This window comes from Pelodiscus sinensis, chromosome 11 (assembly GCF_052426305.1).
Source record: "Pelodiscus sinensis isolate ZL-2025 chromosome 11, ASM5242630v1, whole genome shotgun sequence".
NCBI lineage: Eukaryota > Metazoa > Chordata > Testudines > Trionychidae > Pelodiscus > Pelodiscus sinensis.
In genome coordinates, this window is record NC_143062.1 from 21,149,815 (window position 1) to 21,293,993 (window position 144,179).

Below are 144,179 nucleotides of genomic sequence, written 5' to 3' on the forward strand. Positions count from 1 at the left end.
TTCAGTTCAGTTTATACCACTTCCCAGTCTTTTATTTTCAACAACCTGTAGAATTTTATACTGACAACACAGAACTGCATTACAGAAATTGTCAGATGAGGAAATACATTTTTTGTTGTGATTTCCCCATAGACACTGGTATTTCCACATGCCTCCTGCAGAACATGTAACCCTTGCAATTCCACTCTAAGTGAACATCTAATCTACATGTTTCATTGCACACCGGCATGTTGTCTTGCAAAGGGTATCAGTGTTCTAATCTCTTTTGTACATAGCATGGACCAGACAATTTAGTTCTCTAATGGTTTTAGGGGAACAAGTTATAGCTTCAGTCTTGTGCACAAACAGCATGTATTATTTCCTCAAGTATAGAAGTAATGAGTGCACAGGACATTTCAACACACTCTGCCAAGAGAATAAGAAAATAAGGCTGGTGACTAGTGAATTTAGGTATCTCTGAAACACCTCGGAAGGATCCAGTTTTCAGACAGTGATGAGCACCTGTCCTGTAAACATCAGGGCCCATTCAGGTGTTTCACTTTGGGTAGCTAAAATCTGATGCCTTTAAATTTAAGCCTCCTTTTGTAGACGGCTTGTAATCCATAACCAGCTCCTCAACAGTGGCTCAGGACACAGTGCATGAAGACAACAGATCGAAAAAAGCATGTCTCGGTTTTATTTTGGGGGCAGCCTGCCCAAACTGTTGAAGCACATGGAGCTCCCCTTCTCTCCTCTGCCCCCGGACTTTCTCTGTTCTAGATCAGAAGGTAGAACTGCCATCTCTCCTGGTGCCCTACCCTGCCCTGAGGTGAGAAATGTACCTATTGATGACCTAGGGAATGGCAGGCACAAGCCTGCCCACATCTAAAGGCCTCTCCACAGCCCAAAGGGAGGAGCCACAGGATCCAGATCTCAACTGAAGCTGAGGAACAAAGAGTGAAAAACAGGAAGGGGAGTGAGGGCTACTGGATCAAAATCAGGTCTGCCTGAGCAGCCACAGCAAAGGGTATATCTGCAGTTCACACCTTCTCCTTGAGCACTTATGGCAGGAGATAAACTAACAAGTTCTAATTCTGAATGAACAGCTAAGCACTGCCAGGCCGCATTTATCAGACAGAAATATAGCATCTATTCCATGGCTCTTTGCTTAACTCGGTTCAATGCACAACTGTTTATTCAGGACAAGCTGTACCCTCTCGGGTGCTTCTACACGTCACCGTTATTTCGAGATAACTAGCGTTATTTCCAAATAACAACGTGTCTACACAGCCATTCTATTGTTTCGAAATAACCAACGGCTTATTCTGAAATCTGTAAACTTCATTCTACGAGGAATAACGCCTATTCTGAAATAGCTATTTCGAAATAAGGTGTGTGTAGACGCTCCACTGCTGCTATTTCGAAATAGCCCCTCACCAAGGCAATTCTAAGTTGTTCCTCCCCAGTGCCTTCTGGGGTTCTAAATGGAGATAGCATGTCTACATTAGGGAAGCCTCAAAATTAGCCTGAGGCAGGCTTCCCTGCAGTGTAGATGTGCTATTTCAAAATAAGATATTTTGGAATAACTATTCCAGAATAGTTTATTTTGAAGTAAGCATGCAGTGTTGATGTATTCTCTACGGCCAGTCTCCCAGTCCTCTGCTGACAGAAACCTATTGATTTTAGTGGAAAAAATCAGAAAAAAGGGGCCTGGCTCAAGTAGGCATAAGAGGTCCTACTCAGGAGGGCAGGCTGGAATGTGAAGGAGAACTGGCCAGATAAGAGTGCAGGGCCCACTCGCTCTAATCCTGAGATCACTACCTTAACCTCTCTTCCTCACACCAGTCTCTGTGCAGTTCCTGCCTCACCCCTATATCCTAAGTGACCAAATGGGGATTTTCATGGAAATCAGGGATTTTTGGTTTTCACCAGAATCAACCACAAGTGTCAAGAATATTCGTTGGAATTGGTCAGATGAGGTTTTCAAGTGAACACATTAGACAGCCAAACATAAAAAATGCCATTTGAGTGGAGTGCAAGGCCTCACTGGAGTAGGCCAAAAACAGGACATGCATCTGGAAAGAGCAGATTCCCAAACCAGGCTCATAAGGACATTCCCACTGAAGCAGAGCTGTTAGTCACAGGATTGCACTTTAGTCCAGTAACAAAAGGGTTAATTACCTCGGCTCAGGACCATGAATGAAGATGGAGCTAGTGGACTATTCTCTGCTTCTATTGGCTAGAAGTGCCTGGGTAGGGACAAAGGCCTGTTGGAATTAATGTTCCAGCTTGCAGCTGTGCTTAAATAACTCTACTGGGAACAGCGGCAGTGGGAAAATCAGAGCCAGAAGCTCCTGGAAACTGGTGATGGGTGATAATTTTCCTCTGTCCCTATTTCGTAGCTTTTGCATTGAGCCAAATCTAGTCCCTGCCTCTGCAGTTGTGGAACCAGTCAGTGCAGGGACTGGTTGCCAAGCAGCTAGAGAAGCGCAGTGAACACCTTTTGTGGTGCAGAATGCTGCTCACTGGCACTTCCTCTGTTCCCTGCATATTACTATACAGGGAGTCCTGGCAAGCCAGGAGATGGATGCAAAGGGATGAGAGATGTATAGGCTTGTGGATGGAGGTGGGAAGAGACAAAAAAAGCAGTTGCCTCAGGGCCAGGTAATTCAAAGTGGTCTGGGGCTCCTTGTGGCTGCTACTGTTACTGCAGCTGTGGTAGCAGCTGAATCCCTGAGCTCTTTAAATCACCGCTGGAGCACTGTGTGCTCTGGGCAGCTCTGAGGACTGGAAGTGAGCACTATGGTCTGGGTGTTCCAGCCCCGCCCCTTCTGCCCAATGCCCCACCTGCTGTACCTTGCCCTGGGGCCTATAGAGGCTGTTGGCTCTGCTGGGGATGTAAAAAAGCCTGCCAAAGCTATTTCAGCCATGAAGTTAGAGAAGCTCTACAGCTACCCTCTCCACAGCCTTGCAGGGAGGCAGAAGTGAATAAGAAAGAATCTGAGTGGACCTCCTGTGATCCTACTGCAAATACAGGGGAAATAAACAGAGGACCATTAATTCAAGCTATACTCTTCAGAAGGACTGGATGGGATTTCAAGGAGACATTTTTTATTCCTTGTCTCCTGCTAACACAGAGATGAGTAAAAACATACAATATAGATAAATAAATCCTCACTAGTAAATAAAATACTGAGGTATATCTCAAATTGAAAGGATATTGAGAAAGAATGATAAAGAAAGTGAATTAACAACAGACAGAGAAACATAGAAACAATAGGACAAGGGACAGATGGTGTCAGTCTTCCCCTACAGCAGGCTGGACAGCCAAGTAACATTGTCCATTTCCTTCACAGTCACTACCTTACAGCAGATACCTGCCAGCAAGCCAATGTTGGCATCAGAATCTTTTACTACTAACAATAATTGTGTGGGGGTTTTTTTTTTGTTTGTTTTGGGTTTTTTTACACCTCAGGGTAACTAATGTATTGGGGGAGGGACAGCTCAGTGGTATGAGCATTGGCCTGCTAAACCCAGGATTGTGAGTTCAATCCTTGCAGAGGCCATTTAGGGATTGGGGGCAAAAATTTGTCAGGGATGGTACTTGGTCCTGCTGTGAAGACAGGGGACTAGGACTCAATGACCTTTCAAGGTCCCTTCCAGTTCTAGGAGATAGGCAATCTCCATTAATTTTATTTTTTTTTAAATTTAATTTTCTTGAGGTGAAAACAGCAAAGGAAAATAACTTTGGTTTTACTATGAGGTAAGCTTGAGGTAGTTAGCCCTATACCCCTTTAGGGAGTTAACCTCTGCAAGTTTACTTCATAGTAAAACTTGTTTTCACCTCAGAATACTTCATGCATATTACTGTAGTTACTCTGGGTTAAAAGATGCATCCTTTTTAGCAAGAAAGACCAGGCCTGAGTGTATGATGCCAAGGTGGGAGCAAAGCAGATTTTCCATCTGTAAGTCTCAGAGGGGATAACCGTGTTAGTCTGTATCTGCAAAAATGAGAAGTCCTGTGGCACTTTAAAGACTAGCAGATTAATTTGCAATGAAATAGGTGCTGGGGCTGAGGCCATTATTTTACTTTGATAACTGACGCAGCAAGCCTAGAGGTGCTATGGCAACAAACTGCCAAGCTCAGAAGTGCCAGGGCTCAGCCTTGACACAGATTAAGCACAGTCTATAGCTGAGTATGACTTAACTTGGTCAGTTAGTGAGAGGCAGCGAGCATCCTATTAGATGAGTATTGAGGGAGCACTGTTTGAATTCCAGGAGTACAAGGACCTTTTAATTTCTGGAGAGTCCATTGTGAATCCTGACATTGCTGATGACCAGAACTTGAGGGGAAAGAGGAAGGTGCCAGTTACAAGGCTTACTGATTAAGGACTGAATTGAAGCAAAGGGGAGAAGAGGAACCGAGAGAAATGCGCTCTCAAGCTGCTTGCCACACAGCCCTAATGGCTTAACAAAAGACCACAAGCCAGTTTCACGGTTCGCTGTGGCTGCCTTTGTTGCTCCAATAATACAAAGCAGCTGGAGTGTGTCAGCACATTGGACACAATCTTAAAACACACTGAAGATTTGCACCCCCACTCTTAAATTATACAACTCACGGAGAAAACTAACATAATTTAACAAAATCTAGTCCCAGCTAAAAAACCCAGAAAGCTTGTACCATGAGTGAAAATGCAGTTTGAAATCTAAGGTACATTCTGAGAGAGTTGATGTCACAGTTATAATTGATAAAATAGCTGCTAGACTGTTCAGGTAAAAGTGAATTTATATTAAAATGCTTGCTAAGTCTAAATGGAGTTTGATGCCCTAATGCTTTGCTGAGGCTGAGATCTTCTTGGTGCAGCAGAGATGGAGGCTGGCAGGGAGCAGATATTATTCCCATATTCTCTACCTGGCCGCAGCACAGATTAGATTAGCCGGGGGAGGAGCTAGCAATAGCCCCAAGGGACTATGTGCTAGCCATGAAAAACCAATGTCCTTAGCACAGCCTTTGTACCCTTTGCTGTGAGGTTAGGGTGGTGTAGGAAGTGGCTCTCTCAGCTCTACTCCTGCTGGGGACTCTCCCACGCTGGGGCAATCCACAGCACAGGAGATCAGCCTAGTACAGGGGAGAGAATCTCCCTGAAAAAGCCCTGAATAGCTTTTTGACTCATAGTTAGGTTTGCTATTATACAACCTCGCTGGTGCATCACACTGTGCTGACAGATCCCTGTCTTCTTGCTTTCTAATCAGCAAAACCTGATTTACTTGATATGCTAAACTTCTCTCCGGAAAGAGCACACATTTTTTTAGGCATTTAGGAACAGACTATAACTTACATGCTGTCCCACATCGGGTTTTGGGGGTGTGGAGCTGTCTTGCTCCAGTGGCAGCTCTGGGAGCGATTTTACCCCCCAAAATATGAGAACTCTATTAGCTATTTGGACATGCAGGGCAAATGCACAGCTCATTCTACCCAGCACATCTGGCCAGCTGCATGGAATGACGCAGTAAAGCAACGGCTCGTCTATTCAGTATCTCCATTGGAATGACTTCTGCCCATGAGAAAATTGTCTCTGGGTATGTCAAAGGGGTGACGGAAGCTGCAGCAGCATGTAGCTTCCTCCTCCTCTCCTGTCTCCTCCCACAAAAACAATCCCCTTGTAACTGAACTTGCAAAACAAAACTGGAAAGTATTGAGATATCATTTCCTCTCTGCTCTTTATGAGGCAACCAGAAAATAGAAGCTGCTGCTGCTGCTGCAACCATCACCCAGACTCATCAGGTGAGTTGGGCTGCATTTATGCCTGACTGATTCATGGGCCCGAGGCCCCACCACCTCCTTTCATCGAAATCAGGAGACTCCCGGAGTTGGTGGAAGTTCCACATTCACTCCCCGGTGTTTGGGGTAAAACTTATGTAAGGCGCTCACAGCCTGGAGGAGGAAATGAAACCATTCCTGCGTTGGTGAGTCAGGCAACCTAAGGGAGCAGCACCGTATGTCATCCCCATCAGGACTGTGATTTCACAGCCCCTTCATGCAACAACCAACCCAAGACACGTGACTAACTCACTCAGACATCTAGTCACTATCTCTCTGCCAGGCCCAGGCTCCTGTCACAAACACCCCTCTCTGCCTTTCAGACGGGACGGTTCACCTTTGAAGCAGCAGTGCCGGCAGAAGAGCAGGTAAATGCCAAGCACATAGAGAATAAAGTTACATCTGAGGATTTTTGATTTGGTTCTTTTTTGATATTGTTGTAGGCTGCTGCTTCTAACTGTGATATAGAAACAATGTGTTTATTTATTTTCCTCTGGGAACTGAATTGACATGGTAGCAATCTTTGTGATTTAAAGGACAATATTAAATGGATTGGGTCTAAAAATCAATCACCTAAAAAGTTGGTTATTATCTGACTCCCTCTGATGACACTCCTGTCATCTGAAGTGGGCTGTGCCCACAAAAGCTCATGATACCATCTACATGTTTTGTTAATCTTTAAGGTACTACCAGTCTATTTGTTGGTTTTTTAAGTTTTTCCTGTTATAGACTAACTCAGCTACCCCTCTGAATCCCTCTGATGTGTCATTTTAAAATAATTATCACTGTAGTGAAGAGATAGACAATAGCTTAAATAAGTGAGAAGTTTTTTGCTTTAATTTTTCTCCAGTTATAAATGTGAGTTCTATGGGGCTGCATTAAGTCCTCTAAAGTTTTTTTTTTTTTTTTAAAAGCCACCTTAGTCTTTAGCTTTTTGAAAACAACAATGTAGACACACACAACACAAGAATATGGCTACATAAACAGAGACTGTTAAAGGACTGCTGTACACCAGAGGCACCCAGCCTTTCTGAACTACTCTATCCCTTTCAGGGGGCTGATTTGTATTGCATACTCCACGTTTTAACTAGTTTAAAAAACTACTTACTTACAAAATCAGACATAAAATACAAAAATGTCATAGCACATTTTTACTGAAAAATTGCAGTGTTTCATGTTGACCATATAATTGCAAAATAAAACAATTGGTATATAAATATTGTACCTGCATTTCAGTGGATAATATATAGAGTCATAGAAAGAAGTCCCCTGTATCTGTAAAGTTTTGGTCTGTAATGACTTCACTAGTGCTTTTTATGTAGCCTGTTCTAAAACTGGGCAAATACCTAGATGAGCTGATGAACCCCCTGGAAAATCTCAGTTGTACACGTATGCTCTGGTTGAGAATCACTGCTGTATGTCTTTGCATGTGTAAATGGACATTTAATAGAGACAGTGCCCATAGATGGCACTCAAGATCAGAAAGCATAGTTCTTGGGTTTTGTGGGATCAATTAAACTTGTGAGCTGCAAATGGCTTCCCCAGGCAGCTGTTTACATGGTTTCTTAACTCCAAACAAAAAGGCCTCATCAGAGGCCTGACTCTAATCTCATACAAATTTTACTCTAGTGTAATTCTAAACAGACTTCAGAGACATTACGTTCTGATTTACATCACGAGATCAGAACTATTATGCATGTCCCAACATTCCCCCTCAACAAATATCACACCTGAAATGCCAATATAATCTTGTCATTCCTGTGTCTAATCTACTAATACAGGTCTCAGAAATTTACAGTTACAGGGGATGGACTTTTCCATGGAAGAAGAATAAAATAATAATAATTAACAACAAATAAGTAATTATTTGTGTGTTTAGACCAAGGGTGGGCAATAAGCAGTCCATGGATTGGACATGGTTGGCTGACAGATGCTTTATTTACTTGTGCGCCTGCAGGTATGGCCACTTGTAGCTCCCATTGGCTGTGGTTTGCCATTCCCAGTCAGTGGGAGCTACAGGAAGCAGTGGCCCAGCCTGTGAACTTCCCACAGCTCCCATTGGCCAGGAAGGGTGAACCGCGGCCAATGGTAGCTGTGAGTGGCCGGATCTGTGGATGTGTAAGTAAATAAAGTATAAATAAAGGCTGCTTAATGCCTGTCCCGATTTAGACTTACTATCAAAGAACACAAGGGGACTGCTCACATCCTATTGAAATTAAATGGAAGTTAAGTGCCTGATTCCTTTCCACTCCTTTGAAAATCCCTGCACTAAAGGGCAAGGATTGATTAGGCCTTATCAGGGCACAGCTCAGGAATCCGCAGCATATTTATTCTTCTTTCCAGTCCTTTGCAGAAGGACACAGTCAATGGGGTGAAGCAATGTTCTTTTCAATCTCATGTACGCTAATAATCTTAAGGAGTGTTGTAATATACCTGGAATAGGGAGTGGCACCAAAAGTGTATTTTGTCTAATGTACCAAATATATTAGACACAATAAAGGCATTAGCCCATTAAAGCATATACTGGCTAAACTCCCATCCCTGTGACCCAAGTTTCACTTCAGGCTGAAAATTGCAGGAAAGATCCCTTGCCTGTAATGTTTTTTGCAGACTATAAACATTCAGTGAATTAACAGTGTGTGTTATTAAATATCCAAATCCCCAGACTCACAAGAAGGGAGATAAAACTTATGTTAAATAATTTCCCCCCTTTTCTCCCCTAGTATTTCCATAGGTGCTGGAATTGGAGCTACAGTATCCCCTGACTTTGTGTCCATTATATACAGAGTTTACACAGTTTAGGTCAGTGGCTCTCAGCACCACCACTATACAAATTGTTCCAGCACCCATAAGTATTTCAATTCAATTTGACAAAATTAAATACTCTGAATTATACATCAGCATAAAAATGTCATTATTTAAAGTGAAAAATATTCCACCTTGATTAAAAGCAGTGTTTCTGCAAAATATCAGTTCTGCCTCTCACTAGTCCATTCACTCCTGCTTGATACTACTGTGAATTGAAATCAGGCCCATTGTAGTAAAAAACAATAATTAATTATTTAATGTGTAAGTATTTACTTCTTTTCTAATCTAAGAGACTGTTGCACACAAAGAACTATATTAAAGTAATACTACCTTGCAAGGTTAAGTGCTCAGATGTTAGGAAATACCAAAATGAAGGTTACCCGTGCAAACTTAATGCTTCCCCATATATAAAAAATGACTTGATCACATATTCTTTTTCCCACAAAACCTTGCCTCAGGTCCTTCCCTCCCTCCAGCTTCCAGGTGCAGAGTCCTTTCCCAGCCAGGCCCAGTTTCTTTCCTCTCTCCCTTCCCAGTCTCACCAGACTCCTTGCTGCAAGTCCATTCCTCTCCCTTCCTGGATCCCCTCTGCATTCTACTCATACTGCTTCCTCCTCCATGCTACCTGGTTGCCTTCAGGGGAATTCACTGAGCACACTGAAGAGACTGACTTCCTGCTCTCAGTTCCCATGAACAGCCCCATCTTGGCCCACAACAGCCCATTACAGCTTCACCAGTGTAGCCTTGGGCTGGAGCATGCTCAGTCACTGTGTGGGCATCTGGTCACTTCTGAAACCTGTGAGAGGTTTGAGCACACTCAGAGTGGATGGACTCACCAGAGATTTTATTTGCTACATTCTGATGTCTCTACTGAGCATGTGCAAACTATAATTTTTCAAAGGCATCTAACTTGGCCAAATCCATGTAGCAATTTTTAGGACAATGAGAGGCACATTCCTGCCGAGTTTCAAGTCTCTGTCCCAAAGAAATGGTTGCCAGAATTTTTTAATATGGGCAAAATTATGTATTTCTCCTACCATTGTTCTAAGAAAGGGCTAAACTGTTATGGCTGCAATTTTCAAAAAAACTTCAACTGGGGACAGACACTTGGTATGGAAAATTTCAGTTTGGTAAAGTTATAAGCAACTGAAAACTGGGTCTTGTCTAGGTAGTGTCAGGCTAACAGGCCTATCTATTGTGAACAGGGAATAAAAATCAGTTGGGTACTCTGATTAAAAATTGATGTTACATGTGACCTAAAGCAAACTGAAACCTGTGCAGCCAGAGTTCAGGGCTCTATATTTTCACTGAGCCAGTTTCTACTGTTAAACAGAGCACAGCTGCATTTCTCGAAATCTCTGTTCTTCTCTGGAAACTCATAGTATCATTAGCTGGAATAATAACTTGAAAGCACTTCACAAATCGTTAACTAATTAGTTTGTGCAGACACTTGAGAGGTAAGTATTATTTTAGGGTTAGTCTTAAAGTGGGTTAGGCTAAGTCTAGACTACACTCTTTTCTCAGAAAAAGCTATTCAAATTGCGTAAACGGGGCCAAATGGAGGAAAAGCCTCCTCTTTCGGCAGAGCCTTTATTCCTTGTAGAACAAGGTATACAGGGCTTCCCAAAACAGTGCGTTGGCTCTTCTGCAAAAAAAGCGGAAGAGCAAACGCATTCCCTGGATGTATCCTGGAAAAACCCGCCAGTCTAGACATACTGACATGCTGAAGGCCACATGGTAAATATATGGCTAAGCAAGGATTCAACCTGAGGCTTTTCCAACACATAGCTTCTTGTTCATTAATACAGGAAAATACATAGAACTCTTAATCTGGGGGTGGGGGTAAATCTGGCAAATTAAATAAATGTTTTATTTCACGACTTAAATAATTTCAGTTCACCTCCATGACATTAACCTCCTGAAAATATTAACAGAGTTTCCCATATCCCCCCTGATCTGCCCTATTTCCAGTTTAAGGAATGAGGACTCTCAAATGAAGATTTAATGAGTGAGCAATTATCATTAAGTTACACACACTTATGACAAATAATTAAATATTTTTACAATAGCAACAAAAACTTCTATGATTCAGAATTCTTTTATTTTTACTCAGGATAATACACTAGTTCTTTCATAATGCCCATGGCATAATCCAGCTGTGCTCACTCATGTGAACGCCCATTGATTCAAAGGGAGTTTTGCCTAAGTGAGGGTTGCAGGAATGTAATGTATGAGTGATGTCAGAATTCCAAGTGCTGTAACGACATGCTCTGTGTCCCCATCGATGCCCATTGGGGAGAGCACAGAGAAGCTCAAGCTTATTTTAAAACTCTGTTTTTACAGACACAGCAATGGAAAACTTCAGCTTCTCCCTTCCAGTTCTCACCAAAAAGCAACAAGGTAAGGGAAGGGAAACATGGAGGCCAAGGTCTGATCACTGTCACATCACAACCTATCTCCCAGCTTTTGTTGTGCTGCAGAACTTGGTCCCTCTGAAAATATGCTTTGATCCATCACCATTTGGAAAACATTGTAACACACGGAAGGTTCATGTATCAGGCAGCAGATGGGCACCACTTCAGGCTGAGCTGCTTGCATTTATTCTAGTTTCTCTTCTGATTTTTTTAACTTCTATTTTGGCATTAACACCAATATCCCCGGCTTCATTAAAATAAAAATGGCCGCCGTGCTGTGCCAGGTCAGCTGATCATCGGCACAGCGTGGCAGTCAAGACATGGATTGGTCGACGGGGGAATCCTTTATCGACCGCTCCTGTAAACCTCGTTCTACGAGGCATACGGGAATGGTCGACAAAGGCTTCCCCTCTCGACCGATCTGCATCTTGACTTCCGTGCTGTGCTGACGATCAGTTGAGCCGGCACAGTGTGGCGGCCATTTTTATTTTAATGAAGCCAGGGATATTTAAATCCCCGCTTCATTGACTATGTCGGGTAGCCTATTTTACATGCCTCTGTCGACGAGGCATGTACTCTAGACATACCCTTCTAGTGAAAAGGTTTTTCCTAATATCCAACCTAGAGCTCCCCCATTGCAACTTGAGACCATTGCATCTCATTCTGTCATCTGTCACCATTGAGAACAGACTCTCTCCATCCTCTTTGGAACCCCCTTCAACTCGTTGAATTCTGCTATCAAATCCCCCCTTACTCTTCTCTTCTGTAGACTAAATAAGCCCAAATCCCTCAGCCTCTCCTTGTAAGTCATGCGCTCCAGCCCTCTCATCCTTTTTGTTGCCCTCCACTGGACTCTCTCCAGTGCCTCCACATCCTCTCTGTAATGGGGGAGGGGAGTAGTATTGGACATAATACTCCAGATGTGGCTTCACCAGTGCCAAATAAAGGGGAAAAATCACTTCCCTAGATCTGCTGGCAGTGCTCCTACTAATGCACCCCAATATGCTGTTGGCATATTTGGCTACAAGGGCACACTGTTGACTCATATCCAGCCTCTCATTCACTGTAATCCCCAGGTACTTTTCTGCACAGTCCCCAGAACTCAGAGACAACTGATGGTCACCTTTGCCCTCCATTTTTGGGGCATGTTGCACTGCTAAGACACAAAGTCCATGAAGTCACCCATTGTGTTACATCCCCAAACTACAAAGAGATTAAGAACGAGAACAGACAATGAACGAATAAACATTAAATCCCCATGAGCGAAATCAAGAGTGTGTTGTGTCATCTGGACAAATCATCCATCCCGGATCCCTTAGCTGCCATTCCCTTACAGATAGGCAGGAACATGGTTATATTGAGGGTAGAGTTGCCAGGTGTCCAGTATTGAACCGGCTAGTTCGGTATTTTCGCCTCCTGTCTGGTAAAAAAAAATTAGAAAATACCAGACATCTAAAATGTCCAGTACTTTCTGATTTTTTTCCAGCCAGGAGGCAAAAATCCCAGGCTGTCTGGCTCAATATGGAGGCAGCCTGGCAACCCTAATGCTTACCAGGGAGCTGTCCAGCTGGGTGCAGGGAGGCAAGGTGGCCGTTGGTAGCCTGTTAGGGCCAAAAAGCCTCACCACACAGTTTTTAAAGGGGCCACATTGGTGGTGATGGGGCGGGGGCGGGGGAGGGGGAGGGGGAAGGGGAGGGGGGTTCCTCAACAAACTTTTTCCTGGCTTTTTTTTTCCGGTATTTTTTTCTGAAACCATCTGGCAACCCTAACTGAGGGTTCAGTGCCCAGAAATCAGAATCACTCCTACTGCATATGCCACAAATGCAGCTCAACAGTCAGGGGCTTGCTTTAATCTGACTTTGCTCCCTTACTATTCTGAGCTCAACCCTTCCTACCCACCGGGGATGTTTCCACTGCCATTAGAATCCTGTGGCTTGCACATGCGAGCTGAATCAGGCTCCTGAACCTCAGGCTCTGGGGCTGTTTCACTGAAGTGTCCATGTTTAGACTCAAGCTGGAGCTTGGTTTCTAGGACCCTATGAGGTAAGAGGATGCCAGAGCTTGGGCTGCAGTTCTGTCAGCCCGTGGGCCTGGTGGGGAGCAGCTCTGTGCTCCTGGAAGTGGTGGGGCCTCAGACGGAAGGGGCAGGGCTGGGGCTAGCTACGCCATCCGCCAGCCCTTCAGTGCTCCAGTGATGATTTAAAAGGCCCAGAGCTCTGGCTGCCACCATTGCTACAGTGGTGGCAGTGGCGGCCAGGAGCCCCAGGCCCTTTTCAAGCACCAGGCTCTGGGGTAGTTGCCCCATCTCTCCCCATTTGTGGGTCTGACTGCAGCCGAAGCCAGAATGCCTCCATCACAAGGAAACAGCCCTGCAGCCTGTCTCAGCTGACAGGACAGTCGTGGGTGTCTAATTGCAGTCTAGATGTACCCTCAGGCTATATCTACGTTGCAACCTTTTTGCGCAAAAACCTGCGGAGTGTCCCCACTTCAAATGTGCTTTTGCGCAAGTAAATCAGCAGTAAAACAGCAGAATAGAAGGCTTTTGCCGGTGTAGGTAAACCTCCTTCTACAAGGCATTCTTCTACAGCTATTGCGCGAAAAGGCAAGTGTGGATGCTCCAGAGGGGTTTCTTGCACAAGAAACCCATATGGGAAAACCCATAGAGTGTCCAGGCAGTGTGGACGCTCCCTTGCGCAAAAGCACGTCACCTTTGCGATGCGCTTTGAGGCGTGGACGTGCTCTTGCGCAAGAATCTTGTAGTGTAGACATAGCCTAAGTGGGTTGATGCGTTCAGACAGTACTGCCTGATTAGCAGATTCACACCAGTACCTTTTGATACCCACTCTGTCCCTGTCACAGCCTGTAGCTTAAAAAAGGTATTTCCTCTTCTTCCTCCAAGGGAACAATGGCATTACAAAGGTGCTAAGACTGTGTTAGCAACTTACGAGATTCTCTTGTTGAGTTTGGGCAAACCAGGCATTTTTTTAGGTCACGTTGGAGAGACTCCAGTGGAGGACTTATGAGGAGAGGCTGAGGAAAAGACATAAAGAAATGCCTTCCATGTTACTCCTTTCCCTAGAAGCCAAGCACACTACAGGGACCTGTCCATTACCAAAGCTATGTAAGAGCATGACGGTAACACCTCATCACAAGACTGCCCTGAGTGCACTCTTCTTAATTGTACAAAAATCTTTCCTCCAGACATTTTTCAGAAAGCTTTTACTGCTGATGCTGATTACCTGGAAACATCTGAGGCAATGAACCAGTCCTTCTGGGAGTTGTTAATAAAATGTTTAGCCACCGTTAACCCAGCCTGTCTGACCATTGAAGAATCCCACAATGTAAGTTACTAAGGAAACCTCATTTTCTTTTGTTCTTTGTAAAATATTATTTCCTTATTGGCTGCATGGATTTGCTTGTCCACCCTTCTTTGGGAGGATAAAATATAGAGCCTGATCTTCATTTATGCACAGTTGCAAAAAAGGGCCTTTGTGTTAAAGTCAGAATCAAGCCCAAAGTGTGGATTTACTTTCATTGCTACAACTGAGACAAAATTAACCTTCAGAAATGTTAGCTCCCCAGTGTAGTTCTCAGTATCTATTCACCTGTTTTCTTTAAAGCAAGAGCACTAATGGTGACCTTATAAGGTAGCCTGGAAAGCTATTCAGATGGTCACATGTCCATTCCAGAAACTTGCTCAATACTTTTCCAGTCCAGTGACTCAGCCACCAAGTAGGATGACAAGTTTAATGCTATTGTGCCATGCAGGGGTGGCCAGTGGGAGGGTCATAAAGGGGGTACCAGCTGTGGGAGGGAAACATGACCTCTCCACATGCTCCCCAGTGACTTTTTCTTGTCCCCAGTTTGGGCACCTCACATTCTCTCCATCCCCTCCCCATGGCACATTACCTGTTGGGAGAGGGGGCTGTTCACTGTGCAGTCTCCCAGGCAGTCTCTGACCACACTGCCTGCCTGGGCCAGTGCCCAGTGCAGCATAGCAGCTGTATGAGAGAGTGCAGCCACTGCCCTGCCCTGCATTGGGCAGCATCCCAGGCAGGCAGCATGGTCAGAACCAGAAGAGAAAACACTCTGGTAGCCCCGCCTCTTCCCTTCCAGCTTTGCTGCTGAGCCCTTGCCCCCCTTGGCATTTTAAGGAGGGGCATATGACCATGTATGCCCCTCCCATGCATCACTTCTGGCACCATGCCACATTGAGTGCTTGTTCGGTAGCTTGGCAAAAGCAGTATGGTCTGAACACTGGACCGGAAGCCAAGCTCCTCTGAGCGCTAATCCCAGGTTTGGTCTTGGACACACCACGTTTCCTCTGCTGTAAATAAGGGTATTCCTGTGTTTTCTCAAGGTGTGTTGGCTGATGCTTATAAAGCACTTTAACAGTAAGTGCTTGGTTTTATTACTAGGCCTGTTGGAAGAGTAACTTACATTTCTTTCAGCTCCTTAACAGAGGCATAAACACAGCTGATGAACGTGCAGCCTCCTTGAAGACCGTAGGGGAAAAAGGAGAGAATGCAATGGTTGTGCTTTACCTGCTGCTAAAGATGAAAGATCAATCCGCCTACAGTCAGTTGCCCAGCTCCAAGAAAAATGGTGAGTATTAATTGTCTGCACATTCTTCCAGACCAAGTCTAGCGTGTAGGCAAGGCATAATCGCTCTGTTTTGTTAAAAATGGCTACAGCCAGACCAGGACTTTCGTTTTATTTCAAAACACTGACGTGTGCTGGGAAGGGAACAGAAGTGGATTACAGTAAAATGAATAGAGAAAGTGCCAGATGGAAGCTATTTAGAGAGATGGCGACTGTACTTACTCTACTTTGCATGGTTTGTGTGGAAAAAGGTATTAACCACTTTGGGTCAAGAGCCTCACCTAGTGGTAAAGTCAAAGCAGCTATGCCAAATTGACATCAGAGTCATCCCGTGTCCCCCATTCCCTCCCCCACCACACAAACATACTGATTAGATTAATCAGAGCAAAAAACAACTCTCACAAAAACTGCAGCTGGCCAACTGATCAAATCTGCAGTGCACTGAGCTGCTGCATTGGGCTGACAGCTGGCCTAACTTGTGGAAACGTTGTAGCAAAATTTCACATACATGTGTTTTTACCATTGTGTATATGGTCAGTCTGTCTGCCTTGTCTCATTTTCCTGGGAAATTTGATAACATGGCTAATTTTGAATAGGAAATGTACAGAATCTGGAGTGTTGATCTCTGAATCTGAAAGCCTGGCTTTGTTTGGGACAGGTTTCTTTGAATGGCAAAAGGGTCTATTTTTGAGCCAAAGCTTACAAAACATGGCAAAACATGTGAGACATAAGCCCACATTCAAATCTGTAATGAGTTATGAAAGAACACAAATTGCCAGTAGTTTTGGCTTTTGCTGAACCTATTTCACTCCCCTCTGTTAGGAACATATAGGAGGGACTGATCCAGTGTAGTTACACTTAGAAATGTACCAAAATAGCTGTTCCAGAATAATTATGTCCTGATTATTAAACATTCAAAAAGGGTGAAATTGATGGTATTTCCCACCCTCCCCGAAAACCCACATCACAACAGAAGGAGGCTCGTGCGGCTGGGGCTGTCTTTTTGTTTTGTGTTTATATAGTGCCTAGCGCAATGGCATCCTGATCCTTGGCTTTACACTAATACAAATAAATAATGGTAATCGGATACATGGGGCCTTGTTCAGGATCTCTGTGCAACATTACCTTTAAACCCATGAAGAATTACCAAAAATGCACCAGTGACTGCCAATTTCTTTGGAAAATTTTCTCTGGAAACATTTTTCATATGCCTACAACCCAATTCTCAGAACCCAGCATGGTTTAGCAAGCACAACATTTAGCGCTCTGTCTTATGGCTACAAGAAGTGGTGATGATACAGCACAATTAGATCAAAATTATAATGGGAAAATAGCAGCCCAGAAGTTGGTGAACAATTAAGCCTTTCAGCAAAACCACCCCTCTTGTTCTACTTGTGTTTGCGTCTGACAGTGTGAATTTTCATGGGAATTTAAAGCATGGACATGGTAAAGTCCATGATAAGATGTCTTGGGCTTCTACCAAAACAGCATTTTAAACATTTTTTTTAATTGTCAAGAAAGCATTTGAACACTTGTTTAGGTCATGCTTTCCCTTATGTAGTGATGTATGTACACTAGAAAGGAAAAAAAGTTAAGATTTGATTTTCCTGGAGGAGCTCCATTATTAATAATGCATGGCTGTAAAGTAGGAAGACCTTAAATATTAGTTTCCAATGTGTCCATATTTTAACAGATGAAAAACTGAAACTACTTAATGAATTGGAAAAAATCTTCAGATTCTCACAGGAAGAAAGTGAGGCTGAAAGGACATCGTGGGAGCCCACAGAAACACAACCACGAGGTACAAGGAAATATTGTCTTGCTTTTGCTTTGAATTTAGTGGTTAAAAAAAATCAGTTGGTAGTCTGACTAAAGGCTCAGATTTATACAACAGAATCCTGTGCAATTTCTGCAGGGATTCAACAGGCTCTGAAATAAGAAACTATGCAAAATGGAGATGTAAAAAAATCAACATCTTTAGATTCATCAGGTGCAAAATAGTAGCTGTCAGTGGAGAGGTGGTATATGAATATTGCTAGTCACTATGGGCACAACGAACAGCTCAACAACTCTGGGACTTAGGGTGGAAGGATGAAAGGTCAGCAAGTGGAAGGGAAGAGATAAGAAGCTGGCACTATGGTTGTGGAAGGAAGTAGAGGCAACCTGCTGAGGAAGAGAGTATTCCTCTAATTCCTTCCACAGAGAAAACAAACCTGCCTCTATTATTCAGTCCTCTCTAAAGATTTCTCTCATGAGGGGTGTGATGGGGCCCACTCACTACAGCAGCTCTTCCTACTAACCGTCATGGGGATTAGCTCTGCCACCCAGCGCACCCTCTCCAGGTGGTGCCTCTCTTGTCATCCTCTCCATCTACAGACCTACCTCAGTCCAAGTCCCGCAGCATCCACTTCATAACACAGCCATGGCTCTGGTCACATCACCATCTGTGATGGGTACCACTTGGCCACCTCCACAGTGGTGAATGGGGGTCCCTGTCAACTGCTGTGAGTCTCAACACAGGGACCCTGCAGACAGCCGCCTCCTGCTGCATCTCCTTAATTTCCTTCTATGCTGCCTCAGTTCTCTGGGCCACTTCCCTATAACTCCAGTAACTTCTTCACCCTCTTTTCAGGACATTCAGACAGCAAATCTCAGCAGCTAGCTAGGAACTGCCTCTTGATCCCCCACCTCCCCCAGCACCTGCCAACAACTACTCTCTCTAAGGTGCTACCTCTGCTGCAACTTGTTGGGAGTACAGTCCTCATTTCTTGGGCTCCCACAACAACTGCCCTGCCCCTCTTTCTGTATTAGCCTGCTGGGCCCTGACTGGCTGCTTCATGCAGCTTCCTTCCAAGTGGCTGCTTCCTGCAGAGTTTCCCTAGGCTGCTAGAAGGATTTTCCTCCTCTGCTTCTTTCTGGGATAAGGTGTGGTAGGTTCACCAGGCCTCCAATTAACCTCTTCCAATCTGGTGTGGGTGAGCATCCCATCACAAATAAGTAAGAGGTTTTAGCAGCTTAAAAAGGTATTGTGAGGAAAGTGATTTATTGGTGTATCAATGCACATTCCTTCCAGAAAGATACATTTCAGTGCATAACAATAGTGACTTTTCTCAGATTTCTCACCAAGTGAATGTTTATTTGCCTGCACTCTGAAAGGTGTTCATGGTGTGTTCTGAAACCTGTGCAAAGGCACCTCATAAAGTAGTTTAAGGGACATACAGAAGAAGCTGCTAACGCTGTGTAGTACTTCACTATAATTTTTTTCCTTATTAGCAACCAGTGCTGGCAAGAAAAAAGTCTCTGTGGCAACAGTTAAGCCAATTTCTCATAAACAAAGTCAGGAAGACCAAGACCATGAAAATCAAGATGGAAGTGGTATGCAAATAAGTTTTTCTTTCCCATAGGGACCCCTATTATAATTAACTTTCTAACAGCTCGAACCAAGTGAATTGTATTTTAGAAGTAGTTCTTTATACAGTGGTGTGAAAAAACACAGACCCTATTACTGCAACTTTCTGCTGTATTCAGACAGATATTGCTGATCTTTCTGCTATGCCAGCATCTCTAAAGACAGCGCAGAAACAAGTTGTTTACAAGGGCCAGGACTTCCAAACCATATCCAAATGGTTTTTATGACAGTATGGCCAAAACAAAATGTTTGTGCCAGTTGTTCTGGTGTTGCTAAAATATTTTTCATTAAGCCTGATGAGAATATAGGTTGAACTTCTCTAGTCTGGCAGTCTCTGGTCTGGCAACATCCGTGGTCCAACATGATTTTAGTTACCTGGATATCCACTTATCATGGGTGTGGCCAACTTTCCCACATTCCCATAGAGTTTGTGTACAGCCACCAGTCCTGGCTCTCAGGGTTCTGTGCTGTTAGTTAGCTCTGTGGTAGTTGACGGATGTCAAAGGTCGATGCTGATTTTTATGACATCTTTCAGCTGCCTTTTGTAGAGCTGACAAGGGGATAGTGACTCGTGTGTTAGACCAGCCAGGAGCAGATGGACTCTATATACAATGGTTTTGTTCATTCCTTTTAAGGAGGGACCTAGTGATTATGAAGGACAATTCATTCTGCCCCAGGACACTCGCATGTGGCATTTCCCTTAGCTCCATCCTGTTGTTTGACTCCCTTGGTCAATGTGGCCACGAGGCTGAGAGCTGCTTGGAGCTTGTTTTCAGTAAGGTGCTGATACTCAGTGCCGTTTCCTCCTCCCCTCCCCAGACCCTGCTGCATCCATACACTGAAAAACTTGGCTGAAATAGGATCCTGGACAAAAGCCAATGAAAATCCAGGTAGAGGCGTTGCTAGCCTAGCCTAATTCCATTCACCATGGTTTGAAATGCGGCAGCAAGAGCATTAACCTTACTAAAGGCCTGTGTGCCCCCTGCTGTCGCACTAAGGATACTGCAGTGGCAGAGTTGATTGCCCTCATGCATTCTCCACTTCATCCTTCCTGCTCCTTGGGCAGATTTGTCACTTGAGTCACTTAGCAACCAGGTTCTGTGCGCTGGAGAGAAGGCTTGGCCATTTTGGGAAAATGCCTGCTCAGCCACTCACTTTTATTGCAATATTTGGAAGGGGCTTGAGGACAGAAGATGCTGCTGCCGTTTGAGGCAAGGAAAAAGTGGTTCTAGGAGGGAGTCCTTCGAGAGCGATTCATTGTTAGCAGGACTGGGTAAGATACCTGGCTGGTCTAGAAAGTAAAGAGGGAATGAGCACATCTGACCACTCCCCCTGAACCTTATCCACAGTATCTTTGGTGGGGCTGGAGATGCAGCCTTTTTTCCTCAGATGTGGACAGTCAACCTGTGGAACTCCTTGCCAGAGGATGCATTGAAGGCTAGAACCTTAACAGAAAAAGAGCTAGATAGATTCGTAGAGATTTGGTCCATCAATGGCTATTAGTCAGGATAGGTAGGAATGGTGTCCCTAACCTCTGTTTCTCTGGAAGTGGGAGACAGGGGAGGGATCATGTGAGGATTACCTGTTGAGATCCTTCTCTCTGGGGCATCTGGTATTGGCCACTGTCAGCAAACAGGATACTGGACTAGATGGACCTTTGGTCTGACCCAGTACAGCCATTCTTATGTTTATGTTGACATCACCAGTTACTCACACTTTGGTAATTTCCAGGCTAGACAACTTGTGTGCAGGACTAGCCCGGGGGTCATGGGAAATATTTGATTGATACTGAACACTGCTGCCAACCTTATATGCTAGTTAGGTCGATACATACACGTAACACCTGTACTCCATGCTGAGCTGCACTGACTTCCAGTGACAATTATGAGAGTGGGGATGAATTATAAATCTCTAAATTGATTGGGACTCAGCCACCTTAAAGACAGCAGTAGTCAGAGCAATTGTGAATAGCCAAAATGATCTTGCTACCTGTTCCTAGTGTTGAATTCCTGGGGTGCTGGAGGGACCTGGTCTCTCACTTGCTCCATCATCTGATGTGGACAGCCCAATGAGATGCCCTTTTCAGCGACTTTTTTCTGTTTTGAGTCACTATTGCTGTTTGTCCCTGGGATAATGGTGGGGAATAGTCTCTTGTACAACCAGCTGTTGACAAAAGGCCCATTGTTTCTAAATGTTGTAAATAGGCACGTGAGTTTTCTCGAAGGGTATGACATTAATTGATTATTGTTTTATGCTACAAGGGTCTAAGTCCTAATGTTTTGTTGCTTTTCAGAGATTGCAAGAAGAGAAAATGCACCTGCTGTGGGTAAATATATAAAAAAAGCAACAAAGAAGCTCTGTTTTCCCTAGCCTAGAATATGTGTGCTTTCTCTTTCATGCATAATGTACTAGAAGATTTACCAGGTCCTTAACTCAATGTTTGATTTTCTTCATTTGAATCATTGCTCTGAGGTGGTGCTGGGGAGGAGGGGTTCAGTTTGCAAGCTGCCCTGTGGGAAGAGGGCCACCCCAGCCTTTTCTCACTACAGTAGCTTGGGGCCAGATGAGAAGCACCTCTCCATGGCCACTGCAGCTTCAGGAGGCACAGCCGGGGGAGGACTGCATGTGTCCCCTCTGAGACAGGTCCCACTTCGTGTGCCCCCTGCACTCCCCAGCCAGAGTGGGGAATGCAGCAAACTGTGCACTTTCCCCTGGCTCCCTGACAAAGGGGAATAATCCTGCATGAATTGGGTGGGAGAGATATAAAAAGCACCTGGGTGGTGGGAGGCCCAGGACTGGGGCAATCCCAGACAAGAAGTGGGGGGGGGGTGACCCCAATCCAACCCAGTGATTCTCTTTTCTGTATGGTTTTACTAGAACAATACCATTCTAGGCACATCCCATTTTCCCGGCACAAGCAAACTCTTACATTTTTATAAGTTATGATAAGCGGAAGCTGTATACTGAATTTGGTGGTTTTAACTCTTACCTTTTAAGAGGAGTTCTTGAACAGAAAAACAGACACATAGATAGATGCACAGACAAATTGTCTCAAATATACAGTAGATTTCAGTAATGAACCTTTGGGTATTGGAGAACTATCTGATCTCCAAACCCACAGTGAAAACCCATATGAACCAAAATTACTGTTTTATACAATTGTTCTGTTATCAGTAATTTGTATAACTATGAGTAAAATTAACAAATGATCAATAAATAGGAAAAGAAAAAAAACTCTTCAAAACTTGATTTCAAAGTTTGGCTAGAAATATGGTAAAATGTCCATCCCTTTCTGATTTCTTTCAGTCCCGGCCTAACACAAGAACAGTATCTCACAGTGAATTTTGGTAATCCTTGCCAAATTTCTATATAGAAAAGGTTTTTTGCTGCCAGATGGCTACCTTTAAATCTGCTACTGTGTGTCCAGGGAGATTGAAGTGTTCTCCTACCGGTTTTTGTATATTGCCATTCCTGATATGTGATTTGTGTCCATGTATTCTTTTACGTAGGGACTGCACCTGTATTGACCTACATGATCCAGGCTGAGCACCCCCTTTTAAGACTAGCTCCGCAGCGGTTACCTCTTACTGGAGGAGAACCAGGGTATTTTTAGGCTGTAAAGTTCCCTGTTTCCATTGTGAATTCCCCAGCAAGTCAGACTGCTCCAGCAGGCCAATTTTGTTTTCCTTCCCCAGAGGTTATAAACAGCATTTTTTTTCTGAGCAAGCACATTTATTCTTAAGGTGGAAGAATTGCAGAGAAAACCATATTAAAACAATAAAAGAATCTACACAAATGCTAATAAGCTTACTAGAGATCACCCCAACTTGAACTAGAGTTCTAGCAGATCTTTCAGATCCCTCCCCTGGGTTTACCTATGGTTTCAAGTTTATAACCACCTTACCGGAGAACAAGCACACTCCCCCAACCCACCATGAGTCAGAGAAGTAGTTCTTTATACAATTCCGTCTCTGATTGTGTCCTCGTGTAAAAGGTGATCAGCAGCCAAAAGGGCCCTTTTGCAAAGCTTCAAAAGGCTGGGAAGTTGCAAAACTAGGATTATATTTTAAGATACTTCCCCCAGGGATTTCCTGGGAAACCCACTTCACTTTAAAGGTTCACATGGGTCCAAACAGTTCTTTGAAGTGCACAGCACTTTTCTTCCTAGAGGCGTTACTTACAGTCCCACACTAATGCATACACATTTTGCAGTTTTCATACAAGCAACTCCTGAGATATTTAAACTTAAGTCAGATTTCACAATTCAATAGGGTTTGTCCAGGTTACTGTAGGAAGATGCCATACTGTAAAATCTCGAGTATAATGCGCCCTTTTTTTCCCGACTTTTTTTGGGTCAAAGTCAGGATGCGCATTATATATAGGTGTTATTTTTTAAAGTTTTATTTTGGCAGCGCCCTGGCTCACTGCCTGCCCAGTGCTCCTTCAGGCTGCACCTGGAAGCTTTCCTGCTGCAGTGAGGAGCTGGTGGTACCACCACTGCCTCTCTGGTGCTCCTTCAGGTTGCGCCCGGGGGTCCCCGTGGCAGGTGTGAGCTCAGCGAGCACCAGAAGGGAACAGACGGTGCAGCCCAAACCTCTCGGGCAAGCCTGCAGGTGGGAGCGACGTGTCCTTCCCTCCCACTCTCCTGCAGCCCAGGGCCGCCTCCAGGAAGCGGGCTTGGTGCTGGCGGCTCGGCTCCTGGCTGCGGGACAGCCACCTGTTGGCAGAAGTTGTGGGGTTGCTAGGCTCGCTGGCTTCAAACCCTGGGGCGCGTTATACATAGGAATTCAGATTTTTTCATTATGCTAAGATTCCAAAGTCAGGGTGTGCATTATACATCAGTGCTCATTAAGCTCGAGATTTTATGGTATTTGTCACACCCTTAATCATTGGACTTCAACAGCTTCTATTCACATCTTTATAATGCGTATTTTTTGTTTATTCCACTATAGTATCTGTGGCCCTAGAAAACAGACTAAAGTCCTTCAAGCTCAATTTGAAATGCCTTATTAGCCAAAATCCTGGTTTACCTGGATCTCAGCAGAGACCTGAGACACATCATCAGTGTCCAGCTTGATAAGCTGGAGTGTTGAGGGCCAGAGGAATGTCTGCTTCTAAAGCTATGGCTACACTGCCTTGAGGAATAGGATATGCAAATTGTGCTCGCTTTTGCATATCTTCTTCTGATTCTTTTTGCGGAAGAGGTTTTTCCAATAAAAAGTCCCATGTAGACAGGGATATTTATCAGAAAAAAAACCTCTTTTGCAAGACCCCTTAATTCTCTTAAATCAAGGTTTACAGGGTCTTGTGAAAGAGGGTTTTTCCCCCCGACAAATGGCCCCTTCTACACGGGGCTTTTTATTGGAAAAACCTCTGCTGCAAAAAGAATCAGAAGATTTGCAAATGCGAGCGTGATTTACATATCCTCTTCTGCAAAAAAACAGCAGTGTAGCTGTAGCCGAGAACTATTGTTTTCCTAATTCATGTGGCATGATAATATAGCTCCTTCTAAATCCTCACAGTTAAAAGTTCTATTTTGCTTTGGGGTTTTGATACATCTTTATATAATCACTAATTTTTTTTGAAAAGCAGTTGTTTGTCTTTCCTGGGACCAATATTACAATAATTTTCAAAACAAAATTCATTTCAGAAAACAACCCCTCAAAACATCTTTTTTAGACTTACAGTTGTACTAACAGTGGTGTCACTTTCCTCTAGCTTGTGAAAAGGCTACTTATCTTCAGAAATGTCAAAGACAGTGGATAAGAATACGGAAAAATGGTAAGAATCTTCTTTTATTTAGCTGATCCCAAGCCTAGAGAATCTTGGGCCAAAGAAAAAACTGACCAGAGGGCTTTGGCTTCAGTTCAACAAGGGGCTTAAGCAGGTGTGTAACTTTAAGCATACGACTAATCATTTTGAAGTTATTTCAGGCTACTTATGCTTCAAGTTATGCACAATGCTTCTCACTTGAGTCTGGTAGAACTACAAAATGTGGCTGAGATGGGAAAAGAACTGATTTACTGTAACTGCTATCACTGAAAATGTATGATGATTTTAGTGATATGTTCTTTTTTATTTCAGATCTATTCTTTCATTTTGTCATTCTTTGTTTTGCCATTGGAGCCGTACTAATTAGCTTTTACAACTACAAAGGTAAAACAGGACTTAAGTATAAGGATCAATTATTGTATTTTGGAAGACAAGAGCAAAACCAAATACGTACATTTATTTTATTCTCTTTAGATTGGATCGTTTCCCTTGGTCTTGGTTTTGTCATCTTTGCTTCTCTAGAAATTACTGGAATATATTTTGGCTTTGGTAAGTGTATTTTATGGTTCCTCAGAAAACAACTAGCTTTCTATCAGTACCTGAGAAGTGCAGTTTAAATGATCATGTAAAAACTAGATATAGAAAAATGTGAATGACTGAGATTATGTAAAATATCATATAATCCTCCCCCACATCCAGAATTCCATGCCATATTTGGCAATGAACTGGTCTCTGACATCTGGAATGAGATACTGACTCATTTTCCCTGCTTACCATTCACAAGGTCCCTGAAGATACAGACACATCTCCAGCATGGGTTAAATAATACTATCCTCACAACATAGAGCAAGGTGGAAGTAACTCAGTGTCTGATTCTGATGCTGGACAACATCAACTCCTACTGAGATAAAGGACAGTTAAAGATGTTCAGCACACCTGCAGGAATGGCTCTCTAGTTAACAGACTCTCAAATGTTGCTATTTAAAATAATAATTAAAAGAAAACCAAAAAGGGAGAAAAAGGGAGATCCTCAAATTATTTCTTTGTGGGAAAGTAGTTAATAGAAACTTAACAGTTCCTGTTACATCACAGAGTACTAGAAGCTTCTTTACTTACTTAATATGAAGACACAATGTGTGGAACTGTTTTGTTAGCAAGAAACTTTATTTACAGCATTTGATTAGGAATTGAATTGCACAAGGACCTAGTTTAAATAGTCAAACTGAAACGGTTTATATATTTCAATCATCTCTTGTCCTTTTCTATTTCACTTCTTCTATGTTGAGGTTTAGCTGGTCCTGAACAACTCTTGTATTTTTGTTTTTAAATAGTGCATCGAATTCACAGTGTCCTTGAGGGTTTCATTCCTCTGATTCAGAGATTCAGAATACCAGGTAACACCACATTGTTGCTCAGTCTTATTCTCTAGAGACACATTTCCTAGCTAGCTTAGAGCACCCCATTTCTATTGGAGCCAAACAACTAGATCTATGACTTGCAATGTCTGTTTTTTAAAAGATTGTACTGTGAACTGTCATTCATTCCTTGAACCTGATTTATTTAGAAATTCATTTCTCCCAACTGTAAGTGGCAGAGTATTTTCACATTCTTAACTTAGAGGACTTTAGTTAGTCAAACATGGTCAAGAAGTAAGAAATGTGATTGAGCTGGGATAACTCTCTACTTTTTGGTCTTTGTACAAGTTCCAGCTAGTGTCTAAATATGAAAATCCAGACGTGTGGCATTGGGGAGGTTAATAGTCAGCCCAGTAGAGTTAATTTGAATGGAATACTCCTGACAATCCTTTGTTGTTGCTTTTTGTATCATCATGTAGGTATTAGAAAAGTTGACTGAACAGAAGATTGAGAGTTCAACACGTCCTTGGTTTCTGGATTGATTGTACTAAAGTTAATAAAGCTGTTTCATGGTAGGGTCATAAAAATCTAATGGCTATCCTAAAATATTGAAGCATGAATCATAAAATTAGTTATTCTCTACTCAGGAATAAAAACTGTGGTACAGGATGTCCATTCTTTCCTTTGACATGATTTGTGGCTCAATACAAGCAAAATAGAGTGGGGCTAAGTTTATAAATGCATTTTAAGCTATAAGGGTTACTACACACACCATGTTATTTTCCGCACCAATATAATGATGTCAGTCCAACGTGAGAGGTGTAATCCAAAGCTTATGGAAATTAAGGAACAGCTTGCATAGATTTCATTGAGCTCTGGATCAGGCCCTTGATGTTTTAAAACGTCTCTGGAAACCTTTGTGGGGTTCTTTCTCTCCCCCAATGGTGCAGGGTAGGATTACTTTTCATGTTGCACCTACTTACACATCCCCACTAGCACCAGTACTGATTGGAGTGATTTCCCTTTGGCTAGAGTCTTGCATTTGAAGAGCGCTATCTGAGCCAGTGGACTAGTCAAGACTGTTTTCAAATAACTTTGTTTGCAACTTTCCTCAAAGAGTCAGCCTTGGCACACAGAAATTCTGCTTTCTCCCCATCTTGTGAAACCATGAAGCAGCCAAACCTCTCGGCTGCTTGCTTGCACAGCTGAGCACCAACGGTACAATTACTTTGGATTTAGATGACTGTATTGTAGCAGACCTTGATAAACTATGCTTGGAATATGACTACATGCAATGAAAGCCAGATGAGATGTTACACACAGTATTTAGGTAAAATGTAGAAAATTATTATTAGTGACAGCAAATTTAATTTCTCTTCTTGTGACAGTAGTTAGAGGAAATACAAAATGACTGATGAAAAAAGAATAAAAAACCCCCTGCAGATTGGGAACACTTGTCATTTTATAGAGTTTTTCCCCCCCAAAAAATTTGTTGGCCTATAAACACTGGGAAGCACTAAAGACAGTAGAAAAAAGGTGGTTAAAATGTTATACATCAGTGTTTCTCAACTTTTTTTTATAAAGTACGCCCCCCCCCTTTTTTTTGGTTGAAGAACACACCACACACACAACTACCCCCAGTCCCTAGTTTTCAGACATACTTTTTTTCCTATGATTGCAGCACATTTGTTTAAACAACTTAATCGTAGCCGGGCGGGTGATTAAATTTTGGGGTATAAAAAGTACAAAAATAATAACACTAACACTTAAAAACAACAATTCAGTTTTCTCCAAATTTCAGTTGTGTTGATGTACCCCCCAGACTTCTCTTGAGTACCCCTAAGGGAACTACCCCCAAGGGTACTACTGGTTGAGAAACACTGTATGTGACAGTATATGAAGGCATCAAAAATGCATGGGGAGGTACAAGTAAAAGAACGAAACGGAAAAAAGGCATATCTTAAGATGCAGCCTATTTTAAGTACAAAAGATCTATATTTTCAATTTTGCTCAGAGACTAGAGAGAAAAGAAATTATGTATTTATTTTTAATCCTATTTACCTTTTTTGCTTAATTTAGTTTTTTATTCAGGAATCACATTAATTGTGAGGCAGGGTGTTTGCATTTTTTCTATTAGAATATTTTGAACATTTTCATCCTGCTCTCATAACAAAGGCTAAGGAACATCTTTCCTTCTGCTGCAGAAGTGCCTTGTTCTGGAAGGCCATGATGCAGCTTGTGTAAGCTGTCTTTAATAGCGACAGAGAAGAGGAACATTACATCCTCCCTCTGTTGTATATATACTGAAAATAATGTTCTGCCAGAATTGTAATCTACTGTACTGTGCTTAATCAAACTCAGGGCCAACGGGCGAGGTGAATTGGAATTCATAAAGCAGGAGCTGTGATCATTTGTCCATGGGCAGCATCTCCTATGTGGGTCTTTGAACACTGCATATAGATAATCAAGCTTTTCAGTAACATGTTTTCCAAAGAACAAGAGTGAGATCCTCTCCTCTACTCTCACTCCTTTATGCTCGGTAAAACGGATGGAGTGATGAAAAGGAGCCTTAAAGCTCTGATTCTGTCTGGAAGAGAATATCCTCCCCACAGGCAGACAGCAGGCTCACTTACAAGGACACCCTATAAACCCTGTCACAGGGGACATGCCAAGGGTAGCAGGGTACATTAGGGGCAGGGCCACAGCATCACTGCAGAGATCCTGGAAGTGCTGTGGTCCATAGTATATGCCCAGGAGGTTGCCGTACCTTAGATCCCCATGGCTGTCGAAATTATACTGGAGGCCTCTCTTGTTCCTCGAAAAGCTCAGAATCAGGAGGTTGCAATGGTCACTGAAAGCACTTTAGCCCACCACTGTGCCAGGCTACTAATTCTGTGTTGCACCTCTTCAAAGCTAAAGCACAGAATCTCATCCCAAAGCTTTTTAATGGATGTAACCCAAAGACTTCCTAATGCCAACTGGCACAAAACACTGGAGCATACAAGCGTTACAGGATCTGGTATCTACACGTTAGTCTGCCAAAGTACATGATGTAAGGTCTCTAGTGAAAACCTGTGTCACATTGGCCATCACAACCACTATAAGATATATGTATGAAAAATGTGAGGAGTTCTGTATATATACTAAAAGTTGTATTTCCTGGGTCTGTGAGTAATCCACATATACTTAGGAAGAGATGCTTCTCATGTGAAAATTGAATGCTGTATGGTTCGCAATGGACACTCATTTTGTCTGAGCAAAACAGACAGATTGCAGGGGCTGCAGGAAAAAACAAGAACAAGGGTTACCCTATTTAGGGGCCAGACAATGAACTTTTGAAACTATGCCTAGGGTACAGATGATCCCCAATTATTCTTCAATTGGTGAGGAGTTATGAAAGGGGTAGGGGAAGACTGAGCCACCCTAGCTGAAAATGCCAGGTAAAACTAGCATTTGGAGTAAACTAACTAGTAGCTGCTAGAGAAGTATCTTGGGAGTTAAGTTTAGGCTCAGGAAAGCATGTGGTGATTTTGGTTTATATGTAATAATTTATTTCCAATGCTTGTATTTTCTATCATTTTAAGCTTTGTTCTTGAATAATAAATGTACCCTTGTTTTCATTATCTGCATATCTAAGTGCTTAAGTGATCCTGAGTTGGGCCTTGCTAACCGCTGTGTACTGCAGTGAAACCCGAGTTCTGCGAGTGTCTAGTGATATGGAACTGAACATTCCAGAGGGACGCTTGGAGCAGTCAACACTCAGTGTGAGGCTGTCACTGTACAGAGACTGAGCCCTGGGACAGTCTGGATGGCAATGCTTGTGGTGCCAGAGACTGATGGATTGAGGGAGCTTATTCACAACAGGCACAGTCAAGACCCACCCCCATATTGAGGGCAGACGGTAGCAGGGTGCCTCACAAAAAGAGGCAGATAAGAAAGCTGTTCCAGCCCCACTGATTAATCTTAACTGGTGAGGCTTAAACCTTCTCATCCCTATCGGGTACTGCTGGGAAGTACCACACTGGTGAAAATACAAAGACCTGTGAGAAGAGGGAGGGAGGGAAATTATACAGTGTATACACCTGTTTCAGGGCTGTCTTTGCATTCACAATTTAATCCAGCCTTGCCTCCTACTTGGTACATTCCTGCATTTGAGACTTAGCTGCTTCTTTCAACAGATATTGACACAAAGTCACAAATTCAGCACTCGGACCCAATTACAGGGTTGAGCAGAGAGAGCTGCTGGCCTGGGAGGAAAATAAACCCTGACAAAACACAGTAACTCAGAAACATGGCAATTAAAGTGATAAAAACGCGGTGAGAGATAAATGGAGGCATGTTCCACCTCCCAAAAGACTGACATTCCAAAACAGTTATGAAGTGACCAGAAAGGCACTACACTGTTTATAGTGAGACACCAACACACTGTACAAAATCCATTATAAGTAAATGATTTAACACTCTATTTTGTTTAAATCTTGTTTTATTAGATTTTCTTGGTGAATATTTTAAGAACCTTATCGTCCAAGTTACAGAATAGGTTTGAACATTGGTCTTATGTAATACAATGTGTGATGCTCCAAACTACTCTGCATTACTTGATTTAGAAACTGCTGCTTTAACAGCCTGCATGATAGAATCTCTATCAATGCCAAACATTTTAAGGAGCTCAGCTGGTTTCCCACTTCTTGGCACATGGGATACAGCCAAGCGAGTGACTGTGATACCAGGCTCTCCAACTAGAGCACCTGACACTGCTTCTCCAATCCCACCTAGGAAAAAGACAGTAACATGCATGAAATTCACAGTGTTTAGTCTATTTCTGCATAAGCAATTTTCTGCAGGAATTAAAATAAAGACAATTGGGAACATATCAAGTTTACAAATTTGTTTTGTTCCCATGGTAAAGCTGAAGTTTCAGCACCGCTAGATGGGTGTTTTGAGGGCATTTAGGGAGGGAAGCTAGATGGTGCACTGGCTAGGTGCTAGCCAGCATTTAGGCAAACTAGGTTCAATCCCCCACTTCACCACAGACTTTCTATATGACCTGGGCAAGTCACTTAGGGTGTGTTTAGACTACATCGCTTTTTCGAGAATGGGATATAAATTAGGCATGTCAAATGAAGCCAGGATTTGAATTTCCCATACTTCATTTGCATAATGGTGGCCGCCGCTTTTTTTCAAATGGGGCTTTTTCAGGAGGAAAAAAAAAAGGCAGTTTAGACAGGGATCTTTCGAAAGGAAAACCCTTTTTTGAAAGATCCCTTTCTACACTACCGGGTTTTCCCCCGAAAAAAGCAGCGTCTGCCATTATGCAAATTCAAATCTCAGCTTCATTTGCAATATCCACGTGACTAATTTACATCCCTTTCTCAAAAAAGGAACGTAGTCTAGACACACCCTTAGGGTAAAACTTTCAAAAGAGATTAAGTGACTTAAGAGCTTAAGTCTTAATGAAAGTCAAATGGGACTGAGGCACCTAATTCATATAAAGCGCGCGCGCGTGCGTGTATGTATTAGGGATGTTAGATTGCAATTGATCAGCTAATCGAATAGCCAATGGAATTTCTATTGACTATTCAATTAGTTGATGGGTGGGCACTCGCTACCCTCTCTGTGGCTCTGCAGTTTAAATGTAATAGGAGCTGGGTGCACAGCAGCCCAGCTCCTACTACAATTAAACTGCAAAACCCCACCGTGGCTATGCCTTTTAAATGCAGTAAGAGCTCAGTGGCTTTTACTACATTTAAAAGGCAAAGCTGGCAGCGCCTCTGCCTCTCCTGTACCCCCACCACACCATGGAGACAGCGCTCGGGGAAACTGGCTTTAAAGCCAGCTCCCCCCAGCATCAGCTCCTGCTCCCCCACTCACACCAGATTCAGCATACAGCTTCCTCTTATCCTAACTTAAAGCAAGGTCAGGGTTTGGTTGTGCTGCGGAAATGGAAAGTGTCTGGAATAGGATTGTTTTCCATAACACAGACAGGTAGAGGGCTGAAAGCAGGGACAGTTATGCTCCACAATGACTACTGGGGACAGAGCGTGCAGGGGACAGATATACTGCAGAATGACCACGGTGGGGGGGAGGGGAGAATGGCCAGCTGGAGCCAGAACACTTTATACTGCCAGCTACCAGTAAGAGGCCCCACCCACCCAAATCTCTCACCCCATACTACAGCACCAGATTGGGGGGGGGGGGGGGGGGGAGGAGAGAGAGAGACACCAGTGGCCCCAGCAACACCGCTGAGCTAGCCACTGCAGGACCCTGCCTCCTGAGGACACACAAACTTGGGGGGGGGGAGGGGAGAGGGGCAGGCTCTTCCCAACAACACGACCCACCCCACCCCCAAGAGGAGCCACCAAGCAACAGGGAGCCAGAATGTTTGAATATCAAAGTCAATAAGAGACTGTAGGCTTCACAGGCCAGCTTGGTGGATTATCTCCAGATGAACTCAGTTTACCTTCAGGATAATGGTCTTCTACAGTGATAATTCTGCCATTGGTTGCTCTTGCATTTTCAAGTATGGTCATCTTATCCAGGGGTTTTATGGTGAATGGATCAATCACTCTCACATAGATTTTTTCTGTAGAGGTGGAATTGTATAGTTATTGTACTATATGGTATGTGGCTTTGGAGAATGTGAGTTAAAAACTGTGAGAAATGCACAAAGGACCCTTGAGAGGCTCTTGCATAATTACTGAAAAACTGGCTCTAATCATTTCCTGAGAATCATTTTTTTTATTCTGAACTCATGAGTCATGCATGGTCCCTTCCCATTTCCTCAGTCCCTGAAGATGGCTCCAGCTCCCAGCACAGAGGCCTTTACCTCACAATAAGCACAGTATGCTAGCTAGACCCAGAATCAAGGCTTTTCACATAAAGTCTTTATTGTCAGTCATCTGCTCCTTGCATCGTTTGAATTCCGCTACCCACAATGACCACTCTTCCTCTGGTCGGCGAAGCAATCTGTGTTTACCCCGCCATCAACTCAGAGTCTGAGGCCCACAATGTCTGCTAAGGGAGGGGTTCTCAATCTTTTCCTTTCCAAGGGCCTCCAACCCCATATGCTCCACAGCCCAATTGTGCCACAACACCTGGTTTCCTCAATATAAAAGCCAGGGTCAGCATTAAGAGGCAGCAAAAGAGAGCAACTGCCTGAGGATTCCATGCCACGGAGTCCCTTGCAAACCTTTGTCATTCAGGCTTCAGGTTGGCTAGAGTGAAGGTTGAGTACCACTGTGCTAAGCATAATTCAATGGCATGTACAAAATGGCTTCAAACTACCTTTTGCTTTCCTCTGTTCTGGGGCTGGCTGCATGCTGACCCAGCTCTCTCATACATCAGTGCAGCCTGAGGCCTGATCTAACTTGTACCAGCTACCAACCCCCACAAGAGGCCGATACAGCAGTCAAGGATTCCTGCGGCACAAGGAAACCTCTGCTACATTATGCTAAGGGATGGGGGATGTGTGACAGGGTGTACCATCCTCGCACTCACCTGCGAGGGGTTAACCAGGCCTGCTGGGCTGAGCAGGCCCCACCCCCACTCACATGAACAGGATTAGTCACAAGAGTGAAGATTTACAGGATGGGAAACATATCGTGTATTTCATTTAAGAGGACACAAGATGTTCTAAAACATCTTTTTATATTTTAATGAGTTTCAGATTAGCAGAATGTATATATATATCATTACAGAAGGCTCAGCTATCCAGGAATTAGGTTGGCTGGTACTCATTTCTTTAGGTCCAGTTACAGCTAAGTCATGTCCATTCACCTTTCTTCAGCTGTTCTGCTGCAGCTAATGCCTCATGCAGAGTCACTCCTGCACCAACAACTGTGACCTGGTCATCCTTACTCTTGACTACCACCTGAAAGGAAAAAACAATAAGAATTTGATGATAAATACTGTTGATGGTTTATTTGACTAAGATTCCACTAGTTTTAGTTACATACTGACTCAGTGGAGTCAGTATACCCTACGGAAGAAGGGGCTTTTGAGAAGGAACCGGGTATGCTATTTCAGATGACACGGTTCACTAGACAATACTCACCTTAGCCTGTCCAATATGAAACTCCTCATTGCTGTTGTAGATAACTTCGTTTTCAGGACGACTGGTCCTTATGAAACAAATGCCCTGTTTCCAAAAGGAACACAGTTTAAGTTATACAAACAGCTGTAGCTAAGGCATTCTAATTTTTATACCCAAAACAAGACTGATTCATTCCACTTGGCTATGGTTTCATTCTTTCTATATTATCAGTGGTTTTATTGAGTGAACTTTCCCTGCCCAACAGTTCTTGCTAAATATATCTCAAGTGCTTTTCAATTACTACTACTATCAGTCACTGCTGCACAGTTAACCTCTTTTTCATGGTGCACAAGCAATTTAATACCTTACTTTCATTCCAATGGTCATCCAGTCTTCACTTCTGGAAATGAAAATCCTGCCTGGCCTAATTAGGATTTAAAAATCTTAAAATCTCTGCTCAGTCTAGCAGCCTGAGGTTCAAAATGAACTAAGCAAAAGAGGAAAGCCTGAACTAAAAGCAAAGAAGCTCATGTCTTTCAGTTTATGTTCATATGGTCTTGTAATGGAAAGTGCCAATTCTTTTAACAAACCCTACCTGTATTCCATCCCTCTTTTTCCTTGTTCTATTTTTTGCATCTCTCTTTGTACAGGGCAAATTTCACACATCAACATCTCAACACTGCTTTAGGTAAGGCAGCATTAGGAGAGGCACAGGATCAGTGGCTCAGATTAGCCAATCTTTCTTTTAAATCAATAGAAATTTCACACAAGAAAGGACTGCAGAATCTGACCTTTTATGCCAGCAATCTTTGGAGACAGACCAAATTCAGTCAAAGGCAGCCTGGAGTAAGCATGAATGTTAATGGATTTATCCTCAAATCCCCAATTGTGAGATTGGCAATGGAATCCCAGAGAAGTTAAGGGACTAACTCAAGGTGACACAGGAAGTCTGTGGCAGCAGCTACAACAGAATTTAGCTCTCTTGAGTCACAGCTCAATCACTCAATCACAAATGCATCCTCACTAACAGGAGAATGGAAGAAAAAGGCCAGAGCCACAGCTGGGTAAGTCAGCATAGGTCTATCCTGTCTGAAATCCTAGGCATGTACTCGGGATGGCTAATCTATCATGCTGCTTGAGCCCATGGCCACATTTCTATTTTTAGTATGTTAACTCCATCAGCTATGTCTGTGATGCTGGCAGACCAGATGGCAGCTCGTGCCAAGGCTCCATGCCTCAGTGAACACTTACGAATGCACAGCATTAATTACGGTGACAGACTCATCCTGCGTACAAGATGGCCCACTGAAGGCAAATGGGGGCATTGTGTAGCATCAAAAGAGAGAGGCCCTGTCAATTGCTTTCCTAACTCCCTCCAGGAAGGGGAGACATATGTGTGAACTCATCCCATCAATCTGGAGTACGGGTGAAAAGAATAAAAATCCATGATGAGGAAAAACGGAATCTATTTTATGTTGTCTGGCTCTGAGGAGTAAAAATTCCTTAACACACGTAGAGATTCCCAAGCTGTTTGGCATGGATTAGCTTTGAAAAACATTTTGAACTGACTGATTCCTACAACTCTGTCACCTTTTGACTCAGAATTGAAACTCCTTGATATACACAGACTTGCTTGCTTTAATCTGTAAATAACTCTCTCATTTCTTTTGCAAGTTAATAATCTTTAGCTGATTTTGGTTACCGGCCTTGTCTGTGGTTTCATATTTAAGGTACAAGTTGATCTGGGGCCAATGAGTGGTCTTTTGGGACTGGAAGAACCTGAATATTGTGTGATTTTTGGTGTTTTTAATCATTAAGTCCAGCTTGCCTGGGTGGCAAGATAGTCTCCTTGGGCACTCCAGTCTATCTGTAACTCCATGGTAGGAATATAACTGTGATCCAGGAGTTTAACATTTGTTACTGAGTTGATGAAATCTAATTATAGAATACAGCACCAGTTTGGGGCATCTGCCCTGCCTTTTGATTGCCAACCTCGGGGCAGACTATCGCAATCATGCATGACAATGTATATCCAAGCTGGAAATCACACCTGAAACTTCAATATAGACTTATAAAAAATAATTTAAAACAAACAGAAATACTATAGCATAAACCTTAGTGTTAGCAGCTATTTCTACTGCTTTTTCAGTAGATACAGCATCACTAGGATAAAAGACAGTTGAATTGGGAACAGCACGAAACATGCACAGATCTTCCAGCCCCATCTGAGAAGGTCCATCTTCACCTAAAAGAAGAAGAAAAAGAAAAACAGGCATAAAATGGAATGAGTATCTGCTCTGGTGAGACATTACAGAAGAGAAGGGCAAATAAAAAAATATATTTATATATCAGGCACACACACACATGCAAGTCTACCTGCTTCTGAAAAGAATCATCTTCTTTTTCTATTGGAACCATCTAAATAGTAAAGAAGACAGAAGGAAACTAAAAAGAAAGAAACTAGGGTTATAAAGAAAACAAGAGAAAAATAAAATGTAACACTAAAACAATAGGAAAAAAAGAAGCAACTAAAGCAGGAAGTGTACAGAAATAAGAGGGGCTACAAGACAAAGCACCTTCAGAACTGCAGTTCAACAGTTAAGTTTTGTGAGCTAAAGTTATGTCCCAGTATATGGTATTCCTCTGGATTTAGACAGCTAGAAATGTGCAAGGAAAATCGCTCCTATTTCCTCAACAGTTAATAGCCCATTTATATGATTATTTCCAGATCTTTATGTTTGTTTAAAAGACTAAATGAAGATCCATTTATCGTAGTAAATAGTCTCATGAAAGAGCAATGAAAAATGCACATATTAGTCATTTAACTTTTCAAGTATCTTATGGCAATACATTGCAGGTCTGAAAAAGACTTGACACAGAAAAGTGTTCTGTATGCCATGAGTTGTCAGTTAAGAAGAAAACAACAGAATGTCCTTATGTAATGGGGCTCTGTAGGTGGCATTATTTCAGCCTAACTCTGCAAAGATTCCTGAATCCAATCATGTCAGTGCCTGCAGTGTTAAAGGACAAGCAATATCAAATGCCATCAGTACAAGCCCACTACCAGTTACAAAAGAGGTTTCAAAAGAGTTGACAAGAAAGGAGAATAGCTTATTTTCGTAAGAGAAGCCCAAAAACCCGAGAAACTTTCAACACTACTAAAAAAAAAAAAGTACCAAACCCTGGGTGTTGTGCAAGTTCCATGAAAATAACATCTGAACCAGGGCAAAAGTGAACAAGGAGTCTTAGCCCACAATCATGACACAGGAAAAAATCTCCCACTGACATCCATGTACTTACAAGCACTTGTACAAATAAGACTTCAATAGGCCTTTTCCCTCCATTAGATACGTAAGATAGTTATGTTTCCTATTGAAACTGGCTGAGTCAACAACTAATGGATACAGCAAAAAACCCTCAAATTCAACAATATTAATGGGCAATTGAATCAAAATCCAAGATAAAGATTCTAGTGCTGGTTCCACTTCCACTCTTATTTCAGGCTTTTACAATCCATCTTCAATATTATCTGTTATTTGCCTTGCACAAACAATGTTCAAGGTGCTTTACAGTAAGTATTAAAGCCCAGTTCTACCCAATAATTACTATTTCAGTAAAAATCTGGTAAAAGCAGACATTTGAGATAAAGTGCAAATAAGAATAGAGAATGATTTGAGTTTTGATACACACTAAAAGCTTTGTTATCTGGCATCAAAGCCCTGGCTGGGGGCAATGCCAGTTAACAAAGTTTGAATTTAACAGAGTGCTGAATGGGCTGCTGGCTCCACTTCTGGGGAGAAGACTTCCTCCTTCCCCAAGCACACCCAGCAAGGCTGCTTTGTTATCCAGCACATTCAGTTAACCAGTAACTACCATACCTCATAAGTGCTGGATAACTAATAATGGCGTTTTGTGAAAGCTTTGTCACATGTTCTAATCACTAACATTGTACATTTAAAAACAATTGTTAAGATGGCAGAGATATTTAGAACTGTCTCTACACACTGTAACTTCTGTTCATACACATTTATATCGTCCACTTGCTGGCTTCTATAGCACACTGTAATGGCTCAAACCATTATTATTTAATCAGGTGACTAGCTATTTTGCTGTTGTTTTATTATATATATTATTTACAAATCAGGGAGGATGGTGTAGCACTAGAATAGGCTGCCTAGGGAGGAGGTGGAATCTCCATCCTTAAAAACATCTAAAGCCAGCCTGGACAAAGCCCTGGCATGATGTAGTTGGTGTTGGTCCTGCTTTGAGCAGGGAGGTGGACTAGATGATCTCTTGAAAACTCTTCCAACTGTATATATTCTAGGATTCTAAAACTGACTTAGACATTTCATGTATTTTATTGGCTCAATTTTCAAAACCACAGAAGACCAGGACCATATTCTGTGCCTAATTTTCATCATTTCCACTACTGGCTAGTTCAGATTCTGAACTCAATGCTAGATGTAAAAACTTTGAATGGGACACATCTAGCCCACTTAATTAGCCTCATTAACACAAGTCCTACAATTGACAAGTACTACTTTTGCTGTATATCTCTGGGTTTCTGTTATTTCCACTCCCACTCATCTGATGAATACTATATATTTTTATTGATCACTAAGATGCCACAGGACTACTAGTTTTTACAGATGGAAGCAGTCATCACTGAAGCCTCTAAAATTTCTGGTAAATAACTCCAAGTTGCACTTACCAATAGAAACACCACAGTGAGAGCCACAGAGATTGATGTTACTCTCAGAAATGGCAGCCATACGGATCTGATCAAAAGCCCTGGTGAAAAAGGTGGCAAAGGCACTCGCAAAAGCAACAGTCCTGTCACGAGTGGCACAGCCAACTGCAATGCTCACCTGGGAAAAGAGAAGGGAGATCACAATTAGCAGGGAAAGCACACAGAAGGGTACACAATGGTCTGTGGGAATTTTAACAGTGAAACCTCTTTATTCTTGTGACAAGCACCTCCAAAAATTACTACTTAAAATCTCTTTCACAAACTTCAAAACTTGTCCATATTCATCTAACTTCACTTAAGGAAAGCAAAGGGATTTTTTCCCACTCAATCATTCTGCTCTGGAAACCTGAGTAGCATCTATTCTATTTCTTAATTGACATTGTTTGTGTAGCATCAAAGTATTTTCTTTACTTTCAATCTGGTGATTTTACTACCTCCAACTTGTGGATTGTGATAACAGTTATGAATGGATTTGTTCAACTTTGCTTGTGATTGATGTCTACCACAGAGAAGCACATGAGAGTAGAACATAGCCCTGTGTCAGATTATCACTAAAATCCCTTGATACATTTACCCAGTACCTTTTATTTTATTACCACTGAGATAGTATTCTGATCTTGGGGCTGTTTTTCTCTCACTCATACTAATGTAAATCAGGACTAGCTTGATGGAAGTCACTAGAAGTATACTGACATGAAACATGAGAGAAGAGAACCCATGGTTGTTGAGCTACAAGTTAATGAAAACAATGGCCAAATTCTGCTCTTATTTACACCCAGGCAGTTTAATTTGATTCAAGGAAGTTGCACAGGTGTCAGAATTTGGCTGCAAGAATGTAGAATAATCCAAGAATATAACAGATGTTTTTAAACCTGCCATTATAAAAACCATGAGGACAATACAACCTAATTTTCTCCTTTTGTCCTCAAATGTTTACAGCTACTCTTATGTTGCAGATTATAACGGCACAGCAGGACACCTGCAGTCAGAAGAGAGAATTAAGTCTCTTTTAACTGACTTTCCACAAATTACGTTGCAGGATACGTTACATATAATCAGCAAATTTACAAGTTCTGCTAAGAAGCCAAAGTTGTGATATTTTAAAAGATGTTAAAGCAGCATTTCCATTGTGTTTATTCCTGCCATGCAGGTTTTTTTCTTAACAGAAGGCAAATCAAATTACAGTACCTGGATAAACACCTAAAATAAAGTGCTAAAACATTTATAATCAGGACAAAATTATCTACAGTCTCATCTTCTGCTGCAGGGCGCAGAGTATTTAATAGAGTAAAGGAAATAATTACCATGTTCTGTTCAGCAATATAGCATTCAATGTAGCGGTTGGGATGTTCTTTCTTAAACAGGTCAGCGAAAGTGGAATTCTTTGTGTCTCCATCCAAAGCAATTACTCGGTTATTGGCATGGCCCAATTTTGTAAGTGCAAGTCCATAAGCTTTGCGGGTAGCCATCTTTGAAGAGGAAAATAAAGCAGTGCTACTATTAGTTTCAGAATGGGTTTTTTTGTTTGTTTGCTTTAGATATGTTAAAATATTTTATTAAGCATAGACCCTATCACGATTTTAAAATGTAAACTATCTAAATACATACAAGAAATATAATTAACCCAAAACACAAATCAGAACACAATAGGAAAAATATAATGCAATACAGCCTAAGGTCTATTTAGTCTTAACAAAACATACATTATCCTCCAGCACCAGGCATATCACATGGCAGAGGTGTGGGAGCAGAGTTAAAAGAAGAAATGAATGGGGAACAGGTGAAAGACACCACACAAAAAAGTTTTTATTTGTACAGATTCTAGAGAGCAGCAATGGGCAACCTAGGCTAGTGAGTGGGCCGCAAGAATGCCATAACTAAGACAGTCTCCCAGGATAGGGCAATTTTCTTAACTGCATTTGCTTAGCTAGAATTTGAAGTGTGTGCCAGTTGAACCATAGCAGCACTTTGATTGCATGTAGAGAAAGCGCGTGGCTCTCACAATCAATGTTGTGTGCAATCAGCATGCACCTGATTTCATGTTTCCTTGCTCTTAGTGTATGTCACTTTAATAATGCCAGCAGGAAAAAAAACTATGTAGATAGAAACCAGTGGAATTTGGCAACCTGAGTGTGGACAAAGGTCAACAAAATGTCTTGTCAGCCACACACAGAGCCCCAATGGACCAAAGGTTACCCTAGACCCGTGGTCACCAACCAGTAGATCGTGAGCTACCGGTAGATCTCAGGGGCTCTAACAGTAGCTCGAGCCCTCTCTCAACTGCGCACCTGCGCAGTACATTTACATTAGATTTCCTCATTTGAGGAGCAGCTACTCACTGAGCAACAACACAGGTGAGTAGCTGCAAGGAATGGAGGGAGCTGGGAGGTAGGGAGGGCTGAAACACCCCAGACAGCTGACTGGGGCTTTCACAGCTGGAGCTAGGCGCAGCCTCCCTGGGCTGAGCGCAGGGCAGCCGGGCTGGAGGGAAGAGAAGAAGCTGCCTGGCCAGCTGGCCATGGCGCTCAGCCAGGGTGCACCACGCTCCACGTGGGCTGGCGCAGAGGAGAAGCTGCCTGGCCTGCTGGCTGAGGCGTTCAGCCCAGAGGAGGCTGAACCATGCTCCAGCTGATTGGGTGGCTTCCCCTCTGCACCTGCCCACGTGGAGCTTGGTGGCACCCTGGCTGAGCACCGTGGCCAGCTGGCCGGGCAGCCGCTTTTCTTCGCTCCAGCCCGGTTGCCCTGTGGTCAGTCCGGAGGGAGCGCGGGTCGGAGGCTTCCCACCGTGGCTGGTGTAGGGAACTCCCCGCCCCCAACCTTGTTCCCTCTCCTCTGCCCCAAACTTGTCCCCTGCCCTCCTGGCCCCCCGTTCCCTCTCCCTTGCCCCCCGACCCCGCTGCAGAAACCTGCCCCCCCCCCCCCGAAGAAACGTGTCCCCTGGCACCCTGCAGAAACCAGTTCCTTCTGGCACCCTGTCTCCTACTACAGAAACCTGTCCCCCTGCTCCCCTCTGCAGAAACCTGTCCCTCCCCGCACACTGTCCCCTGCTGCAGAAACCTGTCCTGGCACCCTGCCCCCTCTCCCCTGCCCCCACTGGCACCCTGTTCCCTGCTCCAGAACCCACTAGCACTCCTCCCCAGTACTGTGTCCCCTGCTCCCAAATGACTTTTCTATGGGTCAGTGACATCTGACTCAAGGCAGGTTCCCTGCCATTCTCATAAAGACAATGCAGAAACTTTTTGTGTTTAACATAGTATTCTATTTAAATATGAAGCCTGGCCAATAAACCCCCAATTGGGGCCAAGCCCCCATCTGGCCACAACCACTCCGGCACTCCCTCTTCCCCAGACCCTAGATCTGAGCCTATCAAACACTGGAACCTCATGCCCTCAGCCCCTCACATATCCCAACTCAAATTCCTGCACCCTCACATCCGCAAGCCTATGGCTTGCTTAGTATCCCAACACTGCCCAGCCTGGAGCCCCTTCCCCAAGCCAATATCCCCTTCTCCACCTCCTCCTGCATCCAGATTTCCTCCCAGAGCTTGCACCTCTCACCCCTTCCCACACCCAAATCCCTCATTCCCACCCCAGAGCCTACACATCCTGTCTCAACACAGCAAGGGTCCAGCTAGACTGCAGGAGTTTTTCAGGATTCTGGAGATATCCCAGAAACGCTTCTGCATCCAGGGTTGCGTTTGTTCTTCCACTTTTTTAGTGGAAGAGCAAACAGGCTCTTTTGGTCACCCCTATATTCCTCTTTCCACAAGGAATAAGGTGGCTTCCAAAAGAAGGGGTTTTTTTCTGACATTTGGTCCAGTGCAGACAGGCCAAATGTTGGAAAAACCTCTTCCTACAGAATAATAATAATAATAATAATAAAAAGCAGCAGTATAAAGATTGGGGATAGCAAGTGATGGAGAGGAGGAGAATAGAGAGGGCGGGGCTTCAAGGAAGGGGCGGGGTGGTAGATCTTGTCTTGGTCTGTCATTTAAAAAGTGATCTTGGGTGTAAAAAGGTTGGAGATTACTGCCCTAGACCAATGGTGGGTAAGACACAGAATTCACTCTTATTCATTAGGTAAGTAATTCATACAACAGAATGGTAAAAGTACAAGGAAGCGCTTTCCTGGATAGCATTTTTCCCTCCCTCTTATCCCCAAAACAGGTAAATGTTAGTAGGCAGTGTGGTACCTTTTCTCCTAGCTTGTAATTTGGTGGAGAAGGCATCTTAATGTTTCTAATATTTACTTCTGGTGCATCCTCTTCTGGGAGGGTTGGGGAAAGCTTTTTCTTGGTCTGGATTTTTTCATCAATTTCCTGAATGATTTGGTCAGCCATGTTTTTTGGAAGGGGCTTACCGTGCCAGTTTTCCTTATCTTCAATACCTGCATTTAAAATACATTTGAATATATGATAAAAGGAATTAAAGCCCTTAGTTTCACAGTCCTTACCAAGGTGAAAGTGCATCAATGGGTGCTCTAAGTAAGGACTTCACTTGCCATTGTGGACTATCATCCATCTGTATTAAGCAAATTTTAAAAAATGTAAATGCATAAGAGGATAGAAATGATCATATCCTAGGTATTCAACATCTATGGTTCTGGACCAGCAGCCATTCTATGCATGGAACACCCATTGGTACACAAGACTTTGCCCCATAACAACAACAGAACTGAATACTGAACACATATACAAAATTCACATGAAGGATAGGTCTTCACTGCAATTAGAAGTGACTGCAGCTCAGGTTGGCATATTTAAATTAGCTGCAATCTAGCACGGCTAAAATAGCAATGAAAACAATGCACAGAATTGAGTGCAGGCTAGCAATGTAAATATACACCTGTGGTCCCCAGAAGCCTTCTACATCCCATGCTGCCACGTCTTCACTGATATTTTTAGTCATGCTAGCTAGATTGAAGCTAGTGCAGATATGCCTATCCATGCTGCAAATGTACCTCTGACTGCAATGTAGACATACCCACTCTGTCAGCAAATACCAGTTCTATATGTCAAACAGCAATCACTCCTCAAAAACTACACTAACATCCTACTGTTTAGGTACTAATTTAGTCTAAAGATGACCTAAACTTTTACAATATGAATTAAATAGAGTTTCATACAGTTTTAACCTTGTGTGCCTAACAGTACATGGAGGTGAGCATAAGCCTTGGCAAAACTTCACTATTCCTGCTTGCTTACGTAATGAAAAGATAAGCATTATGCATTCCAACTTCTACTGATCCCTTAGGTGATTAGAAAGAGGAATTCACATCCTCCCACTTAAAATCTGGGTTCAAATTCAACAATGGCAAAATCCTTAGTGCATGCCAGAGTATAGCTGGCACTTCTATAGGCATAGTGTCATGTAGCAGCATAAATTTCTTGCTATGCAAGAATCAGTATAAAGCTCTCTCAGGTATTACTGGCTGGCAGACAGTTTGAACAGGGGTTTTTTTTTTTTTTTTTTTTTTTGTAATTTACAAGTATTGAGCAGACATGAGAGGGAGGATTAATCTCCTCTACGCTGGCATGCATCAGATATGTTTGTAGTTTTCAGTATCTCAGTGGGAAAAATACTTTTCAAGACTACTGAAGTATTAAAATAGTCTTCAGTGCCAAGATAAATTCCAAATGTATTCAATATAGACTCAAGTGGCTTCTATCCTAATACAGTAGCTTCCTAGTGTAATGTACCTTAGAGAAAATTGCAGATTATGTAAAATAACATATGGTATATAATCAAATGCTGGGGCAACTGCACATCTAAGATGGATTTAGTGTCATATTTGCCCATACACTATAGGGACTTATAGCCACTGGCTGGGACAGACTGTGCATATTATCCCCCATTCTGAAACACAGGAGATCAGCTGCCTCTGCAGCAATGCTACCCCCTTCCTCCACTAACATGGAGAAATCTCTGTGGATAAGTGTGAGGGCACAGTAGGCCAGAAAGAGAGGTATATGACCTTAGGGAGATGTGTATTTTCCCCATGAAAATTTTAAAGACAGAGTAATGTTGCCTGAGGCTGATTTTCCATTGCCTTCTTCCACACAAGGGAAGAGAGGGTTACTCACCCTCTGCCGCAACTGAAATTCTTCAAGATAGGTGTCCCTGTGGATGTTCCACCTTAGGTGTTTGGGTGCTCCAGCGCGCCCGGCAGATTTCTATAGTAGTGTTTTAGGTAGGCAGTTCACACATGTGCAGCAATCCCCTTGCACCAGGCAGCTAATGTGCATGCGCGAACCCTGATCCCCTCAGTTCCTTCTCTGTCCTGGTAGGCGAGTGAGAGGATGCCCCGAAACAGAGGGGAGGGAGGGAGGGTGGGTGGGTGGTGGAGCACCCCAAAGGGACACCCATCTAGAACTTCAGTTGCAGCAGAAGGCAAGTAACCCTCTCCTTAAAGGCTGTCCCTGTGGGTGCTCCACCTTTGGTGACTATGAAGCAGTGTGTCCACTGGAGACGGGTGCTTTGGTCAGCATAGTGTCTCTATGGACAGCCGTCAGGGATGGAGTGGCTGAAAAGAGTTCCCCTAGAAGGGTATGTGTCGAGCGCATAGTGGATCGTAAAAGTATGGGTGGAGGACCAGGTAGCTGATTTGCACATATCTTAACAGGGGACACCTTGGATATCTGCAGTTGATGCAGCCGTAGCTCTGGAGGAGTGCGCATGGAATTGTGCAGGCGGATCTTTGCCAAAGGCTCAGTAAGCCAGTCTTATACATTCCACTATCCATTTGGAAAGTTTCTGAGAGGAGACAAGAAGTCCCAGAGATGGTTCTGTAGCTGAAATGAACAATCTGTTAAAACCACACGAATCCACAGAACTATTTATGTAGAACGCGATGGCCCTGCAGAGATCGAGGGTATGAAGCGTAGCATGCATCTCATTGTCGTGAGATTTGGCAAAGACGATGGGTAAGTTGATAGGCTCATTGCAGTGGAACGTGGAGGAGACCTTTGGCAAGGATTTTGGGTGAGTCCTGAGTACCACCTTGTCTTTATAGAAGACTGTAAAAGGCGGGTCTGTCATGAGGGCTGCAATTTCTCCCACCCGTCTGGCTGATGTTATGGCCACAAGAAAGGCCACCTTCATGGAAAGATGGAGTAGCGAGCATGTTGCCATTGGTTCGAAGGGCTTTCTTGTTAGGGCCCTAAGAATGAGATTGACGTCCCAGGCGGGGTGAGGTGGTTTGACGGGAGGGAAGGTGTTTCGCAGGCCTTTGAGAAATCTTTTAGTTATGGGGTGTGTGAACACCAATGTATTGTCCATTGTTTGGCGTAGAGCTGTGATTGCAACGAGATGGTCTTTAAGGGAGCTCAGGGAGAGGCCCAAGTTCTTAAGTTCCATGATACATTGCAGGGTCGCAGGTAGTGGTAGGCTGCATCGAGGTTGTTTCTTTGGGACCAAGCAGAGAAGCGTCGCCATTTCTAAAGGTAAGATTTTTGAGTAGCTGTTCTTGTCTGAACGAACCTCTTTTGGAAAACCAGATATATGGAGCCAAGATACTCTCCTCATCACTACCGCGGCTGCCAGGGAACGAGCGGCGGTGTCCGCAGAGTCGAAAGAAGCCAGTATGGCTGTCCTGGCTATTAGGGAACCCTCATTTGTATTGGCTTTAAGCTGCTCCCTTTTGTGTTCTGGCACGTACTTAATAAAGGTGGATATCTGTTCAAAAATGTGATGTGTGTATTTTGCCAGCATAGCTGTATAATTCGAGATGCATAGCTGGAGGGAGGCAGACGAGTAGGCTTTTCTCCCCATGAGGTCAAGCCTTCTCCACTCCTTATTGGGGAAGTGGATTTAGGTAAAGTATGTTTGACCCTCTGGTTGGCAGCATCAACTACGAGAGAGTTGGCAGGAGAATGTGAGAAGAGAAACTCTGCACCCTCAGAGGAGACATATTTTCTGTCTGCCTTTTTGCCCACTGGCGATATGGTGGCTGGTGTTTGCCACAGGTGTTTAGGGGGATCAATGAGGACAGGGGCCATGGGCAGCACTAATTCTCCTGATGGGGAAGCCTGCAGGATGGTGTTAAGTTTATGTTGGGTGTCTGGCTGTCTCGTTAATGAAATATCTAACACACCAGCCACCCTTCTAAAAAGGTCCTGAAAAGCCCTAGGAACATCGCCTACCGAGGGAGGTGGTGACATGAGGGCATCTTCCAAAGGAGAGGAGGAGAACTGGGTTGGCTGGTGTGAGGAATCATTTGAGTCATCATCACTAAAGGGATGATCGGAGACATTTTGGTCCCCAGACACATCTAGGAAGGTCACCAAAGTGTCTCTTGTGTGGGTCTGACCAGCATGCTGTTATTGTTGCTGCTGCTGATGCATTCAAAGAGGCGGCCAGGGGTCCCAGTAGGGGCAAGCAGGAGGCATGGTCATGAGAGGCGGTGGCCACTGTCCAGGGTGCCACTGAGGCATCATTGGTTGTGGCCGAGATGTCCTCCTACTAGGGGAGGAGTGCTTGGGTGAGACAGGATTTGAAAGACACAGCTTCCTCCTCGCTATATGAAGGAGGTGCAGGATCTGTCACATTTGCTGGAGAGAACCTGGCAAGTGTGGGAGAGGCGTCAGTACTGAAAAGCGGAGTAGTGGGTGCTGACGTAATCTTTAGCTGGTCCACGGATGTAGAAAAATAGGTTTGAGGCGTAGGCATCAGAGGGTACTGCGGCTGTGAGCCTTTTGCCTTGTCAGGCTGCAGGGCAGGCTTACATGTTGACGGAGCCGAGTGTGGGGCTTTAGTTAACCCACTATTTTTATCAGTAGTAACACCCGAGGTCTGCGTAGGCAGTGCCATGGCTGTCTTTGAGTTATTGTGCCGCAAGGGGCTTAGGCTTGCTAGCCTGTTTCGGCACTGAAGCCAAGTCCTGAGGTGGAGAACCCATAGGGACAGCCTCAAAGAAGAAACCCTTTAAGGAGCATCTTAAGGGCAGTTATTAGTGGGCAAAGTTTTGATGTGGGTGCTTTAAGCACCCGGACTTACCACAGAGGCATGAAGTTTCTGCAGATGACCTGGTGTCACTTACAGACTTCAACTAACTACTGGGTAAGTAGCCTAGATTCTCTCCTTCCTCTGTAGAGTGAAAAATACTTCCAAAGGGAAGAATGCAAGAGGAATTCAACAGCAGAAAAATATCATGGATTCTCCTGCCTCCTTCCCCAAATTTCATCATTTATAAGCCTGATCAAACACACAGTCCATATCAAATTCCCCTTTAGCCCAACAAGAAAAGTCTTCATTGGCCAAGGACATCATCCTCTGTTTTAACTTAAATAAATATCTAAGGTTTAGCTAATAATGGTTTTGTAAACTTATGTTTTACTCAGAAATTTAAAAACCACTTCAGATTAAAAAAAACCCCACAACAGTTTGTACATTTTATGAAACTGTTACCTAAGTACTGGATTTCATATACAGATGTAAAATTTTGATTGGCTAATTGAATAGTCGATGCAAATTGCATCGACTATTCAATTGGTCAATAAGGACACTTCTGCTACATTTCAAAGGCTGTTGCTACACTTCAAAGGCAAAAGCGCTGCAGGAAGCACTGGGCCAGCGGGGGACTCAAGCAGTCACCTGCTGGCCCCGTGCTCCCGCAGCATTTTAAAGTAGCAGCACTGCATGGAGCCTGAGGTCGATCCCCCGTTGATCCCAGGCTCCATGTGGCACTGCTGCTTTGAAATGCCCTGTCCTCTTCCCCACCTCTTGCTGTCTCTGATAGAGGCAGCAAAGGGGGGGGGAGGGGGAGGGCAGGAAAGCGATTAGTCATTCACATTCCTAGTTTCATATAATAATTGTAGCAAAAGAGTAAAGAGAGGTTTCATATCTAGATCGGTCTTAGACCAGGATTCAGTGCAAGACCAAATTATGTCTAAGGTGCACATTAAATAGCACTGAAATCTCATCAGCTGTTCTCATGAAATGTTCCGTCCCGAGTGATAAAAACACTAAAGAGAACTGGGCAGATTTCAGCCATCAAGTAATTCAGATCTTATGCAACACAGAATTGAGAAAAAAAATAATCTATTTTGATTCCAATGAAGAGCCAAAAAATTTGAGAGATGGTTTCAGATTCAAGAAAAATTGTCTGCAAGACAATAGGTTACAAATTTGAGGGCCTGATTTTGGCCTATTTCTAACCAATCTAATGTTAACTTTTCTTACATTGTATGCTCTAAAATGATCGTATCGTTAAGAATGGGGTTTGAAATATTTCTCATATGTAAATCATGCAGATGTGTAACATTAAATTGCCACTTATTACCTGATATTCCTTTGCCTTTAAAAGTCTTTGCGATAATAGCAGTTGGTTGATTTTTGGTCTGGCCAAAGGCTTTGCAAAGCTCCTCTACACTGTGCCCATCCACTATGACAGCATGCCAGCTAGGAATGAAAACAAACAAATTGTTTCTAAATGGTTTATACAAATGAATCTCTGCAAGAGTTAGTAATAATAATTAATAATACTTCATTATGATATAAGAGTCTCTCCGAACATTTAAAAAAACATTAACACTCATAGAATCAACAAAATATCACAATTTTTTCACATGAATAAAATAAAGGGTGTGTGTGTGTGATACTTGCCCATGTTCACTCAGCACAACAGCAACAGAGTAGGGAATAGGGATTTTAACTAACATGCATTCATGTAAACATATAACTGCTGGATTTTTAAAAAGCAGTTACATGTTTATACACAGGGAGAACGGGGGAGGGGGGAGAGGAGGAGCCAGTGATCCCACTTTCCCCCACCACCCACTGCCTCTGAGAGAGGCAGCAGGGAGGGGGGCAGGTGGCTCCAGCATGCGCGGGAAGGCGGCAAGGAGAGTGGATGCATGTAGTCGTTAGGATTAACTGCTAAACCCAGACTTATCAGTTAATAGTGTAAACAACTACACAATAACACCCCTAATAGGGAATAAAACCTAAAACTTTCATCTCTTAGGGTATGTCTACACTACCCCGCTAGTTCGAACTAGCGGGGTAATGTAGGCATACTGCACTTGCAAATGAAGGCCGGGATTTGAATTTCCAGGGCTTCATTTGCATAAGCGGGGAGCCACCATTTTTAGAACCACGTGCAGTGCGGCTACACGGGGCTCGAACTAGGTAGTTCGAACTAGGATTCCTATTCCGAACTACCGGTACACCTCGTGGAACGAGGTGTACCGGTAGTTTGGAATAGGAATCCTAGTTCAAACTACCTAGTTCGAGCCCCGTGTAGCCGCGCTGCATGGGGCTCGAACCAGCGGGGTTTTAAAAATGGCGGCGCCCCGCTTATGCAAATGAAGCCCGGGAAATTCAAATCCCGGGCTTCATTTGCAAGTGCGGTATGCCTACATTACCCCGCTAGTTCGAACTAGCGGGGTAGTGTAGACATACCCTTCGTCCCCTATTCTAATCCACTGTGCATGCTTTTTCCCCATATACAGCTGTCTTTCATTACAAGAGCAAGTGATCCAAATTTTATAAAAAAAATTAAAACTCACATTGAAAACAGATAAAATTGCAGAATAGCGTAATACCTATAATTTGCCCGTGTAGCTTCTATTAGGGTTTGAAACACTTGTGTGCACAAATGTTAAAAGTATTATAAATGTTTAAACTAGCTGATGATCTTCCAGGAAGCAGTAAAATATTAACATATTTGTTTTAAAAATGTTTCATACGCATAAGAGGAAAAGGACATTTTATCCCTTCTTCCTTCCCCCATATACCTGACATGCCCAATATTCTTCAGGAGATTGAGCTCTCATAGCCAGATACATTATTTTTGCATATGTTCTTAAAACAATGTAACGTCCTTTAAGTAGTAGATATGCTCTTTAATAAATCTATATGAATAAAGAGTTTCATTAAAAAAAACAAAAAGTTGCAGCTGTATATTGTTTTTGCAATACAGAAACACAAAACTAATCATGACTAGTGGTAAGATTATCCTGCATGGTGCTGTGAGCTACTATCTCAGTTAAATACACTATAAATATGCATATTTATACCTGAAAAACAGACACAACACATGGTTTTGAGAAGACAGGAAATTGAACTTCTTCCAATCACATACCCAAAGGCTTCACAGCGTTTTTGGTAGATCTCAACACGATGCTGCAGAGGTGTAGGGTCACTTTGTCCAAGACGGTTAACATCAAGTATTGCAACCAGATTGTCTAGCTTGTAGAATCCAGCAAAGGACATAGCTTCCCAAACAGAGCCTTCAGATAGCTCCCCATCCCCAAGCAGACAGTAGACTCGAAAGCTAGAAGAGATCGTTTTTTATAAAAAAGTCAATAAATAAAGTTACATTAAAAGAAGACACAATATTAAGTTAAGATTATACGAAGCTTGTGTGACTCTCAAAGAGAATTGACTAAAACGATTATAGGCTTTCTCTGTATAAGTGTATTATCTTATTCCCTGGTTAATAAAATTTGTGTCTCATTTAAGTTTCCCAATCGGTAAAACGTTGTACACTTGCAAAAACGATTGACGCACTTATCAGTATGTATGAAAGGGGGGGGGGGAGAGTGGGTTGGTTGGCTGGTACCCAGCTGAGGTGACCTAATTAAGTCAAAATTTGGTTTTACGAAAAAAATGACAAAACCAAGACCAGACACATTTACAAAAATGGCCAATGGAAATAGTATTTTTTAAGCTAAGTGTGGCATTCTGTTCATGTGTGAGACTCTCAAAGTGAGTGAAAATCAAAATGTAACATGCAATACAATCAGTAAAAGAGTTTCATTTATAATGTTCTTTCTGCTTTAATAATCTAAAGTGATTTAAACTTAAAATATGTACAACATAATTTTAAATTTAATAGCATAACTTTAAAACATGGAAACCAAGACAAATCAAGAAAGTAGATCTTTCTCTTTTTCTTGTGCAGAGAGGAATGAGAGAACTACAGGATAATGAACTGATTAGAACATTTATTTTTTGAAACTACTGATCCTTGTGGAATCAAATAATGTTAGTTACTCTGCAATGAATTTCTAAAATTGCAACCAAGAAGACAGGTACCTACTCTATTTTTGTATTTTATTATGTAAAATAGGTAAAAAATTGTGATAGGGAACAAATCATAGTAAAATAATATTTAAATATATTTAAAGACAGGTTTTTCTCATATGTGGAGAAAACTATTTGTAATAAATCTAATTTTTTCCCAGAAAATAAATTTATGATATTTCAACATCTTGATTCTTTGAATTTGTTGGTTTACATTAAATAAGTTTATTTTTAGCATAGAGCTTTGCTCAGTTTTATATAGTTTTTCCATTGATTTCAATGGGAGCAAGACTATGCCCAAATAGTATTCAGAATGCTACCAGTTATTTAAAATAAAATTCAAAACCTCTTTAACAGTTCAGGTGATATGCCACTCCGGTTCTAAATGTGCAATTATCTCAGGTAAAAATACTTGGTAATGTGTGTTCTGGTGTAAAAATGCTGTGAGTATGAATAAAAAAAAATGTTGTAAGTGCTAAATAGGATGTGATATATGCTGTATTCTTTTTACACCCATTGTCTTCTCAATCAAACCTACTGTGTGATAGATCAGTATGGTGGAAATCTCCATTAATGGCAATTATAATAACGATACAAGTTGAACCTCCCTGGTCCAGCACCCTCAGGAACCAAGTGGTCCCAAACAAAGGAATTTGCTGGACCAGAGAAAGTCAGGCATCTGGAATCTCCTGGAGCTCCTCTCCTAGCTGCTGCCCCAGGAGAACCCAGAAGCCTAACCTTTTCCAACTCACCTGCCTGGCTCTGCTGCCCCCTGGGGCTCTGCTCTCTGCCCCCACGTCCCAATAGCAGCTGCTCCCAGCATTCCCTGACCCCATAACCCATGGGGCAGCAACTGCTCCCAGGGCTACTCCCAGATTATGGGGCCCTGAAGATCAGACCGGCTCTGCTCCCAGTCACTCTCAACCACTGGGGCCGGGGCAATCTGGTCTAGCAACATCTGTGGTCCTGCCACACCTCAGATGTTGCCAGACCAGAGAGTCACAAACAAGAGAGGTTCACCTATAGAATGTAGCTACAAACTAAAATATAGGTAGTCTTGGGAAAGGAGTTGTAACAATGAGTCTTCTTACAATTAAAGTTGTAATGAAAATGCCTGTTAAATGCTGTCACTGTGACTCAGCCAGATTATTGACAATGCCGTAAACTATTTAAGGATTGCTTTTTACTTCCTCATTTAAGGAGTTTCATTTAGTATACTCATTGGAAAGGACACCTACATTTTCATTTAAGAGAAACCATAAATCAAGACTGGGCTATATAGTAAAAATAAGCATGATCATGCATAAGAAATATAAAATCATTATATAGTTTTGCAGACTATTTCCAAAATATTGAACCCTTTCTCAGGCTTCAGAGGGCTACCCATGTTAGTCTATAACTGAAAAAAATTAAACAACTAATGGTCCTGCAGCACCTTAGAGTCTAAAAAAAAAAAAAGTAGATGTTATCACGAGCTTTCATGGGCACAACCCATTTTTTCAAATGAAAGAAATTTTTGCCTTTTCTTAGGCAAAGCTCACAGTGACAACAGTAATACCTGAGCACGGACTGCTAGACTCAGCCCTTAGGTTTATCTTTTGTCACAATTTTTTGGATGGCCATGTAGATCTCCATGTAAAATGAATATTGCCTGTTGACTATCACAATAGCAATGTATTTGTTTTAAAACAAAACTGAGCAGAAGCCTTATAAGATTAAATATTATAAGAGCTACTGAACTATAGTATCCCATATTACCACAGTCACCTACGAATGCACACATCACAAGATTCTTGTCTGCACTTGATAATTGACTCGGGCGAATTACAATTCCACACATACTGGCTGCTTTCCAATGCTACATTCAGTACCACTATTTGTGCCAGTAATCACCGTGTAAATTATTCCTACAACTACCACCTGTTCAACTGTATTAAAATCAGCAAATCGTCTTTCATAGAAATGATTTCAAGCTAATGAAGCGTAGGATTTAATAATATATTAACTAAGCAAGCTGTATTTGAATGTGCTAAAAATGTCAAATAATACACATCAACCTTATCTGTATGAGAAAGAAAGCGATCTAATATGTCTTTTGACATCTACTTTCCTTGTCCGCCAGCCTGAGAAACAGCAGAAAAGTCATTCCTGCTCTGGAGTTGTATGGATTCCAGTTAACATTCTGGACTGCTATTTATGGCCCAGCAGTGCTCCCATTAATTTTAATGGGAGCACAACCAGGTCCTTCTTCATATTTTCTTTATTACCTGTCTTTACTCTGTAACAACAGCGGCAGCTATATTCAGCTAGATTCTTCTCTGAGTAAGAGGGCATAACAGCTTTGAATGAACAGTGTTTTTCCATATGCTGAAGGCTAGTGGCTGCTCCATACAACATGCCACCTTCCCTGTGCAGAAATAGTAACATCACCCTGGCACCACTGTCAGGTTACGCAGGAACAGTGTGCATCCATTTTTGTTAATCCTTGGAGCTGCATTATTTTGTTAACAGGGCTTCTCAGATACCACTTTAATTTCCAAACTGAATTTGGAGTTGGGTAAGGAGTAGAAAATAATGGAGTAAATAATTTTTGAACAGGGTAAGAATGCAATCTGTTTGCTCAGCAATTTTTTCTCCCCTACACAGCATAAAATACTAAACATGAAAAAGAATTACCTGGCTTTATCAAAGTATTTGCCAGTATAGGCCATACCACAGGCAGCACCAAGTCCCTGACCAAGGGATCCAGTAGCTACATCAGTGAATGGTTGTTTCTGAAAATAAAAAGGCAACAATTACTTTGCAATTAAGAATTTCAAACACTAAATTCACAGGATGAGAAAGTTAATTCCCACTTCAATGGATTCTCACAACAGCAGGACAGAATTCCAACCTCGTACTAAGGCCACGTCTATACTTAGCATGCCAAAGATCAATCTTCTGGAGTTTGATTTAGTGGGTCTAGTTAAGACCCACCAAACTGAATGATGAGGGCATTTCCGTCCAGCAGATGCGAGGAGTAAGGGAAGCTGACGGAAGTGTTTGCTACTGTCTGTCTCCCTCTGTGAAGACAGCACCAAGTTCAGCTTAAGATGGGGTGGGCAAAAGGGCCTCTGCGAGCTGGATCCGGCCAGCCAAGTGGGTTGATCTGCCTGTGGAGGCCCTGCCACTCCCCCAGCACCAGACAAATTGGGGCCTGGGATGCGAGCAAAGACTTCACACGCTCCTCGACCCCCAGACCAATCATGATCTGTGGGTGGAGAAGCAGGGAAGTCTCCTGGCCCCGCCCTTACTGCTTGAGGCCCCGCCCCTTACAATGTGGCCCGGAGCCACTTGAAAAATTTCTGAAGTGGCCCCCGGCAAAAAATTATTGCCCACCCCTGGCTTAAGGTATGTTTACTTCAGCTATGTATTTTATGTATCTGGAGTTCTGTACCTTAACTTAGCCTTCCAAGTATAGTATAGACCTGGCCTAAGAAGAGGTTAATGAGATGGGCCCAGACCATGATTCATTCAATTTCAAGCCTGTGGATTTCAGTACATTTGAATGGATTCAAAGTCCCTATGAATACTGCCCTGTCCCACTTCTCCACTGGCAGCACAGGTGGCTTAATAGCCACAGTACCACTGGCTAACAGCCCTGCAACTATGCATCGATCCTGTCAGAGATGGCATGGAAAGGGGTAGATCAAGAGTAGAAACTGAAAAGAAAAGCATTAGATCCAACAAATAACTTGAGGTGCCTTGCTTGAAAATCTTTTCTTACTCTTCTCCTTGGGATAGTGGGAGTGGCAGCAAAAAGCTAATGGCTCCAGCAGGAGTGAGGGTGAAAAACTAGTAAGGCAATTAGATAGGTTTCCTTTGAAACGAGAGATGCTACCTCAGTTTCCCCATAGGGAAAGATGATGAGCCATGCAGTAACTCCACAAAAAGTGGTTAGTATGGGGTCAACATTTTAATAAAGTCATGATAAGTCATATTCTTGGGCATCCACTTCTACTGGAACAAGCAGTTCTCTCATGAATGGTGGGTGAACCTAGGTCTGGGGGAGGAAAGCCCTCCAGCCCTGCTCCTTTTGCCTGAGACCCTGTGCCTGCTACTTATGGCCCCCATGGGAGCTATGTCCCCCCACCTGTTTAAGTGGAGCCCTCCCCCAGCTCTGATCATGGGAGGCCTGTGCTTCCACCCCCAATCAAGCACAGACCACCTGTAGCCTGATTCCTCCAGAGCACGGGCAGTCTCTCCCACCCTCCCCAACCACTTGTGGCCTGAGCACTTGCAAACTGTGGTCCAGCCACAGGTCTCCCTCCCCACAAGCACTTGTGGTCTGCAGCCCAGCCTCTCCAGAGGATGAGTAGCAGCCCACAGACCCCCTGTCCCCGACCATGGGGAAGGTGGGCACCACTCTCTCCCACTCCAGCCTCCTCAGTTCCAGACCAGGAGGAGAACTGGCAGTGCAGGACTGAAGCCCAGGCGCTGAACAGGGAGAACAGAGTGTGGGCGGAGCCAGATAGTGCCTTCTCAAAATGCCTATCTTCCACTGCCTCTTCTACCTGCTGACGATAAGTTCTCTATTTTTCTAGCCACAGACACTACCAACTTCTTTAAAAAAATCTTTATCTTTACTGTGCAATAGTTAGCAACCAGAACTTGTTGCATAAGATGCATGTATTTCTTGATTCACATGAAGTTCCTATTTTAATAATGATTACGCTTATTCCTCAAATACTCACTGGTACAGGGTGTCCTTCCAAAATGGAATCTATTTTCCTCAAGTTTAATAATTCTGCTTCTTGTAGGAAGCCTGCCTCAGCCCAGACAGCATACAGAATTGGTGCCGCGTGGCCCTAGGAGGGAAAAAAAAAATCAATTGTAAATGAAGAGCAAATTTTCACAGTATTCGATATTGAGACAAAATAATAATGTATAAACGTGACAAATTCAGCTCCATGGATCCTTTATGTCCACTAAAAGTTTCTTTACAATGTAAGGGACCAAGATCTAAAATGCCTGCAAATAAATCGCTGCTTCATATTGGCTCTAATCCCTTTGCGTTTTTTTGGAGACCTGGGACTTCCACAGATTCCTGCTTTTACTCTATCCATGGTCAAGGACTGCACTAATCAGACTTCCAGCCATGAAAGAAAGCTTGTGTACCTATTTTAAAGCTCTTAAAGGAGGTCATACTTGAGGAGGGATAGATTCTGTCTTAGGAAGAGCTAATCCAATGGAAGACTTCAAATATTATGAGAGACTTGGGGTACGTCTAGACTACATGCCTCTGTCGCCAGAGGCATGTAGATTAGGCTACCAGACATAGTAAAATGAAGCGGCAATTTAAATAATCGACGCTTCATTTAAATTTACATGGCTGCCGCGCTGAGCCGACAAACAGCTGATCAGCTGATTGTCGGCTCAGCGCGATAGTCTGGACGCGCGGGTGTCGACATCAAAGGTATTTGTCGACCACCCAGGTATGCCTCCTGGGATGAGGTTTACCTGGGTGGTCGACAAATCCCTTTGATGTCAACACCCACGCGTCCAGACTATCGCGCTGAGCCGACAAACAGCTGATTAGCTGTTTGTCGGCTCAGCGCGGCAGCCATGTAAATTTAAATGAAGCGGCGATTATTTAAATCGCCGCTTCATTTTACTATGTCTGGTAGCCTAATCTACATGCCTCTGGCGACAGAGGCATGTAGTCTAGACGTACCCTATAACTTGGACTCTACATTTAATGGGAGGAGACTGAACTACTGGGTAACACAACCAGGAGAACCAGTGTTTCTGAATAATGAGATGCTGAGTTTTGTCCCAGTTGGAGCTTTTTAAGTATGTACGGATTTAAGATTAAATTCAGTGAGTAGTAACTATCGCAATTAGAGAACTTGAATCCACAAGTCACTGTGCCCAAGTTTGAATCTAATGTGGAGCCCAAAGCGGTGGAAGGACAGAAGTCTTCATCTCAAGGACAGAAGTCTTCATCACTGGGGTGGGGTGGAATCTAAAGCAGAATCAAGTTCTTTGAAGTGATTCCCTCTTCCTATCAGCATCATCTCAAAAATTGTCTGGTTTCTTTAGCTAGCTAGTTGCTCCTCCTCCAGGTACTGAATTCATATAAGCTCCAAGAAAGCTGAGAGGAATTGCTATAAACATTTCCCCTCTAGAGGGTGACTATCTATGTTCCAAATTTCAGCCTGATCATGCCAAAATTCAGATTCCCTATTTGCAGTCCATTCTGCAGTCTGCTGGGATGCTCCCTAGTTTCAGACTGTATAACACCACCTGGTACAGTAATTTTGCCACTTTTTCTTAACAATATTTGATGTCTGAAATGCTACTTACCATAAAGTATTTCAAAGCACTTTGTAAACTCAAATGTATACTTAGGGTATCTGCCACAGAAGATGATAGCAATATGTTTAACACCACAGAACAGTTTAGAACAGAAAATAGAGGACTTCATACAGACTTTAAACAACAAGGATGTAATTACCTGAGCTGAAATTTATTCAGAATTCCAAGCTAACATCCCACTCTGACTAAAAGTGCCATGGAAACTTTGATGTCCTCAGAACATTTGTTTTATTTCTTAGCTGAATAAACTACACCTTCAGAAGCACTGTTCTCTTTAGTATCTTATTAGTGAATAGGGAAAGAATGTCACCCGCTGAACTGCAATTGCTACTTCCCATCATGCTCCTAAGAACGCTCCCAACACTGTACTAAGATAGCATGACAAACATCAGAGCTCTGGAAAGGATCACAGTAAAGGCAAGATGGCCACAGACAGAAGGGACATCACAAAAAGCTTAACCATAACTTATGGGTTAAAATACACATAATGGCATATTTTTTGGCTTTGCCTTTAAATTACATTGCTTCTGGATAGATTTCTCATATAGTACCAGGAAAGAATATAAAACATTTGTAATTCAACAACTCAACTGCTTAAGTATTTTGAATGTTACAGCAACACACTGACACACAGAAATCTGGAAGTTCCTTTCAGGCTTATCCTTTCCCATGTTCGGCAAGATTTTATTTGGCATTTTCCTCTTTTCTCACATAAGATAATCTTAAAATTCTTTTCAAAAGATTTTTATTGCCATTACTAGAGTTGCATACTGATAAGACCAAATATTAGTCAAGAAAACAAATATGTTTATTTAGCAAACAACTAATCTATGAATTAGATTGAGAAAGTATATTCCAACTAGTTCTGGTTCTTACCTTTGAGAGTACAAACCGGTCATTGCTGGGGTTTCGGGGATCTTTTGCTTTGTACTTCATGGTATGAAAAAAGAGCACAGACATGATCTCTGCTGCACTGCAACATGATGTCGGGTGGCTACAAGTCAAAGCAGATACAAGATTATCATTACTACTGTCAACTTGCATCCATATAATTAGAATACCAGCTTGCTAGTCCTCTATTCCTCATTGTTAACATACGTAATTCTAAGTGCTTTTGATTGCCCAAACCATCTACTGTTATCCTACTACCAATTAGCTGTACTTTAAGAGCATACAATGTCTTGTTATCTAAACCAAAGTGGATGTTAAAATGCAGGCCTTACAGATAGGTCACTGGCTTATCTGTTTGGGCACTCTATTCCTCTCCACACCAAGGAATGTCATCACAATCAGCAATTCTAAGGTGTAAGAGAGAATATGCAATACGTGCTTGAAATTATTCTGTTCATTTATCAGTAGGAGTAAAATTAATCCTAAAGCAGAGGGCAAGAGCAGCGGCCTTCAGGCACTTAGAACTCACATTAAATGAGCAGGGGTAAGTGTGATTCAGTATCTTGTGCAGGCCCTTTGCATAGGGGAGAATGTCACCCTCAAAATGCTGTGTGTTTTAGAGAGCTCTGAGACTTTTAAAAACGTATTACATAAACCCCAACTACATTCTATCTTGTATCATAAGAGCAACTATCATAAAGAGACTTTGAAAGAATGTGTCTTATAAGATAGTATTAAATAATAGAAACGTTTCTCTCATTTTATTTCCATGTCAATAAAACAAATTTTTAGGTAGCGAAAACTGGAAGGATCATTTTATGATAATTAGTTTATTTGTGGTAATTTTAATTAAGGGTGTTAAATTTCTATTAATCACTTAATCGAGCGGTCAATGGAAATTCCATCAACTACTCGATTAATCAGTGGTGGGGCGCCTGCTATCCCTGATGCACCTCTGCCTTTTAAATGTAGTAAGAGCTGGCTGCAGCTTTTACATTTAAAAGGCAGAGACACAGTGAGGAACCTGGGATGAGTGGGGACTCAAGCAGTCCCCACTCATGCCAGGTCCTACCTGCTGCACCCCCACAAGGCTCTTACTATCTTTAAAAGGCAGAGGTGCAGCAGTTGGGACCCAGCACAAGCCGGAACTTCTTTAATCCCCACTTGCGCCATTTCCCCTGCTGCACCTCTGCTTCCCCTGACCCCCCTCCCCACAGAGATGGTGCTGGGAGACAACTTGCTTTTAAGCTGGCTCCCACCAGCACTGGCTCCTGCTTCCCTACCCCCCCCCCCATGCTGCCTCTGATACAGAGGTAACAATGGGAGGGGGTGACTAGTAAAGTAGTGACTCAACTACTTAGGCTTATCAGGGTAGTCAACTTACATCCCTAATTTTAACAACATGATCAAGTTCTGCAACTGAAAAATGATGATTTGTTTCATTTATGACTAATGGAAAGCTGAGTATTTTCTAACATTTAGAGTGTGAAATATTGAGCAAGTTGATACATTTCAGTATCTTGGTTCCATTGATGTTGGGGCACTTTTTCCACAGTCTTTAATGGGCTCACAAAGGATTATTTCAACCATATATTGCTATAAAAGCTCAGAAGTGTGCACCCCAATTTCAGAAATAATCATGCCAGACAGCATATTAACCAGGGATGTAAAATCCCATTTAATTGTCTAACCAATTAAATATATTGTTTAACCAGTAAACTAAAAGGGAGGCAAGTGTGGGGATAGAGAGAGTGCTCCAGCACAGCAGTAGCAGCCTCCTCACCCCAAAGGCAGAGGTTGCTCCATCCTCCTAGTCAGAGCAGCTCCTGTCCACAGTGGGCCCCATGGGGCTGGAGCAACCCCATGCCCACAGCAGGCAGGGAGCTATTTCAGCCCCACTGGTTAATCAAAACCGGTAAGCTTCACCCGTTAAGAGTGAGGCTTACTAGTTAAATCTTCACCATCCACAATATTAACTAGAAGAGGGTCAAAACATGAAAGGTGGTGTTTCCAGCTGTGGATGGCAAATTATTGGGCAGTAGTGTTTCAAATGTCACAGAAAGGTATTCTTACACTGTTACTAGTATTCCCTAGCATTACAAACAATTACCATTTGAAGTTACTATCCACCCTTATACATTCTATGGGCATCACTGCCCAAAAAATGAACACACAGAATTGTATACCTGGCTGTGATTTATAAATACAGGCAGTCCCCGGGTTACATGGATCCGACTTACATCGGATCCCTACTTACAAACGGGGTGAGGCAACCCCGCACTAGCTGCTTCCCCCCAGCAGACCAGGGAGACACGAAGCTAGGGCCCCCCCGCCCCAGCATACCAGGGAGCAGCTTTTCTCAGCAGACACCTCAGCTTGAGAATAAAGGACTGAGTGAAGTGAGGTGTGGGAGAATAAAACTGAGCTCTGGAGAAATGTTTGGCTAGAGTTTCCCCTACAATATGTACCAGTTCCGACTTACATACAAATTCAACTTAAGAACAAACCTACAGTCCCATTCTTGTACGTAACCCGGGGACTGCCTGTATCTCTGAATATATAGATTTTCATGTGCAGTCTTGACATTAAATGCATTCCTAATAGAAGGCATTTTAGCCTCCTTGAAAACACGGCCTCTGTTTTTCACCGTTTATTTGCCAATTACCTCACAAGTAATTTTAGGATTTTGATTAGACCCCAAAGTAGCAATTTTCAGGCATTAATTAATATGAAAGAGGAATATTCTTGATCTCAGCAGTCACTATGTGATGAACTAATGGCTAAACACATCAGTACTGGGCTTGGAAGGAAACTCCAGTGTTCAAATTAGAAGGTGGTTTTCTTGTCTACAAATATTTACCAGTAAGCTTTTAATATAATATTCATTTAAAACCTGAAGCCCTATTTATAAAGCAAGAACACTTTAGTTAAGAATATCACCCAGATAAACTTTTATTTTCCATGTCTACAATTCCATGCATGTTAGGATTAATAAACAGTTTACAGTACAACTTAAATCGGAATACAAATATTTTTGCTAGTGGCACTTCTCCCCCTCCCGGCTAATACTCTCTTATTTCAGTATGAAGTTAGACACATGCAAACACTCTTGCAAAATGCAAAGTAAAGATTAGTGTCCATCCCCTAGTAGGCACTCAAACACTAGGAACCAAAATAATTAGGTTTAAACCATGATTCAAACATAGATTAGTAAATACTTATACATGTGAGTTAATCCTTACATGCTTGTTCAAACTTTTCATTATACTTAACCATATTGCTATGAACTCTTGGTCTTGGGAAAAAAGGTTTTAAGCAACCTAGAATGGTGAGCATATGAAAAAAATAAAAATAAAAAAATGTATAAAACATAAGAAGTTGACTCAAAAAAAAAAGATTGCAGAACTACTGGTTAATTAAATGCTTTTTTATTTTAGAAAAATAACTCAAGGTGAGACTGTACATCAGATACTACAAATCAATCTCAAAACAATGTACAGAATTCCGTTTGATCAGGTAGAAAGATCTACCTGTGCTAAGATACAATAAAACCCAAGGCACAGTTTATTAGGTCTAAATCGATAGCAAAAAGTTATTTATTAGAAAGAGAAAAATATGACAAACAATATCTTTGCACTACCCATACATAATCTTCTATGTTCCATTCAGAATTGACATCCAATTTTGAATTTTAAGAAGGTGGTATGGTTTGTAAAATTCATTGTCAGCTGGCTTTTATAGAAACATCACCATACTTTTGAATTTGTTTCCAATAAACAAGAGAATACAAGGAATTAGGTTCTGCATCTCCAGCTCTTGAAGGAAATCCTGGCTCAGTTAATGTAGCCAAGTTTATAGTCTTGATTAGGGATGTTACTCATTGTTTAAAATGTTAACCGGTTGAACACTAGGTTTAACTGGTTAACCTTAAAGCAGACTCCCTTCTGAGACACAGAGGGTTGATCCAGCCCAGCTGAGCCATGGGTTAACAGATTATCTGTTTAAAATGTTAACCGGTTGAACACTAGGTTTAACTGGTTAACCTTAAAGCGGACTCCCTTCTGAGACACAGAGGGTTGATCCAGCCCAGCTGAGCCATGGGTTAACAGATTATCTGTAAACATCACCCAGCAAGGGAGATGCTTAGCAGGTAACCAGTTCATCGGTTAAACCTTTATATCCCTAGTCCTGCTATATATTTAAATAGCTACAAATGCAGCTAGAAGGGGCTTAATTAAAAAGAACAATATTGGGGAAAAAAACCTGCCAAAACTAAAAAATAATCATTCTAAGGTAACAATATCTGTTTATACCCCAAATTGTGAAACTTAACTGCTTCTAAAGAAATTCTTGCAGCTTCCACTTTTCAGAATCTTATCAAATCTTACAAGTAAACCATTGTTTCAAGAACTGCAGAAGTTCACCCTTTAATTTTTTTTCAAACTCCGTATCTCCTAACAGTCAAGACTATCAACTATGGCCAAAATGCCACTGGCATTAATAAAAGATCATCTTTTCCTCTACACAAACCCAGTGAAGATGCAGCACAAAAAGTGACAGTTCAATTTTACAATTAGCTAATTTAAATGCACCAGCTGGAAAAAAAAATAATGGAAGAGCTTGTCTGTCCACAAGGAAAAGAAAATAAACAATAATAGTCACGTTTATTAATCACACTGTCATGACTACAGTTGTGCAAAACTGTTTATTAAGAGAAGGACTAAAAACACCTAATCTCACATATCTGTAACTATGGACACTCTCAGGTGAATGAAGATGATAATCAATCTTCATTGTGAATTACCTAAATGTAGTTTTGTTAATGGACATATTGATTTTATATTTATTCATCTACTTTGATTTCCAAATACAATTGCAGTGGATTAACAGGAGAGTTTAAACATTTATTTGCCCATAAAACTGCATGTTTTAGTGGAACTGGAATAGCCCTAGCATCTCTAAATTTCACACATTATCTTGCAGGATCAAGATCCCAGATCCTTCCATCCTCATTCAGGCAAGCTCCCATGGTCTTCAATGAGAGTTTAATATGAGTAAAACTGCAGTAACTAGCTAATGTATCCTCATCTCACAATACTTATTGCAACACAGGTCATAATTCACAAAGTCACTTCCTTCAAGGAAGTCCACAAGTTCTCTTTTGTTCTTAAATGCTTTAATTTCAAGCATTTCCTGTATCTTTTCTTAATACTTCTGCACACAAACCATATTTAAAAACAAATTAACTTCCTTAAAACAGTTAATGTACAATGTGACTCAGATATAGTCTTTCTTTGCAATGAGCCTGTAATCAAATGTATTTGTATGCAGTGTTGTAGTCTTGTGGATCCCAAGATAGAGAGACAAGATGGGTGAGGTTATATCTTTTATTGGACCAACTTTTGTGGGTGAGAGAGAAAACTTGTGTCTCTCTCCAACAGAAGTTGCTCTAATAATTATCTTATCCACCTTGTCCTTCAAACGTAACTGAAAATCATGACCATTCTGTTCTATTTACTTTCTCACCCTGAGCGTCAAATTCTTATACTTGCCTTGTTCAGGTAATAAATATTTGGACAGAAGTATGCAGATATATGGCTGTGTGAGCTTGATTTGATTCCCTAGTGCTAATCAGACTGCTCTTGAAACTTTGCTCTTTCCTCCTATTAAATGCACTGCTGTGTCACCATCCTGGTTGATCAAGTCTCATTTATCAAGAAAACATCACTTGTCATGACAATATTCCCTGTGCTTTCCATATTTCATAACCAAGTTATTTCAGACTTTTCCCATTATTACGATGTAGTAAACAAATTAATGTGATTTTATTTTTGTGTTGCAAGTATTGAGTATTTTTATACATATACAAATAAAATATCAAGGAAACCTTTTTACCATTTTTCATATATTTTAAAATAAGTCAACTATAGCAAATCATTCCATTCCTACACTAAGGATTATAATCAGATATTGTTTCAAAACTGTTGAGGGGTTTTAATCCTGCTGCAAGTGAAGTCAATGGGAGTGTTACTACTGAACTGAAGGGGAGCAGAAGAGGGAACTACAGGTAAGTCTAGACTACATCCCTCTATCGGCAGAGGGATGTAAATGAGGCACTTTGAAAGTGCAAATGAAGCAGGGATTTAAATATCCCACGCTTCATTTGCATAATCGCATGATGGTGCTCTTTCGAACAAGTGCCAGTTTGAAAGTAAAACCGAAAGTAAAGACTGCCATTTTCGAAAGAACCACATCTAGACCGGTTTTACTTTCGAAATGGCACTTGTTCAAAAGAGCATAATGATGCGATTATGCAAATGAAGCACAGGATATTTAAATCACCGCTTCATTTGTGCTTTTAAAGTGCCTCATTTACATTACTCTGCAGAGAGGGATGTAGTCTAGACACAGCATAAGTCTATGCCGAGTTCCTTGACAAATGCTGTAAATATAAAAAATGAATAAAGAGGAACTGGTGAACACTCTGAATTTCAAAGTACCATCCAGACTAGACCAAATGAAACCAAGCATCTAAAATTAAGCCTGCAACAGGCTGAACATCCTCAACTTCCATTGACTTGGTAGCTTACAGGAATAAGCCAAAAAGTATCTTCTCAGTGGCTGTGTCTACACTGGTGCCTTCTTGCGCGAAAACGGCCGCTCTTGTGCAAAAACACGCCGCCTGTCTACAATGGCTGTGCATTCTTGCACAAGTAAACTGCTGTTGTACTGTAGAAAATTTGGGCTCCTTGCACGAGAACTCTGACGCTCCCTTTCAGGAAGAAGCCCTCTTGCGCAAGAGCTCTTCCAGAAGAGGCCGGTGTAGACAGGCAACATGCATTTCTTGCACAAGAAGCCCCTATGGTTAAAATGGCCATCAGAGCTTTCTTGCACAAGAGAGCGTCTACATTGGCATGGATGCTCTTGCGCAAAAGCACATGCCAGTGTAGATGCTCTCTTGTGGAAGAGTTTTTACACAGGAACTCTTCCGCAAAAGAGTTCTTGGGCAAGAAGCTGCCAGTGTAGACGTAGCCACAGTGTATATGGAGCGACAAAAAGCAAAAGAGAACTATCAACTTTCAATACAACACACAGAAACAAAATGTAAAAAATTTCTTATGCCAGAAACACAATTAAGATGTTAGTAAATTGGACAGATTTAAAATATTTTGTTGTAGACTAGTCTTTCCTATTAAGGCCTTAGTATCCACGGGACTACTTGTCCAATTCTTCTGTTTGAAAAGATGCATTTACAAACCATCTTTCAAAGGAGTAAATAAAATATAAATTGCAAAAAAGAATTCAGAGTCAGCATTCTACAATGAAAAGCTGAAGTGTGATGTTCAGCCAAAACTCTGGCTTTAATTTTGTATAAACAAACATGGATACTATTTTTCCATACATACAACATTATCAAAGCAAGGCTAACTCTGGAATTGGTACTAAACCCCATCCAGAGGCCTTAATAAACTGCCCATTTGAGATGCAGGCATTTTGCAGATAATCCCATTTGGGCTAACTTGAAATTCTGTAGAGAATTAGTTCCAACTGAGAGGCACAAAATGAAAAGGTTTGGCCCTAGGCATAAATTCTTTAGTTCTGAGATTAATTCAGCATTCCTGCTTTCTTTCTTTCTTTCTTTCCAGTCATAGTATATTTACTAGTACAGTGAACCTATACACACTTTGTTAACAATCAAATTTCCCCAAAAGGGTCATAATTAAGCTGTCAAAATGTTAAGTGCACGCTTTCTCAACCTGAATCCTGTCCAATCTTGCATCATCAAAGCTAATAAATACATGAGTAAAAGAAGCAATGTTCCAGAAAGACAAAATGCAAATCACTGTCTGCTCCGCCCCTCCCCTGCACACAAAGGAATCCATCCCCCCTTTCATGAACATATACCCAAAGTCACACAGGTAGGACACTGAGAAGGAAGGTTCAGCCCTGATGTTTAACAGTTATCTATCTTATCTTTAAACTGACTAGTTTTTAAACAAACTCTCCAACATGAAGGATTTTTATCACTGCTCTTATCTCACACATACACTCCATATATACCCCTTTTATAAACATCCATTCCCCCACATAGCTTGCCTCTAAACCATACCCCATATATAAGCATCCATTCCCCCACATAGCTTGCTTCTAAACCTTTGCATACACCCCAATACAGTACACAACCCTCCATGCAAAAATGGACTCCACTGAACTTTACTCAAACAGCAGTCCTGAGGTACTAGGGCTATGAACTGCAAAGTGTGTTGACAGTGCCAAATTAAACACTGTCTAAACATATATTCCCACCCATATATACATACATACTACCCCAAATTGTTTAGTAGCTGTATCTTTTTATTTGTGCAAAAAATGGTTCCACATCAAATTCTCTACAGAAGGGCTTCACTGAACTGCACCAAGGAGTTCACATTAAAAGGGACAGTGATTCAACCTTTGCTCATTTCAAGTTTTGGGAAATGCAACTACTGTACTTCTTCAAAACTCCAGATTTCCTAATACTGAAAATTCTCTCAAATCAGCCCATCCCATACTGTGCATTTGCTCCCAGAAACACCGTGCAGCACTGCAGACAAACTCCCTACATATGGTTCAGCAGTCACCTGCTGCAGATTTTAAAACTCAGTAAAAATGAAATCTAGGGGCAAATTCTGCTTTCAGTTACTCCAGTAAGACCCCATTGAACTCAAAACCAGTAACTGTATTGGACAGTGTAGCCACAGCCGAGGGCAGTATCTGGGCCACTTCATTTCACTAGCCAAGTGACCTGCAAATTGGGAAAGTGGGAGGACAGAGGAAAAAGCGAGGTTGTAGGACTAACACAAGGGGCAGGTGGAGGCCACTGGACTGGGCAGAAGGAAGGGGGGTCTGGGAAGAATTACACGGAAGGCCTAAGATTGGAGGTAGTGATAGAGGATAAGCAGGGGACAGGCTGCACGAGGAGGCAGTGAGAGGGGGACTGCAGAAGGGCAGCCTGCACGGAGGGGTTGATGGGGGGAGGCTGCAAAGAAAGCAGAGCTAGGAGCAGGCCACACAAAGGGGGTGCGGGAGGCGGGCGTGCAGCGTGAGAATCTGTGGGGCTGGTGCCCGGCCGCAGGAGGGGGGCACAAGAGAAGAGTAAGCAGCGTGGGGGGGGGGCGGCTGCCAGGCCTCATGGGGGAGGAGTAGAGATGCGAGAATCTGTGGGGCGGATGCCCGGCCGCACGAGGGGGGCGCTGGAGGCGGCCGAGAATCGCGGGGATCTGTGGGGCGGGTGCCCGGCCGCACGAGGGGGGGGCGCAGGAGGCGGCCGAGGAGCACGGGGCTCTGTGGGGCGGGTGCCCGGCCGCACGAGGGGGGCGCAGGAGGCGGCCGAGGAGCACGGGGCTCTGTGGGGCGGGTGCCCGGCCGCACGAGGGGGGCGCAGGAGGCGGCCGAGGAGCACGGGGCTCTGTGGGGCGGGTGCCCGGCCGCACGAGGGGGGGCGCAGGAGGCGGCCGAGGAGCACGGGGCTCTGTGGGGCGGGTGCCCGGCCGCACGAGGGGGGGCGCGGGAGGCAGGCGAGGAGCGCGGGGCTCTGTGGGGCGGGTGCCGGCGCCAGGCCGGAGCCCCGGACTCACCCGGAGCCGGCGGCGGTGGTGGCCCGGATGGAGCTGATGCGCAGCCGGTTGGCCGCGTCCTTCAGGGCCTGCAGAGCCTGCTGGTCGGGCTTGTGATAAGCCTCCATGGTGCGGCGGGAGAGCGCGGGGCCTGGCCTGGGAGCAGAGTGAGGGACCGTCCGCGCCGCCTGCCGGCTCCAGCGAGACACACCCAGGCCGCCGTGGGGCCACCCACAGGCGGGGCCAGCCCGAGCTGCCGCTGGGATTAGCGGGTCGGCGGCCGGGCACGGGGTGGGATTGCCATGGGGATTAGGGCCTGGCGCTCGGGATTAAGGGGTTGGGTGAGGGGTGTAGCGGCGGGAATTAGGCGGCAGCGCCGCAGGAAGTCCCAGGCTACGAGCAAAGGATCTCCCCCCAGTTCAGCCCCCCCACGGGAACAGAGGCTGCTTTCCACTGACTGTGGCTGCGTTTCAATGCGCTGTGCCAAGGCTGTAAACCAAGCACGTGCGAGACACGGCTCCTTATGGCACGTGCAGCGCAACAAGGCAGGGATGGCGCAGCAGATCTGCAGCCTTTCCCCAGCCAAGGAGCCCTACATGGGTAGGATTGCAGAACCGGCATCCTCTTACTGTTAGATAAAGCTGATCTTTCATCATTCTACTCTATGGCCGTGTCTAGAATGGCTAGTTTTTCCAGTAAATCAGCTGCTTTTCCGGAAAAACTTGCTAGCTGTCTACACTGGCCACTTGAATTTCCACAAAAGCACTGACTTCCAACTGTAAGAAATCAGTGCTTTTGGCGGAAATACTATGCTGCTCCCGTTGGGGCAACAGTCCCCTTTGCGCAAATTTTTTGCGCAAAAGGGCCAGTGTAGACAGCTGAGATTTGTTTTCCGCAAAAAAGCCCAGATTGTGAAAATGGCGATCAGGGCTTTTTTGCGCAAAAGCACATCTAGATTGGCCACGGACACTTTTCCGCAAAAAGTGCTTTTGCGGAAAAGCATCCGTGCCAATCTAGACGCTCTGTTCCGAAAATGCTTTTAACAGGAAACTTTTCCGTTAAAAGCATTTCCGGCAAATCATGCCAGTCTAGACGTAGCCTACGAATACAAAAGCATTTTAGGGGATTTTAGATGTGATGTGGCCCAAGCTTCCCCCCCTTCCAGGAATTTTATGTATATCTTTGGGATACAAGATTATCCGAATTAATTCATTTTTGGACAGTAATTTTAAAACTTCTTATTTATTAGATTTAGTACAAGCATGCTCATTATTTTACACACACACACACGCGCGCGCGCCCCCCCTGCTCCTTATCACATGGCATTGCAATTTGTCAGGCACTTCACTGCTCCATCTGTACTCCACCCACATTTCAACACCCAGGGGCAGTTTTAAAGTTTCAGAGGAGACAAAAGATATACCTAGCTGCATGTCACAAGAATGCAGGTTGCAGATATCTCTAGACCGGGGGTTGGTAACCTTTTCAAACCAAAGAGCCAAACTACATCAAAATTCAGAGCAAGTGGTCAACAAAGAGCCATATAAGAATGCCCATTTGCATGGCTAAAAATATATAACTTAATGTTATTGATAATTGACATGATTAATAACTGCATAAAGGAAACATTGTATTCACAGACTTTATTTAAAGGGACTTCTGTTGCTGCATCTTTTCACATATTTCTTTGAAGTTTACATCATAACTTGTCAAATCCAGCTTCATGCCAGCATTCAGGCTATCTTCTGTCAATCTTATGAGAATCATAGAATCATAGAACTGAAAGAGATCTCAGAAGGTCATCAGGTCCAGCCCCCTGCTCTAGGCAGGACCAATTCCAACTAATCAACCCAGCCAGGGCTTTGTCAAGCCGAGACTTTAACACCTCTAGGGATGGAGACTCCACTACTTCCCTAGGTAACCCATTCCAGTGCTTCACCGCCCTCCTAGTGAAATAGTTTTTCCCAATATCCAACCTGGACCTCTCCCACCACAACTTGAGACCATTGCTCCTTGTTCTGCCATCTGTCACTATTGAGAACAGCCTCTCTCCATCCTCTTTGGAACCTCCCTTCAGGAAGTTGAAGGCTGCTATCAAATCCCCCCTCACTCTTCGCTTCTGCAGACTAAACAGACCCAAGTCCCTCAGCCTCTTCTCATAAGTCATATGCTCCAGCCCCCTAATCATTTTGGTTGCCCTCCGCTGGACCCTCTCCAATGCGTCCACATCCTTTTTGTAGTGGGGGGCCCAGAACTGGACACAATACTCCAGATGCGGCCTCACCAAAGCCGAATAAAGGGGAATAATGACATCTCTGGATCTGCTGGCAATGCTCCTCTTAATGCAACCTAATATGCCATTAGCCTTCTTGGCTACAAGGGCACACTATTGACTCATATCTAGCTTCTCATCCACTGTAACCCCCAGGTCCTTTTCTGCAGAACTACTACTTAACCGGTTGGTCCCCAGGGACAGAGAGTGTTGGGGTCACTGGCACAAGGGGACTAGGGATGTAGGGGTGCAGGAATCAGGATTGATGTGTATGAGGGGCTCAGGGCAGGGGACTGGGGTGTGTGGGAGTTGCAGGAGGCAGGGCTAGGGGGTGGGAAGTAGAGTATGTGCAGAGAACCCTGGGATTGGATTACCTTGCCTGGATGGGGCTGGGCTGCTGCACCCAGGCAGCAATGGCTAGATGAGGGGCTGGGCCAGGATTGACACAGCTGGATCATGGCCTCCCCTCCTATCCATGCCACGGAAGAAGATGGGGGACCACCATCAGCCCTTCCTGAGGCCACATGGGGGCTGCTCCTCAGGGCCTGCCTCATCATCCTAGCCAGGGAAAGGATACTGTCCAATTAGGGCCTTGTTGGCCCCAGCTCTGGCACATGGTGCAAGCTGCCTGCCACAGCTCCAGCCCTGGGGGGCTTTTAAACTGGCTCCCCCCAGCAGTGGCTCCTGCCTGCCTCCCCCCACCTCTGTAGGAGAGAGTGGGCAGGGGAGGGGAAGAGAGAAGGTGGGTCTGCAGAGCTGATACATGTAGAGATCCTACTTGAAATCTGGCTTCCTGCATATATCAGCTCCAGCCTATCGCCTCACCCTCTGCCTCTCTATCAGAGACAGCAGCGTGAGGGTCAGGGGGGCAGGTGGATCTGGCACTGGGGGGAGCCAGCTTTTAAACCGGTTGCTCACAGGCACTGGCTCCTGCTCCCCCCTTGCTGCCTAGGCTTATTGGTTAATCATGTACAGGCGGTCCCCGGGTTACGCGGATCCGACTTATGTCGGATCCGTACTTACGAACAGGGCTTTTCTTGCCCTGGGGGACGCGGGCGGCAGGACCGCCCAGACGCGCCGCAGTCCCGCCGCCCGGGTCCTCCGCGGCTTTGCTGTAGTCAGCCGCTGGTCAGTTTCAGCAGCGGCTGAATCTGGACGCCAGATCCGACTTACGTACAAATTCAACTTAAGAACAAACCTACAGTCCCTATCTTGTACGTAACCCGGGGACTGCCTGTAGTCGACTACATGGTGGCTCCCCTAGTCACAATTCATGTTTCTCTCCCTCATTACTGAGAGGTTTTTTTTTTTTTTACAAGGCTGCAGAGTTCCCCACAGACACTGAATTTCCCGGAAAGTCAGACTGCCTCTTGAGGCCTGCTTTGTTTCCCCCTCAGAGACTATGAACAAGATAAGCATTCACAGTTATAGGGTACTATACAGCATTTCTAAAATAGACAAAATACAGGACTATGTAGCACTTTAAAGACTAACAAGATGGTTTATCTGATGATGAGCTTTCATGGGCCAGACCCACTTCCTCACATCACATTTCAGAACAGAAGGGTGATGCAGGCGGGGGGGGGGGGGGGAGAAAGGTAAATGTCTGTGAGCTAATGGTATTGGAGGTGATAATTGGGGAAGCTATCTTTGTAATGGGTAAGGTAGTTGGTGTCTTTGTTGAGCCCAACACATAGAGTGTCGAATCTTAGCATGAATGACAGTTCAGAGGATTCCCTTTCAAGTGCAGATCTGAAAGGCTTCTGGAGTAGGATGCAGGTAATTAAGTCATTGAGACAATGTCCTTTCTGCACTTGAAAGGGAATCCTCTGAACTGTCATTCATGCTAAGATTCTACACTCTACGTGTTGGGCTCAACAAAGACACCAACTACCTTAACCATTACAAAGATAGCTTCCCCAATTATCACCTCTAATACCATTAGCACACAGACATTTACCTTCCTCCCCCCCTTCCTGTACCCTTTCTGTTCTGAAATGTGATTTGTCCTTTTCATATGTGTTCACTTTTTTTTTAATTGTATCCTTTAGTATATATGGTTGTGACTATTTTCTTCCACTATTTGATCTGAGGAAGTGGGTCTGGCCCACGAAAGCTCATCATCTAATAAACCATCTTGTTAGTCTTTAAAGTGCTACATAGTCCTGGATTTTGTTTCAGCTACACCAGACTAACATGGCTACATTTCTATCACTAAAATAGACAGGTTCATTTGTAAGGTGAAAATGTTGCACAAAAAATTAAGAAAGGGACCAATGTACAGACTAATAAGTTTATCAGAGATCATCCCACCTCCCAAAAGAGCTGTGGTAGGAGTCAGTCCTTCAGACCCGATGGCTATGTCTAGACTGGCATGATTTTCTGGAAATGCTTTTAACGGAAAAGTTTTCCATTAAAAGCATTTTCGGAACAGAGTGTCTAGATTGGCACAGACACTTTTCCACAAAAGCACTTTTTGCGGAAAAGCGTCCGTGCCAATCTACACGCGCTTTTCTGCAAAAAAGCCCCAATCGCCATTTTCACGATCGGGGCTTTTTTGCAGAAAACAAATCTGGGCTGTCTACACTGGCCCTTTTGCGCAAAAGGACTTTTGCCCGAACAGGAGCAGCATAGTATTTCCGCAAGAACACTGACAATCTTACATGAGATCATCAGTGCTTTTGCAGAAATTCAAGTGGCCAGTGTAGACAGCTGGCAAGTTTTTCCGGAAAAACTGTCCAGTCTAGACAGAGCCCATATGGTTACAAGTGTATTACACCTTTTGCTTAAAACAATAGCACCTTTGCATAGAATGTCTCACAGGGCTAGTCGTGTTAGTCTGTAACTTTAAAAACAACGAGTAGTCCTATGGCACCTAAGAGACTAAACAAAAATAACAGAAAAAAAGGTATCTGTTAATTGTAGGACCGCTGCTAATGAGGCTAATTAAGTGGGCTAGGTGTGTCCCATATTTAGCCTTTGATGTAACAATGAGGTGTTAAAAGCAGAGGCGACTTAGTTAATGCTAGGTTAGTTTGAGCTAAGGATGTTAAATTTCGATTAATTAGCTACTTGAGTAATCAATTTAGTTTCCATCAACAACTCGATTAGTTGCGCTCGCTATTCCAACAGTGCCCTACCTTTTCAATGTAGTAAGAGCTGCCCGTGGCTCTTACTACATTTAAAAGGCAGAAGAGCAACAGGAAACACAGGAGGAGTGGGGATTGCTTGAGTCCCCGCTCATGCTATTTCCTCACTGTGCCTCTGCGTCCCGTGTCCCTTCCATCCCCCACAGAGACGGAGCTGGAGGGGAACTGGATTTTAAGCCGGCTCCCCACATTGCCTGTCTCTGATAGGCTTATCGGGTAGTTGACTAATCTACTACCCACTTACATCCCTAGTTCAAGCCCAGTGAATCAGTGTCAAATTTGCAGATTAATACCAATTCTGCACTCTCCCTCTGTAATGGTGTGGTGAAATTCCTTTGTAAAAGAATGGCTACTTTTAAATCCATGATTGGGTGCTCAGGAAAGTTAAAATGTTCCGTTATAGGTTTTTGAGTTATCATTTTTTATGTCTGATTTGTGTCAGATAGGTAGCCTTTCCTTGACACAATCTGGGTGTTTGCTCTGTAGAGATTGTGAATAGGCAATGAACCAGATAATGGTCTCTCTCTTCAGGACATAGCTTCTGCTCCCAAGGTGGGAGTTTGCATTTCCTCTCCCCTTTAAGTATTTCCTAGTAAACTCACTTAACTTTGGAGGAGTAGCAGAGTTAGCCTATGTCTAGACTGCAGGCTTCTTTCGGAAGAAGCTTTTCTGGAAGAGATCTTCCGGAAAAACTTCTCCTGAAAGAAAGCATTCACACTGCAAAAGCACATCAAAAAAGCAATCTGCTTTTTTGAAAGATAGCGTCCACACTGAATGGATGCTATCTCGCATTTCAGCTGTGATTACTATGGATAGAGTGGCCACCAGGGCACCTGTGCTTTTTCCTCTTCTTTCCAAAGAACTCCCTCTTCCCCATCCACACATGCCTTTTTCCAAAAGAGCTCTTTTGGAAAAAAGCTTCTTCCTCGTAGAATGAGGATTACCAATGTCGGAAAAACCCCTCTGTTCTTTTGATTTTTTTTTTTTGGAAGAACGTGTTTGCAGAGTGGATGTAATTGAAGTTTTTCGGAAAAACCCTCTGTAGTGTAGACATACCCTGAGTCTGTAACTGGAAAGCCTTAGAAAACAATGAATAGTCTATCAGCACCTTAAAGACTAACAAAACATGTAGATAGTATCATGAGCTTTCGTGGGCACAACCTACTTCTTCAGATGAATGCAGTTATTAAAAGTCCAGTTACAAAATAAATAGGGGATTGGGGGGTGAAAGGGAGAGAAGAAAAAAATAAGGGAAATAGGAAAAAAGGCCATTTAGAGTGTTCATGCTAGGTGAAGATGATAGAGAAGGTGCAAATCCTGTGGGTAAGAGACCCTTGAAGAATTTCACAGGGATTTCAACAACTTCCACCGCACCGCATCAACCTTCATGCTTCTAGCTTCCATCCAAGACACATTTCTCAATCTATTGTTTACAGTCAAGCCCTAAGATACAACCAGATTTGCTCCAATCCCATGTTTTGTTAGTCTTTAAGGTGCTGCTCAACTATTTGTTGTCACTTAACTTTGTTAGTCCTGAAAGTGCCTTCTTGTCTGGCATGTTGGAAGCTCATAACACTTTCCAGGATTTACATTGGCCACAAATTCCCTTTACCTCCACCAGAGACTTTACATACTATCTTCCAAAAAAGCTTTGCGCAAAAGGGACTTTTGCCTGAATGGGAGCAGAATAGTATTTCTGCAAGAAGCACTGATTTCTTACAGTAGGAAGTCAGTGCTTTTGTGGAAATTCAAGCAGCCAGTGAAGACAGCTGGCAAGTTTTTCCGGAAAAGTGGCTGATTTTCCGGAAAAACTGGCCAGTCTAGACACAGCCGTAGTGTGGATGTTTCCTTTTTGCGCAAAACCTCCTTTTTGCGCAAGATCCTTATGCCTCCCACGGGCATAAGATCTTGCGAAAAAAAGTTTTTTTGCGCAAAAAGGAAACGTCCACACTGCATGTTTTTGTAGAAAAACTCCTTGTGCAAAAACAGATTGGAAGAGATTATGCAAATGAAGTGCGAGAAAATGCTAATCCATCCTTCATTTGCATTGCCTCTTCCAGCAAAATGTGTAGTGTAGACATAGCCCTTGGGATTCCTTCTGATTTCTCCCACAACCTCCCTGTGAGCTCTCTGTGCTGAGGAATGTCAAAGCAGCACAGCAAACTGTCTCCCTCCCCCTGCAGCAGTGTCTGCCTACGGCTGTGTTCCTAGTTCAGGACAGAAAAGGAGCATTCCAATCATTTTCTCTTCGTTTCTTCCCCAAATGGAGCAGCAAGCTCAGAGGTCAGATATTTCAAGGCAGGCATTGTAGGATTCCGGCAGAAGCCAGTCCTATCAACAAAACAAAACAGCAATTCCACATTGGCTGGGCTCTGTAGACAATAAAGGGAGGGGGGACAGAAAAAAAGTCTCTGGTAGGCATGGAAGTTTGTCACTGAAACTGGGCATTTTTACTGAAAAAAAATTTGCATTGCAGTATGTACACTCTCACTGTTGTGTCACCAAAAGGCAGTTTTTGTCAACAAAAGTTGGCAATGTAGTCATACACTCAGACTCGAAAAAAGACACAAATTATTAATATTAAGGGTAATTTACCAAAGGTTGGAACAATTTACCAAAGGTTGTGGTGGATTCTTCAACACTAGAATTTTTTATATTGAGATGTTATGTTTTTCTAAAGAACATGCTGGTAGTTCAAACAGGAATTAATTCAGGGAAGCCCTATCTATGCCTTGCCTTATACAGGTAAGATTAAATGATTCACAGTGATCCTAACTGGCCTTGTATTACCTGCAACTCACCAAGGGATAATATCAGAAGGAAAAAGCAACTTTTGACTTAATCAAATATTTCTGAGTTTAATATTATAGTATCATAGAACACTAGAACTGACAGGGACTTTAAGAGGCCATCGAGTCCAATCCCCTGCCCTCACGGCAGGACCCGGTACCGTCTACTCTAGAGCATCCCTGATAGATGTTTATCTAAGCTGCTCTTAAATATCTCCAGAGATGGAGATTCCATAACCTCCCTAGGCAATTTATTCCAGTGTTTAACCACCCTGACAGTTAGGAAGTTTTTCCTAATGTCCAACCTAAACCTCCCATGCTGCAGTTTAAGCCCATTGATGCTTGTCCTAACAGAGGCCAAGGAGAACAATTTTTCTCCCTTCTCCTTATGACACCCTTTTAGATACTCGAAAACCACTATCATGTCCCCTCTCAGTCTTTTCCTTTCCAAACTAAACAAGCCCAATTCTTTCAGTTTCCCTTCATAAGTCATGTTTTCTAGACCTTTAATCACTCTTGTTGCTCTTCTCTGGACCTTCTCCAATTTCTCCACGTCCTTCTTGAAATGTGGTGCCCAGAACTGTCCTACTATTACCCATCCTTTTCTGGCATCTCAATTTCCTACTCCATCTGTTCTTATAACCCTGTGAATCATGTAATAGGACTGTAATTAACACCACATTCACGTATTTGAAAAAATATTTTAAAGGAGAAGTTACATGAAATGATGTTGTATCATTGATCTCATGCCATGTCAGAGGCTGACACTGGTGTGTACCAGTGACATTTATTCAAAACTGGGCTCTAATCTTTAAGGCTCTCAACAAGTTAAGTTTCAACCAGAAATTGCCTCTCCCTCCATAACTGAGCTGTGCTTGAAGGGGGCCATTGCAGCAGGAAATGTTCACAATGAAACTAATGAGCAGTAGTGATAAAACATGTTTGGTTTTTTTTTTTTTTTTTTGGTTCCGTTTGTACAGAGCCTAGCACCCATGGGGTCATAGTCCATGACCAGGCTCCCAAGTGCTACAGTAATATAAATAATGAGCAATAGGGTTCATGGGAAGAGATAAACATACACACCCTTCCTCTCTTTGCTTTAACCATTTTCAGGCCATGTTGCAAGATGCATCTTTTTGCAAAAGACTTCACACAACAATGTAAGATAAGGAACAACCAGCTGAATCCAACATCACAACCAGGAAAAGGGAGCAAAGCTGCCAAATTTAGGAATAGCAAAGGTCAGAAACCTTATGCAAATATTCATTTCTGAATTTGGCACTCAAGACACTGCATTCATCTGTATGTTGAGTCAGTAACCCAACTCTCTTTATGATCAAAGAATATGCTGTAAAAATTAAACAAATGGGGGAAGAGTAGAATCTGGTGGGAGTTAAAATTTAGTTTTTAATTCAACAATTTTGAAGAAAGAGTCCATAATACCAGGAGCTCCAAATCAGACAGCAAGGCTCCATAACAGCAACTGCCAGCACTTAAAAGCCATTAATGCCTGTGAGATAGAGCAAGGATGATAAGCAAACCTACATGGTCTCACAGAGGGCATCAAATTTTAGCACTGTAATAAGCCCTGTCTATACTGAGTGGAAATGACATTCAGTATTGTCTCTTAAGCACCCTCAGCAAAGGAAGCTAACCCTCCCACTCCCCCCCCCCCCCAAAAAAACCCCAAAAACAAAACAAAACAAAAGCAAAAACAAACCACCAGATTTCAGCTATGGGAGAAGCGAACACAGAAAGGAGAGCGGTTAGTTTCACGGTCTGCTAGAACCACTACTGATACTTGTGGATTTCCTTTCTGATCCAGCTTGTTCTGCCAAAGGCATAGTGCCAAAATACATTGGTGCCCACAGAATGGCTGCACAAAGGCACTGGACTTGCATTAGTCCTCTCATGTTCATTTTGGAAGTGACTGTGTTCCAAGGAGATCAGTCCCATCACCTACTGCACCCACCATCTATTGCAGCCAATCCACAGCTGACGGCTCAGCCAGCTGGTCTTAAGCCAGGTGTACAGGCTCCTAAAAGAAGCAGCATCTCCAGTGATGTGGAACAGCCTATCTGGCTGGGAACATTGTTCCATTGCCAATAGTTTTGAGACTGTCCTTCATCTGACTGCAGTCTGCATCTGCTCCTGCCCCATGGGCCACCTGGGGATTCTGACTACTATTGTAGCCATGAGCTAGAAACTCCAAATCAAAACTCATGACGCTGCCTGCTTCCTGCATAAGAAAAATTGTTTGGCTCCTATTAGCACCTTTTAGAGACTCCCAGCCTGAATACTGTTCTTGTTGTAATTGTTGCAAGCAGTACAGCAGAGAACACGGCTCTTTGTGACATAAAAAGAGGCAACTCCACTGACTTGAATGGGAGCTCAGGTGCTCAACACCACTGAAAATGAGGCTGCTCATTTAGATATGTAAATACTGAGCTAGTTGCTTATTTTTTTTCCCCAAAGCTTTAACATTTTGGCCTTAAATCAAAATTCCAAAACTAATAAGGTTGCTGTCTGGTCATTATGTCCTTACCTACCACACCAGCTACAAAACCTAAGCACTTAAGACCAAGGAAATAAATAATTAAGGATGTTACACTTACACACCTGGTCTATAAATAGATAACTCATATCAACTATAAAGTAAAGTAGTAAAACTCTGGTTGAGTGCCTCACCTCCACTTCAGCCCCTTTACACCAAGCAAGAGGGCCAGAGTGGTGTAAAAGGGCCCTAGAAGTCCAGTGTCAGGCCATGGGAGGGATTCACTCATCCGAAGTACTGTAGAGAATGAATGGCTTTAAGGCTCTTCTCCAACAAGGACCCCAAGCTGTCAGGAGGCAAGGCCAAGGCAGGAAGGGAGTGCTGGGGTGAGGCTATAGGGTTGGAACGCTAGAGATTCTGGTCTGTGCTGTGGTTCATAGGGCAGCTGTAATTTAGCAAGGCCTGGGAAGCCTGTGTAAATTATGCTGGAGGAGTGGGGAGCAGGGGAGTTCTCCCAAGCCAGGAATAGTCCAGGATCAAGAGGGCACAAAGAGTTTAAACCCACCACAGCCACACTCCTCCCTGCCGAGGCTGTATTGCATTTTCTTACACTGCCTGAGAATGAAAACTGTTTTTTCACCAGTAGATCTCAAAATACAAAACAAAACCCTTTAACACAGGTAAATGTTTGTTCAAATAGATGACACATTCTAGAAGAGGAAACTCCAAGATCTAACAAAATGACAGTTACTCCTGCCTCTCTTGATTTATGAAGAAGATGCACACATATTTTCAGATCAGGAGAATGCAGTTTAAGTGACTTGCTAAAGGTTACATAGAAAATTTGCCACGGAGTTGAAAAAAAGAGACTTATCTCTGAAATAGCAGGCCTACACCTTAGGGGCCTGGACTCTTTGGCTGAAACACACACTGGACTTTTAGTGCATGAAGTGAAGTAATGAGTCTGTTCCCTGTTATCTACATATATATGCTATGCTCTTTTTAAAGATGCAACCAACAGTCCATAGAATATAACGTGCTTCTGCAGTGCCTGAACCTATTGTTGCAGGGATCAAACCACATTGCCAACGCAGTCCACATATCTGTACAAGTGATACCATCACAGGACCTAACCACATAGGCCACACCCTAAGGGGCTCATCCACCTGCACATGTGCTAATGTGATATATGCCAACAAGTGCCAGCAATGCCTTTCTGCAATGTATATTGGCCAAACTGGACAGTCTCCGCAACAAACAATAAAGGGACACATATCAGACATCAGGAAAGGTAATCTATATCTATTCTATTATAAAAGGAGAAGTGTTCATCACTCTGTCTCAGAGAACATTTGAGAAGACTTCTGGCGTTTTCTAGAAAATGCCAGAAGGAGTGAGAAGTGTGGCTGAAGCCCCTCCCTTAGAGTTGCCATTGGCGGGGACTTGGGGCAGGGCCTGGCGCTTTCCTAGCAAGTGGCCGGTAGGTGTGGCAGGGAGCTGATGGCGGTGATAGTACCATGTAGACCTATGCCTGCTGGGGAGAGCAGCTTGCAGCCCAGGGCCCTGCGCTGCTCCTGTGCCCAGGGGGCAGGCTATCTGGCAGGTGGGGGCAGCAGAGCATGGATGGGGGGTAGGAGGGCAGAACCTCGCGGTCCATTGAGCAGCTGCTGCCGTGGCATGATGACTTCTCTTTGTGCCTGGGCCCGATGTGCCGCTAAGAGAAGTATGAGATGCTGCGAGCGGTGGGGCTGGCGGTAAGTCCCTTATCTGCCCTCCCCTGTGCTTGCAGCTCATGCTGCCCACTTGCCCGCCCCACCTTGCTGCCGCATCCTCCTGTCTCTGCGGCCCCTCAGCCTATTGCACTGCAGCCATGAGGCAGGGCTTGGCTAGTATACATAAACTTGTAGGAGAACACTTTAACCTCCCTAAACATTCAGTAATGGATTTAAAAGCAGCCATCCTTCTACAAAAAAACCCTTCAAAATCACATTAAAAGGAAATAGCTGATCTGCAATTCATTTGCAAATTCAATACATTCAAACTGAATAAAAATCTAAACTGGTTACTGCACTACAGAGGCTATTTCCCCTCTCTTGATATTCACATCTCCCCATCAACTGCTGTGAATGACCCACATCCACCATGACTTGATTAGCCTCATTAATCACTGATCCTACACTTGATAAGTAACTTCTTTCTTCTATTGTACTTTTTATGTACCTCAGGCTCTGTAATTTCCACTCCATCTGATGATGTGGGTTTTACCCATTAAAGTTATGCCCAAATAAATCTGTTAGCCTCTAAGGTGCCATGAAACTCCTTGTTGTTTTTGCAGATACAGACGAACACGGCTACCACTGAGACTCTCAACTATAATTAGCTTAGGAGTTTAAGGAGATTTATTTCTTGAGAAAGCTTGGAGGATGACTAACCAGCTGTTTTTGAGCTAGGGGTACTCAAAACATGTGTTAGGCAAAAACCAAAATTTCATATAATGGTACATTTTAAGTGGCCTCTTACTCAAATTGTGATGATTTAAATAAAAAAAACTTTGTAGAAAACAAGTCAACAGGAATAATTTTTTACTTTCAGGTAAATTTGGCAATTTCCAGACCAGGCCTATTTTCTAAGCCAAAATAATAAGAAGTAAAACAGCTTTATCTTTGATGCTTGTAGCAGCCTTTTCCCAGGGAGACCATCACCCTACTGAATGGATAGTCCATTGAAAACTCCTGTGCATGTGTGTGCACAAACACATTCTCTCTCTTGCATCTCACATAGTGTTGCAGGAATCACTTTAATTAGTTACTTTGGATAACAGATGAAATGCAATGCCTAAGGACAAAGCAAGTACTTTATAAAAGAGTGTTTCAGCTAGAGATTGTTCTAACTTACAAAATTTAGAACCAGTTCTTCATTTCAAATGCTACAAACTTTGGGGCTGTTTGGATCTAGGGTTTTGATTCAGCCACTCTGATTTCAGCTTTACTTACAATGATCTTTGCTTGTGCTTGTTTAAGCCAAGCCTTTAACTCTAATCTGATTCCAGTTTTAGTTAGATAAATGTTCTTTAGCAAATCTCTACAGCACATACACTTTTAAAAATAACTTCATTATATCTACAGTGTAACTGTCAGACATTTGAGTCATGATAAGTAAACAAACTAGTTCCCCTACCATCCCCCTTCAGATAGACTAGGAATTTGCTTTGTCATTACAGGTTGGCTATGTCTAATCAGGACTCACTGTTTAAAGGAACATCTACCTTCAAAGTGCTGAACTGAAGAGTTAAAGACCTTATTACCAAAAATGGACTAACTCACTTTGTGTAAATAAGGAGACATTTATATTATTTTAAAAACCAACCCATGCACTGTTTTCTTTTTGTACTGTAAACAGGTAAGAGAACAGGCAAGACATCTACAGCAATCAAATAAATTAAGACTTTTTTGTTCAATGTTTGTACAGCACCTAGCACAAGAGTGTCCTGGTTTATGACTAAGGCCCATAAGCAAAACCTACTATACCACCACTAAATAGTAAAAGAGACTTCCCATTTACATTATGTCATAGTCTATAAAACTACAATGGGGGAAATCCTAGTCCCGTTGAACTGAATAGGAGTTTGGCATTGATTTCAGTCAAGATTTCACACAATGGGCTTCTCTGGAAGAGGGATTGCAGTTTATTTTTAACAACATAACAGACTTTGGGGTTATTATTCCTTTTGGAAAGATCAGCAGGAGAGGAGAGCTTTTGGGAGTTGGACTAGCTAAAACCCAAATTCTTGCCCCAATTATGCAAGCTGTTGTGCACTGCCAAACTACTTGCACAAGTGCATAGATCCATTGATTTCAGCTTTGGATGCAACAGCCAGCAAAAATAGGGCTTAAGCGGGTTAGCTAAGTAACAAATAAATGGGCAATTGGGGAAGTGAAAATTGTCTACAAATATTGAACAGTGCAAGTGTAACCCACACATCTACGGGGTGTGGTTCTCTGTCCCATGTAGTGGCATTTAGATTACTTATAGAGAGAGAAAGAAGCTTTAGCTGAGAGCAAGCTGGCTTTGTATCTCAGGCTGTAGTGTAGAGGCTCATGCACTGTTTCTGAGATCCCAGGTTTGGTTCCACCTGTCAGCAGTACATAGGCATCAACAATGAAGGAAAAAATTAGATGCAAGGGATCACAAACACACTAATCAGATGAAGGTATGGAAAGAAAAGCTTTGGGTATTAGAAAAAAAAATTCCTTAATGTCAATTCTGTCATATTGGAGATTCGTCTCCCCAAAGGAGAGGTCTTGTTTATTTTTAAAATGGTAAACTGGACAATACACTAGAAAAATACACTGGTGATCCCAGTCCCACATTGGCAAGGGCTGAAACAGAAAATCTTGTAGACCTTCCTCCACCTTTCTCTGATTTCTACAAAGTGGGGCAGAAGGTGAAAGCTATACGCTCTCTAAATAAGAGAACATACAAACTCTGCTAACATCACACTAGACTAGATCTTCTCTCTCATGGGTATTCTCAGAACCTCATGATTTATGTTTGTAAGAAATAAACACATGCTATACATTTACATCACATACCTGCACACTTTAAGTGAGGCCCAAGGGCTAGTGCCTTCAATCATCCTGAGAAGGAAGCATATGTCATATGCCTTTGTGATTAGACTTCTTGCATTTTATAAAATGATACCACTGAAATTTTAAGTAGGAAAAATACCCCTCAGAGTTATTTATGAAAAATGAGAAGCTGAACAGAACTTTTTTTTAGCAAAAGCTAAAATTTTGGGGCTAAAATGTAAGAATCATTAACGCAGATATATGTAATTCGCCTGATTCAGGGTATCTGGAAGCTAAAAATCCATAAATGGGCCTGGCAAATAATTCAGTGCTATCACAGCACAGATTGGGAGGAGGGAGGTTATGTCCAACTCTATTTGGTTATCACTTTATGGACTGAAATATTTTGGATTCCATGATGTGAACCTCATTTAGTCCTTAGCCACCAAGTCCTGGTAAATTTCCCAAAGGAGGCAAGCAGCAGCCCAGAAATGAAAAGATAACTTACAGCAAAGGTATTAGTTTCTTCTGTGTTCTATGCAATATCTTTTTGTGTCTCATTGATGCCTTGTCACCTCACTGCAATCACCTCTCTACATTTGCCATCTAAATTTTGCTGCAACTCTTTTTTATTGTTTACCCCCACTTCTGTTTCTGAAGCTTCGGGGGGTAGCCGAGTTAGTCTATAAAGTGCTACCAGATTATTTGTTGTTTTTTCAGTTTACCTGTACAGACTAACAAAACATGTAGATGGTATCATGAAGAAGTAGGCTGTGCCCACAAAAGCTGAAGATACCTTCTATTTCTGGTTTGCCCTTCTTTTATTCTACCTCACTCCTAAAGCTCTTTTTAAAAATGTGCTAAAGGTTAATAAGAACCCTCTCTCTTTCCCAGTGCTTAACTGGCCCTGTGGGGAGCCCTGCACTCAAGGAAGCATAAGAAAGGGCATATATAAACATTTTACAAACAAAACAGTGCACTAATTCACAGTGATTGAACATTTGACACAATGGTCAATGGCCTCATTTAGACTGCTTTATTTTAAGGTGTAAAACAGGAGTAACAGATCAGAATATGACCACACATGTCAATTCTATAGGCTAGTGAAAGTTAAACATCTGTGGAGAATTGCAAATATTCATATCTGTACATTAATGTTTATCTGCCACAAAATAAATAATATAAATGATCTGATAGCTATATTAAACAATTGTACACTAATTACATTAGCCTATCAGTCTTCTTTTAGGGCTGGGCAAGCATTTGGTATTAACTAGTTTCAATTTTTGCCCATCCCACAAATCTTCGATACATTTTGAAGGTTCAGTTGAGTAAAGAAAAATTGACTCTAAATTTCCCAGTTTCATGCTGGATGGAATTAGGAGATAGGAGGGCTAATCTCATGGGAGTTCTAAAATGGCCTAGATAGCAACTGTCAGGTCAGAGAAATAATAGTAATAATTAATAACGTATCTTAGAAAAGACAAGTGAGTTCATCTCTGTGAAACAGATATTGGGGTTGCTCATCTTTACAGGAAAACGGCAGAGTAGCAGAAAAGTGGTTCTAATAATTATGTCTACCTACAAAGATGAGAAAGCTACTTTAAAAAATGATATAGCTGAAATCTGCTATATATTTGAGAGAATTTGTGCATCTTCCCATCTGTGTGTCCATCCTCTTTGTTCAATAACTCCTCATAACTAGTAAGAGCTTGGACCACCAAATTTGGTATGCAGCTTCCTCTTATCATAACTTAATGCAAGGTCAGGGGTTGGTTTGTGCCAGGACAATGGGCTGTGGCTGCAATGAAATTGTTTCTCTTCAAATGGAAAGGGAGGGGTGTGATAGTAGTGACACTTATACTCTTAAGTGACCACAGTGAGGCAGCAGGTGCCCCAGCCCCAGGGAGTAACCTGCGGTTGGGATGCACAGCTTTCACTGGCCACCCCTCCTGCCCTGAGCCCTGCCTCTACATCTCCATGCCTGAATCCCCCACCCCCTGCTCTGACTCCTGCATCCCCCAACATCCCTAAACCACTACCCTGACTCCTGCACCTCACACATCCCTATCCCTGAAGGACCTGAACAACACCAGCTATATATTCTAGTAAAATATTTAAAGCAACAAAGGAGGAAGACACTATAACATCATTCTTGGAAAGTTGAGTTTCATGGAACCGAATGACAACAGGCAAATCAAGTTCCTCTGGCAAGCACTGAACACAGTTAAAACAATGGCGGTAAGGAGTACAGCCCCAAACAGAGATGGAGGTAGCAGGGCTGGGAGCCAGGAGCACAACCCTGGCCGAGGCTGGCACAGTGAGAGGCACAGCCTCACTCGCGCAATCCTGGCCGGGGTTGGCAGTGGGGTACTTCACAACCTCAGGTGCAGGGGACTGAAGCCTGAGCCTGCTTGAGCCCCACAGTCCTGGGGGAGAGGGCCAAAGCCTGCATGTTCCTGCTCTGGGTATGGGGAGTGTGAGAACTGCTAGTATAGAGTGACAGTTGCTGAATTAATCCAGACCACCACCACCAAATCTATATCTCAACTAGTTCAGATTAATATTTGGTTTACCAAGTATCACACATCTGCCAGAAAATATGAGAAGGGTACTAAGAAAAATGGAAGCAGCTGCAATACACGTTGGACCTCCCCAGTCTGGCACCCTGGGGACCTGATCAGTCCTGAACGAGGGAATTTCCAGACCAGGGGAGGTCATTTCTGGTTTGCCAGCCCAGATTTGGTCCTGGCTTGGCTGCCAGCTCTCCTGATCCCACTGGTCCAGCTGGATTCAAGGCCACAGCAGGGCTGCTGGCCACGCTACCACTCTGGGATCCCAGATGCCAGCCCCACTGGGCTCCCGGACTAGGGATGTAAAATCCCATTTAATTAGTTAACCGGTTAAATTTTAAGTTTAACCAGTTAACGGATTAAACGGGTGGGCTGGAGTGGTCTGTGCAACGGGCAAGGACTGCTCCAGCCCAGCTGCTTTCAATCTCACTCTGAGCTACTGGCTCCCAGCCTATGTGGGGATGGAAGCAGCAGCAGGAATAGGGGGAGGGATTCTGGCTGCCAGCCCACACAGGCTCCTGGGCTGGGAGTTGGCAGCCTCACGTAGGGTGAAAGCAGAAAGCCAGGGGACGGAGGGAGTTGCTGGCTCCCCACCTGCGAATCTTCTGGCCTCACATAAAAGACTTCCAATTCCCAGCTCTCACGGGCTGGAGCAGCTCTCAAGGGTGATGCTTACCAGGTAACCAGTTAACCATTCATATCCCCAGCCCAGATGCCATCCCTGCCAGAGCCCACTGCCACGCTGGCCCCCCCCGATGCTGGCTCAACTGGGCTCCTGTGGCTGGACTCCCAGCCACTAGCTCTGCTGGCCCCCCTAGAGCCCGCTGCCATGCCAGCTCCCCTTCCACAAGCCTGGCTGGGTTCCAGGCTGTTTGCCCTCCACTGGACAAGGAACATCTGTGATCTTGCCAGGCTATGGATGTTGCCAGACCAGAGAGTCCCAGCTTAGAGAGGTTCAATTTGTAGTATCAGCAGTGCAGATACTACAGATTTATTGGTTGGTTTGCCAAATCTAAAAATTTAAGGCAGCCCATGAACTTTTGAGTCTCTACCCATAGCTAGTTTCTATCTCTATAAATGAAAAAAACCACTGGAAAACAGTAAGAGGTGCTGAAATATTTGTTTTTGAAATTTTATTACAAAAATATATTTGCAAATGTACAAAATTTTGAATGAAAAATGCTAGTTCTTAAACATTTATGCAATAACTTAATATTTGCAAACATACATAGAGGATATAATGAAGTCCATATCATACCATAATGTTAGTGATGCAGTATCTACGTTTATTGACTTTAAAAAACACCTGTTCGTAGACCATATGTCCAGAATTACTAAAAAGCCCAATGTCTTGAGCATCTTCATAATGTAAAAACATGCACGTAAATAATAACCCATGAAGCCAAAAGTGGTTAAAAAAATTCATGCATTTTAAATGCTTACTTTATATTTTAACCCTCCCCCCAGTGGGCCCATACACAAAATAGATAAAAAATAAATAGACCATCAGGGAAAGATATTGCAATTTTTTCCAATTTAAAGTCGAAGGAAGATATTGCATCTTAACATTTTCACACCAATGTCAGATTAAATTGAGGTGAAATATATTGCACACATTCCTCCTGTAAAAGGTATGCTGTAGGCAAGAAACAATTCAAATAGCTGGGGAAAATGGCTGGTTTCTCACACCCTTTTAAAGATAACATTCCAAAATAATCACTCTTTTGAAAGTTTCCCAGTAATTACATACTTGACTAGATAGGGCATTATAGGTTCAAGGAATGCACCAAAATGAAGCAAAAGAAAATGTAGGCAAAATGAAACATGTCCATTAGGAAATGTTCAAACATGCTGAATATCAATACCTGGCAATTTGTTGTTATGAAACTAAACTTAATAATCACTCTCGCAGTTTGCCTCAATTCTTTTGTAAATGTTTTTTATTTCGACAAGATATACTGCTTTCAAATCAATACAGGTTTGGCATCTTCCATAAAACTGTGGAAATTAATGTAACAGCTACAAAACTGAGAAACAACCTTAATTTTGTGAATAATAAAGCTGTAAATCTTCAAACTATATTTGAAGATTATCATTTTTAAAGTGACTTAACAGTGACCACATAAATCACATCCTTAGACTGATAATCAATTTTGGGGATAAAGTCTAAACTCCTAAACTAACAGTTTTCGCTCTCAGAGCTGAAGGGTACGATCACATTAAGTAGTAGTTTTTACCAAAATAAAAAGTCACTTTAAATGATGTTAAGTTGTTATGACCCATAGTAACTAGCTATGCATTAGCAATCAGTACTTGCAGCTAATATAAATCAAGCAATGAAACTAACTTGACAATTTTAGAATACAAAAGTTCAAAATAGTCAGAATAAAGCCATCAAACGACTTCCACATTATAAAACATCTCCAGTTTTATTCTGAAGCAGAGCTTCTGTTTTACAATGCAATCCTTCGTTAAAGAGGTTTCTCTGTTAAATTTTGTCTTATTACAACAGTTCGGTATACTACAAGAGACTCCAGTTCTCCCAGTGTGTGTCTGTTTATACATACAGCAGTTGGAGTAAATGTGGGTAAGAATTCAGTGTGAATAGAAATCAGTTGTACTCATTAGAAAGCTTGCTTAGTCATCACTATGCTTTACATTCATTCTGCAAACTGGGAAGACGACACTTTTCCAGGCTAGTGTAATATAAAAATTTAAGAGAACTTGGCTCTACCAATATCTTGTTGAGGTTCCTCGACAGGTATAACACAAGCACGTTAAATAAAAATGTTTGGGGTTTAGATCATAATCACCTTATAATACTTTGCTAATTAAAACAACATTCCCAAATGATCAACTGTTCATGACTTACAGACTTAAAATGAAAGTCCAATCCATATGAGAGAAATCTTTAGTATCCCATCATTTCTATAAATCTTTGGATATGGCATTTTAAGGATGTGACTGTATTTAACTGAAAGTTAACACAAATATTTGTAATTGTTATTATCTCAGTAATTCCTTTTCTCATTTCTATATTGGGAATTCCTCTTTCCAGTCACCCTCATTTAGTAGAAATGCTTTAAAAAAAAAAAAAAAAAAAAAAAAAGTCAAGAAAGTTCTGTTTCTGTATTTGTTGAAGCCAGAGAAAAGACATCTAATGATGGCCTTAGTTATTTTCCACTAGGACTATATCCAAGAGCACTGCTCACTAATTTGGCATTTTTCCCCCGTTCTTTCTCCTGCAGAAAAGGTCTTCAAGTTTTATTTGTATTAGGTGTATGGACTTAAGCAAACTAATGAAATTTACATTGCTTTGTGCATATTATTATAAGTCTGGTAGGTGTATAGGAAGATCACCTTCTTCCTTACAAGGTCCAGAAAGTCTTCCTTGCTGAATTCAAATGCTACGATTAATGCTTACATATTGGTAAATTCACATGATCGCTAGCACATTTCCCTGAATTCTGCACACTAATATAAAATACTAAATATTTTAAATTGAAAACACTGAGTTCAAAGGTTGAAAAACTCTTCAGAAGGCAGATTTTGCTTAACAAAACCCTTTTCTATTCATGCACAAAGTTCAAATTAAAATAATTATTAGACATATGAAAAACACACACAATTTGTTATAAGCACACTGATTTGTGACTGAGTCACAATTAAAGCTTAGTTGATCATTTCCAATGAAATGACACTGCACCCTTGACTATGCCAACATTATTACAACTAATCACTAGGACATTCTATTTTATACAGCCAAACAAAACTTGTTCCTTCTTCATTGCAATAGTGCTTGGAAAAAATAAGCAAAGCATCCTAACTGGTTAAATTTACTACAAATTATCCTTTACCAAATATACCAAGACCTCTCTACTCAAAAACCAGTCCTTAAAATAACTATTGCTGGAATCAACTGAGACCTATTTTAAAGTATTACTAAGTACCTTTGCATGCCATATAGAAATAAATATAAGTCACTGATAGACCAATAGCAGCATAGTAAAAAATAACAAGAGATTCTTTTCTGACTTCAAGTGGGGAGACATGAAGAAATCGGATTCTTACAATGGTAAATAAGGATATGGTAAACCATATGTAAGAAGTGTTCACTTTTCAACTAAATACAACCCCTGTACTATGCAATGTGAAAAAAAACATGTAGGCAAGGGGTCAGTTTGCAGTTCTCCATCTGTAGAGTTTTCAGCGTGACCGTGCCAACACAAGTATGGAATGAAAACTCAATTCTAGCATTGGCCCATCTTTAGCTTAACAGAAACAATATACTGAAAATATTATAGAGTTCCAGAGAACAGGAAAACAATATAGTCTTCGAGTGGTGTTCTCTCTCAGATCTAATTTTAAGTACAGAATCAAGCTGTTACTTAAATAACACAATTGTCCTATTCTAGAAAATCCTCTTTTTTAGAGAAACTGAGCGCACACTACTGGACACGTACTTGTGACCAAAGATGCAAAAACCAAAACCTAAAGGATCCTTTCAAAGTAAGGATATGCATTGGGAAGAAGCTGTTTGTTGGACAAGAATGGGTAAAAGTATTTTTAACCCTTACCTCAAACATCTAGCTCTAAGGGCATCCAGCTAGTTATGATAAATGAGATTCCCCAGCCTGTACAAAGCCTTCACAACCGTAAGTGGGTTTTACAAACGAGTTTTGTTCTGATCTGTGTAGTGTACTGTCCACTGGAGAGTTTAAAAACCACTACTGCTCCCCTTAACGTTTTAGTACTGAAGGTAGCTGGAAATAAAAGTCAGAGAAAACATGTGCTCATCCAGTTATTGCTAAAAAATGCAAATATGCAACTAAACAAATTTGACTTCAAAACAAAGATTTGCTGGTGATGATCACAGTGAAACCTAGATCACTTCTGAGAAGATTACTTTTAGAAGTAATTTTATAGTCTTTCCCAATAGGCTCAAAATTCAAGATGCTGAAAACTAAATATTCTTTTTAAAAAAATATTACAACTTTATAGATGAGGCATAATTGTTTCAGAAGCAGACATACTGTCAGTTGAACTGAATTAACTTCAATTATAGTTTGAGGTCTGTATTCTTGGTCAGGACTTGCAAGTAGACTTCATGAACAGTACTGAGAAAACTGGAATCATTCTGCAGGAGGGGAAAAGAGCACATGCAGAACATTAACTAAAAACATACACTTAAGTGCTGATTTTTCCTATCTAATATGCAAAACTTAAAGCCTGAAGAATGGGGAATATAGAGAGGATTAGCTGCATGAAGGCACAGCTACACAGGCATCACATAAATTGAGGGAGTGAGAGGCTGGGGGCTAGAAATCTAAGAACCATGATTATTCATGTCAAGTGGTCCTAACATCCAGCACAAGAAGCACAACAGCCACCACCATTCCAGCCCATGCAATTACTAGTAGTTTTAAATGGGTGGAAAAGAACGTGCATTACAGTCCTAAGGGAAGGTACTACAGTAAAACTCCATTAGTCCGGCATCCAATGCTCCGGGACTCCTGATGGTCCGGCACCATCAGGAACCCGGAAGTGCTGGGGCAGCCGGACAGGCTTCCCCCATTCAGCTGCTGCTGAAACTGACCAGCAGCTGAATCGGGGAAGCTGGGAGCAGAGCAGCTGGGGTGCTGCCGTGTTGGTCTCCTAGCGCTCCCCTCGGGGCTACGGGACCAACCCGGCAGGACCCCAGCTGTCCCTGATTCAGCCGCTGCTGAAACAGATCGGTGGCTGATTCCAGGAAGCCCGGGGCAAAGCAGCTCTTCCCCAGGCTTCCTGGAATCAGCCACCGATCTGTTTCAGCAGCGGCTGAATCAGGGACCCCTGGGGCAGAGCAGCTGGGGTCCTGCTGGGTTGGTCCCGCAGCGCCATCCTTTGGGGCCCTGAGGGGCTGCGCTATGGGACCAACCGGGCAGTACCCCAGCTGCACTGTCCCAGGCATCCCCAAGAGCAGCTGGGGTACTGCCCGGTTGGTGCCGTAGCGCTGCCCCTCGGCACTGCAGGACCAACCCGGCAGCACCCCAGCTGCTCTATTGCAGGCATCCCCGATTCAGCTGCTGCTGAAACTGACCAGCAGCAGCTGAATCAGGGACGCCTGGGGCAGAGCCGGACTATTGTAAGGGGGGGCTATGAGGGGTCTGGGGTGGCATCCCCTCCCACTCCATTCCAGACCCCTCATAGCTTTCCCTTCTGATAGTCCGGCATATGTGATAATCCAGCACCCCCTGGGTCCTAAAGGTGCCGGATTATCGGAAGTTTACTGTAGTTTCACTGTCTGTCAAAACTCCTGCTGACTTCAAGCACATCAAGTCTCATTATTTGAGCATCACAGGGGTACAAAGAATTTTGCTCTTTGTGCGTTCCTGAAAAGCACCAACATCCAAATCCACCTCCAGCCAATGCCAGCAATTATATGAAAAGACTTTCTGTGATGACTTACACTTCTAAGACCAATTTTTGTCTCAGCGTGTTCCTGGGCCTAAAATCCTAGATCAATATGGTAGCGGGAAAAAAGTACACTAATATGCAGTATTTAAAGCTATTCTAATTTTCTTATGTTCTAACCATTCTTAGGTTTGAGCCATTTCTTAGGCTCTCATCATTTATATATATTGATAAAGCATACAACAGACACCCAATCAATCAGAATGAACTGACGAATATTCTTCTCTCTCAGCATTTTTGCATTTCAGACCTTTGTACTCTACTGTGGACATATATAAAATAATCTCCCACTTCTGAGAAGGACAATTTTGATCAGCATTCAGTTTCCTGCCTCAATAGGGCATATACTGACTGTACCTCAAAAGTCACACTCCCTGTGAAATGGAACAGCACAAATAGTATCCTCAAGGTTATAAGCAGAAATCAGTGCAATCTGACTAATGATGATTGTAATCTCTCTCCCTCCCCACCCCCCTTTATATATATATATATATATATATATATATATATATATATATATATAAAAATAATTTCCTGATGGGCAACAGAATGACGTCATCAGGCTCTCAGGCTGCGAAAGCTGCCAGAGAGAGGGGGGTTGGCCAGCATAGCAAGAAGGAGGTTCAGCCCCCGAGAAAGCCGCCAGAGGCGGACTGATGAGCGTAGATCTCACGCTCTCTGTCTGCAAAAGCCTCCAGAGAGAGGGGGGCTGGCGAGTGTAGCGAGCAGAGGACACAGCCTCCTAGTAAATAACTAAATAATTAATACTAATAAAGACTGGTAGTTGAGCTCAGTTTGCAGGTTTTTCCTGGGTCAGCAATTTTTTGTTGTTGTTGCAGCTATTTGACCTATTCCCCCTCCCCCCCAAAAAAAGTAATGAAAAAGAATAAAAACAGCCACCAAGCTGAAATGACTTCCTATGACCCCTTCCAGTCCTAAACATTTATCACTAAGAGCTATGTGTCTGTAGTCTTAGGTGCAAGACCTATCAGCGTGGAACGAGCAAGAGATCCCTGATGTTGCACAAAGTTTTGTAACACTAGTGGTAATTTTACAACAGAAAGAGGCTAAATAGTCCTCTTGCTATGTGTCCCTATAGGAGCAATAGCTCGATTGTGATTCACTGAGGCTAGGTCTGCATTATATTGATATAATTACATCACTCAGGAGTGGGGAAAAAAATCCACATCCCTGCACAACGTAGTTGTACTGACCTCGCTGCCAGTTAGTAACTGACTGACAGCGCTATATCGATGGGAGGGCTTGTCATATCGACATAGCTGTCATTGCTAATGAAGATGTTTTAACCATGCTGACAGGAGAAGCTCTCCTGTTGGTATAGTAGTGTTTTCACTGAAGTGCTACGGTGGCGCAGGTGCATCAATGCAACTGTGCTGTAACGACATTCTAAGAGGAGAACCACCCTGAGGAAAGCTGCAAAACTGAACTGCAGAAGAAATATTAATTGATGCATTAAAGCATGCTAATTAAAACTTCCTAATTCATTAATCAGAATGCTTGCAGTTTCCATTTCAAGGTGAGCTCACACCTTAAAGGAACAAAAAACAAGGAATATTTTGTTAAATAAAAATGGAACAAGTTAATATCAGATTGAGCTATTAATGAAATATATTTTCATTTTAAATATATTTTTTAACTTCTTGTGGATAAGATCATGTATCAAATCACGCCTTTTAACATAAAACCCCACAGAATGGAACAGGAACAATGCAACTTCTCCCTTTACCTACAAATTCTGCAGATCCCGTGATATACACAAGAGGTCAGAGCAATCTGTAGAGTGGTCTCTGATTGTCTTTCTGCTCAGAGCAAATCCACTGGAACTGAGCTGCCAAAGATTGCAGGCCTTAAGAACTCCCTTGTTAGAGGGAGCTAAGGCACAGGAGGAGCTCTATAGGAAGATTAATACATCCTGAAGCTGCATTAATTTTTCTGCAGATTTTCACAGAGATGTATGTTGATGGAAAAAGAAAAGGCCCAATGCATGTCCCTCGTGGCCTTACTCTCAGCTGTTCCCCATTTCATCACTAAACCTGGATCCCAAAGAGGATGTAAATTGTGCCCTCCTGGGAAGAAATGTACCTTAAGTCGAGGGATCAGCTCTACACATGGAACTGTGTGGAATCAGGCTCTCAAGAGTGCTGAGCTCTTGTAACATCTACTGAATCCAGTGAGAGTTGCAAGTGCACAGAGTCTCATTACTTGCCTCCGTATTCAGAAAAAACCCCAAAGCGGTTTAATCTGATACTGACAGTACCTTTATTAGATGTATTAATGTTTCCTGGAGCTGAGATCTACTGAGAACAGTAGGAGGCATTGTCTGAATTTCAGTTGCTCCAACTGTGAGAGGAGAAGAGGTGCTAGCTTTATTTTCCGTTTCAGTAGATTTTGCCGCTGACTGTTGGAAAACACTAGGAGACAAGAGGACTGAAGAAGTCACTGTGGTGGTGGCTGTAACAAACTGAGAAGGTGTCACCTGCAAAAGAAAGTAAAATAATTAAGCACTCATGTACTGCAGACATCAGTGTCTTTGTAAGAACCTGGATGAATTAACCATTGTTGCTTGAATTAACCATTTATGTTATCTAAACAGAAATTCAGAGTACTTTTATATATCAAACTCTCAGAGACAAATATCTGTTTGTAAAGACTAATATGGATATCTGTAGAGTACGGGAGAGCCTTTACTGGGCTTCAGGGACAAGACTGCTGTATTTTACCATTTCAAACTATGACCGAAATCAGAAGAGTATCCAAAGCTTTTTCTTTCCTCTTAGGATACATCTACACAGCAGCATTATTTCATAGTGCATATCTATACTACAAGCCTTTATTTTGAAATAGTTTGAGCTGGAGGACTTCTTACTTCGACTCATGGAATCCCTAATTTCATGAGAAGTAAGGGAAGTTGAAGGAATTATGTTCTTCCTTTGACTTCCTGCTGTGTAGATAGTGCCAAGAGCCGAATTAAGCTATTTCGACTTAAACTACTCAATTGATGTAGCTGAATTTGCATAGCTTAATTCGAGTTTAGCCTTGCAATGTAGACGTACCTTTAGGATTCAGATTAAATTTTTGTTAAGGTCAAATAAATTGGTTAATTAGATTAAGAATCTGGAGGATTTAAAATGGCTTCATTTGAAATCTCACTGATGGTGTTTAACTATGCTTTGGATCTTTTGATTATAATTTTGTTTTTAAAACACTTGGCACTTTAGGTAGTTGGACAGCTGAAAAAAAAAAGTCATGCATAAGCAATTTTTAAAAACCAGGATTTCAAAAAAGACAGGCTAGAGAAAACAGATTAATCAACTACTGGGTGGAATAGGAATGTCAAGGACACTAGGGAATTTAGCAGCTCCTCAGGGCACTGGCACTTAGGGATGACAATTATCATACTGAGTTCTTTAAAAACATATACTTGTAACAAGCCAGCTGGTTATGCTGCAAAAGCCGAGTCATATCAGTTTGCTTTACAAATACAAAACTTGAAGGGCCTGAATAAAATTGAGACTTATCTTTTTATAGGCAAAATTCTTCCCTGTAATCATTACCCTGTTGCGTTCTTAACTCTGCATAAAGTAAATCAGGTTAGCAAGAACTGAGGGTTCATCTACATCAGGGATGGGCAATAATTTTGGTAGGAGACCACTACAAGATTCTGGTAAGTGGTCAAGGGCCGCACTTTTCTATGGAGCGGATATGGGGTCTGGCACAGAGGTTAGGTGCAGAAGTGATGTAGGAGGTGCAGGGTCTAGGAGGGAGTTGAATGCAGGAATGCATCCGGGTGCCAGATACAGGCTGTGGCCGGGAGACACTTATCTAAGCAGGTCCCGGCCAGCAGCACTCTCAAGCAGGCTTTCTTGTCTGCCAGCAGTCCCTTGGCTGGCTGTTCCATGGGACTCTCTGCATTGTGATTTCTAGCCAATAGGAGCGGAGAGATTTTGCTGGGGATGATGGTAGTGTGTGAAGCCTACCCCCTCCTCCCATAGAGCCACAGGGAGCAGCTAGTTACTTTGTGCAGCGCTGCAGTGTGGCAGAGGTAGGCCGCGAGCCAGATTAAAAGGCTTGGTGGACTGGATCTAGCCCACAGGTATATCATGCCCACCTCGGTCCATACTTAAAGCACTGAAACTGTGTCACTATAGCACTTAGTGAAGATGCTACCTACAGTGATAGGAGAGCATCTCCTGTCAACCTAGCACTGTCTATTCCAGGAGTTTAGTTGGTATAACTGCATTGCTCTGGGGTGTGGATTTTCCAAAACCCTGAGTGACATAGTTATAGCAACAGAAGTTTGTAATGCAGCTCAAGACTGAAACGATGAATAACGTATCTTAGTGGCCCTAAAGACTAGTCTTCTGGGGAAAATCAAAAAGGTTGTTACATGTTTGCAAAAATTTAATCCTGTATCAGTCAACTACTCCTCAAACTGTTCTGTTCCTCTGAAGCCTGGAACATGGAGACCCTGGATTTATTCCCTGGAGTCTCCACCATCCAATGAAATGTAGCATTATATCAAACCAAAATGCCAAATAATAATTTGGAATCAATGACATTAAAATTCATCTGATTTTGTTCTTTAATTACAACTCATGAAGCTCATTTCTGAAAGCATGCCTCCATAGCTTTGGGTCCATTTTCTTTATATTAACTCACTATAACAATACCTTCCACTGAAGTTAAGAGCCCCAAATTATCAGAAGTCTAGATCTGTTTGAGGGGGTTAGAGAAAACTCTCTCTCTCTGGTGATTAATCTGAAGACTCCCTGTCACCTCAGTTTTATATAGCATATTCTGATATATCTGCTTCTTTTGCTTAGGCTTCCTAGATGACCAACATATTTAGGATTCATTTTGACACTACCACCAGTTTCACCAAAACAGGGAAGCAGAAATAAAGTACCCACTGGTATAATACAGTAAACTTCCGATAATCCGGCACCTTTAGGACCCAGGGGGTGCCGGATTATCAGATATGACAGACTATCAGAAGGGGGGGCTATGAGGGGTCTGGAGTGGGGTGGGAGGGGATGCCACCCCAGACCTCTCATAGCCCCCCCTTACGATAGTCCCGCTCTGCCCCAGGCGTCCCTGATTCAGCCGCTGCTGGTCAGTTTCAGCAGCAGCTGAATCGGGGATGCCCAAGGGGCGGCGCTACGGCACCACCCCAGCAGCACTCCAGCTGCTCTTGGGGACGCCTGGGACAGAGCAGCTGGGGTGCTGCCCGGTTGGTCCCGTAGCACTGCCCCTCGGGGCTGTGGGACCAACCCAGCAGCACCCCAGCTGCTCTTGGGGATGCCTGGGGCAGAGCAGCTGGAGTGCTGCCGGGTTGGTCCCGCAGTGCCGAGGGGCGGTGCTACAAGACCAACCCCGCAGCACCCCAGCTGCTCTGCCCCAGGCGTCTGGATTCAGCCTGCTGGTGAAACTGACGCTGCTGGTCAGTTTCAGCAGCAGCTGAATCCTGTGGCCTGGGGCAGAGCAGCTGGGGTGCTGCCGGGTTGGTCCCGTAGCGCAGCCCCTCGGCACTGCGGGACCAACCTGGCAGCACCCCAGCTGCTCTGCCCCAGGGGTCCCCAAGTCAGCCGCTGCTGAAACAGATCAGCGGCTGACTCCAGGAAGCCCCGGGCAGAGCAGCTGAAATCCTTCCTGGAATCAGCTGCTGATCTGTTTCAGCAGCGGCTGAATCTGGGACCCCTGGGGCAGAGCAGCTGGGGTCCTGCCGGGTTAGTCCCGCAGCGCCGTCCTTTGGCGCTGCGGGACCAACCCGGCAGCACTCCAGCTGCTCTGCCCCAGGCGTCCCCAAGAGCAGCTGGGGTGCTGCGGGGTTGGTCCTGCAGCCCCGAGGGGCAGCGCTACGAGACCAACCCAGCAGCACCCCAACTGCTCTGCTCCCGGCTTCCCCGACTCAGCTGCTGGTCAGTTTCAGCAGCAGCTGAATGGGGGAAGTCTGTCCGGCTGCCCCAGCACTTCCGGGTTCCTGATGGTGCCGGACCATCAGGAGTCCCGGAGCATTGGATGCCGGACTAATGGAGTTTTACTGTATAAATAAATGGTAAACTCAAATCAACTTTATACACAAACAAAAAGCTTCCTTCGGAAATTTGAAATCTTAAGACTATTATAAAAAGAAACAAGGCAAAACTATCCAGCTTAGATGTTTACATGAGAGTCATATTAAAAGGGTTAAACCACACAATATATATTAAATTCAACACAGAGAAAATATCACATTACAGGGAAAAGATCACTATAAGATTTTATTTAAAAAATAATCACAGTACATTTAAACCTGCACATTTAGTCAGTGGCACACTACTACCACACTAAATTGTCTCTGAGTTCAAAAGTAATACATTTGTTGCTGCGGTCACACAGCTAACTGATCATTGACTATTGGCCAATTTCCAGACTTCACTGAACTGTGAACAAAGTCATTTCTCTGCCCTCTTGATTAAAGATGAACATACTACTAAAGCAGCTTTGAAATAATGTAAGAGGAATTAGAACAGCATAGTTTAGAAATAGTGTTTAAAAGCCTTACTACCATTCATGATTTTTCTAAAGCCATTAATCAGTTTAGATGCTTATGGCCACCAGTTAAGGCCTACATTTCATTATGTATTTCATTTAGAAATAGATTAAATAAAAATCATTAGAGGTCAGGTATATTTTACAAGATATGAGTTTGCTTTCTGGCTACTGCTAATTATTTTTTATTCAACTCTCAAAATTCATTTTGAGATTATATTAAGCTGATAGTCAAAGGTTATTCTTTTGTGATTCTAACAACTTAAAAATGGAATCTATAAAAATGGGAAGTGGTAATTAAAATGATTACTGCTACCAATTAGCTACAAATTGTGCTCATAACTAGTCTGTGCTAGATCACAATACCTTTTGGGATGCTGTCCTTCATGTTTCCCCTGATATGTCTACCTTGTCTTTTAGATTGTAAGGTTATTTGGGATAGGGACTGTCACATGTTTGCACAGTTCCTAGTTTCCAAAATAGATTGAAGCTCTTAATGTTTATATTGGGGTTACATCTAAGTAAAAATATTTATGGAAATACGGAGATCTCTACTTACTATTTCTCAATTACCACCATTTACATATGAAAATGCTTTTAAAAACCGCTACTGGTTCAAACCTGAGATTAGAAGATCAACACCACCACCAACAATAAAAGACGTTGCGGTAAGTCTGCTGTTTCTGTTCATACCTCACAAAACACAAAGACTAGTTCACATTCCCAAGCACTGTACAGCTAACATACAGGGAAGAGATCATACATTAAAGAGAAGCCATTTTTAGTATATAGACTTCTTTCCTAAACATAATAGCATTTTCTGAACTTTTAGAGGTGGAAAAGGAATAAAGGACATGTTAATGACTACAGTCTTGAACCTGAGTCTTCAAGATACAAGAAATTATTTGCCGTAAAATAGAAAAAAAAATGTAGACATGCGAAATATTTCATTTCCTCAAGAAAAGTTTAAAATACTTACTTGGTTGGCTTTTGGCAAAGCCTTGGGTTGTGGAAATACTTCTGGCTCCCTGATTTGTTGTATGATCTGCAATTTTAAAGAAAGTGTACATGTTACTGTCAGCATTTCAATTTGTTGTAGTAATAGTATAATCTTTTTCTCCTACATCTAAATTATATATTTTCTTTGCTGTTACAAGTCAACATCTACAACAGACATAGTACACAAGTCTATGCAGTTTTTTATATTTGTACATTTAATAAATGGAGCAAAACAACAGATCAAAACATTGTTTTTTCAACTTGCCTTTACAAGATTGGAGTTTATATTCGAAGGCTGCAGAATCAGTAGCCATTTAACCATAGTTAAAGAATTCCAAAGACAGGGACTATCGAAGTTAAAAATAATTACGTCTTGGAACCCAAATGTTCAGGTATGCTGGAAAATGATAGCAAAAACCAGCCCCCTCTCCCCCAAAATTAAATGCTCAATAAGTTTTAGTAAACAAAGAACAAGTTCATAGAAAAATTCTATTCCGTGTTTCCCTTTAAGCAATGTAAAAACTTCAATATATAATTGAAATCCAAAAATACTGTAGTTTGCTAGAATTTCAGAGAGTATCTTGAATCAGATCTGTTTTAGTAACTTGTCTTCCTCACTATTTACCACTCCCCTAACGTTTGCAGATGACAAAAATTATCAGTGAAGATTTCATGTTTTCTTCCAGTTCATGAATAAAAATGTTAAAAAGTGCAAGGTTGGTCCTTAGTCCTACAGGACCCCACTTGAAGCACATCTACTTGATAATGATTCCCCATTTACAATCACATCTTGATAAATTACATCAATATAATGAAAGTGAGGCTACATCTAGACTGCACTGCTTTTCCGGGATACCAGCGGTATCCCAGAAAAGCTACACCATGTCCAAGGAACACGTCCAATTTTTCGGAAAAATTTTCGAAAAAGCCGGCGCGCTGTTTCACCATCCCTGTAAACCTCATTCAGGGATGGCCTGAAAGAACACTTTTCCCCAAAATTTGATGCCTTGTAGATGCACCAAATTTCAGAAAAGCCTCTTCCGAAAGTAAATCGGATAATGATACATGATTTGCATACCACAAATCACGTATCTTTTTCCAATTTACCAGTGCAGTCTAAACGTACCCTAAGAGAACATGATAAATCTATTGTAAATAGATCTGTTTAATCTGCATAAATGCTAAAAACAGAACTAAAATTCTGCATGACTCCAGAAGTAGGTACAAGAGAAAATTCATATGTTTTGCAGGAAGATGAACTATTGCGTGTTCAATTTAATTAGCTACTTTTATGGTTGTGTTAACAGCAAGCAATAGAAAACTCAGATGGAAAAAAATAGTGAGCTTGTACATAATTAATAGAAAACCAAACCAAACCTTAGCTTCACACAACAATATGGGACTTCCAAGCTGCCTCAAAAATCTTTTGTGCTTACATTTATATCTGGGTATCTGCCTCCATACATGGAAAAGGCTCATTACCCTTAATTGGGTTTCAGGAAAAAAAAAAAAAAAAAAAAAGAAGAGTTTAACAATTCTGGAAGTAAGAGGAAACACCAGTGACCTCAAGGTAGTCTACATAAAATGTAGATCACATATTGCCTATTCAACTGGATAACAGGAAATTACATTCGCAGTAGAAATGGTGAAGCACTTAGAAGGAATGATAAAAGGGGAAACTAAAGACAAGTCAATAATATTCAATTCTATACTTCCACAAAACCCTGACTGGACTTTCTTGTTATCAACTCCTGTGGCACTATACAGAATTATCTAGGAAGGAAATCTGTAAAAATACACTTTTATTCCTCTTATCAGGAATTCACATCATCAGCATTCAGTAGCATTTTTGCAATATAGACATTGGAGCATACTTGCCCGTAGTGACAGCAGCGTGATTAACAGCTCATCTACAAAAAGCTATATCATTTATGATAGCTGAAAATTACACAGAGAGAATAGTGTCTATTGGCAGAGTTTGTCAAATTTTCTCTGCCTGCCAACTCTCACTTAGAAATTCTTAACTAGGATTCTCTGGTCCAGCAACATCCATGGTCCATCACAGATGTTGCAGGACCAGAAAGTCCTGGTGACTAGTGGCACAGATCCCTGTGGAACCAGCAGGGCAGTGGGCCGCCCAGCATGTGGCAATGGGGCTGCTCAGCTGTGTTGGGAGACCCAGCACGAGACTCCCCGGATGGGAGGGGAGCCATGGCAGCTCGGTGGGGCAGGGAGCTGCGGCACATGTCCGCCCTGCTGGTCCTGGTGCCCCAGCGCAATGGGTCCCAGAGCCACGGCAGCGATGGCTGCCCAATGGAGTAGGCAGGGCAGCGGGGCCAGCAGGAGGTGGGGAGCTGGCTGGAAGGCCAGCAGGCAGGCCAGGGGAGCTGGTGGCAGGGGTCCAAAAATGACCTCCCCAGGTCAGTCAAAATCCCTCATCTGGGACCAGTCAGGTCCTGCCGGTGCTGGACCAGGGAGGTCCAACCTGTGGTTGAAATCATTCTTATTCAACATTTAGCAAGCCATTAACATATCCACATATACCGAAAAGTACAATGGAGAATTAAGAATCTTCATGAACACAAGAAAATTCTGCAGAAAGAATATTTCAAATTCAGCTGGAAACGCTACAAATGGTAAGTAATAAAAGCAAAAAACTAAAAATATCTAAACACACACCCACATCCACACCCACCCATCAAAGTTAAGAAATTCTGTTGGCATGACAGAGAGTTACACTGATATTGCTCGGAGAAAGCCATCACCTAAACCAATTACAAAATCTCAACTATATGCAATTTTAATGTGAAAGAGCAGATTTCTCATCTAAAACTAATGTTAACAAATCAAATGCTCACTTCAAAGCCTTTAGAGAGTTAAAACCTAATTTCTAAGGAAGTTCAAATTTAAAGGACAGAGCATTTGTTGCCTGATAATATTTTAAAAGAAATACAAATATATTTAGATATAAATCCACAAAATACCTGACGGGGTGTGATTATTTTGCTCTTCAGTGATGCTGGTTTGGTGTGGGATTCTTTGAAGCTTTCTGGTGTTGCCAGTTGGCTAATTGTGGATGAACTGCTAGGCATCATAGTAGTTTTACTTAGAGACTGTTGTATTTGGTCCTGTTGTGGAGTCAACCTGAGTTTCTGGAGAAGGTCAACATTTGCAAAGGGTGTATTTGAAGCATTTCCTGTATTAGTTACTGCCAAAGGTGCTATTAACTGGTTTTGGCCACCAAGGAGATTTTGTGGCATGTGATTCACATCAGATGGTGACTGATTCATAATTGGGGACATCTGTTTAGTGGTTTGATGCATCACCTGCATCATATTACTGTTTAGGTTGGAAAGTATCTGAGCAGAAGGAGCTTCTGTTGTTGAGGCTGAATTAAGAATAGGGCTTAACTGAACTGTATAATTTGAAACATTCTTTACGTCAGGCTGCAAAACGGAAGCTGGAGCAATCAGCATGGGTGTTACAGACTCCTGCTGATTCAAGGTACTGCCATTGATTTTGACATTAGTGCTCTCTGGTTTCCCCAATGATTGGTGTGTGTCTGATGACTGCTCAAGTAAAAAAGGCAAGAATAAGTTGTGCTCTCTGCCTGTAGTGTCAGCTTGCAACTTCTCCACTCTGTCTGGACTGGGATATGAAGCTGCTGGTTGTTCCTTTGGTAAGGAAGTTCCAAATAATTCTTCTACCGTTAGATGTTTGTGCGTTGACTGGAATGGCTAGAAAAAAAAAAAAAAAAAGAGAGAGAAAAAAAGTGTTCAGAGAACTGGTGAAAAAAAAACTACAGACACAGAAGCTGCCACAGTATTCAGAAAAAATAGTTGGGAAGAATACTTTCTGACACAAAGTCAAGTTGGGTGAAGTAACATCTTTTGTTGGACTAACTTATGTTCGTGAAAGAGGCAAGATTTTGAGCTTACATCAAAAGTAGCAGTTTATAATGTGTGCATGAACATCAGAGCTTGCCATCTCACCCACGTGGAATACACTAACTGTAAATTAATTACAAAACCATTATATAGATCCAGATTGTAAGAACTGTTGTACTTCCACAGAGTTAATTAATGGAGACTGCCTTAGGCTACACACTATTGCATAAACTCAACAAAAAGACAATCACTCTATGGATACATAGTGTTAATCAAATGACAGCAACACAGCTGCCTTGAATGACAGAGTATTCAAGATGTCAGATACGGCGTATCTAGAATTGCATGGTAAAAAGGTAACAAAAGAATATAAAACGCAATGTGTATCAACAGCTCATACTTAAATCTTTTTGGACATAATAATGTAAACCAAATACAGTTAGTTGAATGATCTTGAAGAATTTTAAATGGGTGGTATTATAAAAACAAAGTCAGTTTTAGGAACCCATGATACATGTAAGGAAAGAAAAACACTGGAATTAAACTTGCTACAGAAGAACTATGCTTGAGAGACACAAAAAAATTATCATTTTTGGCTCTCAACTGTGCTTCAGTGTCAAAGCTTATACCTAATCTTGCAGGAACAGATTAGTAAAATATACCTTATCCTATTTTTAAGAATACTACAAGTTTTTCAAAAGTTTTAATTATTTTATGCCTCAAGATCGACTTTTACAGGAAATTACCTGCAACAGCAAAGGTGACAATAGCTTCAAAGATTTTTGCATTAAACAAACCCTTTTGTGATAAACAAAGACTGCATCTATGTAAATAATGCTGTATCCATTCCAAAGGATCCCTTGTGTGTACATTTAATACATTTTCTAATATATTTTATTATTTTTAAATGAAACAAGCCAATTACACAAACTGAAAAACAAATTACCATTAGCATTACATATTACTTTGATCACTTACAATTGTGTAATGTGTTTTGGAGGAAACACTACATCTGTTCAGATGAGTTTACAATATACATTTCAACTCTGCCAAAAGCGAAGGTCATCAATAATTACATATATTAAAAAGTGGGAGAGGGATCCAGAGGAAGCAGAAGGGTCACAACAATAAGATTAAGCAGTTACTCAAGAAGGCAAATACACATCTTGATGGCTCTGTTAAATTCGATTTTTAAAAAAAATGCTTTCTGTAGGTAACATGACAGATGTTATAACAGGTGAACTCCAGGAATTTCCAAGTATAATACTTAAAACGAATATCTGGTTTATGTACTTCTGAGTTGGAACCCAAGTACTATCAACTTCAGGTTTTTTCTATATAATGTTCACTGAAGAAATGTTCAAAAGCTAATTAAATACCTTGTACAAAATTAATGTGACAAGTGTCTTCTTGTTTAAATCAAAGAACCCCGGAATGGCAAGCCTAAGCCTACCTAGATTACGTTGCATGACTGGCTTGTCATAAGACTTTCTACTATATTAAGAGATTTCCTATATTTAAAATTTTACTTTGCTACTTTTAAACAGGATAATGTTAAAGCAAATTTTTATACTAGCAAAAAAAGAAGAGCATTGTCAATTACCATTTATAATATAATTTGTTTTCATTCTCCAGTGCAACACACATGGAAAATATTGTATCTTCTATTGATTCTATTTTCCATTTGGCAAATGTTTTAACTTTGTGTTTCTTATAGAAAATGGCTGCCGTTTAATTACTTTAAAGAATTCTTAGCTTTTCAGTGGCTTTTAAACTGCTGAAGAAATAGCATGGACATTAGCAAGGCATTCAAAGTGATGAAGGCTATAAGGAAAATAAATCAAGTCACACATTCTCACACTGTTCTATAAAAAAAGTGCAGATTATTTAGAACAAAGGATGTATATGGTAGTGTCTTCTAAAAACTATCCACAAGGCAAAGAGTATAGAGCATTTGGGAATCACATAGACTGCATAACTGGGACTTGTCTGCCTAGTCAGTGTTAACTGCATTAAAATTAAGTAAATGTTACAAGAGAGTCATATTTATTGTCACTTGGCCCACATGCATCATGTATGTGTAAGTGTGGGGGAAATAACCTATGTTGGTTAAAATCACCAGAAAGACTGATACAAGCATTTTTTTCTCTAGCTAACTGAATAAACACACAAGGAATTTATACTGCCACTAGACCAGAGGCTGGCAACCTTTTCAAACCAAAGAGCCAAACTACACCAAAATTCAGAACAAGTGGACAACAAAGAGCTGTATAAGAATGCCAATTTGCATGACTGAAAACATACAACTTAACATTATTGATAACTGATATAATGATTAATAATAGCATAAGTGAAACATTGTATTCACAGACTTTATTTAATGGAACTTCTGCTGCTGCATCTTTTCACACATTTCTTTGAAGTTTACATCGTAACTGGTCAAATCCAGCTTCATGAACACATTCAGGTTGTCTTCAATCTTATGGCAGGGGGCTAGGGATGTGGGGGTGCAGAAGTCTGGGTTGGGATGTAAGAGGGGCTCATAGCACAAGGCTGAGGTGTGTGGGGGTGCAGTAATGTTATGGCAGGGGGCTGGGGCTGTGGGGGTATGAAGGGCTCAAGGCAGGGGGGTCAGAGGTATGATGGGCTCAGTGTTTAGGTGTGGGGGGGTGCAGGAGTGTTATGATGCTGCAGTCAGATGGGGGCTGGGCCCCAATTGGGAGCCTGTTGGCCAGGCTTCATTTTTAAATAAAAGTAAAATATGTCCAACACAAAAGGCTTCAACATTGTTTTTATTTATGGCAAGAGTGGGGAATGTTTTTATTTATGGCAAGAGTGGGGAACCTTTTTTGTGTAGGGGCCACTGACCTACAGAGTGAGAAGCAAAAAAACCCAACCCAACCCAAACCAAAAAGCACACCCCCTCCCCAAACCTCACTGATGTGGCCCCCAACTGAAGCACCTCACTCTCCTGATGCTCCAGCTCCAGGTGGGGGGAGTGGCAGGGAGGACTGAGGCTCATGGCCTCAGGCCAGATGTACTCCTCTGAGGTTCCAGGGTTAGTGGATTTTGTGGGCTCCCCAGGCTCTAAGGTGGGGAAAAATGAAGGGTTAAGAGTGCAGGACAGGGCTGCAGTGAATGGGATAGAAGTGCAGGATTTGGGCGGGAGGTGGGTACAGGAGCAGGCTGTGAGTAGGGTGTCTGGCCAGGGGGAGGATGCAGGAGCAGGCTGGGGGGCAGGGTTTCTGGCTGGGGTGGACTGGGGCGTGTGGGCAGGGGAGGTGAGGGGGCTAGAGATGTGGGGTGTGGGCAAGAGAGAGTGCTACTTATTTGCTTTTGCATTGTGTCATAGGCACCATGTAACATCGCCTCATGCTGCGTCCGTTCACTGGATTCTGGCCAATGGGAGCAAAGGGGAAGCCCCCAGGAAGTGCATTCCTGAGAGGCTGTTCCCCCAGCCGGGGGGAAGGAAATGGCAGCACATGAAGCCATTTTTGGCTTCTTCCCTGCACACCAGATCCGGTGGGGAGGTTTGGGGCTCTCTCGTCCCACAGGAAGCTGGCACTGGCGTTCCAATTTTGTGAGGAGCCATAAGACTATGGCACCAATGTGGGTTCCCAGCTCGGGGTAATGGGGGATATAAGACAGGCTGAGCTGGAGCTCCAGAAGAGCCATATCTGGCTCAGTAGTGAACCATATTTGGCTCGCGAGCCACAGATCGCCAACCCCTGCACTAGACAATTCCCTGCCAGCAGCACCCAGAAATCAAATCTAGAACTGTCAGCTGACCTCATGAGTTTCATCATGAAGTGGCATCCATGATCCAAGCCACACAGAGCTTTAGAAATCAGTTACGTATCAGCTTCTGGGTACTATATACATCAATTGCAATGACTACCATTACCACCCAAGCAGACAACAGTCTTCCACAACAAATTATGTAGTTTCCAGATGGTCTTTAAAAGATAGACTCAGGTACAAATCTTACTATATATTTAGAAATGTGTGTGTGTGTGTGTGTGTGTGTGTGTGTGTGTGTGTGTGTGTGTGTGTCATTTGCTAGTCTGACTGTTCAAGAACTCTTAAACAGTAAGAGCTAGGACCACCAATTTTGATATGCAGCTTCCTCTTACAACTTAAAGCAAGGACTAGGGATGTTAAAATTAGATTAATCAACTAATCGAACAGTCAATGGAAGTTCCATCAAATAATCAACAAGGGCGCTTCCACTTTGAAATGCAAGAGCCTGTCCAGTGTTCTGCCTTGGAAATGTAAAAGAGCCCCAGTGAGGACTCTTGTACATTTCAATGGTAGAACACTGCCACTGCGCCCCTGCCCCCTCCCACAGAGCTGGAGAGAACCAGCTTTTAAGTTGGTTCCCCCCAGCACCCCTTTCTCTCCCCCCCCTTGCTGCCTCTTTCTGATAGAGGCAGCAAGTGCAGAGAGCAACTAGAAGACTAGTGTGTCTATTCTCCGATAAGCAAAAGCTTATCAGATAGTTGACAAGTCGCTTACATCCCTAGCAAGGATACGTAGTTGTGCCAAGATAATGGGATGTGCATGGAATTCAACTGTTCCTTATAAAATGGAAAGGGAGGAGTTTGGTAGGAAGGACAATTATACTGCAGAATGACCACGAGGGGGAGGGGAAGGGAGAGCTAAAGTCCCATCGGGTCAGCAGGGGGAAGGGGGGAGAAAGGGACAGTTATTGCTATCTATTTCAGAGAGTGAGTTTGCTTATCTGTCTGTCCCATTGGATGGGATATGAACCCCTCCCCTGGCTGCTCAAGCTACAGCAGCCATGGACAGGCACTTTCACTGCAGTAGCTTGGGGTCAGGTGAGAAAAGGGCTCAGGTTGTCCTCTCTCCCTGGGCAGCCTGCAGACTGAACCTCTCATCCCCAACTCCACCTCAGAACAGTGATTTAAATGAAGAAAAATGAAGCTTATTTGATTTGAGGACCAAAGCAACATCAGGTAAATCTTTTAGTGAGTCTATAATCCAATATGGAGGTCACAAAAGTATGGCTTCCCCCCCCCCCAATTTTTACAACAATGTGAAATGCACAGTTGCCTCCCCAGATGCAGATAAAAGGCACCTGGGATGAGTAACACCCCCTGAAACTCCAGAAGCAAATCAAGGATTCAGAAAGAATTCCCTTAATGGAAAACTTCCTTAATAAACAGGATCTGAACCCAAGATGCACAGCATAAAAGCATCCAATGTTAGAGAGCAAAAGTTTACAGAAATCCGAGCTAGTAGGGGAGAGCCCCAACATATCAATTACACCACGCTTCCTTCTCTTCTCTAAGAAAGAGAGCATTATTTATGTGATGCTTTCAGCCAATTCTACAACATGAGTCCTAACTATTATCCTGAACCATCCTGCCTGTGACAACCGAAATCACTCTTTATAGGTCATCAGGCCAGCCTAGTAAGAGATTTTAAATGTTTATAAATTTGTATTAGCCGAAAAGGTTAGTTTCAACTATGTTTTCATTCACTTGGGAGACATCTAAGAGACAACCAATGAGAGCCCTATCTACCTTGGGGTTTTTCTGCCTTCTAGATTGCATGATGAGAACAAGGTCTGGGCAGGAAGCCATTCTATTCAGGATATCAATTAGTCTCCAGCACAATCCCATTGCATGTCTTAGTCATGGAGCTGCTCATTGAGCCAAGAATTCCTCCTGTAAGTGAGCCCCCTGCCTCTTGTGTGTACATGTCTCTCTATTCTGAGGCCTGTCCTCTGTGCTAAAACCATGAAGGATGTCATAAAGAAGAGAAAGAGTAGAGGAAAGACAAAACCAGTCCCTTTAAATATGAAAAGCTCACAAATCTTTCCTAAGCAATACTCTACACGAGTCAAATACTGGGTCATGGTGAAAGAAATAGCTACTGGTTAAGTGTAGCTGACCTCAACCTTTTGCATCCACATCCATCACCTCAAATGCTGTTGGAGCAGATTCTTACCTCCTCTTTGTGGTTGGGGAAGTCTCCCTGTCAGAGATAGGTTTCAATGTTTTCAACAAGACAGTAGGTTCTCACAGTGGGCTATATAATCCCTTTATGCTTTTTCTCCGTGATTGAACAAGCTAACCCTGTCACCAAATTTATTAGGGGCTGAGTCAGTGCATCTCCTGAAGCCATTTCAAAAAGTCCAACTGCCGTACATGGCAGGGGAATGGAAGGGCTGGTTTAATAAAATGCAAGAGATTAAACTTGCATTATGGAGTGAATGAAAGAGATCCTTAAAAGAGACCGGACTCTATAGTGGCACAGAACTAAACTCCTATGGGCCAACAGTTGCAGAGGTAAATCCAAATTGGACAGCATTCCAATTGAACAAAGGTTTTTTAGAATAGTCAATGAATTTGAAAGCTTTGTTTTGATAGTCAGTCATTGTTTTAGAATCTACCCAGGTCTGTTGATTTGCCGGTATAGAAACACTTCACATAACTGATTTCCTTTCTTAATTGCTGACAGAGAGCTTTTGAGGAACTTAGTCCAAAGTACTTCAGTGCAGACAGATTTTTTTTAGCCATTTATCAGAAGTATTTCTTTGTTATATATAACATTTTGTTAATCCACATTAGGGATGTCAAAGGATAACCGAACCAGTAAGCACTGCCTTACTGGCATACTTACTGGGGTAACTGGTTAATCGGTGCCCAGCCCAGGTGGAGTAGTCCCATGCCCACAGCGTGATCAGACAGAACAGCCCAGCTGGCCCAATGTGCTGTGGGCAGGCAGCTGCTCTAGCAGCCCCCTGGTTATAGTGGGCCAGTTAACTAGTTAAACATATAGTTTAACCAATAAACATTATTTATATATACACATATATATTTATACATTACATGTGTTTGGTTTTTCTGGGTCAGGTATAGCATGAACTTTGTATACAACTAATATTTTGAATACTGCTTTAAAGATTTTTTTTCTCTTATAATTTAAAGTATGAAAAACTTAGCCCTTATGAATTTTTCATTTAATTGAAACTGATTTTACTCATTGGAGATGGGGCTATTCTTTATTCTCCCTTCATCTGTGCAGCTGCTACTCTAGATTTATAAAGAGGGGAAAAAAAAAAAAGTCAAGCTTGTTCATGTTCTGTTGATTATATCCATACTTCAATTTAGCTACTTTTAGTCATTTCTACCACTGACACTAGAACTAGTTGTAATCTTTTCTGTAATAACTAGGTTGAAGATTTCTAAAATTTGATATGGAAATATTTCAATAGTTTAGTTTAACATTTTATTACAGTAAGTCTAATAAAACAGATCTAATCTCAAATACTCTATAAAATTCCCTCCACGCCCCCACCCAAAAATTAGAGTTGGAAGGCAACCTGAATTTGTGTTTGTTCCTGGATTTATTTTGTAAATATTAAGCTGCCTTTCTAATTGCAGTCATTCCTCCAAAGACGTCAAACTACAGAAAATGTGAAGAAATCTTTGTATTTCATTTGCAAATTTAAAAGCGCCAAAAAAGAATACTTTGGGTTTTTTGTTTTGTTTAAAGATATGGCAGAATACAACCACATGAGGATATTTTAACCAGCCAATTACTAAGCCAAATCTCTGAAGAACATTTTCTGAAGTTAATTAAGCATTACATTTTTGCCTCCACTAGGTGGCATAGTTAGTAGGTACAATTTACTGATGTATTGTTTGGTATCTAATTACAGTATTAGAATTGTTTTAACTGAATCTTCTCTAAAGTAGGAAGCTATATGGCTTCATTGTGAATTAATGTTTATGAGCAAGTTTATCTTCTGACAATATCCATGCTACAAACTGTTCACCAATCAGAAAGGAAACCTGTTTTAAACCATGAGAAACTTCTGGAAGAGAGAAACTGCAAATTAAGCAATGCAATCAAAATTAGGATATTTTGCTAAAGTTTCCCCATCACTGTTGGCACATTTTAAAACTCTACAGTTAGAAGCTATGGTGGATCACTCACATAGCCAAGTCTCCAGCCAATTGGATTTTTAACATGTCTTCTAACCCTGTCCAGACCTTGTTTAGTGGACACAAAACTTAATGCTAGTAGCCACTAATCACTTGAGCCAGATCCTTAGCTTGTGTAAACTGTCATATCTCCATTGACTTCAAGGGAGTTGTGAAAATTTATATCAATTCAGGATCTACCCCTTTGTCTATACTAGTGGTATTGCCAATGGAAATAATAGCAATAAAAATGGTGGAGAATTTTTTTTTAAAGTTTCCTAATATAGAAAAGGTGTTAAATTGTCAAAAATAACTAAGTTATTTAAGAGCTTGAGCTCTAATGACTTTCAATGAGACTGAGTTTCCTAAATGTTCACATCTCTACTGAAAATTGGATCAAAGCTCCTAAATCAGTTGCCTTTGAAAATTTTACTCAAAGCCAAAATGTCAGACAAAAAAAAAAAAAAAAAAAAAAAAAAAAAGAAGACATGACATGCACCAGGAAGAAATGAGAAGAGACATGGAAGACAGATCTCTAACAATTACTGCATTAACACACACACATACATCTTGGATTCATTTTTTTAAAACAGAAACGTAAAAATACTTTTTGTACATAATACTGCAGAAGTATCGGGGGAAAAAATCTCACTAGTGCAAAACCTGCTGTATTTCTATTGCTAACACTACTTTGTTTAGGTTTGGAGTAGGGATCTGAAACTGTAAATGTGTACACAGTTACAAGCAGGCTCCCCCTCTCTCCTGCTACTTTGTAACAGAGGCAGAAGCATGGGTGAGGGGCAGGTGGGAATCAGTGCTCACAGATATCTGGTCTCCTCATGTACCAGCTCTCACCTGCTGCTCCCTCCCCATTGTGCTGCTGCCTCTGATACAGGGGTAGCCGTGCAGGGCCTTCCCACCCCACGTGTAAACATGTAACCACTGGAAATGACAGTGGTTTTTTACCTAAATAAATGGATTTTAGCATTTCTAGTTTGGAGTGAACATACCTGGTCTTGCATTTGTAATATTGAAGATGTTTGTTCTGAAGTCTCCATGCTTTCTGTCTTCATGGGATTTGCATTTTTCTGTATTCCAGAACTTGATATAATACTCAAGTCATTGATCTGAGTCTAAAAAAGAAAATATTTACATAAATATGTCCTTACCTCAGCAGCACAATTGCTATAATTCTGTCTGCAATTGCTTTTTTCATATATACAGAATGTAGATCTTGATTTTTGTACATTCATAAGTTTTAAATATAACTAGACAGTGAATTTACCATATTAAATCTACCAGCTGTTCTCAGTATTATTTTGTTGTTCTCTTATTAGGAAATTTACAGGATATCAGTTAATTTTTTTTTTTTACTTAATAGAAACATGTTCAATTTATACAAAGGTGCAATCATTTAAACTATGGACACGAACTTTAAATAATAAAATCTGCTACCCTTCATTACTGCAATAATTCAGACCATATTTAAATTACACATCATGTTCACTGATTGAAAAAGGAACTATGTTATTTCTATTGTAGTTATTTAATCATGCAAGGCTTTAATGGAGGAACAAATTAAAATTGTAAAATTTAACACTTGTAAAATACCAGGCAAGGAAAGCACAGAAATTCAGGAAATTAAGACTATAGATCCCATGTTGTTTAGAGAGATTAGATAAATGTCCCAACTGTAATACCATAGGTTAATAAATCAACTTTGTGATTCAGGTGACTTTTAACTTAAATAAATGCATGATAAACAATACTCAAGCAGCTGAAACTGATGTAATTTACTGTAAGAACCACTTTAGCATATATAACACCTTATCCTAAGAGATCTGTGAACACCAGCATTATCAAGTGACATCAGCACAGAACAGGGGACTAGTTCTTGTTACTTAACTACTGAGCTGCAAAGCAAGCAAATGGCATATTATGGTTAGTTTGAGGTTTTTTGAAAGGGCTAGGAGGCGGTCTGATTTTTTTATTTTAAAATTTCTCAGTAATTGAATAGATTTAGGAACAAAAGACTACTTATTTAGATTACAGGTGACTTTTCCCCTATTCCTATCAGTTTCTAAAATTTAAGTGGTAACATATATTAGGCCTAAAGTTCTTGACTATTTTGCGATTTACCAATGAGCTTTAGAAGTGTGCCTTTTTTATCACTGTCTCTAAAGTACTGGCTCTAATATACTTCATTATTTTTCCAGAAAAATTGGGGGATGGGGAAACAGAGAAAAACAAGCAAAATAAATCCCTTCAACAAAAAACATCCACCCACTTAACAACAAAAATCTCAGAACTCATTCATTTTCAAATATGGACTTGATAAAGACCACACTTGGAAGATTAAACTGATTTAGAACCTTAGATTAAAATCACTCAGGCCTTTATAAATCTCTTTTTTGCTCTCTCTCTGTCTCCCTTCTCATGCTGATTCTCTGCCAATCTCATGTGGGCTGCACACAAGGATTACTGTATGATCCATCTGGTATGTACTAGGCAGATAAGTACTTTCTGGTCTTAAATACTGAAATACAAATTCATGTGTAATTATCAATCTGAGTGCACCAGAATAATTTGTGAAGAAATAAGATGGCAAGCTCTACTAAGAAACACTCTTCTTTACCAGAAATGTTACACTGTACCACTGTGGAAATATACAGACAAAAGAAAAGAGAGAAAGACTCTCTAATTAAATAGTAGCAGACATGACAATCTATGCAACAAAGTTTCCTTCTAAACTAATGTGATCATTCTTTTAGTCATCCCACATTTTAAAATAGCATTGGTCAATTTTGTTTATACAGCGAAACTTGACATAAACCAATATACAACAGTGGAACTTGGGATCATATCTGGCACTGATTCACTTTATAGCTTGACACAAAATGAAATAAATCAATGAAGCTAACATTATTTTTAAAGATTTTTTTAACTAATCACCACTAATATCTGAGAGAATGTCACATTTTATTTAATTTAACACAAGTGTTTAAATCATATATATGTTTATAGAGAAGTTTATAAAAAATTACAACCATGGAATGACAAAAGCAAATTTGATTATTCGATTAGCTGAAAGTTGTAAAAGGAGAGACTGATTTCATACATACAATATCAAACATCATGTCAACTCCTATATTATCCAGAAATGCTTTGGTTTTAAATACATCCGAAATTTTTAGTTTGTTTAGTTTGAGGTCAGTAAGTCATTTCATGCCTAAGTTATAGTTTGGGGGTAGCTGAAAGTCCTTGGTCTTTGCCTTATGGTTCAACTCCCCCTGAATCATTTAAATTTAGACCTGTAATGCACATCCTAATCCTATCATGATTCATGTCTCAATCAATCCATCTACTCTAGTGAATTTCAATGAGAAAAGATGCAGCCTCAAATACTGTGCAGAAAATGTACAAAACAATTTGTGAATGTTTAATTCTTTTGTAATATACATTTATGACCATATTTAATACAAAAGTCTTCTTCAGTGCTCATTTCTCCTGGACTATTCATGATATATCTTTGTTACCAAGAATACAAATACTATCAAAGAGATAAGACAGTGGATTAATACTGTAATGTATGTTTAATAACATTTTTCTCAATTCAGAAAACACAAAATCAAAATATTGCAGCTTTTCTTCATTTCCTAGTGTCCAGTTTTAAAATTTTATGTGAAGTACTAGATCTTAATGTGTGTGTGTGTGTGTGTGTGTGTGTGTGTGTACTCACTCTGATAGGAACTTCACTCTGAATTTTAATACAAGTGTTACTTAAGAATCTCACTTTAGAACTATTGTTAAAAAAAAGGAACCTCATTTGGTTCAAGAAGTGAATGCAATTAACTTGAACTACAGGCAGTCCCCGGGTTACATGGATCCGACTTACATCGGATCCCTACTTACAGACGAGGTGAGGCAACCCCGCACTAGCTGCTTCCCCCCAGCAGACCAGGGAGACGCAAAGCTAGCGCCCCCCCCCCCCAGCAGACGAGGGAGACACAGAGCGGCTTTTCTCAGCAGACACCTCAGCTTGAGAATAAAGGACTGAGTGAAGTGAGGTGTGGGAGAATAAAACTGAGCTCTGGAGAAATGTTTGGCTAGAGTTTCCCCTACAATATGTACCAGTTCCGACATACATACAAATTCAACTTAAGAACAAACCTACAGTCCCTATCTTGTACGTAACCCGGGGACTGCCTGTATAAAGAAGTACTGAAGAAATCTGATACAAGTTATAATGTTGTGTATAAAACAGACTATGCTCTGATCAAACACTCACTGAAGTCAAAGGCAAAGCTCCATTTGATTTCAACGAGACATACATCAGGTCCATAATCAAAAGCAATACTTGGATTAGTTTTACATTATTAATATAATAATCCTCTAATGCATGTCCCTCCTTTTCCCCCTGAAAAGTTTCCTTACTCGTTCATATTCATCCTTGGCTTTGCTAAGCATTTCCAGAATGTCAATGGGTTTGTTTTCACTGTACCCATTAGTTCTGCTGGGACTTTCTCTGTCATGGGAAACTTGATGAGATCTTTGAGCTTCTTGTTGTACCACTCTGCAACAGAGAAGAGTAGGAGGGAAAAAAATTGGATTTCAGAGAAATTTTATTTGTAATGAATCTGTCATATATAATGTGGCAGTAAATGGATATAATATTATTTATAAAAGACAGCTTTTTAGTCACACAAAAACTAAGTCACTGATCAGAACTTTGCATTGGTGATCAACTCTGTACAGTCCATCTGACAGCTTGACTAGTTCTGACTACCCTCTAACCCAGATTGCAGTGGTCTGCGTCCCACAAAATATTTCTATAATATAAACAGCCTCTGCCTAACTAGTACATTTAAAAAAATTTTTTACAATAAAATATATATGCAGATACCTGAACATGGAATATACAAACAACAATTCACATTGTAAATTGAGTGGGATGGTTCCTCAATTTTCACTAACACAGCCTCTCCATTTTTGTCCATAATATCTACCAAACTAAAACACGTCTGGATACATTTAGTTTATGCCTACAGTGCAAATAAAAACTTGCAGCAGGCCCATGTCAGTTGACTTGAGGCTTGGATTAAGTTGCTGTTTAGCAGGGGTGTAGATGTTTGGACTAGGGATGTAAGCGACTAGTTGAATATCCAATACTTTTCTGCTTATCGATCGCCAACTAGTGATGCAACTAGTGGCTTCCCCACCCCCTTGCTGTCTCTCTATTAGAGAGAGGCAGCAAGAGGGAGCAGAAGCTGGTACTGGGGGAAGCCAGCTCAAAAGCCGGTTCCCCCCAGTGCTGTCCCTGCAGGAGAGGTAGAGGCACAGTGGAATATGGGGCAAACGGGGATTGAAGCAGTCTCCGCTCGCACCACTTCTCTCTCCCCTGTCCCTAGCTGCAGAACTCTGTCCCCACTGGCACCCTGTCCCCTGCTGAAGCACCCACTAGCACCCTTTCCCAGTACTATGTCCCCTGCTCCCACCAACACAGTTGGGGCCACATTAGTGAAACTTGGGGAGGAGGAGGAGGAGGGGTTGAAGGAGGCTTTTTTTTTTTGCATCTCACTTTTGTGGCTCCAACTGACTTTTCTGTGGGTCAGTGACCCCTGACTCAAAACAGGTTCCCTGCCCTTCTCAGAAATAAAGACAATGCAGAAACTTCTTGTGTTTGACATAGTATTTTATTTAAAAATGTAGCCTGGCCAACAAACCCCCAATTGGGGCCAAACCCCCATCTGGCCACAGCAGCTTAACACTCCTGCCACTTCCCTTTCCCCCAGACCCTACATCTGAGCCTATCATACACTGGAACCCCCTGCCCTGAGCCCCTCACATACCAGATTTCCTCCCAGAGCTTGCATCTCTCACCCCTTCCCACACCCAAATCCCTCATTCCCACCCCAGAGCCTACACATCCTGTCTCAACCCAGCGAGGGTATGGCTAGACTGCAGGACTTTTTCAGGATTCCGGAGATATCCCAGAAAAACTCTTCGGCATCCAGGGATGCGTTTGTTCTTCCACTTCTTTTAGTGGAAGAGCAAACATGATCTTTCGGTTACCCCTATATTTCTCTTTCCACGAGGAATAAGGGGGCTTCCAAAAGCAGGGGTTTTTCTGACATTTGGTCCAGTCTAGACAGGCCAAATATTGGAAAAACTTATTCCTACAGAAGAACTGGGGAAAAAAGCAGCAGTATAAAAGTTGGGGATAGCAAGTGATGGAGAGGAGGAGAATAGAGGGGGTGGGGCTTAAAGGAAGGGGAGGGGCAGTAGATCTTGGCTTGTTTTGTCATTTAAAAAGTGATCTTGGGTGTAAAAAGGTTGGAGACCTCTGGTCAATGGAAATTCCATCGAGTATTTGATTAGTTAAGTAATCTAAATTTAACATCCATAGTTTGGACTTAGGCCGGGGGAGTATGACCCTGAGAGCTGGGAGGGTCCCAAATCTCAGGCTACAGCCAAACCGGAACATGCTATTTCATTAAATATCCAAATAGCCTTAGTCCGAGTTGCTAGCATTGGCCAGACATAGTGTCTAACTGCAATGCAGATATGCCCTTAAGAATTTGTTCTGCAGGAAAACACATGCTCTGGGTAAGGCAGCTGGCTGCCACCAGGTGGCTTTAGTATAAAGACTTTAGCACCACAGATGTAAAAGCAGGTTGCCATCAACTTCCTCTTTAGGCACAGGAGAGAAGAGTGATCTCCTGGTTTCTTTTAGCATCCTTGAAGTTCTCTCATTCAGTGCTTCTTGCAGCTGTAGAAGACTTATTTTTCTGTAACCCCATGGGGCCTCTTGCTTATTACTTCAGAGCATTTTAGAAGATTAGGGTTGGATAAGACCTCAGGAGGTCATCAAGTCCAATCCCTTGCTCAAAGCAGCACCAATCTCAACTAAATCACTTCACACTTCCATGCTACCCTTGAGAAATGTCTGCAAAATTCATTTTTAAAAATAGCATGTAGGGGACAGAGACATAGTCCAACCATGAAGCATGACTCCACTAAAAATGTTATACTAGTAATTTTATAACGATGATATTATTTGAAATAAGGAAAAAGAGAAGTGTTAAGAGTCAGACATAAAAGTGAACTACTGAACTTAAGGCTTCCATAAATAGTTTTTTTAAAAATATAACACTAGGTCACTAGGTCAGGGGTTCTCAAACAGTGTGATACTGTGACCCCCTAAAATGCTAACTGAATTTGTGTTACCCCCCCCCCCCCACCCTCACCAAAGTTGTTAAGTTGTTAAGCAAAAGTTGCACCACTTTGTCCAGTTTGGGACTGCATGCACCCCTCCCCCTGAGCCAGGCCCCCTTGTGTCCTCCCACCCCGAGGCAGGCCCCCCAGCACCCTCCCTCCCAATGCACTCTCCCCTACCCCTGAGGCAGGCCCCCCCTAGCACCCCTTATCCCAGTGCACTCCTCCCTGCATCAGACCCAGGCCCCACTAGCGCCCCCCCACCCTCCCAGGCAAGCATCCTCAGAGTCTGGAGCCCCGCTCCAATGGAAGAAGAATCCTACTTTTAAAGTGTCTGCTTCTGCCGCGGGCCCCGCTGCCTCAGCTGGCAGCTTGCAGGGGAAGCATCACGTGGCCAGCTGCCGGTCTCTGCTGGTTAGGTGGGCCAGAGCAGTGCGTGCTCCGCTCCCACCCAGCCCGGTACCCCCCCTAGCGGGGCGCCCAGCAACTGCCCCCTCCTGCTTCCACCCCTTCACTGGATTCTGCGGCGCTCCTCACTCCTCCACCAGACGCAGCAGGGGAAAATTGACCGGACGGAGCCCGGACTGTCCGGAGATGCTGGGGAGAAAAAAAAACACACACACCCCGGGTCCAGCTGCGACCCTCCTGTAAGTTGGTCGCAACCCCCCTGGAGGTTACAACCCACAGTTTGAGAAACGCTGCACTAGGTGATTTATTTTTAAAGAGATATGTGATAACTATCTTAGTCTGAAGAGCCCTATTAGGAGGATTATAGGATATACCTAACAAAGGAAAGTTATAGGAAAGCTGGTCAGTCTGAAACAGTTTTCACATGATTGTAACAGAACTACGCAAAGTTATTTAGAACAACAACTGGTGTTTTTCATTGACTAACCAGTTCCTTTAAAGAACTGGTGCTGTTCTCAAACTATCAGCTGGGATTTCTCATTTAAAAGATGATACAACTGGAAGTAGGTTGAGATACACTACCAAGAAAATGTGTTTACTGCATATAAGAATGGAAGCAAATGTGATGCCAAACATTGAGCTAGGTCACTACTGACTACCAGAAGGAACAGCGGGCCTATTAAAAGAAAATTTTTTCTGCATATATCTTGGTAATCAGCAACAATTAGTAAGGACGTTAAGAGGTGGGTAATTCACAAATTGCGTAGTTGATAAATTTTTTTATCGACTACACAATTAGTTTATAGAGGGAAGGCTTGTTCAGTCCTAGCTTGCACTGAGTCCAGGAACTACCCCTTCCTCCCACGGCACTGCAGGTAGGTCTTAGACCCAGTGCAAGCTGGAACTGAGCTGGGCTTCCTCAGTCCTGGCTTGCGCCAGATCCAGCAGTACCTGTCCACCCCAGATCCAGCAGCACCTGTCCACCAGGGGTCCCAGCCTGGGTCCACCATGGGCAGAGGCTGCTTTGCAGCAGCCTCCCCTATTCCTCTCCCCGCAGCTGCTGCCTCTTAAGTTGTCTCCCCCCAGCACCGGCTGCTGCTCCCCCACCTTGCTCCCTATGATACAGAGGCAGCAAAGGAGGGGGGGGAGGGGGAGAAATGCGAGTAGTTGACCACCTGATAACCTAGGCATCCCTAACAATTAGAAGGGAAGTCTAGTCTATAATATTAAACAAACAGAATTGCAAAGCATCCTTCCCCCACAACTTTCATCTCATGTCTTTACAGTGCCCAAGATTCAATGGAGCAGCATTTAAGTAATGAGATCTTTATTGGGAAGGTTGAATTCAAGCAACATAATATTTTAAGCCTGAAACCACTGCCATAAAACAGCCTTATATAGACATGAGGAATCCCTGGCTACATTAGTGCTGGTATAGCTGGTCCTTCATCACATCCATGGCTCTTTCATCACCTTGTATCCCCATATAAGGGATAGGGATGTTAGATATCAGGTAACAGTCGTGTAACTGCATGAAATTTTAGTGGTTACATGACTATTCAATAGACCCTAGGAGCAGGACTGTCAGCCAGTGCACTCCCAGCCCCCCTCCTAGGGAGCCTGGTGCTGTTTCCTCTGTATCAGATGCAGCAGTACAGGGTGGCAGCACCTCCTGTCCACAGGGAGCTTGGACCCCCTCCTCCCCCCGCAGACAGAGGCTGCTCTGTAGAATGTGGAGCAGCTTCTGCCTGCAGGGCGCTCAGGCCTGCCATGGACAGAGGCTGCTTCACACTAGCCTACTCTCCCCCACCGCTGCTGCCTCTCATAGAGGCAGCAATGTGGCCAGTGTGTGGCCAGGGCGGGGGGGAGGGGAAGAGATAGGTGGGTAAGCAGCACTATGGTGCAGGTGCTGGGAGGAGGGCACAGGCTCCTGTTCCCCCCGCTGCCTCTGAACAGAGGCAAGGGGGAGGGGAGGAAGAGGGCAGAGGGAAATGCGTATAGTCAACAAGATTAACAGATAAGCCTAGGCTTATTGATTAATCATATAGTTGACTATGTGCTGACATCCCTAATAAGGGAGTGTAGAAACAAGAAGAAAAAGCACATGGCTAATGCATTTCAGTGATGGAAGGAGAGAGTAAACACAGCATACATTTTCCCTCTCAATAGTTTAAGACATATCTATACACCTATCTTAATTCAGAAGATAACATGTAAACACAACACTTGTAATCCTTTTTTAAAAAATTTCCTTTTAAAGAGACTGCCTTAAATCAAGTATTTCAAAAAACAAAAAGCATTGGAGATAGAGTAGAGCTTAGGAACTGGCATGTCACATTAGAAATTTCATGCTGTGATACTAATGGCTGATGGGAAAGCCAAAAGTGCCATCATAACTATCACAGAAAATGTCAATCATTCAACCCTTCAGGTCATAAAGGGTTCCAGGATAAGTTAACTCTTTCTGCTGATTTTACAGAGTGGCCAGTAAGAATGCTCTTTATGTATACCTTTTTAATTCTTATTTTAATAAACAAGTTTTAAAATCCTGCAAGTGTTCCCTGCAAGGGATAGCAGTTAAGCTCATTTGTTTCACTGGATTTTAGAGAAGCTGTGCTCTTTCAAAGGAAGGTTAGACATTACATCTGCCTGTATAGGTCAAGAAGAAAGAGGCAGCAGAACACATTCTTTTCCAGTTTATTACCGAATAAACATTTATCCATTTAATTGTACAGATACACAAAAACTACCCACTTAATTGCTGTACATTTCATTTGTATTAGTTTAATTTAAATTTATCCCCACTAGCAGAAATACATTTACTAAAAAGGCATAATATGGATGCAAACCTGCAGTTCCATACATTTGTTCTGACAGATATTTTCTAAGTGTTACAACATTTGTTGAGTCAGATCTCTTCCTCCCCCTCTTCTTCTTCCCTCCCAAGCCTGGGCAGGTAAAGCCCTGCCCCGCGCCAAGCCCCAACCAGGCCAACGAGGGCAGAGCCAGGCCTGGCACAGCTGTGTCCGGGAGATGGGGATTAGGATTAGGCCCTGTCTGGGAGAAAGGGCCCAGGCTCATGTAGCCAGGGGAGGGAGAAAAAGTTCAGGCTGGTGCGGCTGCAGCATGGCCCTCCCCAATGGCGAGCCAGGATTGCCTGCCCCCCACGAGAGGGAGGATTGGTGAGCATAGCGAGCAGGGGGCACAGCCCCCTAGTAATATTATAAAATAGTTGTATGGCTTAGGAAAGCATAAGAGTGCCCCTGTGATGGCACATTTAGTTCTAGAACCCTACATGAAGATACGTGACTATCAAGCTGACTTTGTTAGGTTTCAGTATCTCAAGCGCAGGAGGAATTGGAGGGTCTCACAAAAGGAGAGTTAAGTAATGAATCTACAAGTCTTGCAAGGAAAACGAGTAATAGGCAAGTTAGGCAAGCTATTAAAAGAAGAACTCAGGGTGAATGCTGGACAGTAACACGGTACAAGCACACTATGTTGAAGGCAAAGAGAAGACTCAGATCACATCTGACTTTATACTAGCAGCTAGAGCTGGCTGGGAGTTTTCAGACTGAATGTTTTTTAGTCAGAAAAAATCCATTGGTCAAAAACTAAATATTTTGTGGAAACAGAACAATTTCAGCTAATCTTTTGTTCTAAAACACCACATGAAACATTTTGGTAATATGGAAGCATTCTGTTGTGAGATGTTTGGAATGTTGTTTCAATCAGTTTGTTTTGAAATGACTGTTGAGAAACTTTGTTATAATTACAAATATATTTCATCAACAATTCAAAATGATTTTGGGGAAGGAATTTCATTTCACAGAAAATGTTAAAGCTTTTGTTCCATTGGAATAGACGGGATTTCTCATTAAATGGGAATCTGGGTCCCGCCCAGCTCTGCTCACATATTTGTGCACAAATGTTTCCTTCAGGGCAGTTATTTCCCATGCTTAGCCTTAGCCCAAACCAATTACATTTACCTTAGAGCTTTGAGAAGATTTTGGTCAGTCATTGGTGGGTTTTGTGAGAGGGTGCCATTTCTTCCATCTTACAAAACTGTAAATATGTGGTTTTTTGTCAGGGCTATCAAAGACACAAAAACAAACCCATCCAGCTTTAGTTGTCAGCTTAGGTGGTACACAGTCCTTAACATCAACAAATGCCTTTGCTAGATTTGGGGAAATATTTTAAATGAAAGTTGACTGAAAAATAATAGTTTGAGTATGCTCGAAAGGCAAATATTTCTGATTCACCTCAACAAGGAAGGAGCTTCAGGAGCACAACTCCACTATAAAAGCAATAGTTGAAATCCAGCCTTTCCACATATTATAGATGCACATACATATAATTCTTTTTATATATAAATAAAAAAAACTGAAGAGAAAAGTCTGTGTCAATGCACATTAAGTTTGGGTACTTAAAACTAAGAATAAAGGAATGCCAAAGTGAAAAGCTCCTGTAGCAACATTAAGGTACTCATGTTGCACATCCTATATATATTAGAAATAAAACTTAAAATAAAGTAAAGCGATCTGTACATTCCTAACAACAATACATTTTAAACACCTATTGTGTTTTAAAAACATGATAACTTGTTTTAAAAATACATCCTTTATCCTAATATGGGTGGGCCCTAGAAGTCTCGGTCTCCATCAACAGCTATTCATGTGCATAAAAAAGGTTTGTGCCACTCAGGAGCAGAAAGAAGGCTTAGAGTCTGAAGAAATTAATGAAGTTACTAGAGGAACTGAACACACCGATTCTATCCAACCTCCAGAAAGAACAAATATTACATTCACTGACAAAAGGGATGTTTCCCATAGCAGTGGACAGTTACAATTCCTTAGTGTTTTAGGTTTTTAAATGTTCTAAATATTTCAGACACACATATTAAATGAAATGTATATTTTATGCATGCCATATCAAAAAAGTTATTTAAAATTAGAATGTATTTTCACCATATTATGCATACATACACATTAAAACAAAAAAGACTGATGCAAACTGTTGTAAGCATAAATTTTGAAGGCCACCTGAAGTTAGAAGGCATTAGTGGCTTTTTTTTTTTAAATAGGAAATCAGAAGAGAGGCTCTAGAAAAAAAACTTGTTTTGATTAAATAAATTCCACTTTCCTATTATTTAAGAAAATAGTTATTATTACTATAACTTTCCAAAGGTTTGTGACTTGGCTCTTAAAAGCTGCTGTGACACAGCTCTATTAACTTAGAAGTGGGATCACTGCACAATAAGTTTATTGACTAAAGCATCCATGCAGCACAGGGATTGCCAAAGCTCAGACAATCAGAGAAAGCAGCTTAGCATCTCAAAGATAGAGAAAGCAAGGGCAGGCAAAAAGAGGGCATGACGTTGAAAGTACTCCCCTCCCTTCCTCAAAAAGGTATTAACCAGGTTTAAGCATGTGTTCTGAAGACTTACCCCTTTCACCCTCCATTTGAAAATGGAGGGGTAAAGGGCAGTACATTCTCCCTCTTTTGTATCTTTAAGAAATGAAAATAGAAATGTTAATAAAATATCAGTCAAAGTATCCAAAAATCTCACCAAGAGTATTTTCTTCCTATACCTCTGCCTTTAAAAGGACTTTCAATCAGATCTTTAGTTTTACTCTAACTGAAATCAGGATTGTGATTTTCGACAACTCAAAAAAAAAAAAAAAAAAAAAAAAAAAAAAAAAAAAAAAAAAAAAAAAACATCAAAAAAGATGTCATTGGAGGTTTTATTACATGAAAGTATATTTAATCTTCAAACATAAATGGGCACATATGTTGTCCAAAAGAAAAAGCTCACAAATCTGTAAGATAAGACCACAGCTATTAAGACTCCCCAATCAACTAATTAGCCTAATCTCTTGAATATGTCCACTCGTTAATAAATGTTGGTATCTACATTGGTTTATGAACCTACTTGCTTTTTCAGCTATTTCATTCTGCACAATGTTTACAGCTCGCTTCAGGGGAACTGTTTTTGTTACTTTGTTCCATTCTACAATAATTGCTTACTACCATTTTACTAATTTGCCTAAAATTGAAGAATGTTAAACTCATATACTGAAGTTTGCAGTAAGTCACCTGTTTGCAGTACTGTTCAGTTTTCACATTTATGCTAGTGAGAATGCAAAAACATTAGTGAAGTAAACAATTAAGGTTAAAAACCTGTAGGACAAGATAAGACAACCAGCTTTATATGGTCTTTCCTTCCCATTTTCCAGCAAATTTCTGGACTCTAACAAAGCCATCTTAACAGTTCATAATTCCATGCACTCTCACCTGTAAGCCCCATATCTTTCTCCAATCTCTCCCCCCCCTCTCCCCCCGCCTTGTCTTCTGCATAGGAAATGTTTAAAAAAAAAAACCACCCACAAAAACTATAGTACCAACAGGCAACACATGAATCTTCAGTTTGTGGTGTGGTAATTAAATGCGTTTATCACTTTAGCTGTTAATCATCAACTTATTTGTTGGAGTCCTTTTCATCTGTATGGATATGCTGCCATCAGGATACCTCAGTATCTTATTTCTACCAGGGATGTGTAAAAACAAACAAAAAAAACCCCCAGAACACATTTTTTGGGAGGATGGACATAGGGAAGAGAAGCAAATTATTGATTGTCTTTTTTTAGCTTGAGTACAGGCAGTCCCCGGGTTACATGGATCAGACTTACATCGGATCCCTACTTACAAACGGGGTGAGGCAACCCCGCACTAGCTGCTTCCCCCCAGCAGACCAGGGAGACGTGGAGCAGCTTTTCTCAGCAGATACCTGAGCTTGAGAATAAAAGACTGAGGGAAGTGAGGTGTGGGAGAATAAAACTGAGCTCTGGAGAAATGTTTGGCTAGAGTTTCCCCTACAATATGTACCAGTTCCGACTTACATACAAATTCAACTTAAGAACAAACCTACAGTCCCTATCTTGTACATAACCTATACACGTACCTACTGCCTATATTTACAAGAACTTAACATTTCTGAAAAACATTTGATGCTCTAAGTTCAAATGTGAATTCAAAATGTGTCTATTACCAATTAATTTAGTGAGTAATTAGAATATCAAAGTGTTGATTTTAAAAAAGTTAAATATAAAAAGCATCTTTCAAAGTACAAATGGAGAGAACATTATGTAAGTGACACAGAAGGCAGAATTTTTTTTGAGGAAAATAAAAAGGATGTACTTACTTAGCCATGAGTTTTGCTATTCGATGACAGTCATTCTTGTCATAAAACCAGATACTGTAAATAGATACTTGAAAACAGAAAAAGAAAACAAGACAAAATAGTCAAAAATAATTTCGTAATTAAACAGCTGACAGCCCACTAGCACTAAAATACATGGATTACAATCAATTTCCTCTCATATACCCTATGCATGGATGATTACCATTTTAGCAGGTGACTTAGCAATAGTAGTGTGTACAGGAAAGGCATGAAACATAATACCATCAATTATGTTAGGAAATTATATTTCATTATGCACCTTTAAGTGTACAAAAATTAAAATAAATTTAATTCACAAAATTACTTTAGTTTGCAACTACAATACATCCCCCAAATATTACAACTTAAATGATCATGAAAGCATTCAAAGCATCTAGCATTTATGCAATTCCAGTCCAGTTAATATTTGCAGACAAATTATAAACTATTTCAGTTTGCTGCTTAGAGGTCAGTAAGTGTTCAACTCAGACATAAAACTGCCTTAATGAGATTTCAGCTCCAGGATAGTAATTCAGCCTTAGTCTTTTGGCACTTTCACTCACCTAGAACTCTCTCTGCTACTGTGGAGGCAGACGTGAAATTTCAATTGTACCAATCTTATGTTTACAAATCTACTTATTCTCCTAACATTTAGTAAGCATAGATCAACTGAGGCTCTGATTCAGCAATTTTATTCTTAATTTTCACCAGATTAGTCCAACTAACACTTGTCTGAATCAGATTTTAAATCCCACTGAATTGAAAGATACACCAAGTAAAATGGAATAATTTTCAACAATCTCATTCTACTCTCAATAGAAGAGTCAGAAAGAAACCCGTGCCCTTGCAAAGAAGGTCCTTTCATGAGATGACTAAAAGCATCTGCCAAGTGTGCGAACTACTGTAATACTTCGCTAAAGTACACTGCATCTGAACTATGGTTAAACAGAAATTAGTTCCCAAAGCCAGCGTAAAGTTCAGAAACATGAACACTGAAAGTTACTTCAAACAGACCGTGGTATTTTTAATTATTCTGGACTAGGGATGTAAGTGACTAGTCAACTAGTTGCTTCCCCCCCTTGCTGCCTCTATCAAAGAGAGACAGCAAGGGGTGTGGGCGAACAAGAGCTGGTGCTGTGGGAAGCCAGCTTAAGAGGCGTTTCCCCCCCAGCACCATCTCTGCAGGGGACAGGGGAGGTAGAGGCACGGTGGGAAATGGCAAGAGTGGGGACTGAAGCAGTCTCCGCTTGCGTTGGCTGCGATTCTCCTTTTAAAATGCACAAGAACCCCACTCGGGCTCTTGTACGTTTCAAAGGCTCAGGTGCCACAGGGAGCATGGGGCCAGCGAGAGTCCCCTGCTGGCCCCATGATCCCTGCTGGACTTCCATTTTTGAACTGTAGCAAGAACCCTGGCGGCTTAAAGTTCAAAGGCGGAGGCACCTTTATCGATTAACCAAATAGTCAATGGAAATCCCATTGACTATTCAATTAGTTAATCTAAATTTAACATCCCTATTCTGGACAGTCATTTCAGTAACTTATTAAAATCTTTCAAGTTTAAAAATATTTATGTATTCTACTAAAATAAACTATTTTGCTCAAAGATATCCTTGCCAAGTTTTTAGATACTGTAATTTGAAAATGGAACACACCTAACAGAGATGTGGTTTATTATAAGAAATGTATTTGGCTTTTCTTGTTCTACAGAATGTGTTTGTTTATCAGATACCCATAGCCAATAAATGCAAACTGGTAGTGAACAACAAACTCTTGGGTTGGCAGATTTTTTTATTGGGTTTGTTAAGAACATTCATCTCCACCCTGAATTAGAAGCAGTACCATATTGAAAACAACAAAAATATTTCAATTTATTCATTGTATGTCACAGAAAGCAGGCTATCTTCTAACATGTCCACATCATACAAGGGGCCACTGACCTTACTTTATGAGTAAAAGATTCCACCTATCAAAGTTGGTAGTGCAAAGACTTCCACAAAATACATTGTACATCTCTGTTATGTCCGTCTCTATTAAATCCTGTTACATGCTACAAGTTTCTGAGAAGTCACTTTATAAAAATAAGAACATTTAAAAAAAAAATCCACTAGCTTTCTACTGAAGTTCTTGTCCAGATTTTTTGATGCCTGAGCCACTACTTGGTTAAACTATCCTTCAAACGCTAAAGGAAAAAAATTCTTAAACTGAAATTCATATTAAGATAGCCAAAAATAATTTCATATTATGACTCATTTAGGATCCACACAACTGCATTTACGAATCATAATTTTTTAGAACCTCTATGAAGAGGTATCTACACTGCCCTGCAGTTTGAATACTGAAAATGTAAAAAGCAGCGCTTGTTAAAGTTCTGCGCTCCAACTCGCCAGCGTGAATGCTGCAGGCACAAACTAGACGGTTCCTGCTTTGTGACACATGGTCAAGGTAGATGGAATGCAAATGTTTTAGGTCAGTAGTTTCTCATATCTCACACACAGTTTAAGGCAAACTGAAATTATTTTTGGGTATAATCTTTGGAATTTATGAAAAAACATTCAAAAGTCCCAAAGCTTAGGATTTGCTGCATGGATAAGAGGCAGGAATATTTTTCAGTAATAAAAATCTGTGAACTTCCACCTTAACATCATGAAAATTTCATTGTGAACCATGTCTCCTTTAGCAGCAACATATTCTGTAGCATAATTTAGCATCATAAAAAGTGCATCTTCTCTTTCCCATCTCTATTATCAGAAAAGCTGCCAACAGGAAAAAAAATTCTTCAAAAGCATGTTTGCTGAAGAAATAAAGATAAGAAACCTATAATGATACCTTAATGGGTGAATGGGAGAAATGATAAGTCACATTCAATTCTGCCAGAAACAGACCAGCACAAGATCAGAAATGCATCCCAAATCAGCTCTGTCTACCTACAGATCATAATGTTTCATTTTAGGCTGCTGGCCAGAAGTCAAAAGGGAGTTACCATGAAAGTTAGTCTATGTCATTTATGATGTAAAACAGATTACCAAACTATTTACAAGGTTTACTAACAAGTTATCTATTCTCTGCACGTTTCAGACACTGACAATCTTTTTAACAGCACAACAAAAATCAGATGTTTTTGTGCATGAATATTAAAACTTGATTGCTGAAGAAATTCTTAATTGTATGTTCATGTTTGATACGCAAACTACTGCTTTTTATTGTTGCACATTAATTCATTGCTTAGCGATCCTTTTACAAGATGCTACAAAATTAAGTGTTAGATGTTCTCTCTCCTGGTTATATTAAAATCCTGGTAAACGTGCCCTCATATGGAAAGAGCAGTAAAATCTCCTTTTTATTACAACACTGATTACATCTAGGCTTGTTGAATGCAAAAATTAGTGGCTTGTGGTTAGTCTTTACAATAAATCCCACTGTGTATCTCTTTAAAAACTCTATTTAAGAGATTACCTTGTTTCACTATTCAAAGGTATCATGTCTTTTGTTGATGCACCAAGTGTACAATTACTTTTCTTCCTATTGCAACAAGAAAATACTTCATTTCATTTTCACTTAGAATGGACATAACTGCAAAATTAATTCAAACAGTATTGAACAAAGTAATAAATTATGGCCTAATCCAGTATTACGTTGCTCCAGTTTTCACACTAATGTCCCTCTATTGAATGCTTTTCCTCTACTTTTTTTTAAATTTACTGAATGCCGAGCAATGTCTTTAATAGTAACAGAGAAATGCTTTCGCTGTTTAAGATCAGTCCCGTGCCTTCAGTTAGATTTATATTTTGCATATTCATTCTGTTTAACTTAATCAGTGTCATTCCTGGATCATGTCATAACTTATTCCTGGTAGGGAGGTGAACAGTTAACCGATTAACTGTTAGGGGCTGGAGCAGCTTCCTGCCCGCCAAGGGGATTGCACCTGCCCTGTGGGACCCATGGCAGGCAGGGGCTGCTCTGTCCCCTTGTCTGTGGTGGGAGGGGAGAGTTGAGCTGGAGGGGTCTCCTCCCCAGTGCCACCTTTAATTAGTCAAATGGTTAAACATAACGTTTAACTGGTTAACCAATTAAATGGTATTTTACATTTCTAATTCCTGGATTGTCAACTAAGATTTGGTTATCTTTAATGTAATTCTGCTGTGAGATTAAATGCCTGGATAAAATTACTATGCTGTATTTTTTGTTCCCAGGGCTATTTTGTGACTTTCCTTCTGAATCATTATTACTTAGCTAGATATTAAAAAAAAAAAAAAAATGCTGTGTAAAGTGACAAATGTTTATCCTGCCAAGGGAACACTATACTAAATCCTCTCATTCCAGGAAGAAAGCTTTGAGAAATGTATCATATTCCATTGTCTTTAATCAGGAAAAATTGCAGAACAACAAATGCCACATAAAACAAGACCTAACAACAGCTGTTGGAAGACATCCTATGTGTCACATGAAAGTAAAGATAAATACCATCTCAGTCAAATGTGGAACCTCAGTACATTGCATGGCAGGACAGTAAAGGAAACATGCATCTTTTTTCTCAGCAGCTGGAAATAATCAAGGAAACAACTAGCAAATTTAAAAAACTAAGACACAGCAAAATTCTTTAATCTATTGTCTTAGATTAAATTAGATTAAATTAAATTAAATGAATTAACTCGATAAGAAATGACATTCTCTAGTTTGAATAGTATTCCAGATTTACAAAATGGGTGTACTAAATCCTTTATCTAACCTTCATATGAAAGCCAAGTGTTAATTTGTTCTGAGACATATCAAGTTGCCTCTCTCACACACAATATAGAATGCTACTTTGCAACACTGACCCAAAATAGCAAAAGTTACTGCTGTTAAAGTGCCATCTCTGGGACCATACTATTCTTACTACAGTATTGTCAACTTGAACTCTATCAAATACCCTCTCAAAAAACCCCAACCCCCCAAAAAAACACAAACCCCAAACAAAACACAAAGTAACCCCCCACCCGCTACTTGTATTTTATAAGAAAATACAAGTAGAGGGTTGGGGTAAGGGGGTTATTTTGTGTTTTCTCCTCTCTATAAAAGAAGCAACAACAGGCTACCTCCTTATCTTGGTTCAGAAGGTTGAGCTAATGCAGTTGCTATAGATTTGTTCTCCTTCAGCAATCACAGAGACATGTCATGCTGGCAACATTACTGATATCAATGATTATGGGAGAGGGTCTTAAGGCTAAAACACACAGAACTAAAAGCAGTTAAAAAAAGTTTAATGTTGTGTTTGTAAATCTTTTGAAATACAACAATTTGGTTTTTAGCATTCTGAATACAGTTTGTACTTTTTAAGCTTTAAAAAGCTGTTAAAATGACAAGGAAAGAAGATAGCAGTTTGTACTTCAGATTTTATTCTGAATATTAGTGCAAACCCCCTCAAGGATCTACCTTCTGTGTTACATTAGCTCTCCTACCCTTGAACTGGGAAAGGACAAGCAGAGAAATAAGGCAAGGAAAAAACAACACTTCACCAGATTTCTTCTCTTCTTAATATTAAAAGTTTATGTTCGGCATCTATCTTTTCAGCACCATGGAAATTAATTATCCTGATTTATCTAATGAACTAGCTTTGATTAAAAAACCTCTACATCAAGAAAGAGACCTCAGATACAAAGGGAAAATTATAAATGAAACAGATTTAGAAGCATACTTCCTGCAAACTTTTAGAGGTAAGTTTATTAGTTTTAAATGTTTAGCTCATTTTTTTCCTACTGTAAAGCAGACTAATCTTGTCAAGGATACAACTGCAGAGCAATTGTAATCTGGCACATTTTAAATGAAGTTACAGATTGAACAGGTCTAACTCAAAATGTATAATTTTTTTACTATATGTACTTCCACTACTACAAAGAAAGGGACAAGAAATCATGGGAGCAGAACTCTGAAAAGCTCATTGTAATCAAGGTATGGGACAGCCCTAAACACATATTTAAATGATTGTTTTTGATGTTTTCAGTGGGATTCAAATGCTTCTTGAGGGAAAAAATGTAAACTTTTCAAACAGCATAAACTATAAAAATCTAAGTAGGGTAGTCATGTTAATCTGTAACTTTAAAAACGTGTAGTCCTGTGACACCTTAGAAACTAACCAAAATATACAGAATCATGAGCTTTCAGAGTGGACTATAGCATGAACTATAAATTACCTTATGTCTGAAAAGATTAAGGAAACTGACAAGTGACCACAATGCAAGCAGCAACACAGTATTAAACGATACTAGTAATAGGGAAATGTAAACTTTTCTACTACATACTATATATTTTATGACCCATATATTTAGTCCCATACATATACAGTTTCATAGTGCAGTCTAATATGTATACTGGCTAAATTCAGAATGTGTCAAAATCTAGAATAAATCAGATAACACTGCTTCTCATGGGATCATTCTCATGATTTCTCTATTGAATTCACTACTTCCTAATAAAAAGATGGAATGCTTCTTCCTGTTATCTTGTCTAGTAGGTAACTCCAACTCTGCCAGATATCGGTGTAATTAGTATAATATCAAATAAGATCTTAAAATTATCTAAGTTGTCATTTTTTGGGAGAGAGATGTGATGCATTATGGATAAAGGGTGAGAATTTCAAAGCTGCATGATATACAATTTTAAAAGTTGACAGTGACTTGACTTGCTAATGATTAAAGAGTTTTTGATACTGTTCTAGGATGAAAATAATCTGTCACAATCCTATTGATGTTTTCAGAAAAAAATATTTGAAAAAGAAAAAGTTATTCTGAGTTTGGAAGTTACAAAGAGAAATAACAGCACCTACTAAAATAACTAACTTTACAAGGCTAAAATTTACATGTAACACATCACACAGACAGATACAAAGGATAAATGTGACTAAGAAATGATCTAGTTAAAAACTAAACAAATTCCCTGAAAGGAATGAAATGAAAAACTGGAACAGAAGTTAGTTTTAAGAAAAAAAAAAGTGTACTAGGTCACTTAATCCATCTCCATGACAGTGCAGTCAACGAAAGAGAATATTACCACCAAATTAATACAAATTTGTGTGTACCAAATGTGTGTATTTGTCAGACCCATGCAGAGTACTCAAAAAATACTGTTGATGAAACAGACTTCTTTAACAGATTAGTATTCAATTCTAATTACAAAATTAAATTACTTAATAGGAATAATTTTTATTAGTCCCTTACAAATGAGCTTAATGTTTTTTGTATCAGAAGATGAATACCACAATATATGAGATTTTTGTTGTGCAGTAGCTACAAATCAGCTCTCATTCTCAATCAACAAGTCACAACAATTCTGCCATTGGAAAAATATGTATGCAGCAAATCATAACCCATGGGGGCTTCATGAAAGGTGTGGAGCACAGAAAAGTTTGACAAGAAAATCATTTCTACTATCTCATCCATCTAGGTAAATTACCTGTCACAAGCAACCACTGTAAAAATAATCACCTGAGGGCTACTTTTTGTCTAACCTGAGACCAATCCAGTTCACAGTCAATAGATATTTGTATCACTGAAGGAAATCCCATACTGGGAGCCTCAGCAGATATGCCACAGACTGAACTGGTATGGATTAGGGATGTTAAATATCGGTTAATTGAAAAGTCAAGTAACCTCATGAAATGTTATCAGTTAGTCAACTATTCTATGGTCCCCTGGAGCGGGCTGGCAGCCACTGTATAAGAGGCAGAAGCGCGGGGTGCCAAGTGGGAGCTGGTCCGTGAGGGTCGCCAATTAAAAAAACAGCTCCCCTTGCAAACCGGCTGCCTGTCTCACCCTGTGCTGCTGCTTCTGAGAAAGAGACAGCAGTGCAGGGTGGCAGCAGTCCCCATCTAACGGGGGTCTGAGCTCCCGGACCTGGAGTGAGCCAGAACTGAACTGGGCTGCCTGCCCACCTAGCTCTTAATACACTTGAAATGCACAGCTGAAATGGGAGTAGGTCCCAGACCCTGTGCAAGCCAGGATTGAGCCGGGCTGCCTGCCCAGCTCCTAATACACTTTAAATGCAGAGTCACAGCAGGGGTAGGTCCCCGGACCCTTCGCAAGCCAGGACTGAGCCAGGCTGCTGGCCAGTCTGCTAAAAGATTTACTGGCAAGAAGAGGGGGAGAGGGAAATGCATGTAGTCTATAGCATTAACCTATAAGCTTTAGCTTATCGACTAATTGACTACACTATTACATCCCTAGTATGGATAGCAGACTAGCCTTTTATTCCCAATGATCCTTCAGGTCCAGGCATAATGGCAGGGCATGGTGAAGAACTTTGAAATGCTACTAGCATCACAGTTTCACCTTAGTTTTGAAAGTGTTATTGACAGGGCTCGACAAATAATACAATCTACTTGCCCGTGGAGAGTAGATTGTAACCCGGAAGAGCCGGGTTTGGACGATCTGTGCATGCACAGAATGATCTGCACATGCACAGACTGCCGGACAGCGTGGCTGGCGAGCAGGGCTCACTGTGGCTCAGCGAGCCCTGGTTATTGATATGGTGCTTTTTTATTCAACAAATAACTGTGCCTCATAATTTCCTTTCATGTCTTTTATTCCTTCCTTATGTTCCTTCGGAAGTGCAAATCTTAGCTCATAACAGGACCACAACTGTTATGATAAAAGATGCAGATTAATTCCTTTCAGGATTAGAAATGTGGAGCAGTTTTGGTGGCCATGACGTGGACAGAGGTTTTAGGACCGTGGTCCCCAACCCGGTGCCCGCGGGCGCCATGGCGCCCGCCGGGCTCTTTACATGCGCCCGCGGAGCAATCTGGGCTGGCCTCCTGACCCCCGCCCCCGGGTGCGCCGCGCGTGCCCTTGCCGGCTCCGGCCTTGGCCCCGCCCCCGCAGCGCTTACAGGTGGGGCGCCGGCCCCGGGCGCGTGGCTATGGGGGGGGGTCCCCGGCCCCGGGCTATGGAGGGGCCCCGCCCCCGGGCTTGCGGCTGGGGGGGGGGGCCGCCCTCAAGCGGGCGAGTGTGGCCGCCCCCTGGCGCCCGGTGGGCGAACGGCCACGTCCCCTGGCGCCCGACAACCTGAAAAGGTTGGGGATCACTGTTTTAGGAGTTCGAGAAATGTGATGCATTCCCAGCCCATCCACTCAAGAAGCAGAATAATCAGTACAAGATTACCCCTCATTACACTGAACACAAAGTTAGCATTGACTTAGACTACAACAGCGTGTTTCATAAACGAGTCTGTTTCCTGGTCTATCTTGACATGTACCAATATTTAGGTTACAACTCATATCAAATTAAACTAATTTGTATCAAATTATATTAAAAAACTAAAATGAAGAGAGTATGTAATTAAGCCAGTTCATGATTTTTAAACATAAGTCCCTGAAAAGAAAGCAATATTAAATTATTTCTAGTGACTATGCTTGGCTCACTTAGTGAAAAATGTATAAATATTTAAATATCCCCTCTTCCAAATTGTTAAATTTTACTAACATGAAGCCAGAACAAAATACTGATTTTCCATAAATAGTCCATACAGGTGATAGTGGAGAAGTTTACAGGAAAATTCTGTTCTCTCTATATATGCAACCACCCACTTCCTGAAGCACTGTAATCCTCAAACTTCTCTACTAAGTTAAGTAAACTAATATAAGTTCTATACTGGAAATTATGCTCTCTTTTTCAAATGATTTTGAAATTGCACAGGAGTTTCTCAAAGCAACCAACTATAACGAAAGGCAGACGCCTTTCAGAGTAATACTGATCACATTTTTGTTTGACCTAAAGTAAGAGGAAAAAGCCTATCACAAAGATAACTTAATGGGGGTACTGCTTAATTACACTTTGAAAGGATAAAAAGAATCGAAGGCAACACTCAAGAATTATCTCCTGTAAAATACAACTTACTATCCCAAGGCAAGTTATCTTCAGTTCTTTTTAATTCCCCTTAGAAAGGAGTTCTGGTAAACTCTTTCTTTTAAAACGTGGTATCTCCATAAATTATGTTTTCTTTGAAGTCTGCATATCAAGAAAATTTTGGGAGTTCAGAAATCTCAACAGAAGAAATTTGCTCCAGAACCACCATAATGGTTTCTCTGTGCAAAATCTAAAGCTACTGTACTACTTATATACAATAGGCTCCTAATAACGCAATGTTTACACAATGTAAGAGGTAATTTCTCACTCCCATACTAGAAGTCCTTCCTCTGAATAGGATCACAATATGGTTTAACGTTGACAAAGGCTTTCTTGGCAGCATTTCAGCTGAAACCTTTACAGGAACAGACATTAAGAACTAGTTCTAAACTCTGCTGTTGATTGAGTGCATAATGGGTAGAACATCTGAAATGAAAATATACTGATACTAAGACAAGGAGGAGAAAGACACCTTCTCTTTTGTGTCTCAACCTACTAACCAAAAGTCACTGCTTACCTACATATGCAATGAATTTATACAAACCTAAGGATTGTGATCCAGAAAATACTGCCACTGACTGCTTTTAATCTGAAAGATAATGCAGACAGAGGAGTCCAAATTTTATATTCAAGAACTGTACACAAGTCAGAAGAAAGTGAGGAAGCAAGTTCAAAACCTAAAATATAAAGCCAAGATGTAGCTGTCTATGCCTGAGTATTTAGATTCAGAAGTTCATCTGGATGAAGCTAAGCAAATACTGCTGGACTCACAGAAGGTGTGTCTAGACTACAGGGTCTTTTTGAAAAAAGTAGCCTTTTTTCGAAAAAACTTCCCCTGCGTCTAGACTGCCGCTGCGTTCTTTTGAAAGTAAATTGAAAGAACGAGGCAATTTTTTCAACCATCGTCAACTTCATTTTACAAGGAAGAACACCTTTTTTCGAAAGTGCTCTTTTGAAAAAAGGCATTCTTGAATGCAAACAGGGCTTTTGCAAAAGAGAGCATCCAGACTGCCTGGGTGCTTGCTTTCGAATAAGCGGCTCGCTTTTTGGAAAGAAGTGGTTACAGTCTAGACAATCTCTTTCAAAAGAGGCTTTTTCAAAAGATTCTTTCGAAAAAGCCTCTTTCGAAAGAGGCTTGTAGTCTAGACGGACCCAGAGAGTTAAAGGGGTCAGTTCCCTGTGGCTCAAAGGAAAATGACTGAATGCAGAATCATAAAACTTTACTAGTAATTTTGCATACTGTTACATAGGATCAAGCTCAATGTTCTTCCTGCATAGTTAAAGGGTTCAATAAATTTCTGTACTTATGTGTAGAGAGGGAATGCATAAACATGAGCTCACTCTACCCTAATGTAAAGAAAAGAAGTTCTTCCCCCAGAGTAGAGCAGTTCTTCCTCCACAAATAGTCTCATTTCCATGGAACAGCTGACCATACTCTCCCCTTCCACTTGCAAAATTAAGCCAGTGAAAAGCTAAAACCATATTAAAAAAACCCCAAAAACATATTGTGTGTGATTGTGGCTTATTCTTAAGTTTACACTTAGGGGTACGTCTAAACTACATGCCTCCGTCTGGACGCTCCCCTGCCGACATCAAAGCCCTTTGTCGACAGCCCCGGTAAACCTCATCCCACAAGGAATAACGGGGCTGCCGACAAAAGGCTTTGATGTCGGCAGGGGAGGGTCCAGACTAGCGCGCTGAGCGGACAAACAGCTGATCAGCTGTTTGTCAGCTCAGCGCGGCAGCCATGTAAATTTAAATGAAGCGGCAATTATTTAAATCGCCGCTTCGTTTCCCTTTGCCTATAACCCTAATCTACATGGCTCCGTCGATGGAGCCATGTAGTCTAGACACAGCCTAAGACATCACTGAATCCAGCAGATCTGTTCTACAAAGTTTTCTTAGAACTAAATGTTAAGATCTAACGGTGGTCAATGTATTTATATATATTTTTTTAAACACAGGTTGGGCAGAACAATTTAATTCCATTTTGCACATAACGTACCAACCTATAGATGTGATCTGTTTTCTAAAAGAAAGGTTTACTTATGACCTAACAGAATGAATATCAAACTATGTATGGTGCCTTACATTAGTAAAAAAAGCCCTGTTAAATAAAACAGAAATGTCAAGGTATTGTACAGCTACATATAACTGTATTAAAATCAAGTAGAACAGAAAAGAAAATAGCCACAGACATTTCATTAGAATCTGACATATTATAAGGTTCTTGAATGAGGCCATCAGATCACAGAATCTGAAAGTGGCCTACATCAGAAGACAGATTTTTAACTTCCATATAATAGATTTTAAAATCATTTATACTCACAGCTAGCATTTCTGTAAAGAAGAAAAGGTTCATGCAGTTGAAATTCCAAGTCTTTATTTACTGGCTCAACTAGGTTGTGCATATTCAGTCGATTCACAATCGTAAAACCATAGTAGGGAGAAGCTGACCTGTTGTTTCATTGAGAATAGAGTAATTTGTTAAATATATATCAAGTTTTTACTTAAGTAAAAATATTATCACATGTCTATGCTTTCAAATGCCAAAACAAAGCATGGATTTAGAGTATAATTTGTAATGCCATATGTGTTTAGTTAAAACAGACACCTTCACAATATTTTTTATGACAAATTGTTATGCAGTTCAATCAAGCGTTACTAATATTCTGTTTCTTCTCATTACATGAAACTTTATAGAGAGATACACAGAAATTAACAGGTTTCAGCATTTATACACACATCTAGTTTATACATAGTTCTCAGTTCTATAATCACTTTTACATGTAAATACTCTACAGCAAATATCATCCAATACAAAACCAAGCCTATTTATTAAAGTAACTATTTTATAGGTTCAAATGAATTTTTATAGCATAACAAATAATCAAATATAAGTAAAAACAAATTAAAAAAAGTATTTTAATAGTTATAAATGTTAAACATGATCTATCTAAAGGAAAATGGAAAAAAATCACCTTCATTTGGCAAAATTTAGCTCTATCTTAAACAGGCACAACTTCACTAGAATCTAAAAATATTAAGAGTTGAGCATGATTAAAAGTAGGAATGTAAAATCCTGTTTAATTAACTGGTTATATATTAAGTTTACTGGGTTAACCATTACCCGATTATTCTGAGAGGATCCCAAAGCACCCCAGACTTCCCTCAAAAAAGGAGAGATTTTTCTAATACATTAGTTTTCCCCTAGACCTCAAAATTGTTCCTAGGAGAAAATAAATACATAAGAAAACTGTTCGATGGGCATAAAAACATTTAACTTCAAAATATTCTGTTCAAGACTTGCTTTAGAGTTTAGCTTTAGAAAAATGCAAGTAAATGCTCAAAGGTCAAAACAAAACAATACTGTATTTAATTCTCCTTAAATTATTAAAGTCTTATAAGACTCATGAGAATTGGCAGCATTCTGGTCATATTGTGAGGATATTCTATCGGAGGAAAACATATACAACCACAAAATAAAAAAAATAAGTTACATTATAACCAGATGTGATTAGCTGTATAGATTTCAGCAACATCACAACCATATTCATAGAGGACCTAATAATGCATAGTGCTGAGAGCCTCCTGAGATATGCTGAACATACCCGATTCCAAGATTTAGGCACATGCTTAATTTTATTATTGCAAGCAAGTCTCATTGAAATTAAACAGAATGACTTATGTAGTGAAATTAAACACTTGTTTAGGTGATTACAGGAAGGAAGCCAAATGGATATTCAGAACCTCCTAGTGCCAGGGTCAATAAAAAATAACAGTAATATTAAATGTGTGGCTGCCTGACTCATTTTTTATATATAAAATGGATCAGTAATTCATTGTTACATTAGTGCCCTATCTTCCTTTAGGTAAAGATGAAGCCTTTGGTGATATTCACATGCTATTTCTTATTGAGAGATATGCCCCAATATATCCTTAAAGTCATCTGCTGAACAAATTAAAAATCCCAAAGTTGCATATATATAGATTGCTAGCTTTTAATTTACATCATCTGTATCAACAGTGGAAAATAGCAGACCAATTCACTGGAAACTAAGAGAACATACATTATATAATAACTTCTGGAAGGTGGGGGAAACATTATTACTTGGGTTATTAAATAGGGATGGTAAATATTGGTTAATTGAATAGTCGATTAACCCCATGAATTCTTAATTGGTTACTTGACTATTCTATAGTCCTGAGGGGTAGTGCTTGCAGCAAGTGCACAGCGGTGCGTGGTGGCAGCAGCCTGTCTGGGGGGGCAGCTGAGCTCCTGGACCTGGCATGAGCCATTTTATAGTCCCCCAGGGGGGAGGCCAGCAGCCAGTGTGCTCCAGCCCCACTCCCGAGGAACTCCCTATCACTGTATCAGAGGCAGCAGCATAGAGTGCCAGGCAGGAGCTAGTCCACAAAGAGAGCCAGATTGAAAACCAGCCTCCCTTGTGGACCGGCTGCCCGTCACCCTGCGCTGCTGCCTCTGAAAAAGAGGCAGCAGTGTGGGGAGGCAGCAAACCCTGTCCAGGTGGGATCTGAGCTCCCGGACCTGGCGCAAACTGCAACTGAGCCAGGCTGCCTGTCCACTTGGTTCCTAATGCACTTTAAATTCAGAGCCGCAGCAGTGGTAGGTCCCGAACCTGGCGTGAGCCAGGACAGAGCTAGGCTGCTGGCCACCTTGCTAAAAAATTGACTGGCACAGTGAGGCGGCGGGGCGGGGTGAAGAGGAATGCATGTAATCTATAGCAGTGTTTCTCAACCTTTTTTAAAAATAAAGTACCCCTTTTAAAAAAAAATTATAAGTACCCCCAGTACCTACAGTTTTCAAGCACACACATTTTTTTTCTACCACTGCAACACATTTGTTTAAACAACTTAATCGTAGCTGGGTGGGCAATGAAATTTTTGGATGAAAAAAGTACAAAAATAATAAAGCACTGTAAAACTTGAAACAAAAATTCAGTTTTCTCCAAATTTCAGTTGTGTTGATATACCCCCCCAACTTCTCTTGAGTACCCCTAAGGGTACTCAGACCACTGGTTGAGAAATACTGGTCTACAGCATTAACCTACAAGCTTTTACTTATTGGTTAATTTACTATAGCATTACATCCCTATTGGCAGGGCTCGACAAATCGCTATATCTACTCGCCTGTGGCGAATAGATTTCAGCCGGTCGCCCTGTTCACCGGTGCTGTGCGCATGTGCAGTGCTGGTCTGGCGCTTGCAGGGTGTAGGGCTGGCGAGTAGATCTTGCCGCGGTTCGTCGAGCCCTGCCTATTGGCGATGTTAAATTGCATTTAATCAGTTAATCGACTAGTCGATTAGTTGATAATGGGGGAAAACTGCAGAGCCACAGTGGGAGCTAACCCCCCTGTGGCTCTGCTTTTTAAATTTATGAAGACCTGCCAGGCTCGTAATACACTTAAAAAGTTAAAGCGCGCGCGGGAGAAGAGGGGGGGGGGGAGGGGAACAGGACACAAGCCAGGAATTAGCTGCTTACCAGCTCATGCCCGGTCCCCCACTATGCCTCTGCCTCCCCCAGGAGATGGTGCTAGGGGTGAACCGGCTTTTAAGTTAGCTCCCCCAATGCCAACTCCTGCTCCCAGCCCTCTTGCTGCTTCTCTCTGATAGAGGCAGAAAGGCGGAGGAGGGAAAGCGACTAGTCGAGTCACTGGTCGACTAGTTGCTTACATCCCTAATTCCTATCATTAAAAGCACTCAGGAATATATTAGGAAATCAGTTACCAAAATTAATAAAATAACCTAATTACAATTTTTTAATTTCTATGATTCTCTTCATTTTATTCATTTATTTTCTTCAAGACTGTTACTAAAATGTTGTGTGTGCACTTTCTGAAGAGTTATATGTCTAGGTGCTAAATTTCATTTTAAAACATGAAGTTGGATGTGAATTTCTGGTCAAATATCAGAATTAGTTAAAAAGCCAACTTTGATAAAGTCTAAATTTAATAGTTACATATTAAAGCATTTTTGTATGACTTACCTTCTATACACAAATAAGGTACCTTCTATGTCAGTCTTCTCCTACAAGAGACAGCAATTACATCTATTTTAGTGATATGGTTATTCATACAGTTAGGCAGCTTGCATTCTAACAAAAAAAATAACTTTTTTAGTACTTTTCAAAGATGCGTGACATCATAAAACTCAGATTTAATCTCATATTTTCAATGAATTGCTAACTTAAGGCAAATATATAAAATTATACATGCTATCTTGTTGATAATAACATTATTCATTTTTTTAGAGAAATTATACATTTCTCATCACTTTCTTCTCCTAACCAGCTTCACTAGAAAAGTCAAACAAATATATTCTCTGTAGTAACCTCATATTCATGTATAGTAATAAAATTTTACTTTGCAAAAAAAAATTTTAAAAGTATCTTGCAATGACAAATTACAATGAGTTTTTTTGGACAATAGCTACAATAGCTATAAATTGAACACACAGCTATCTATATTTTAATTTCATGCTATGCACTGATATCTTGTTTTATATATTAAAACTTAGCTAAAAAGAAAAAAGCCACATGATTTACCACCTGCAAAATAACTTTGGGTTCAACTGGACTATTCACATTACTTAAGTTTTTGCAGGAATAAGATCTCAGAGACCTCGCATGTAACTGCAAACCTCTGTGTCTGACAAGATGTTTTAAAACCTTTTTACATTCATATTAACTTTTTTTTTTTAGAAATGTAGTGTATATTGATGGTCTTTATTTTCAAAACTGTAGAAAAAGAAAGATATTCTTGAAATTAATCGGAAATTTTATTTCAGAAGAGCAGTCAGTACCAATATTTCTAAAATCCCATACTTTTTGAACTTCAAAATTATCAGCAGGTGGAAAGTGACAACTAGAAAGGTACATAGATACACACACAAATACAAACCGAAAAAACCCTGCAAACATACACAATTGAGCGTATAAAGC

General features: G+C 41.6%; 3 protein-coding genes across 6 annotated transcripts in view; 1 reads left to right on the forward strand and 2 right to left on the reverse strand.

Moving 5' to 3' along the window:
- Positions 1 to 5,655: 5,655 nt before the first annotated feature.
- Positions 5,656 to 29,783, forward strand: TMEM40 (transmembrane protein 40). The gene is made up of 13 exons (XM_006129732.5): positions 5,656 to 5,764; positions 6,124 to 6,168; positions 10,952 to 11,008; positions 14,224 to 14,363; positions 15,474 to 15,627; positions 17,318 to 17,425; positions 18,898 to 18,999; positions 21,327 to 21,359; positions 24,752 to 24,814; positions 25,118 to 25,189; positions 25,280 to 25,354; positions 26,137 to 26,199; positions 26,640 to 29,783. Exons 3-13 carry the CDS (start codon positions 10,960 to 10,962, stop codon positions 26,657 to 26,659), a joined length of 879 nt encoding a protein of 292 aa, XP_006129794.3. The 5' UTR covers positions 5,656 to 5,764; positions 6,124 to 6,168; positions 10,952 to 10,959; the 3' UTR covers positions 26,660 to 29,783.
- Positions 29,784 to 30,625: 842 nt separating this feature from the next.
- On the reverse strand, positions 30,626 to 69,180 carry TKT (transketolase). Of its 2 annotated transcripts, none has more exons than XM_075938916.2 (14): positions 68,833 to 69,180; positions 59,201 to 59,318; positions 56,701 to 56,814; positions 54,644 to 54,741; positions 51,024 to 51,215; positions 49,221 to 49,339; positions 43,135 to 43,328; positions 40,247 to 40,411; positions 38,904 to 39,060; positions 36,307 to 36,437; positions 34,214 to 34,297; positions 33,937 to 34,030; positions 32,621 to 32,743; positions 30,626 to 30,932 (listed from the first exon to the last, which is right to left on the reverse strand). In XM_075938916.2, exons 1-14 carry the CDS (start codon positions 68,937 to 68,939, stop codon positions 30,745 to 30,747), a joined length of 1,884 nt encoding a protein of 627 aa, XP_075795031.2. In that variant the 5' UTR covers positions 68,940 to 69,180; the 3' UTR covers positions 30,626 to 30,744. The 2 variants fall into 2 exon arrangements, with proteins under 2 accessions (XP_075795031.2, XP_089637315.1); XM_089781189.1 differs by lacking the exon at positions 68,833 to 69,180 and adding an exon at positions 62,489 to 62,510.
- An 18,569-nt stretch (positions 69,181 to 87,749) lies between these two features.
- The window catches only part of DCP1A (decapping mRNA 1A), a 57,261-nt gene continuing 831 nt past the window's right edge, over positions 87,750 to 144,179 (reverse strand). Inside the window, exons 1-9 of one of the 3 annotated variants that reach the window (XM_075938915.2) lie at positions 130,795 to 130,846; positions 127,324 to 127,390; positions 124,112 to 124,214; positions 116,937 to 117,075; positions 113,513 to 113,635; positions 103,645 to 104,397; positions 100,641 to 100,706; positions 95,388 to 95,606; positions 87,750 to 91,793 (exon numbers count right to left, since the gene is read on the reverse strand). In XM_075938915.2, the coding sequence (XP_075795030.2) occupies positions 91,716 to 91,793; positions 95,388 to 95,606; positions 100,641 to 100,706; positions 103,645 to 104,397; positions 113,513 to 113,635; positions 116,937 to 117,075; positions 124,112 to 124,143 (1,410 nt within the window). In that variant the 5' untranslated portion in view covers positions 124,144 to 124,214; positions 127,324 to 127,390; positions 130,795 to 130,846 and the 3' untranslated portion in view covers positions 87,750 to 91,715. Of the gene's footprint in view, positions 91,794 to 95,387; positions 95,607 to 100,640; positions 100,707 to 103,644; positions 104,398 to 113,512; positions 113,636 to 116,936; positions 117,076 to 124,111; positions 124,215 to 127,323; positions 127,391 to 130,794; positions 130,864 to 139,548; positions 139,677 to 143,225; positions 143,267 to 144,179 lie in introns of those variants that run through there. The other 2 variants (XM_006129734.5, XM_025188057.3) reach the window with 2 other exon arrangements.

Coding starts and splice junctions, on each gene's coding strand:
- TKT (XM_075938916.2), bottom strand. CDS start 68,939: ATGGAGGCTTATCACAAGCCCGACCAGCAGGCTCTGCAGGCCCTGAAG. Junction 40,412..43,134: donor ATTACAAGCTAGGAGAAAAG/GTACCACACTGC, acceptor TCCTCTTCAAAG/ATGGCTACCCGCAAAGCTTA. Junction 30,933..32,620: donor AGAAGACCATTATCCTGAAG/GTAAACTGAGTT, acceptor TCTTTTTCCTAG/GTGGGATTGGAGAAGCAGTG.
- TMEM40 (XM_006129732.5), top strand. CDS start 10,960: ATGGAAAACTTCAGCTTCTCCCTTCCAGTTCTCACCAAAAAGCAACAA. Junction 14,364..15,473: donor CCATTGAAGAATCCCACAAT/GTAAGTTACTAA, acceptor CATTTCTTTCAG/CTCCTTAACAGAGGCATAAA. Junction 25,190..25,279: donor TAGCTTTTACAACTACAAAG/GTAAAACAGGAC, acceptor TATTCTCTTTAG/ATTGGATCGTTTCCCTTGGT.